This window comes from Rhipicephalus microplus, chromosome 5 (assembly GCF_043290135.1).
Source record: "Rhipicephalus microplus isolate Deutch F79 chromosome 5, USDA_Rmic, whole genome shotgun sequence".
NCBI classification, from domain to species: Eukaryota; Metazoa; Arthropoda; class Arachnida; order Ixodida; family Ixodidae; genus Rhipicephalus; species Rhipicephalus microplus.
The window spans coordinates 119,558,158-119,702,336 of NC_134704.1; the positions used below are offsets into that span (position 1 = coordinate 119,558,158).

Here is a 144,179-nt window from a genome sequence, read left to right on the forward strand (position 1 = left end):
CGAGCAAGAAATGTCACAACTGCGGTGAAACGCTACAAGAAGACGGCGTGCATGACTGCGAGCCGAAATGCAAGCTTTGCAATGGCAATCAACACACCGGAGATCGCGAATGCAAAAAAAAAAAACGCTTGTATCTTCCATACATAGTGAGAAGGAGAAGAAGACGCAGAAAGCAAGAGCAGCAAGCACAACAACGTCAAGACGCGCCAACATCCGTCACGTTGAAGGAGCCCAGCCAAAACCAGGTGCTGGTACAGGAGAACACCTCGAGCGTTCATCACCGTTCTCCATACAGGGGAAGATCCTGATCTAGAGGGCATTCCTGATCCAGAGGGCGTTCTCGTTCTGGAGGGTGCCCCTCAACCCTGTCGAGATTCAACAACCACCTGCCATCTCAAGAGTGCTCGAGATCGCGATAAAGAACAAAACCAGCAGCCACTTAGCAGCCGCAGCAGATGCTGAACAATGACTCCTGGGCCAGCAGGGTTAAATGTGCATCAGAAAGCACAAGTAGCCAGCCCAAAGGTAAGACACAGCCATAACATGCTCCTGATTCTCACATACTAGTGCTTGAACAAGAAAACAGGGCGCTCAAGAAGGAGCTTGAAGAGCTCCGGGCCTCAATAGCTAGAATAGAGAGCAGCCACGGAATTAACCAGTCGAGCTCACCGGCACAACCGAGAACACGCATACAACAAATTATCCACAACACACAAACAAAGGCATAGCCGTAGACAGCGACAGCGATACGACGGAGGAGGTTGAGATGGTCTCGAGCAATAAAAAAGCCCCACTGACAAACACAGAGTCTGCGATAACTAAATTTAATAAAAAAATTGATGCGTTGGTAAACACGCTTGCCCACTTTATGGAAACTTTCAAGACTTCTACTGAAAAAGTTGACCAGAGGTTCGTGAGCCAGGAAAAAATGGTAGCCAACCCACCTGTGGTGGCTGTTCTTCAGAACCTAAGCGTGGAAAAACCAGCGGTTACGGCAAGCGTGCCGAGCATCACTTCTAGAGCTAAAGTCTGATCAATCGAAGTACGCAATCTCGCGGAGGTAACGAGCCGTGACGCACACAAGCTACCAAGTCAAAATGGCCGCTGACCGTAACAACATTAAGATCTGGCAGTGGAACTGTAACTCACTTCAGAAAGGCAAAGCACTAGTAACACAACTATTGCTAGCTTATAAAAAAGGCCACATATAATATTGCTACAGGAATGTGGAGAAAGCAAATTTGCTAAAAGCATTGGCATACAGGGGTACAGGTTAACCATGCCGACCCTGCACCTCGAGCAGAACAAGACGCGAGGAGTGGCTACCTTCATCCTGATGGACATAACGTTCACCGAAAAGGACACCGCCGCATACAAAAAAGGCCTGGAAACGGTCAAGGGAGAAATCTTAGCACATAGGGCTGTTAAAACAAGCATCTTTGTGTTCAAACTTTACAGTCTTCCATCATATAAGAGACTTCAACAGATTGCTTACCTCCACGGTAAAAATGACGGGTGACAATCTGCTCATTGTAGCGGGTGATTTTAACGACAGGAGCACCAAGTGGGGATACATAAAAAGTGAAGGCCAAGACACCAAGTTTGCACAAAGCGCAAATGCGCTGAACCTGCCGGTTATAAACGACCTTGCCCTTTTTTAAAGAAAAGGTAATTTGGTACAGCCGGAGACAATGCCCGACTTAACCTTCACCAAGAACGTCAGAGCTACCTAGGATAACCTCGCAGAGGACCTAGGTAGCGACCACTGCATCCTGAAAATTACCATTGTGAACGAGGTCAAAGCGCCAAGAAAATTCCGCATCACAGACAGGGACCAGTTTCGTAAAATAAGGGAGCAGAAGGGCGGTACACAACTAGCGTATAAAGCCCTACTTCATGAAATAAAAATGGCAGCAAATGAGGCCACCAATGAAGTCGAGACTCATGAATCCATCCAGGCCACGAACTCTCACCTGATCAGTTTGCTGCAGAAAAAGCATGAACTAAAAGAAGCGTGGCGTAAAAACAAGCTCTACAGACACTTACGCACAAAAAACGTGGCCCTTGGCCGTGAAATTATGTCTCACGCCAAAGCGCTTTGCGCCCAGCAGTGTAGCAGCACATGTGACGAAGCAGATGGTAAAATGCGGAGGGGAAGCAAATGGGGGCTGCTCAAACACATTATGACGGACAGCGACAAACCCACCAGAGGCGGCACCCAGCTGCAAATTTAACGATTGGTGCACAAGCACGCCCAGGACAGTGGTGGATCGATCCCAAGCTCTCCTCAAAACGCTGGGAGAAAAATATCTCTTACTGGAAAGCAAAGCAGTAGCCTGGGAAAAAAAATATCTCATATGGAGGTTGACCACAAGTAAAGCTAGACATTCAGCGAAGCTGAATTACGGTGCTCTACAGCAACTCAATGGCAGATCGGCGCCAGAGCCAGATGGCATCGACAATAAGCTGCTATAGAACTTTGACGATAAAGCAATCGTAATCATTACTAAGAAGATAAATGGCGCATGGGAATTGGGTACCGTGCCACAAGAATGGCGTATAGTGCCAAGGTTTCGCTCATCCCGAAACCATACCGCTGAGCATTGATAAGGCCCATATCACTCACATCTTTCGTTGGAAAAGTAGCTGAGCATGCAATACTCAACCGTATCATGGACCATATTGAGAACAATGGGCCCTTTTGACACAATATTATTGGCTTCTGCAGGGCCACACAAGACTCCATGTTTATGCTTAGAGAGCACACATCTTACGGGCTCCTCCACGCGCCCAAAGACATATTAGCCCTGGACCTGACCAGTGCCTTTGCCACCGTAATACATGAACACATACTGGAAGAAATATTGCGCATGAACTTAGGCAAAAGTTTCACAACTACATTAAAGCCTTTCTGGCCGACAAAACCGCCACAATACGCATAGGAGAATAATGCGGTGAACCCGAACGACTCGGAAATATTGGCACCCCACTAGGGTCAGTGCTCTCGCCACTGATCTTTAATGTAACGATCAAAATGTTTTCGGAGAAGCTCGCTCCAATACCATCTGTGCACCATGTCATATACGCGTATGATATTACCATATGGGTACATGTTGCCACTCATATGATGCATTGAAAGGAATCCATCAAAAGCACAGACTACAACCAAAGAATTTCTTAGGCCAACTGGAGTCGCACTCTTCCCCACCAAATCTACTCTAACGCTCTTTCACCCTCGACGAAATTCGCAAAAAGAGGTGCAGGAAGTATTGCTCAAAGCTGAGAACAACCAAATGATACCGCCAGTATACACGGTTAAGGTACTAGGGCCAACGTTAAGCGCCAAGGAGAGCCACAACACGGAACCACTCAGGCGCCTTGAAAAAAGCACGAACAATTTTGCAAGAGGCATTACTAGAATCACCAACAAGAGGGCAGGCCTCCTTGAAGACAACATCATGAAGGCATATCATGCCTTTCTCGTAAGTCACGTAGCATACGCTTCAAAGTATCTGAAACTTACGAAGGCTGAAATCATAAAGATCGACTTCATGCTCCGTAGGGGACTGAAAACGGCACTCGGCTTGCCTAATAGCACGAGCAACGAGAAACGCGAGCAACTGGGTCTGCACAACACGGCCGAAGAAAGTTTTGAGGCTGAGAGAGTGGCACATATCACACGCCTGTCGATGACGCAGGCCGGCCAACTCATCCTCCAAAGCACAAGAATCCGCCCAATTTTACAACCAGAGAAAAGAACCAAACTTAGCAATGACGCTAGGAAACACATTAGAGTTGAGACAATCCCCCGCAACGTTCACCTAACTTTCAATAAAGGCTGAAGGAAGGACAGAGCTAGGGCGCTCATGAACAAGGCAAAAAACACGACACGCACGTGCTATTCGTAGATGCCGCCCGCTACTACGGCAGAGAGGCGTTTGCCATAGGGGTAGTTGATATAGACGGAAACCTCATAAGCGCGGCAACCACCCAAACGACGAGAAAATGGCGATTGCGCTAGCCTTGCAAATCTGCCAAGCCCATTCCACAATGTACACAGACTCCAAGACCATGGCACAAACGTTCGCGGCTGGCCTAGTAGCTGGAAGCACAGCAAAACCCACCGTCAACGCAATGAGAGAGTACGAGAGCAAAGAAACTTCTCATGAAGTAAAGAAAGCTCAAATTCACGTATCCTGGTTTCCAGCACATCTGGGACAGTTACTGAGACTCGACCACTGCAATCCCAACGAAAAGTTCAACGGCATGGCGCGGGAACTCGGACAACGACCCATCGAGGGGTGGGCGGTACGGGAATCTCTGCAGCTAGGACAAAACACTCACATACCATGAGATCACTTCACATTACCGGTGACAAAGACGTGCCGTCCCAGCACCACACCCAAAACTCAAGAAAGCACAAGCTCTAACTCTAAGAGTCTACCCTTACATAGAGTCGACCCCGACACAACACCCACATGCTCCCTTTGCAATCATCCCTATTGCAACTTCGAACACATGCTTTGGCTGTGCCCTACCCACAGCGCAGCACAACTAAATACCCAAGAGGCTTGGCAGGAAGCCCTCAAGAGTAACAAATACAAGCAGCAACTACAGGCGGTCTAGAAGGCCTGGGACATCGCTACAAGCCTTCGGCTGCGAGCTCCATCCTGCATGGGTGGAGCCTCCAGGCTGAATTAGGGGCGAAATGGCCCCTTATCAGCCTCCTCAGGATATGTTTAATAAAGTCAATCCCACTCACTCTCTCTGTAGAGAGAGTGGGCACATGGCTACGCGAAGCAGGTGGCTCTCTCACGGGCACGTGGCTCTTTCCATATGAAAGAGGGCTCTATGCCGCGTCAAAAAGACACGCGCCGACGTGCTGCGACGTGTACGTGGGGTCAGGCCTTTGCCAGTCAGTGTGTCTGATCCCGGAACGATAGAGTGGTGAACGCCGCGAAAGATTTGTAATCAGATTTTTTTTCTATCTGCAGTGAATACGAACTCCTATGCTCGCATGCTGCAAACAGTGAGTGCGTGGTGGTTTACTGTGCATGCGTGCAATCAGCGCTTATGCCCCACGGCCCGACTTGGTCCACTGGTGGCCGCGACGGCAGCACCGTTTTTCACGGTGATATTCCTTTTACAACATAAGTGGCACAAAACTGAGTGGGGCTGTATAATAATATACATATTCTAAGTTTGAGGACTGTCACGCACGACAGCATGAGACTAAGCACCCGCTTCAGCAAAGGAATCGACTCCATACTTCGTACTCCAGCTTCAAGGCTCTTTCGCTAGGCTGCGCAACAAGACGGTTTTGATAATTTTAAGCATGACTTGAAAATATAAAGCCTAATAACAACACAAGAAGAATGCTAGAATATGTCACAGTATATTATGTTTTTTTGTACTACTATACATACACACGTTCTGGCGTTTTCTCGGTCACTTCAAGATGTAAAAATGGTAGTAATTGATCACGTATTTTTGAAGTATAGGTCTTTGTGTATTAACAAACACTTGCGAGATTATCTCAAGATATCTCATTTTGCGAAGCCTCTTGCAAAGTTCTCCACATGTAGTACACAAAAAATACAACATGAATGTGGACAACACTCGACCACGACCCCTAGAAGTATGAAGCAATACTTTTTTGCAGACTAGTTGGTTCATACTTGAAAAATTGAATTGCTGCACAAACTTGAAGAAAAAAACAAGAGAGACAGGAAAGAGTTGGTAGTCTGCACTCTTTCCTGTCTCTCTTGTTTTTTTCTTCAAGTTTGTGCAGCAATTCAATTTTTCCTAGAAGTATGCCAGCGTTAATTGAAATTGAAGTTTTGATACCGTAATTTTCACACACGTAAGTTTCAAAACGAAAAATTGTAATTACTCACTGCTTGCTGTAATAAAATGGCCCGAGTTTTTTTGCGTTCTTTCCGGCCACTCTTTTCGCTTTTTCTGGAAGTTCCCTTGGGTGAAGAATGCGTCTTCAGAGCATGCTTGGTGTTTTTTTTCTTCAGACCTGGAGCCACAGTTTTAGCCCTGGCCGTTGGTGCAGATCTTTCGATTAGCTCCGTTGCACCCTCTCTCGTCGTGCTCAGGTCAGTTTTTGCAGTGTCCTCGTTTCCTTTTTCTTCAGTCAACTTGCTCGTTGCCGGCGAGTCGCTAGCCGAAGACGTTTCTTTATGCATTTTATTGGCAGCTTCTCGCATTTGCTGCGTGACGGCGAAAGAGAACGCCACGCGGTGCGATGGTAACCGAGTTGAAATGCCGAGCAGGAACAAAGAGGTGACGACAAACGCCACACCTACCATGGGGGCGCAGCTTGTCCAGGAGAACTTGTTTTCCCGTTTGTCACCTCTACCCTTTGCAAGGCGGCGCCTAATGCGAGGAGGAATCAGGTCACTGTCACTCATCGCGTTGCAGATGCAGCAGTGGCCACTGCTGGTGGAGCTGGACATCGAGTCACAACAGCTGCCGTCGCCCAGGTGAGAGTGTTGCCCTCGGAAAGAGAAAGACGCTGAGCTGTGACCCGAACGTGCTGGCTGCCCCACTGGCGACAGGGCTGGGTCTATGATCGTGTATTGTTTGCCGTTCGCCTCTTTCTGCTGCATCGTCATGGCTTGTAGAGCAGAGCGCGTGAACTGCGGCCCGATTCCACGGGGTGGCTGAAGGCCACTCTTGGAAGGTCCGTAAACAGCACCTGAAGCAGGCCACTGGCTTTGACTCGTCACTTGAAATGGGTTCTGGCTCCAACCCTGGACGTTGCCTGGTGTCGGATAGGCGTTTTGTACTGGCCACATGTATTGCGGTAGGTCTGTTTGCTTCTTGCCATCCGTGTCGTCAATCTTCCGGTCGATGTCCTGCATGCTCTAGCAGTGGTGACTACAGATGAAAACGGTCCTGCGAATTCGCCTTTTGGTGTGGTGGCCCAAGATGATCTGAAAGCTTGGCTTCTACAGGGTCGAGGGCGTGCACGAGCGGCAGTTCCTTGATGGTGATTGCTCACAAACGGCACATACTTACAAGGAAAGCTGATAATACCGGTGTATATAGTGAAACATAAGAAAATGCTACATTAATTAGTTTTTCAAAGCCTGTTGGATAAAAGTGCTGCAAAGGAAGCATGTGATAAAAAGATAGACCAAGTGAAATGATGGGTAGGCTGTGAGCCACTTCAACTGCTATATTATGCGGTTCAGCGAAATTGGGCGTTTCCTATGGCCGATGTCCGCAGCTTTAGGTTGTTGTAAGTGTTCAAACATAGTAGAAAAAAATTCAACCAGGTCCTCTTCGCGGACACCAATGAAACAGCTAAGCTGGAAGCGAACGCTTTTCGATGTTTTCCATGTCTTTCAGATATGTTGTATAAATATTCTTAATTAAAGTCTCGTTAATACATATTGATGAAAGTAGTATCATTTCAATGTATCGCGACCACACCGCTCTTATACACAGGTTCACGAAGAAGTCTTCGTTTAAGATGCTCCGATATGATGCAAAACTGCTCTCTAATAAACGCCATTTGTTGAGCTTTGAAAGGGTCGTATAGTCACCAACTTTTATAACCACATAGGATCACGTAGTTCTTGTGTGATTGTAGTATCGAGCACAACACCTGTTTGACTATAGCTGTTCTCTTCTTCTTATTTTTTTTGGAAGTTTCGTGTACCCAATTTCTGTGGTTCTATTGAATTAGCCTTCTAGTTCCCCAAATCTATGGCACATGCGTGTTCATGACGATGATAGTTTTCCGATAAGCCACACAGATTTCGGTGGCACATACTCGTTTTGTTGGGCTAACTGTCACTTCCATTTTTGGCGGATCATGCAGTAATGAGTAGTGGTATTTATTCAATGGCTGTGGCACATAGTCGTTTATGACGCAACACAACCACGGATCCCGGGTGTGCAAGTGTCGACAAAGAACAGCTTCGCTCGGAAAAGCGATGGGAAAGTGGTAGCAGAAACATTTGCGAAGATAGTCCTTCGTAACAATAGTACAGCGCTTCTTTCACCAAACAGCGACAACCAATGACCACAGTGGGGTCCCTTCCCCCGGAAAGCTATCTTTTTGTCCACTTTCCTTTCCTCACAATTACATTACAATTACTTATAGTACCTCCCCTTATACTGTCATTGGCATAGTTGTCTGTTAGATCTCAATATTATTGTGTCTAATCTTATAATTCACTTTAGTTACCCGTAATACATGCCCATGTCGGGGTGTGTATGTACTCTACCAGCAGTGTACGGAAGGGCCGAACAACCCGCATGATTTCAGATGCCACAAATAATGGCTAAGCAATTAGATGTAAATCAAGGAACATACCTTTTTTTTAATTTTAAAACGCAGTATTTATGACGAGACTTGTCTACTGCCAGATGATAAAAATGTGGTGAGACTCAGGGAGTGAAACAGAATGAATGGGCCATGCTGCTGAGCTGACTCCTACTCTACAGGTAAAAACACTGCATGCGTGAAGACTAATCACTTCACTGATTGTATATTAGGTTACCTCTAAGACCGATTAATATATGTATTTTTAGCTGTTACGTTTGTTATTGTTGTAAATTGTAAGCTTAATTTATATAGTATGTCTAATCATTGGTCCTGACACTAGGCAGCCATGCTGTATTACCAGGAATTCTTTTTTCAAAGTTCTTGTACAGCATGTCGAAAGTGACAATAACAAAAAAATAAAGGAGCGGGAGAATAGCTGTTTTGGTGGCTACAGAATGGCCGCTTAGGCTAACGTAAATCTGGTCCCCTGAGACGTATATGCATAATGCACTATAAAAGGTACTGTAGTAAATAAAAAAAACGCGTTTTCTTGAAGCAGTGAGTGATGTGTTGCCATCTTACGGCTGACGTGAACTTGCATAGCTCCACGGCTTTTGGCCCGAGTGCCCACTCTTGTAATTTTTATGTTACTATATGTCTGTGAAGCCCCACAAGATGACCACATGAACCCATTAAATATCATCACACGAAAACGTCACACATAGTGAAGAAATAAATAGTTTACTCGTTGTGAACTTGTATTTCAGAGTGAAGTAGTCAGGCGTAGAATATGGTTCGCGATAAGTGATTCACCGTGGCACGAGCAACAAGTACGCAAACAAATAATTCATGTATGGAAATAAACAGAATAGTTTCACTACCGTTGTATGAATGGCTTTCTCCGATATCTTGCACTCTCAGCACACGTTTCATTTGGAGAGTTCAACAAAAAAAAGAAACAATTACGCCTATAGTGACAGAGGCTCCAATTTTGAACGCTGTGATGTGCCAGAAACACTGGAGCACATATTTTGTGATTGCCCAGCATACGTACGTCAAATAGAAACACTGATTTCTTCTATAGTAAACGATTTCGCAATAGTTCATTATATACCTGATGAGACAGTGTTTGACCCTTAGCTTGACTCCAACAGTGCAACTGTGGTCATAACAATGGTTTTAGCCTTTTTAAAAGCAACTGGGCTATATGCGTGGCTATACAATTTCTCTCAGCAGGAAAGTATTGTATATATTCACCTCTCTGTCTCACCATTATCAACCGTGCATTGCTCTTTTGCCACCCCCTTTTCTTCCCTTGTGCATAGTAGCCGGCTAGAGCATGCTATTGCTCGGACCGACGTCTCTGCCTTTTTCTTTCTATAAACAAGCCTATCTCTAAAAAAACAACAACTACGTGAAAAGACTGAAAGAACATCAGGAAGCAATGTGCTGTAAATCAAACTTGCTGCGGGTGTCGATGGAACGAGCAGACGAGACACGAAAACAGGAATACGAGTTTAACCAAAGTAATGAAGAAAACGGCAGCGCTAAAATTAGCATGAGCTGTTACAACGGCATGGCAGCACATGTGTGGCTATGTGGGCTCGTTTCTTCATAGTTTCAATGTTTGAGCGAAAAGAAAAGACAGGCACAGAAAGAGGAATGCACAAAACACACACGCACGCAGACACATACTCGCATGGCTGCCAGTGCTTGTGCAAACAACCTCCTGTAGTTTTTTTTCTTTTTACCTTCCGGATCACTTCAGCGTTTTTGTACTGATTCTGTGGTATCTACACAGCACGACGCCGCAAGTGGCACGGCTTTACAGCGAAGTAAGTCCACACGATGCCGTCCGCATTGACAGCGTGCTGCAAGCTTCCGTAAACCGACGACAGGTCAGTCGACACGCTAACTGCTTTTCCACACCACTTGCAATGGACAGCTTTGTCCAGGAATACTGTTTGCGTTTCGAACTGACACCGCTAATTAAATGATCCCGTGAGAGCCCGATCATTCTTAAGCAAGTTAGGATGCTCAGGTAAACAGGTATGAGGCAGAGTAAGGAAGCAATCGTGTCTGAAAATCTAACAGTTAGAGCAACACGTTAAACGCAGTGCTCGCGAGGCCACGCGGTTCAGCGGACCGGATGGTATGAGACTGGCGCAAGGAGAAATTTCTTGACGCGTGCCCGGGGTGTCAGCCTGCATGTAGGGTGTAGGAATTCTAGCAACTCGACGTAGGTGTGCATTCACTGCAGCGCAGCTGTAGGAGGGAAACAGATGGTAGGTCAAGCGGCAAAAGGCATTCGGCTTAATTATACGGTTGTCTTCCCCACCAGCGAAATGGGTTAGCGCATTGTACATATACGGCTGGCTGAAAGAAATTCACGGCATTCGTCCATTAGGCTCTACTCTTGTCGGCGGAGATGCTTAACCTGCCTTTGTTGTGGTCGCCTCTTTTTTAGGTGTAATAGAGAGAGCACCAATACCTCTTTCCATGCAAAATACACTCGGCACTTTAAAAATTGTCACATATTACAGTACGGTGCATATTAAAGTGGAGTAGAAAAAAAAACAGCAGAAAATAATATTAGCTGGCGGAATTCATGCGCCAGTGATGTCTTTAATAACGGTAATATTAGGCCACCTTCACGCTCGGCATAGAAAAAAAAGACTAATAATAGTAATTTCAGTCGCGCGTCCCTGCTGCCTATTTTTGTATACACACGCATGCGCGCACGCCCCCCCCCCCCCCCCCACACACACACATTTCATTAACTTTGGAAGAAAAACATCACAGCATATCCACAAGGTGAATCATGATGAGTGGGGCAAAGCGGATGGACGGATGGATGCACAGATGCATAGATGGACGCGCGGACAGATGCGAGGACGGACAGATGGACGGACGGATGGTGGGGTGGACGCACGGAAGCACGGATGGACTGATGAACGCTTCGCCTAACTGATCATAATTCACTCTGTGAATATGCTGTGACGCCATTTTTTTTACATGCAATGCAATGCAACTGGCTACTACGACAAGTGCGACTACACGGGGCATATGACCCATGGCGCGAAAAGTTCACCCCTCAAAAAGATGGAATTTCGGTACTCTGTACGCAATGGTCGACTTTATCAGACAGATTATGAAATAAAAAAAAAACCTTGCGTCACATTCAAGTAAATACGGTATCATATCTGACTGTCCCGTGCACCGTTCAAGACCGAATTACAATACGATGAATGTCAGAAAAAAATTGGCCGATTACACGAACAGTAAAATTGATTATATGCGAAGCACGTGAGGAAGTTGATGTGTCACTTTAAAATCAGCCCAACGTCACGAGGTGGATTTAAATGATGACTTTCGTGCCATGATTATCATGTTTAGAAGTGTTGTTTACCTTCATCTATTCACGATACGTGATTCCAAATTTAGTATATGTGAAGTTAGCGAAACAGCCTCGAGCACGCTATGAGAGTGATATGTTGTCATGTTCCTATATGACACGCGTGTCAGGATCATCATGTTTGCGCCAGTCCTATACTATCGTCATCCATTGAAGTCACGTAACACTAAATTTTGTATACGTGGAGCTATAAACGGTCGCGAGCACGTCATGAAGGGCTCTATGTACTCTAACGCAACGTTGACGCGTGCGGACGCTAGGCACAGTGACGGATGCCAGGCGCGACTGGAGCGACCAGCGTCCGTCGGCAAGCCTGACAGCATTTCGGCGCGACATGCTGCATTTCGAGACGATGTTACCAAGACAGCACTGCGTCTGCCTCTTTTCGTGACGGAGCGATGCCGGACGCGCTGAAATGCGCATGCGTCAAAGCAATGCAGCGCGGGCGCGCCTGTGAGTATTGGCAGGACCGGCGCCTGGCGTGGCAACGCCGGCGCGCACGTGCGATATGTCACGTCGAGATGTATTGGCGCTTTGAGTGTGGCACGTAGTCATGTTCTCATATGGCGCGCATCTCATGATTATCATATTGCACTAGTCACATACCTTCGTCATCCATTGAGGTCACGTAATACCGAATTTAGCATACGTGAAGCTAGCGAATCGGCCGCGAGCGCATCATGGGTGTGGCATGTAGTCGCGTTGTTACATGACATGCATCTCATGTTTTATCACGTTTGCACCAGTCTGATACCTTCGTCATCCATTCACGTTCCGTAATATCATATTTCGTATAAGGGAAGCTAGCGAAACAGCCGCCAGAGCATCATGAGCGTGGCATGTGGTCATGTTGTTACATTGCACACATCGCATACCTTCGTCACCCATTCATGTACCGTAGTACCAAATTTGGTACATGTGATGCTAAAATGTTCTAGGCCCGTGTGCTCAGATTTGGGTTCACGCTGTTATGCCTGCGAGTTCACAGCGAACGTCCATGCCTCTGAAAAAGGCAATCTGTGTCAAGGCCAGCACGCGAGCCCGCCTGGCGCGAACAACTCAACGGCGTCATCACGCGGTGGTGCCTTTCTGCCGCGCACGCGCAGTGAGTCACCTCAGCCGGCAAGCCCGTCGAAGCAATCGGCGCCTTCCTGTCTGGCGAGTCTGACGCAATGCGTGGCGACGTCACTCGTCCTTAGGTGCAGCCACGTGCAGCACAGCGGCTCCGGATTCGATGAGAATGACGTGGCCCAGCGGTGACCCCATTGGAGGATTCTGACCTCACGGCCAGCGGCGCTTCTGGTTGGACATTTGGTTACTAAAGAATCCACCCAATGCATATAAAAAAAGCCCTGCTGCGCGTCGCGAGCGGTAGACATATGTGTCAGAAAAGAGAGCTCGGCTCTTCGAGTCTCTAAGCTGGCAGCTCCAGTGCCGAATTTGTAGCGCCTCTGTATATATGCTGTACATAAACCTTGTTTAACTCACCATCGTCTCGTCCGCTCGTCTATCAGCTCTGCGCAGAAGCAGTCGCGAGCTGAAAAACCTACGCTACCAAACGGCTGATGACCATGTCGGCGGAGATCGGAGCAGTGGTGCCTTTGGGATGATGTTGGCGTCCCCGTCTTTCGTAACAGTGGAAGTCAGCGGCGAGATTCGTGGCGCCCTTCGTAACGTCGTTGGAGGCGCGCTTCGTAACAACGCTAAAGGACCCAAGGTGGTCGAAATTTCTGGAGCCCTCCACTACGGCGTCTCTCATAATTATATGGTGGTCTTGGGACATTAAACCCCACATATCAATCAATCAGTATATGTGACGCTAACGAAACGGCCGCGAGCGCATCATGATCGTGGCATGTAGTCATGTTGTTAATGAGACGCATGTCGAGATTTTCAATATATGACCTGTTGCTTGTGTTCGCCATGCAATCATGTCATACCATACCAGTTTTGCAACATTTTATGTGAACGAAGCCACAGCAAGAGCAGCAGGACCATGAATTTGAAATCATGACATTGATGACATATATGTGACAGTTTTCATGTTACGACTAGTCAAATATGCTCGTCATACAGTCATGTTATGCTATACCAAGTTTGCTGTCGATACCATTAGCGGAACGGCCAGGAGAGCTAAAGCTCGTAGGCGGCTAGATAGATAGATAGAAAGATAGATAGATAGATAGATAGATAGATAGATAGATAGATAGATAGATAGATAGATAGATAGATAGATACGCTCAAAGTCCTCGAAGTTCGCTAAGAAATGCTTCGCATTTAAAACCATGATTACTTATGCATGTTACAACACAATGCACGTCAACCAAGTAACCACCAGAAGATCAGTTACCAGCAGGTTCTTGAAAGGCATTTTTTTAGGTATCATGCTTAGACGATGGCCGACAGCAAGCTTGCGAACCGTCTGAAGACGACGGCGAGTCGACTTCGTTAAAGCACGACCACTGCGTCACGTTTGCATTTCCGCTAACACCGCTAATCCTCGCTTTACATTGGCCTTTCATGTAACAGTTGCCTTAGAGGTTCATTTCGCGACTCACCGTCTGCTTTGAAAGTTTATAAAAAAGACTATGATACAAATATTTTGTGGGTTTACGCTAGCCATTGATCACACCATAAAGGAAAGCGCGTAGCGAAACATCCTCTGTAGTACATAGTCGAAGAGCTGCGACTACCAACTACGCAAATGGGATGTTCTCGCTCAAAACAGCGGTCACTGGGCCGAATGCTATCTCTGTGCTGCCTGAGAAACTACAAATTTTACTTCAAAACAGGCACGTAACGAGCCACTGGCACACTACGTCGAGCTTCGCAAGCACTACACACACACCTGTAAGTTTGCGCCGTACATTGCTTGGAATTACGTCGAAAGGCCACACTGTGCCTTCAGTGTCATAGACGTACGTCTCAGCGGACAGCGTCCGTCTTTCCGACAACACAGTCTCGCGTAAGTCTCCGACCGTGCCCACCACATCGCTGAATACATAGCGAAGAATAATCACTGGCTTCGGCGATCGCCCACTGCGTTGAAGTTTTCAGCGAAGTGTCTAATTCTCGCAGGTATTGCACGTTCCAAAGTATCCACAACACGACGCACATAGAGAAAAGCCTGAGGTAGTGCCGCAAGGCGTTCACCATGAGTTTAAGCGCACGCGACGTGTACGAAGGCACGTTAAAATGAGCCCGTATATAGTACACCTCAAGGCGGCTGTGTTCTAATAACTGGTTCTCAACCAGCTCACCAGGGCGACGCATCACGTAAATTTTAGGCACATATGAAGAAAGGGTAGGCGCACCACCTGGGCAGCGCTGGCTTCCCATACGCAACGGAAGCTACGGACGTACGGATGGATGAACACACATGAACGGACGGATAAAAGGATGGATGAACGTATGTATGGTTGGACGAACGGATTAGCGAGTGAACAATCTCACGCAAGTTAAGCGCCAGCCCACTAAAGGCACGCCACTTCAGGAGCTACTTCCAGGCCATCTCCGGAACGCTAGCTGTGCGTCTTTTGACGTCACTGCTTGTCGCGCCTGCGCGGAACTGCTCACCGTAAGCCACGCTGAACTGCTCAAACTAGGCCCGCATAGCTTATGCTACGAAATTGTGGAACGGTGGGTTTAGAAAAAAGTGTTTAACAATTTAGAGTACGTGGTGCTCTACTATAGAAGAGCAGGAAGCCGTCCTCGTCGGGAAAACTAACAACCTAAAAGGTTTCAATAGCGTGTATTACATTTTGTTACGCCAAGCACTTCGCGAGTGTTTTAGATTATCGAATTTTCCGTAGACACCCACGTTGGTGTCGCTGGTGGTACGTCAGAAACTTGAACATATCCTTGTAAATTTAGTCAGTTATTCTGAAACCACTGCCTAGTCAAAACTGATGCTTTTTGTTGTAAAGGCAAGACTAGTATACAATAATTTCATTAGCCAAGAAAATATACTAGTAGTTTGATCGGAAACCCGACTGTCTTTCATCAAAGAAAGGCCAGCGCGCCGTGGTTCGTTGGGGGTAAAAGCAACTTTTTGTAGCGAGACCTGCATTGGCTTATTCTAGCCGCTTCACTGTGACCGTTCGCCGCACCGCAAGCTGAGCCGGCGCCCATCGACCACCGCAGCCGGCAGCGCAGCTCACTACGCCATCTGTCAAAGCGCAGGGAAGGAGCCGGTAAAACTGCATTGCAACAGCAGAGGCTGCAGCGGCGTTGCGTCGTTGGCACAAACGAGTGCTCAAAAAAAGGCGCACCGCTGAATTCTGGCGACCAAGCGCCAGAGAGAAGCCTCAAGGTCAACGATAAAGAAAACAAGCATCCAAAGACTCCCCGGGCACGTCATCTCTCCCCCTTTCCCTCGGAAGCGGGGTTTCGCCGACCAACCTTCTCACATCGGCGGGCGGAGCAAGCCCTGGAAGGTTCTCGAAGGAAAGGGGCGTGATGATGCAGAGTGGCGTCACGTGTCGTGGACGGCCCTCGAAACGTTTCGATTTTTCCCCAGCCTTCGCTGTGCATCGTGCCGACGAAACGATGAAAACTTTCTGGAATCTTGCGCGAAAGGTATTTAAGCAAGCAGCGAAGAAGGGGAAACAGGAGAAGAAGAAAGTTTGCGCCAGGGGGCATAGGGTGTTCCGCCTTGTCGGCGAAGGCGTCTGTCCTCAGTGACAAAGCAGGTAATGAAGAGGATTTCCACCTGAGGGGTGAAGACTCGTGCTACAAGCAGAAGAGTGTGTATACCGCCAGCCAGCGAAGACGCGTTGCAGCAGCTGCGAGTGGGAAGCCGACGTGTTACCGGCGAAGAAGTTTGGTGTTTGAAGAGCGGCCAATTGAAGACTCGAGGTTTCCTGGAAGAGAAACTTCGGGGGAAGCAGAACGACAACAGCATTGGTCTTTGATCGAGTGATTCTTGGAATAGTATCATTCAGACTTTGTTACAAGAACTTTGGACTGAATAAGTTTTCGAAGTCTCTAGTCTTTAGGTGTCTTGGTTGTTCGATGCATATGGTTGCCTTGTAGCGCGTTTTGTTGTTTGAGTCCGTTGTCTCTACTGTATATGATCGTACTGTGTAGTAGGTTGTTTGATTATTGACATATCGTATGCAACTATTGTTGAGTGTACATATTTGTGTATCGTTTGATCTGCCATATTCGAGAATATAATTTTGTTTTGTTTATGAACTCTCGGTTCTGACTCGTCCTTTGGGCCACAGCCGGCGTGCGCTGGCGCGCCAAATAGGACCACTTCTAAATTGTCCCTGCTTTCGTGGTGCAGTTCGGGGGCCCGGTACTCCGACACCTGGAATTAGCCCGGCGATCGCCTCCCTAATTAACAGGACTTGTGACAGTCGTATATATACAGAAGCGATGACTTGGTGGGATTCATCAGCAGATATGATAAGGGAGTCGGAAAGACTAAAAGAAGCTAGGATTCGTCGTCGGAACAAATCAAGAGGAGGCAGTGAACTAAGGAAGTGGAGTTAGAACGAGCCGTATGCCTCGAGAAGCGTAACCATTAAGAGAACCAAGCTTAACAATATGATTTACCGTACCTCTCGCTACGCACACCCAAACATAACGAGTTGAAGCCACAGCCATTTTCTTGCTGTGTTTTAAGCGTGCACAGTTGGGATCTCGAACTCGGCTTAGCTAATGGACCACAGTCTAGCAAATAAATCCTCACAAGGGCCAGGACACCCAAGAATGTCAGAGTGGTAGCAGAGGGTGGCTAGTAGGACTGAACACCAAGTCTTGAAAAGAAAGGCTAGAACTTTTCTATATCTCATATATTTGACAATTCTGAAGGATAATTGGCGTCAGAGGATTCGAATAAAATGTCGATGCCCATCTGTACAACGCTTAAATCTGGACGCTGATTTGTGAGATAGTCTGCTGGGTTGTGTACCAAATCTGAGCATATGGACCTACATTTCCGCCTCCATCGGAAATGCAGCCACCGCAGCCGGGATTCGATACCGCGATCTGCGGGTCAGCAGCCGAGTACCTTAGCTGCTAGAGCACCTTGGCGGGGCGCCGCGGTCGAAGAGCCAGCCCACCACTGTGGACAAAGCCCTTTTTCCTAAGGTGGGGTTGTTAACCGACTGCTGTTTAGACTAATTGTTTAAAGATTTCGAGTACTTCGTACTGAACTATGGGAGAGCACTGAGCCGTCCCGCTGAAAATTCTGTGGTGCTGGTAAGACAGCGCTCCAGTGCATCAAGAAGACGTGACCATTAGTGGATTGAACTGCGTGCAGAAACAGTTGAAAACATCTTTTTTCTCAATACAGCCTTATTGCACGTGCCAGTGCTGTGGCGGACCTGTCGATAAGCGAACGCAGTGAAACTGATGTATCTGCGTGCACTATTACGTTATGGGGACCTATTTCGGTAAGGGCAACCGACTTTTCTGAAGTACTGTCCCGAAGACGTCTAGAACATCTTTTCTGAATGCATTCATTGTCCTGTTTTACACTGTAATATGGTAAAAAGGGTCAGGTCAATATGTCGAAAGCCAACAAAATCCGAGCATATGCACGGAGTGAATAATGACGAGTGGGGTGAAGAGTCCATGCATACGTGCTTTCTTGAATCTGCTTGTGTTTCTGTTTTCGTCTGTCTGTCTGTCTGTCTGTCTGTCTGTCTGTCTGTCTGTCTGTCTGTCTGTCTGTCTGTCTGTCTGTCTGGCGACAAGCACGAGAGAAACGGCCCTGCGTGCCCGCCGCTCTGCTTCGTCTACGCCCCACCAACGATGCGACACGTACGGCGACGATCCAGGAGACCGAGGGAGGCCCTCCTTTCCCGCGCACCTAGGCACATCCCACCTAGAAGGCAATCAAAAAGTTAAATTCCCTTGATCCCAAGATCAAGGGGCTTTACGGAGAGTAGCGATACAGCGGCACCAAGAATATTCTCCCTGAACTGCAGTTTGTATATACTTCTAGGGAGCCTTCATGTGCGCGCGTCTCCCTGTTTTAGGGTGGTGTAAGTCTTTGACCCACCACTTGCCGCCACCCCCTAAAACACAATGTTGCCAGTCCCGGTTTCCATGGCAACGGGCGCCATGTTGGTTCTTGTGGCCAGGCGTTCCTGCTCCGTCACACTGCACGAGCTGCATGTTGGCACGGGTGTGCAAGGTGCGGTATGAGCTGCGTTTGATTACCCCATAGACGTAGCTTCCGATACGACACCATCCTCATTCTAACCACGCATAAAAGAACTTTGAAGTCTATATGCCAGGGTGCTGCGTGCCACAATGCAAAACCATCTGGAGACCTTCCCGCTTTCCGACTTGCTCTACCCAACGGAAACGCTGGGCTACACAAGTGAAGTGAGACTGCTCGGAGGCGACTACTTCTCGCCGTGTTTGTGAGGTGATAATGCGTTGTATTGCGAGTGGGTTGAGTATATCACCGCACATTTCGTGAAATGGCTGACTTAGCCATGTAACGAAAAGCAGTTTGAGCAAAGTAAGCACGACAACGTGCACAGTATAATAATGAATTAGACTTCGTTCGGCTACGCTGTGCGAGCGGAAGAAGGTTGAGTATGCTTGTTTATCCTTGTAGTCAAAGTGCAGTTCCTCAATCGAATAATATGACTAGTCGAATGTGTGGTCCTGCATGCATTCACTACCTGCACTGTATCGGTTTCCGAAGCCGTAACTGCATTTGTCGTGGAAAACGCCAGGCCCGTAAACAACCTACAGACGCTCCCGTTCGCTTCTTTCTTTTCAGGCAGATGTTCGCATTCCTGCAATTTTACCTCGGTTGTTGAGGAAGGGCATTTGGAGAGGTAGACAGACGATCCGATGAACGCGTTTCCTGTAGGCGCTTGTCTTGCACAGTTGCAACGCAACTAACTTTTTGTGTGGCTTGCCATGGGGTATTCGTTCTTCGCTTCAATGACACGCGCAACCACACTGAAACTCGCTCAATAATTGCAAACAGCACTTCTCTTTATTGACATAGAATGCAACAGATTCACTGTTCGTGTCCGTCCATCCTTCTGTCTATCTGTCGGTCCTGAGCGGAGCAGTATATGTGCACTAAGCAAGTCGGTCGTCAGCCCATAACTCAAACATGCCCTATGTGCTGCATCGTTATTTGTGTGGTCCTTTTGTTTCATAACCAGACACAGATGATTTGATATCGTAAACTCCGCTTTTATTTAGTGCTTGTAGAGAAAATGTGTATGGACTCCGTATATGTGGTCGGAGCCGTGTATGATTTTTTGTCTTATTGCTTTACTCTAGGCCCACTGCGAGGACACAAGCTTCCAGCAAAGGAGGCAGGATGGTTTGAAGACACAAGGCCAGATGCCGTTTGGATGCTGTTTGCAATAAAATCTGACCTGGAAAAACTTGATTTGTCCCTCGTCGCTCCCCTTTGCTTTTCTTCTAGCCTAATATACAGGCTTGTGGGCATAGGGGGAGGGCGGTGTAATGTGATTGAATGCCCCACTTTTTCGGGCAATGCTTACAGCTTGTAAGGTTTTTTAGCAGTCTTTGTACAGATTTGTTCGCAGGAACTAAACTTGCTGTAGGAAATTTTATTACGGAGAAACGCAATCTTTAGGGTATGAGAAACAGGCTAGCTGAGCTATTCGGTTAACAGAGAATATCGCGAGCTACCAGGTTGTTTGATCTGCCTTCCCTGTCGTTAGGAGTCCCATCATATAAACAGCACGGTTTCGAGCCTTGAACAAAGAGGCCTTTGAGGTATTTCTAGTGCTAAGGTAATTATTCTTCATGAATGGCGCACAGACATTGAAGTCCATTCATAGTGACATCGAGGTTCTTCCCCTCGATAATATAGGCTCCCTAAATAACCTCACTCCGCCAATGTGGTGGGTCAACCAAGTGGAATAAACGAACAATTTTAGCAGCATTTCATACAAACTTGAGTCACGAACATGTCTTTCCTGTTCTACCAAACCACGGCTAACTTCAGAAAACAACCCTTCAGCCTTCAGCACTTTCTATACAAAAAAAACCTCTTCTCGTTGAAACCCACACTGCCGTCAATGTAAATGAGCGACCACTCAGAACCAACATGGCGGCCCATCAAGTACGGGGGCCGTTTTAGCCAGTTGTAAGTAACAATGATCGGAGTTGTCACCACCCTAAAAAACGGAGACGCGCGCACATGAATGCTCGCTATATGGATGAATAGGTGGATGGATGGATGGATTTGGCTGTACCCGTTAGTTCGGGCAATGGCTAGCACCATCAAGCCATAACACTTAATGAACCGAAAACTATGTTTAATTTTTTTCATTAAAAGCGAGGTTTAGGATTCGTACTTTGCAGCGAAGGGTTCAATTTTCACTCGTGCCTTGATTATGTCACCAAGCAGATAACCTCCTTCTAGTTAAGTCTACCCGCTTAAAGTCTATTTTGCCCTCCCGGTCCCTAAACCCCAGTGCTTTGAAAAACTCTGCGCCGTCATCCTGAACTATAGGGTGAAGCCCTTTACAGAACATTATCAAGTGTTCAGCAGTTTCTTCTTCCTCTTCACACGCACTGCATACTGTGTCTACCCCTTCGTATTTGGCCCGATATGTCTTGGTTCGCAGTACTCCCGTCCTGGCCTCAAACAATAGAGAACTACCCCGAGTATTATCATGGATCCTTTCGTTGGCAATTTCCTCCTTGAAAGTTCGATAGATCTCTAGTGCGGACTTCTTAATCATGCCCATTCTGCACATGTCAGTCTCCATTTCCTTCACTTTCATTTTAACCGATAGTTCTGTTTAATTTGGCCACCTGCTGTTTTCTAAGTATTTACCAGTCAATTTCCTGGTTCGCTTCCTCCATTTTGTATCGACATTCTTCATATACAAGTAGCTGAAAACCTTCCTAGCCCAACGCTCCTCCCCCATTTCTCTCAATCGCTTCTCAATTTTTATCTTGCTGCTAGCTTCCCTGCCCTCAAATGATGTCCATCCCATATCACCTCGTACTTCCTGATTTGGTGTATTCCCGTGAGCTGCTAAAGCAAGCCTACCTATTCCACGTTGCTTAATTTCTAATCTTGCTTGAACTTCTGATCTCAAGCACAAGACCGCATTGCCGAACGTCAGCCCAGGAACCATGACCCTTTCCATATTCCTCTCACAACATCCTACCTATTGTAATTCCACAGTGCCGTATTTTTCATCACTGCTGCATTCCTGTTACCTTTAGTCGTCACGTATATTTCGTGTTCCCTCAGGTACTCGGTCCCATTGCTTATCCATACGCCCAGATATTTGTATTTATCTGTTACCTCTTGCGTGACTTCCTGTATTCTAAGCTTACTACCTTTGTTTTCATTGAAAATCATGACTGCTGATTTTTACTTACTGAATCTAAAATCTAACCTATCTCTCTCATTACCGCAGATGTCCATCAATCTCTGCAAATCTTCCTTGTTGTTGGCCATTAGCACTATATCATCTGCGTACATTAATGCTGGTAGTACCTGATCAATGAGTTTTCCTTGTTTGACTAAAGAGAGGTAGAAGCCCAGTCCACTTCCCTCTAATTTGGCCTCTACTCCTTGTAGGTACATTATGAATAATAAGGGTGACAGGGGACACCCCTGCCTAACCCCCTGTTTTACCTCTGCAGGCTTGGATACCTGTTTTTCTCACTTTAGAACTACCTTGTTACCTTTATAGATATCCTTTAAAAGATTAGTGACTACATGTTCCACGCCTAGTGTATCCAGTATTCCCCACAATTCCTCTTGAACCACGCTATCGTACGCTCCCTTGATATCCAAAAATGCTAGCCACAGGGGCCTGCCTGTGTTTCTTTTCTGCTATTTCGATGCACTGCGTCAGTGAGAACAGATTGTCTTCCTACCTCCTGTGTTTCCGAAACCCATTCTGCAGTTCCCCCAGCACCTCCTCAACCTCTATCTATGCCTGCGGTCTTTCCTTTAAAGTCTGCATCGCCAGCCTGTAGACCACTGATGTCACTGTTATAGAACGGTAGTTGTTTAAGTCAACTTTGTCTTCCTTTCCTTCATAGATCATGCTCATCCTGCTAAGTTTCCATCCATCGGTAACTTCACCATCGATTATTATTTTGCTCACTGCATCCCTCAAAGCCTGCTTAGACTTTGGACCTAATGTCTTTATCAGCCTAATTGGAATGCCATCTGGGCCTGTTGATGTACTGCTAGGAACCTTTTTCTCAGCCCTTTCCCACTCTCGTTGTGAAAATTGAGCCATTGCACCATTTGATTCGTTCTTGTCTATTGTGGTGCATAAAGTACTTCTTTGTTGAAACTTTTATGTCACCCTTGTTCTTATATATTCAATAGCTTCGTCCCCTTCTAGCCTAGCACCTTGGGCTGTAGTTATAAAACTCTGCTCTAGGCTCGTCTCATTTCGTAGGGAGTTTAGATGGTTCCAAAATTTCGCAGCTGCCTTTCTATCTTTTTCATGTACTTCTGCAAACCACTGAGCTCCCTTTCTTCTAACATTTTCATTGATCAGAAGGGATGCATCCCTTTTACAGCTTAGAAAGGTTTCCCATTTTCTTTCAACATCATCTGTCGGCTCACCCCGCTGCTTAGCATGTCCGTGTTCCCTGGAGGCTTCCTGACGTTTTGCTATGGCTCTCTTAACTTCCTCATCCCACCAACTTTTGGGTTTGTGTTGTAGTGCCATCATCAACATCATCATTTCTCAATCACCGCACCGCGCCTCTCGCGCAGCTGATGCTAGCTCGAGCGGCGCGAGGATTAGAACAAGCTAGCACACTTGGTGTGTCGGACGTGGACAGTCACCACGGCTCCGTTTGAGGGGTGGAATAAAGTGGCGAGAGAACGACACGACCACGTTGGCCGCCGTCCCGTCTTCCTCTCTCACTACATCCATATTAAACCGATTCATTGATCGCCAGTTCCAGTCCCGCCATCGGCGATTGGGTGCGCGAGGTAGTGGTAGACCAAGATGCATTGTCTTGATGTTTAGGCGCATCTGCCTCATTCGTTTCAATGCCTCCCTCAACGAATCCAGTAATCTTGAAGAGCTAGTCTTCAGGATGTCCGTAGTGCCCACATGCAGAAACAACGTGTCTACCTGGTAAGATAGGTACTCAAGTAGCGCTGGAATATCCGAAAACATAGCACCGCCATAAGAGATGAAGCACGGCGTCTTTGAGCCGTTTGGGCTGAAGTGCGTGTGGACGTATTGCATGATTCAGTCCCCGAAGACGGCACACTTCGTAGGGTAATTTGGATATCTCCGCGACAAACGCTCTGTTGATGATGTACTGGTAGCCATGGTTCAGGTCAGTGGGAGTGATAATTCAATGGGCCAGTTAGTCTTCGTGAAGGTATGGGATATGGCACAACGGGAGCGTTGTCAACAAGGATAAATATATTAATTTCCCTACAGTTTCGGGAGGGGTCCTCCCTTCATCAGGGGATGAGTTATAGTAACATGAACTTCCAGACTTCGTTGCTGCCGCGTCCCTCTCACCTTGAAAATTGCTTGCGAGAGTGAGAGAGAACTAAAAGAAGAAAGAAAGAAAGAAGAAAAAGAAGAAAAAAGACGAAAAGAGAAAAAGGGGAAAAAAGAAAAAAGAAAAAGATGAAAATAAGAAAGAGGAAGAACCACTGTCAACACTGAGAACGAAACCAATTGTCCGTGTACGTCCACGTCCGGTTCTTGTCCCGTGCTTGTCAGTTTTCGACGCGTGTCGGGCCACCCAAGATTGTCATCGCGGTGGCGGGAGGGGTCCATGACAGCGTGCGTAAGGAAAGGGTTTCCCCTTCAGGGGTCGGTCAGCTCTTTACCTTTCATCTTCGTCCGTTTCCCTTCAATGGTCATCGAGTGGTAAGCGAACATAAACACTTTGTATGTGCATGTGAAATAAAGGAAGAAAAAAAAACAAGAAAGGTCAGTGTACACGTACGAGTCAGCCAGAAAAAACAAGCATGGTCTCCAGCTATCAATCTTTGTCACCAATTTCCTCCTGGCTTACTTCTCGGAGGCTAGAGAGTCTTCCGCAGTCCTCGTTGATGCCGGCTACTAATGTTCAAAATTTGAAAATAAGATATGCCTCCCGCTGTTCGCGCTCGCGCCTGTTTGAGAAACAGGACTTCACAATAGTTACGCTGATATTTTCAAAACTGTGGTTTGGCAGGCGCAGATGTCTAGATAAAGGTAGCTTCAAGTGAAGTGGCGTGGTTCCGGTGATTATAGAACCGCAGTCGAAATGGCGTGTCTGTTTGGCCGATATATTCTTGTCCGCAGACGTTGCAATGTAGCATGTATATTACGTTACTGGAGTCACAATTAAGGCTTTCAGTTACGCAGAATTTGAAATCCGAGAAGTTCGCTTTGAATTCACGTGTTGTGACCATCTGTGGGCATACCTTGCATTGAGCTTTTCCGCAGGGATGGCACTCTGATTGAATTTTGGGGGTGTTTGTTTTTGCTTTGACAAGAATGTCCTTCAGATTTTTATCCCTTCGGTACACCGCGTGAGGTGGCTTCACAAAAATAGAAGTAAGTCGTTTGCTTTGCCTGATTATGTTGAAATGGCGGGAAAGTATGTTGTTGATTCGTGGCGCTGATGAGGAGTAAGTTAGTACAAGGTTCGTTTGGGAAGTCCTTTTAGACACTCCGTTTGGTCCCTTAATTATATCATTCCTGTTCACGTTGCGAGCACGTAGTATGGCATCGTCAATAATGTCTTCCGGATATTTTTGTTTCAATAAAGAATGCTTGAGGTGTTCTGCGTGTCTGTCAAATTCCCGCATATCGGTGCATATTCTTCGGTACCGGTAGGCCTGAGAATATGGAATACCCGTTTTGCAATGCTTTGGGTAGCTGCTGTTGAAATGTAGGTACATTTGACGGTCTGTAGGCTTATTGTAAAGGTTTGTTGACAAGCGGTCATTTTTGACCGTGACAGTGACGTCCAAAAAGTTAATGCTAGTTTTGGAAATTTCGTGCGTGAATTTTATTGACGGGTGGCACTTGTTAAAATCCTCTATGAAGCGGAAAAGACTTCCCTCATCATGGTTCCATATCATAAAAATATCGTCTAAGTATCTTCTGTAGTAGAAAGGTTTCAAGGTACGTCCCTCAATGAATGGCATTTCAAGTGAAGCCATAAAGGTGCTCGCGAAATTTGGGGCCATTTTCGTGCCCATTGCAGTGCCACTGACCTAAAGGAAATGCTTGACGCTGAACTCAAAATGGTTATAGTTTAGTACAAGTTCAAGAAGTGTAAACAGTACCTCGCCACTTACACTCGTTGATGAGTCAGATTTTACATATTCAGAAACCATAGCCGCTATTCCGTCATGGTGGGGTATGTTGGTGTACAGTGAGTAGACGTCCATGGCCACCAGAAAACAAGTGCCTGGGATGTCGAGACTTGAAGTTTCGCAGATGAAGTGATTTGTGTCCTTTAGGTAATATGCAAAATTTGGGGGGATGTTTTTTATTAAGGAATTGATGAATTCTGATATAATTTCTGTTGATGTGCTGTTACTGAATACTATCGGACGTCCCGGATTGCCTGCCTTGTGTATTATGGGGAGCAAATAGAATCGACCGGGAACAGAATGGGCCGGTAACATTGCTTTTAACATTTTGCCGGTAATTTTCTCGTCCCGGAGGAGATTATTTAGGGTTACTTTTATCTCCCTTTCCAATTCGGGAGTCGGGTCCGTTGGAAGTTTTTTGTAGAATTTTGTGTCCGATAACTGTCGTTCCCCTTCCTTTAAGTAGTCCTACGTGTTTAGAATTACTATGCAGCCCCCTTTATCAGCCGGATTGATGGTAATTTTCGTGTTTTTTTCGTAGTTCATCGAGTGCCCTTCGTTCTGACTTTGATATGTTGTTTCGAGATGGCCGATTTTTTTCATACGCTGTGATATCTTTTTGAACTCCTGATATAAACATATCGAGGTGTTTGTCCCTCTGCTCACCTGGACACCAAGATTTGTCACCATCAATCGATCTATTCTCGTCCGTACAGTCCTCGCGATCATGAAAGTATTCACGGAGGTGGAGATTACGCGCAAAGTTGTCGAGGTCTTGGTACAGTTCAAATTCATTGAATCTACCGGATGATGAACAAAAGGTTAAGACTCTCGACAAAAGTTGAAGCTGAGCGGGTGTGAGCGTTGTGTTGGACAGATTGAGGACATTTTTCTCATAAGTTTTTGGCTGCTCTTTGCCATCACATGGCACGGGAGTGTCAGCGTCATATTCGAGAGTAAGGGTGTTTTAATTAGGATTGCACTGTAGTTTCGAGTTCCGATTTTTCTCTTCAAAGTTAGGTTGTGGTACGGGTGGTCTCTGGCGTTCTTGTACGGCCTCATTCCTATTTTCCTGTTGCAGAGCAGTGGAGCTTCTGCAGTCCCGATTGAATTTTTTATCTTTTACTACTGAAATTTCGCCCCTGTTTTTTAGTTCATATCTTTCCAGTTCTGTTGCCTCACGCTCTCCGAGATTAGATACCAATTTCTGCGTGGCCTCCGTGACACTGTATTCGGTGGTCGTACGCTCACTATGGTCCGTAATGACCAGAGTCAGTTGCAAGGACGCTTCCAGTAATATTTTTCCCACTTCTTTCTTTCTGCTTCACTTAGTGTAGACATTGAGGAGTTGCAGGCTAGGCGGAGGCCCTTAGGTGCAATTGCGTTAGATGGATATTTGGTTAGTTGTTCCGCGTGTTTTTCGTATTGCACTCGTTTTTCAATGATTTTCCTAATCGATAGAAATAAATGGGACCATGCATGTTTGAGACTGCCCGTACCTTTTGTTTCCCCGTGTCATTTGGAAGCCACCGCCTTGGTCTTCGCCGCATTCTTCCACCTGGTGTTGTAAGGCCTCGCTGTTGGGAGTGGCGACGTTGTCACTCCTGGGATCCTGGAAGACTCTTTGTGTCCCTCGGCTCCCTGTTGTTGAGTGGGTTTGGCACTGGAGTTTGCCGTGCAAGCAGTTGCCGCCGATCTCTGACTCACTAGTGGGACTCGCTGGCTCGCTGGCCTCACTGGTGGTAGTGGCGACATCGTCACTGCTGGTGCCCTGGATGGCTCTCTGTGTCGCTCGGCTCCTTGTTGTTGAGGGGGCTTGGCACTGGAGTTGTCCGTGCAAGCGACTGCCGCCGATCTCCATGCCGCCGACGTCCATCGCAGCTGCACCCTCGTGTGCTGTGCCAGCAGCGTGACTCCCTCGAAGCTTGCATGTAAGCCATCAGCAGCCAGGTAGCGGCGCAGCGGGAGTGTTGAGAAACCATATTCGACGTAATAGACGCCTGCTGCCAACAACCCGTAGTGGCAGAGACGTCGGCCCTATCTGCTGAATCGTTGTACCTCCATATCACACCGATTCATTGATCGCCAGTTCGAGTCCCGCCGTCGGCGATTGGGTGCTCGAGGTAGTGGCAGACTAAGATGCAGTGTCTTGATGTTCGGGCGCATATGCCTCATTCGCTTCAATGCCTCCCTCAACGAATTCAGTGATCTTGAAGAGCTCGTCTTCAGGATGTCCGTGGTGCCCACATGCAGAAACAACGTGTCCACCCGGTAAGGTAGGTACTCAAGTAGCGCCGGAATGTCCGAAAACATAGCGCCACCATAGTAGATGAAGCATGGCGTCAATGAGTCGTTCGGGCTGAAGTGCGTGTGGACGTACCGCATGATTGAGTCCCCGATGACGGCACACTTCGTAGGGTAATTTGGATATCTCCGCGACAAACGCTCCGTTGATGATGTACTGGCAGCCATGGTTCAGGTCAGTGGGAGTAATAATTCAATGGGCCAGTTAGTCTTCGTGAAGGTATGGGATATGGCACAACGGGAGCATTGACGCCACTTCACTGCCGAAGCTACCTTTATCTAGACATCTGCGCCTGCCAAACCACAGTTTTGAAGATATCAGCGTAACTCTTTTGCAGTCCGGTTTCTCAAACAGGCGTGAGCGCGAACAGCGTGAGGCATATTTGATTTTCAAATTTCGAACATTAGTAGCCGGCATCAACGAAGACCGTGGAAGACTCTCCTGCCTCCGATAAGTAAGCCAGGAGAAAATTGGTGACAAAGATTGATAGCTGGAGACCATGCTTTTTTTTTCTGACTGACTCGTACGTGTACACTGTCCTTTCTCGTTTTTTTCTTCCTTTTTTCACATGCACGTACAAAGTGTTTATTTTCACCTACCACTTCATGGCCATTGAAGGGAAACGGACGAAGATGAAAGGTAAAGAGCTGACCGACCCATTAAGGAGAAACCCTTTCCTTACGCACGCCGTCACGGACCCCTCTCGCCACCATGGCGACAATCTTGGGGGGCCCGCCACGCGTCGAAAACTGACCAGCAGAGGACAAGAACCGGATGTGGACGTACACGGACATTTGGTTTCGTTCTCAGTGTTGACAGTGGTTCTTCCCCTTTTCTACTTTCATTTTTTTCTTTTTTCTCGTTTTTTCTTTTCGTCTTTTTTTCTTCTCTTATTTCTTTCTTTCTTTCTTTGTTTAGTTCTCTCTCACTCTCGCAAGCATTTTTCAAGGCGAGAGGGACGCGGCAGCAATGAAGTTTGGAAGTTCATGTTACTATAACTCATCCCCTGATGAAGGGAGGACCCCTCCCGAAACTGTTAGAAAATATATTTATCGATTTATCGTTGTGGACAACGCTCCCGTTGTGCCATATCCCATATACATATATATATATATATATATATATATATATATATATATATATATATATATATTGTAACAAACTAATGCAACGCCGGAAGCTAAAACAGCTATTTAATTATGGCGAACTTGTGCCCGTCAACAAAATACACAAAGGTTATCCTGAGCTCGCTAGTGAAAAGCTCGTCAACCTCTTTTGCGTCTCGCCGCGTCCCGCTCCTTCGAAAAACCACCAGCCTTTTTTTTCCAGCGCGTGGTGTGTTGACACGTGCAGCCAGCGTTGCATGGCGCGTTTGGCTTGTCAGTTCGTCTGGCAGAATTCATAAGAGCAGGAAGCAGCGCAAGACTTCAGTAGGTGCCTAACAACATGCGGCATTAGTCCCCCTCCCGAAACGCATCGTCCCGACGCATACGCTGACGGCGAACAGTTTCATACAGGAGTATTGAGCTGATGCTTGAGCACATTTATCAGTTGTGTCGTTCAATGCCTTTTGTAGTACGGTTTCATTCGTACTACATGTACGACTTCTGGGCGATTCCTGCGTCGCGTTGAGCACACTTGCCCTTCAGGAATTACTTCGTAGTTTAGTGGGCCTAACCGACGAAGTACTTCGTAAGGGCCGAAATAGCGCCGCATCAGTTTTTCAGATAGGCCAGGTGCGCGTACAGGCGTCCACACACACACTTTGTCTCCGGGGTGGTACAGTACGTCTCTCCGCTTGAGATTATAGCGACTTGCGTCGGCGCCTTGTTGTAAGATGATACAATGTCTAGCCAATTGCCGTGCCTCTTCTGCATTTTCTATGAAGTCGCTGATGTGCGGGTCACTCTCATTCGAATCATTGACAGGTAACATCGCGTCTAATGTCGTTGTGACCGTCCGATCATAAACAAGTTGAAATGGCGTGAAGTGTGTCGTTTCTTGCACTGCGGTATTGTACGCAAATGTTGCATAAGGCAAAATACTGTCCCATGTCTGGTGCTCAACGTCCACATACATCGAGATCATGTCGGCGAGAGTTCTGTTGAGTCTTTCTGTTAATCCGTTTGTTTGCGGATGGTCTGTGGACAGCCTGCATCAAACGGGCAGTAAATGATGTTCCTTTGTCCGTTATGACAACCTGCGGTGCGCCATGTCGTAGTACAATCTGCGTGACAAAAAAGTGGGCTACTTCGTTTGCCGTTCCTTTTGCGAGAGGTGATGTCTCAGCATATTGAGTCATGTAGTCTGTTGCTACAACAATCCAGCGCTTTCCCGATGAAGAGAGAGGAAATGAACCAAGCAAATCCATTCCCACTTGCAGAAATGGCCTTTTTGGTGGCTCTATGGGTTGCAACAGACCCGCTGGTTTCGATGGTGGTATCTTGCGTCTTTGGCAATGCCGGCATGACTTGACATAATGGTGCACGGAATCTCTTAAATTCGGCCAATAATACTTCCGGCTAATTCTGGCCAAAGTGCGACTACTACACATATGGCCAGCCGACGGGTCGTCATGACACGCTTCTGAGATTTCTGTTCGCAGTGATGACGGTGCAAGAAGCAGAAACGTCTCACCGCTGTTTCCGAAGTTGCGCTTGTATAGGACGTCGTTCCGGAGGACATAGGATGTCAAACCACGGATGAAAACTCGTGGTACCTCAATTTGGTGGCCCTCCAAGTATTGGATAAGCGGGCGTAGTTCCAGGTCCTCTCGCTGAAGACGAGCCATCTCCGACACATTCAGAACTCCTAGGAATGGGATGTCTTGTTCTTGGTCAGATGATGGAGACTCAACAGGTGCGCGAGACAGGCAATCGGCGTCATTGTGCTTGAGACCGGACTTGTAGACCACAGTGATGTCGTGTTCCTGCAGACGCAGGCTCCATCTAGCAAGTCTTCCAGAAGGGTCCTTGATGTTTGCCAGCCAACACAATGAATGATGACCACTGATTGCTCGAAATGGTCTGCCGTAGAGGTATGTGCGAAACTTGCTGATGGCCCATATAACTGCGAGACACTCTTTCTCTGTCGCTGAGTAATTAGACTCAGCATCTGATAGAGTGCGGCTCGCGTAAGCAATGACCTTTTCTTCTCCATTCTGCCACTGAACGAGGATGGCACCGAGGCCAACGTTACTCGCGTCGGTATGTATGTATGTATCGGCCTCTTCATCAAAATGGGCAAGTATTGGAGGAGACTGCAAACGGCTTCGCAACTCTGAGAAAGCCGCTTCTTGTGCCTCCCGCCAAGAGAATGGTACACTTTCTTTCGTTAGCAGTGTCAAAGGCTCAGCGACCTTAGCAAAGTTTTCAACAAAGCGTCTGTAGTAGGCACATAATCCCAGGAATCGTCTGACGGCCTTTTTGTCTTGCGGTTTCAGAAAATTTTCAACTGCTGCAATCTTTCCCGGGTCTGGGCGGACGCCTTCCTCACTAACTATGTGCCTGAGGAACCGAAGCTGACGAAATCCAAAGTGACACTTTTCCGGTTTGATGGTCAGTGCTGCCGCGCGAATGGCATCCAGTACCGTTCTCAGTCGGTGGATGTGCTGCTCGAAGGTAGAAGAAAAAAACCACTACATTGTCGAGGTAGACAAGACACGATTGCCACTTGAGTCCGGAAAGCACAGTGTCCATCATCCTCTGGAAGGTAGCGGGAGCAGAGCACAAACCGAAGGGGAGCACTTTGAACTCGTACAGTCCGTCTGGGGTCACAAACGCCGTATTCTCACGATCTCGTTCATCCACCTCGATCTGCCAAAATCCACTTTTTAAGTCCAATGACGAAAAGAAGTGAGCATTGCGTAACTTATCCAAGGCATCATCGATCCGCGGAAGTGGGTAAACATCACGCTTTGTGACTTGGTTCAGCTTTCTGCAGTCAACGCAAAATCGCAGCGTGTTGTCCTTCTTTTTGACTAGCACAACCGGTGATGCCCACGGACTGTTGGATGGCTGGATTACGTCATCGTTGAGCATTTCTTGCACTTGCTTCTTGATGGCTTCTCTTTCTTTTGGTGCTACTCGGTATGGGCGCTGATGCACAGGTCTCACGTGTTCGTCGACCACGATGCGGTGCTTTGCGACGGGAGTACGTCCAACTTTCGACGAGGTCGAGAATCACTCGGCGAACTCTCTGATGAGGTCAGCAATCTGTTGTTTCTGAGGTGATGAGAGCTCTCTGTCAATGTGTACTGCTTGGAGTACGTTATCTACTGTCTCTGAAGCTTCATCAAGAGTGCAAACATCTGAGACTTGCGCGTACTCATGCAGCGATGCTACGGATGTTCGCTTCGCGATATGCTGCAGCTCATTTCCAAAGTTAGTTAATAGGACATACGCACATCCATCACGAAGGCTCACCAAGCCTCTTGCCACGCATAGTCCTTTTTCTAGTAGCAGTCCGATGTTTCCGTCCGCTAATCCGTCACAGTCCCGGAGAACTTCACTCCCCACAAGAACGGATACACTGGAACGTGGCGGCACGGTTACATCTTCGTCCATAATGCGGAGAGGTAGAACGATTGGTTTCTCCGCGTGACAGATAGCGACGGCATTATTTGTAGAAAACGAAACCTTGGACTCTTGCAAGTCGATGACTGCATTGTTTGTTTGCAAGAAGTCCATGCCTATAATCAGTTCACAGGAGCATTCAGCAAGCACAATAAAGCTGCCGACATACACGAATCCTCTTATTCCGATCCTTGCGGTGCACGAGCCCACGTGACTAAGTGCCCTCCAGCGGTACGTATCTAAGGTCCGGTCCATTCAGTCATCACTTTCTTCAGCTTTCTTACGAGAGAATTATTTATAACGGAATAGTCTGCACTCGTGTCTATTAGCGCAATGGCCTCGACGTCGTCGATCGTGACTAATATCTCGGAAGTAACGTCGCTACTACTGCACTTGTCCGTCGTTGCGTAACTGCCGCTGTCCTGTCGGGCTAACAATGGGGGGTCTTCAGTTGTCAGTATATCAGCGGCCTCACCTCGAGAGGTCGCTGGCTCTAGTTTTCCCGCCGCGGGCTAGGAGAACGTGGTATTCGGAGATTTGATGACGGACGAGGACTTGGCGACCGATAGCGCATCGGTGCTGTCGAACGAGACTCCCGTTGTTGCATGTCTTGAGGTGAATATCGTGAAGACAAGTACTCTTCAATTTCGTAGGGCCGTTCACCGTTCCGCGGGCACGGTGCCTTGACTGGAAAACCACGCAGTCCCGCTCGACGATACTGGCATGCCCGGTAAAGGCGGCCTGCTTTTCCGCAGTGGTAGCAGAGGGGCCGCCGGTCTACAGTGCACCATACATCGCTCTTACGTGGTCTTCCTTCCGGCATTGGTAGCGGCATACTCGGAGAAAACGTCGGAGGCATCACAGCAGTCGCAGCCGTCCGACTCATGCATCCGAGGTCCTGTCGTACAACTTGCACGTACGACAACTGAGGCGGAGGCTCCAGTTGTGTGCGCTGTAGTACCTGACGTTGTGGTTGAAAAACCGTTTGCCGCACTTCTTCGCGCACAACGTCGGCAAGTGAGGACATGGCTGGATGACCTTGAGTCGTTTGTATTTTCTGAAGTTCTTCCCTTACGACAGCCCTCACCATTTCACGCAAGAGGTCAATGTTACTCGTGAGGGGGGTCGACGCCGCGCTAACAGATGAGACGCTTACGTCCCTGTTGTATTGGCGCGCGCGCTGATGCAGGGTCTTCTATATCATTGTCGCCTCTGATCTGAACTCAGCAAGAGAGCGGGGTGGATTACGCACCAGGCATGCGAAAAACTCCCCTTTCACTCCACGCATCAGGTGCCGCAACTTCTTTTCCTCAGCCATGTTCGGGTCGGCCCGGCGGAACAGTCGGGATATGTATTCAATGTACATGGCGACGCTCTCGTTGTTTCGTTGGTTTCGCATCTGAAGAGCGGCCTCCGCCTTTTCTTTGCGGTCCGTGTTTGGGTACGTAGTAAGAAACTCTCTTCGAAAGTCGTCCCATGACAGTAAGGACGCTTCATGGTTTTCGAACCACGTACGCGCAGAATCTTGCAGTACCACGTAGACGTAGCGAAGTTTCCTGTCTTCGTTCCAACCGTTCAGTCTGGCGACGCGTTCGAAACCGTCGAGCCAGTCCACGGAATCCTCGAAAATATCACCGTGGAAGACCTCTGGTATTCGGGGTGGGTCCATGACGATGTGCGATGGAAATGAAGTCGCTTGGGCGGCCATTGCAGGCGCTCCGGAATTTATGTCCTCCACTGGTCTCGAAGAATCGAAGAGGGCACCCAACTCCGGCTGCTCACCTCGTAGGCGCCGACTCGTGCGTTGGTGTACGGGAGTCAACTGCGCTGGCTCGATTCTTTGGGGCTCTGGGCTATGTTTCCTAACCTGAGATGGGCTTGGAATCATACCCAGCACGTCCACCAGTTTGTAACGAACTACTGCAACGCCGGAAGCTAAAACAGCTATTTAATTATGGCGAACTTGTGCCCGTCAACAAAATACACAAAGGTTATCCTGAGCTCGCTAGTGAAAAGCTCGTCAACCTCTTCTTTTGCGTCTCGCCGCGTCCCGCTCCTTCGAAAAACCACAAGCCTTCTTTTTCCAGCGCGTGATGTGTTGACACGTGCAGCCAGCGTTGCATGGTGCGTCTGGCTTGTCAGGTGGTCTGGCAGAATTCATAAGAGCAGGAAGCAGCGCAAGATTTCAGTAGGTGCCTGACAACATGTGGCAATATATATATATATATATATATATATATATATATATATATATATATATATATATATATATATAAATATATATATATATATATATATATATATATATATATATATATATATATATATATATATATATATATATAAGGGAAAGATGTGTATATTTAAGGGCTCGCTTTTTCGTGTTTAGACACAATTTTTAATGAGATCTAACAGACAACAATGCCAAAGAAAGTATAGGGGAAGTAATTAGGCCAATTGTAATGAAAAATGTGAAGAAAAAACGTTGGTGAAAAGATAACTTGCCGTGGGCAGGATCCGAACCTGCGACCTTCGAATGACGCGTTGGTTGCTCCTTTCTTTCGATATAAATAAATAAATAATATATATATATATATATATATATATATATATATATATATATATATATATATATATATATATATATATATATATATATATATATATATATATATATATATATATATATATTGACACGAGCATGTAGTGGGTTCCTGGAGGTTGCGTGGCTAGTGTCATCGTTACTTGTTGTATGTGTCGAAGGATTTGGTGGGCAGAAAAGACGACGATGAACACAAGTAATGAGTGGCTAGTGTCAATATATATAGGAAGAGAAAGTGAGAGAGTAGAGGAGAGGACAGTGTTACTTGTTCTTTAAACATAAATATGAAAATAATAACATTGATTATGTTAACAAGCTAAACAGACTAGGAAAAAAAACTGGTATCAAAAATTATATCTACAAGTTGTGTACTTGTCTCAATTTTGTATACATGCTCTGAATATTTCTGCTGCAGATTATATTTTTACCCAGAGTGATACGTTTTTGGTTTGTTTGATGTGACTGAATATGAAAGTTGTGAAAAAGCCGTAAACTGGGGTTGCGTGCTCAAGCCGGCGTTTCTACAAGAGGACTCGTCTCCCTCTTTCTCTTGAAAGAAACGTCTCTCACGCGCTAAACTTTGTTAACGTTTTTTTTGTGTTAAAGCACACATTATTCTTCCCCTTCCTTTCATTTTCATTAGAAAAGCGTGGCATATGCGCAGAAGGCTGGCCTCGGTGAAGCCTCGCCTGCGACGCGAGACTCACTGGACGGGTGAGGGTGTTTTTGTTTTACCGTAATTGTGATGTGTATGTGATGTGTATGTGTTCGTAGTCACTGATGAAGGCTTCGACAAAGACGACGAGAGTGCGTGTCAAGCCAACGCCGGTATTCGTTGCCCACCTTTGGCTTGTGCTGCGATGGGTAGCTTATGTGAGGGAATGGATGACTAACGCGCTGGCGAGATTCCCGGTGCAGTATCGATTCTGATTTAATGTGTGACAGTCGTAATCAGATGCATTGTAGGTAGGCTTCTGGTGTATTGAGCGTTGCTTGAAGGGTCTTCTTTACTTCATCCAGGTGGCCTCCCTGGTACCAAATGACGATGTCGTTCATCCATACAGGCTGGCTTTTGTTGTGGGTGTATTGGAGTGTTTTGGACCATTTCTTCATTGCTATGTGATAAAGAATCGAGGAATGACTGTCCATTACGGGGTCCCATTGGAACGCCATGTGTATTTGTGGGAATTGATTTGCGCCACTAATGGCTAGTTTTTCTTTCATGCCGGAAAGATCAAATGTAGGCCTAATAGCAGACGTCTGCCTATAAACAAGTCTATTTGTTTTTATTTTCTTATCGCGCTTTCTGTCTTCTCCTATTCCCATTCTTTCTCTATTTCTCGCTTAATTTTGTTTCATTTCTGTCTCTCTCTTTTCATTTTATATCTCTTTATTTGATTCTTCTCTTTCCTTGCTGCTATTTTTATCATTTTTGGGTCTGTCTTTCGGTGTTTTTCAGCTTTTCTTCCCTTAAGTTCTCTGTTATCTTTCTTCCTATAGCTTTCTCTTTCTCACTAAACATGTACTTGCTAACTCAGTCATAATCGTAATGTTGCATCCCACACTAGAAAACTTGCATACGTGTTCTGAGGCCGAATATAAATACGATGAAGAAGCGGGCGAGAAAAAACAGACATGTTTTTGATAGTTTTTTGTTTGTTTGCTCTTGATGAAATAGCGGTTGTACTAAACAATTTCACTGCTTAAAGTTGTTCGCCAAGCACGTCCCACCTTACTTCGCTTGCTATTATGACAGGAAGGGCTCGTGAATATAATGGCTCCTATGTTTAACGGCCGAGCTTTTAATGCTGGCCGTCAGACCATCCATCACTAAAAAAAAACTGGATGTCGCTTTGACAGGCATGTATCACCGCAAGCGCGTATGTTCGAACCAGCTTCTACAGTTGCCCTAGATGCCTAGGAAAGGCCAATCGATAAGGTATGAATAGCTTATCGATAATTCATTGAGAACGATAAGATACTACAAACTCTTAGAGTGTTGTTAGTATGACGAAAATACACAGCCAAGGCCTAAAATACAAAATATATAAGCAATTATTACCTGCACAGTATCCTATCAATATCACATAAATAGTCAATCAATATTCAACACTTTCTAGAAAATGCTTGCATGACTTTGGCCTGAACTAAATACTTGGGGGAGACAAGATATAACCAATCTAGAACAAGTAAATACTTACTTGCAAGTAATTAGCTAGTAGAATCGACAAAAAATAGAAATACAATTTTTTATTTATTTGGCCTCACTCTGGAAATGCATGACCGATGCACCTTAAAAAGAAAACTATAGTGAATGAATAATTGATAATTTTTCATACATTCTAGAAAATGTCTGTTCAGTCTTACTCTAACCATGCATAATATAGTACAGCGAGGATAGGGAAATTTATAGGAAGCAGGAGGCAAACAAGGCTGTGAGTGGGTAAACCATAGGATTGTTTTGTGTAGTATAGTATAAAATAGCGTAGTACAATGTAGTATAGTTTTGTTTAGTATATGAATGGGTGAAGAAGAAAAGTGAGGCTTAACACGAAAGAAAACGAGGTGGGCAACACCACCAACTTCATCGCTTCCTCCATTTTCGCAACACACATCTAGTTATCGTTGTCTCGCGCCCTTCTCCTCGTGCGTGTTATTCATCGTCCTCGCGCTGCCAATTCAAACATTCGTCGATTCGATCTCGTCCACCATTCTACCTTAACTATTCAAATTTAATTTGAAATGAACCTTTTGCTTTTCGGAGTTCTTTACTGCCAGATAAATGTCAGACATTTTGAAAAAGGTGAAATTGGCAGAGGCCACTCGATTAATTCGAGTAACGAAAATTGGAGGTTCAGAAGGAATCTAACTCAAGCATTCTGCATTGAGATCAAGTGTTCTACCACAAAACCACGGCAGGTCTCGACACCTGTTTGGAAAAAGACCATACACAGGCGTACTGCTGGTCAAATCTTAACTGTGGTTGCGGTTCTAGCTATCTTACTTAATAAATCTTACATATGCACCTTTATAAAACAGGCTTCCCGCAGGTTCAAGGTCATAGTGTAGCTCAGTGTCATCCGCTGTAGTAAACAGCTGGTTATATAAATTATACGCGATTGTTCAATGCACGTGTGTTCGCGCAAGATTTATGCATATATCTAGCGTCGTTTCGTTCCATTTCGCTGAAGAAAAGAATTATCTCACATTCGTCATCCATTCGCATTCGCCATTTATTCACATGATTCGCCTAACGTCGATTGTCTTGGAAGGTGACAGGTGCAGAATTTTTATGATGAGTGGAGCAGGCAATAAAGCACAGCGCATACAGAAACGTGTAGCGCATTGCGATAAAGAAATTTATTGCAAAACTTACGATAGCAGTTGCTGAATAGGAAAATATTGGCACATGGTGTTTAGCAATAAAAGCGAGAAAGTTCGAAAACGTAAACGCAATTAAGAGTTTTATACTTGGTGGTTCCAAGCATGAGCAATGCGTAATTAAGCACAATGAATAGAGATTGAAATTTCAGTAAATATCACTTGAATCGCTCATATCTCCTCATTAATGTCTAATATCGAAACATCAGTGAATAATATTCCCAAAGGTCCTAGAGGAACACCCGTGACCTCATCAGCTTCAGTCTCATTCGTACTGCCTTTGAAGGGTCCCGCAGTGTCTTTGCTATCGGACGTGGGCGACGGAAAGATGTAGTCGAAGTTCCAGGTTACAGTCACAACTACCGCCAGTAAAAAGATCGTCATCACTGCGACTATAGGCTTCCTGTGTCCTGGTGCTACGGCAGACTAAAGGCATTGTAGTAGACGCTGGCCGAGAGATTGCTGTCCCGCCGACTTCGGAGCGCTTTCGGAGGCGTCGCGGTGGGAGGTGGCTATGGGCCCTCGTGCAGGATGCGCAACTGGAGCTGGAGCCGGTGCAGTCGCTCCTGCTTTGCCCGGCCTCGGTGCCTCCGCATGGTGTTCGACAGGAACCACACGTGGAGGTTGACTTGGACTTAAATGTGAATGATCTGTAGAGTGTTCATGCAAGTCGGCTATTTGGATGTTATTGACCTTCATATCATTCGCCGGCTCCGATGCAACTGCCACAGCTGGCTTCATTTCATGAGTTTCGCCAGCTTTTTCCGTCGGGTCTTTTCTAGAATACTTCGACGTTCTAGGGAAAGATTCGAGGAAAAGCATAACATTCCGTATTCCCTCCAGAGAACCTGCTAACAGGGCTTGACTTGCGTCCGAATAGACGCATGAGTCAAGGTGAAGAAATGTTTCCTCTGGTAAGCTACTCTCAGGGCCTCTGCATTCCGCAGACTTCTGCAATTTATCGGCACTGTGCTGGAATGTGTTGGGTTCTTTGGTCTGACGGGTGACACGCTCCCCCGAAGCTTTCTGGAATATGTTGTCATTAAGTCGATGGAAAAGATTCAGCGCTTCGGTGCTGATGGGAGTGGCAATAGAGCTTGCAGCGCTGCGACGAGGGCCTGAAGGAACAGTAGTGGACGATCGTGGTGGTAATCGCTGCTTTTCCTTTGGTAGTTGGGACATGGTTGCTGAATCGAATGTTGACCACTTGAACCTTCCGGGAGAATTCTGCACAGACTTTTCGCTTTCGTGTTTTTCGTGCGAGCCGAGAACATTGTGGTCTATTAAAATGCTGGACATGTGTTCGCTTTCGGAAGTCGCTGAACTACCATCCAACTCTGAAGGCGGATCACTTCTGCCTGCTGCACTGGAGCTAAAAGTATATGTGGGAGATGGTCCTAAATTTTTATATACGATGGAAACCCCACAGGAGGCATCTCCCAAGTTTGAGTTTTCCTGATTATCCGGGACTGTGATGCTTGGCTCATCCGTGACATTGCATTCTTTCACCTTTGCTTGTGGCATCACATCTTTCTTGATGCAGCTCCCTAGGACAGGGAAGAAATCATTCCACATAGTGCTTACAACAGAGTGAAGCTCCTCCAAATATCCTTCGTCTTGCGTTGAATTTACGTCAGATGAGCGACACTGTGATGCTGTGAGCTGCTTGCCGTTCATTGTCTTTGATAACTCTGAAAACTTTCCACAACGTGTGCACCTGGCAGTTCAACCGTTCAAGCAAATCATAAGTTCCTTGAGAGCCAGCACAATATTGCTAGTGCGAGGTCACCAAATGACATATATTTATAATTGGTAGTCTTTGGAAGGTTCTACTGGTGCCGATCTTCAAAAGCACTGTGTCAAATTTTACATCCTCACGGAATGATCACGCTAAATGTTACCTTGTACCTCGCCGTCCATACCAGAAGAACGTAGCGGTCTGGTCAGCTTACTATAACAGCAGCGACCAAGTGGAAGGGTTCACCTGCAACGAACAATGACTGTGATATGCTTACAGGCGCTTAGAAAAACAAGAGCTCTCAGAACGAAAGAAACGTACCACAACTAGTTTCCTGCTGCACCAGTCAGTGCTTGTGACCGTTGCCATCGAATTCTTCTTCCTGAATCACCATGACCCATACCCACAATTCGGTACTCTCTCTTAATCGTGCGTCTATGTGAAAAAGGTAGAAGCAGATTGATAGGTTGGTAACACACTTATCACCCGGAATTCCTCCTTTGAAACTGCAACGAAGACAAAAACACATTTTCAAAATGTAGCGGTCCCTAATGCAGCCGCCTGAAGATACCAAAAGGCAAGTGCCACGCGTTAAATCCCCTTCTATATCGCCTTCTTGAGGAGCGTTGGTGCAGCGCTTTCGCGAGGACGAAGTGGAGGAAGTTAAGGTAGCGTCACGCGGGTCACGTGATAATGCGTGAGCGACCACCATTCTGTGCTTTTATTATTCACACAGACAAAAAAGGTGTAAGGAACTAGAAGGACTTTACAGAGAAAAACAATTTTTTCTCTCTAAGTAAATTATTGTTTCACGTTACCGGAAGCACGGCTTTCGTCACTAGAAGACACTTGGTACGCAAGTACTAAATGGGCCCCGATAGCCCTATCGCATTCTACTTTTGACAACGCAGCTACAGTGCACATGTCCTCCTAGATTTTGTTTATGTGTTCGAAAGGCTCTTTCATTCATGAAGGCTAAAAGTAGTCGTGAAGAGTTCTAGCGAGGCCGATGTATTGCGCTATTTTGCAGCACAAAGAACCGAAAACAGAAGAACCAGGCGGAAACTCGCAATAAATGTTCTACAGGAACGCGGAAAAAACAGAACGCAGGTCGGGAAAATATTCACAGATGAAATTAAAGAACCATGTGCAATGCACTCTATTAAATTGAAAATATTATTCGAGTAGTTTTCGAGGCACAAATTGAAATGAAGTAAAAATAGCCAAGTTTGAAAATATTTGGCAGGACGCATGAAGAAGTTAGAGTGGACAGTTCATCGGACATAACGAATTGCCTTAACTTAACGCACACAAGAATAAGAAATGACTACAATGTCCCTTCATTTCTAAATGTGTAATAATAAAAAAAACGGCAGAACCCACGTACAGTGGGAATCGATGATATGCGAAGCACGGATGAGGAAGGTTGATAGGTCACGTTAAAATGAGGACAGAGTTACAAAACGGAGGTAAGTTATGCCGTACATGATTTACATGTCATGATTATCGTGTTTGAATGTGTAGTGTACCTTGGTCATCTATTCACGTCAACTGATACCAACTTTGGTATATATGAAGCTAGTGAAACGGCTGCGAGAATGCTATGAGCGTAGAATCGATGATATGCGAAGCACGGATGAGGAAGGTTGATAGGTCACGTTAAAATGAGGACAGAGTTACAAAACGGAGGTAGTTATGCCGTACATGGTTTACATGTCATGATTATCGTGTTTGAATGTGTAGTGTACCTTGGTCATCTATTCACGTCAACTGATACCAACTTTGGTATATATGAAGCTAGTGAAACGGCTGCGAGAACGCTATGAGCGTAGCATGTAGTCATGCTTTACATGAAATGCATATTATGACAATCAGGTTTGCACGTGTCATTTACCTTCGTCGTCTATTCACTTCTCGTGATACCGAATTCCGCACAAGTGGAGCTAGCGAAACAGTGGCGAGTGCGTCATGAAGAGCCCAATATACTCCGATGCAACGTAGACGCGCACGCAGGCTGGGCGCTGCGACGCCACGCTAGCGAAACATGACTGGCGCGACCAGCGTCCGTCGGTGCAGCCAGGTGGCAATAGACGTGATATAATTGGCGTGACAAAAGGACGCCATGTGCGCTCAAACACGCATGCGTCAAAGCAACGCAGCGCCGCCTGAGAGTATATGCCAGTCAGATTCCCAATGGAGGTCAGTGGGCAGATCCACTGATCTCTACTAGGGAGATATCGCGCCTGGCGTGGCATTGCCAGCGTGACGCAATGAAACAAATGCCGGCACGCACGCGCACCGGGTGACGTCTAAGTGTATAGGTGCCTTGAATGTGGCATGTATTCATGTTCTTACATGATGCGCATCTCATGATTATCATGTTTGCACCAGTCACATACCTTCGTCATCCACACATGTGATGTAATAACAAATTTGACATATGTGAAGCTAGCGAATCGGTCACGAATGCATCCCCAGTGTGGGACGTAGTCATGTTGTTGCATGACATGCATGTTACGATCATCATGTTTGGACGTGTCATTTACCTATGTCGTCCGTTCACGTCACGTAATGCCGAATTTGGTACTTGTGAAGCTAGCGAAACGGTTGCGAGCGCATCATGAGCGTAGCATGTAGTCATGTTTCTCATGACACGCGTCTCATGATTACCATGTTTGTACCAGTCACATACCTTCGTCATCCACTCACGTTCTGTTATAATGGATTTGGGGCATGCGAAGCTAGCGAAATGGCCACGAGCGTATAATGAGCGTGGCGTGTAGTCATGTTGTTACATGACACGCATGACAAGATTTTCATTTTAGGGTCTGTCGCTTGTGTTCGTTATGCAGTCATGTCATACCAAACCAGTTTCATAACACGCTATGTAAACGAAACAACTGCAAAAGCTGCAGGACCATGAAATGTAAATCATGACATTCATGACATCCATATCATGATTTTTATGTTATGACTAGTATACAGTAATGTTATGTCATACCAAGTTTGGTATTGATACCATTATGCAAACGGCCAGGGCAGCTAAAAGTCGTAAGCGGCTAGATAGATAGATGGATATAGATAGATAGATAGATAGATAGATCGACAGATAGATAGATCGACAGATAGATAGATAGATAGATGGATAGATAAATAGATAGACAGATAGACAAGCTCAAAGTCACCGAAGTACGCCAAGAAATGCTTCGCATTTATATGCGCTGTGCATGTTCGCTGTGGAGTTCACAGCTCTCCAAGAAGGCAGCATGCAACCGACCATTAGTAACACGCTTAACACATACAAGTTTCTCCACGCTCACCCCACCATCGGAGTGGTACGCAATGGTGAAAAAAAATATGCGCAAAGTGCGTGGGCACAATGCTCTACTCTTCTCATATTCAGGAGCTAAAACTATCCGAACAGCGTTTCTATGCCTTACTGAACTACCTTTTTTGATTTGGTCTATACTGTCCCCTGCTTGGAGCTTTCTTATAGAACAAGTTCGAACAATAGATTTCACAATATATAGAGGCCAATAATCCAAATTGTCCGACCCCATTGTTGCGATTTTGTCAGAGAATAATCGTCAGAAAATAAGGCATTTCGTCAGAGAATAATCGCAGTAACGAAGAAACGCCGAAATCTACACCTGATCCCAGTGACCGCGTGTCACTTGACATACCTGTGCTGATTGACTGTTTTCAAGTCAATGCATAGGTAGACACTGGTGCAGACTATTCGATTATCAGCGGAAGGCTAGCAAAAAATCTCAGGAAAGTGATCACACCGTGGAATGGAACGCGAATTCGAACAGCTGGAGGATGCGTAGTAACACCGCTGGGTCGCTGTACCGCAAGAGTGAAAATTCGGGCGTCAACGTTTGTGCTCAGCTGCCTCGTTCTTTGCGACTGTTCACGTCAGCTGATTATCGGCATGGACTTCCTTCGGGAATACGGTGCCATTATAAATCTCCGTGAGCGCATGGTGACCTTCTCGACTCAAGGCGCAACAAATCGAGATGCTGATAACTGCCGTAGACCTGCGCTGCGTGTTGCTGACGACAGTGTGACGCTGCCACCTCAAGCAACTAACTGTTCCCATCGAGGTCACTTGTGAAGACCCCCAAGACGGCGACGTGGTGGCTTACAGCAACCTATCACTTCTGCTGCTCTAAGGTGTATGCGCCGCCCGAAGTGTTGTGCGCGTCCGTGACGGACAGTCAACGATACTAGTTACGAACTTCAATTACGAGCACCGGCATCTTTTCCGCGGAACCACCCTAGCTTATGGAGACCCTGTTGTCGACGTCACGGAGTGCTTCGTGTCCGAGGAAACGCATGAGGATGAGGAATTTGTAGACCGCATCGACATTAATTCGACGCTGTCAGATGAGAGAAAGGCTGCACTTCATGACCTTTTGAGGGAGTTTCGATCTTGCTTCGCTTCTTATTCTAAAGTCCGTGAAACACACCTCACGAAGTATCGAATTATAACCGACAATGACGTCCGCCCCATCCAGCAGCAGCCTTATCGCGTTTCTGCCAAAGAACGTGAGGCTGTTCAGACACAAGTAAAAGCGATGCTCGATGACGGGATTATTCAACCATCCAGCAGCACTTGGTCCTCGCCAATCGTCCTAGTGAAGAAAAAAGACGGAACGCTGCGATTCTGTATTGACTACAGAAGCCTGATAGCGTCAGAAAAAAAATACGTCTACCCGCTTCCACGTGGGGACGACTCCCTCGACAGGTTACAACGCACGAAGTATTTTTCGTCCATCGATCTAAAGAGTGGCTATTGGCAAACTGAAGTGGATGAACGAGACCGAGAAAAACCGCGTTTGTCATTCCAGACGGACTTTGCGAATTGCGAGTTCTTCCCTTCGGCCTCTGTTCTGCACCAGCCACTTTTCCGAGGATGATGGACACAGTTCTCACTGGCTTGAAGTGGCAAAGCTGCCTTGTCTACCTCATTGATGTGGTCATCTTTTCCGAGAGCTTCGAAGAACACCTGAAGCGTCTGAGAAAGGTTCTGGAAGTCATTCGAACAGCTGAACTCACGCTGAAACCTCAAAAATGCCATTTCGGCCACGAAGAGCTGAAATTTCTGGGACACGTCATTAGTGGGATGGAGGGCGACCTGATCCAGACAAAACTGCTGCTGTCGCCGCCTTCCCTGTTCCATCAGATAAAAGAGCTGTACGCCGTTTCCTCAGCTTGTGCTCGTATTATCGCCGATTTATCGCCAACTTCTCGAAGATAGCTGAATCTCTTACGTGACTCACCCGAGATGACGTGCCCTTTACTTGGGGCGCAGAAAAAGATACAGCGTTCACAGAGTTACGACAGAGAATGCAAACAGCCCCTGTTCTTTCCCATTTTGATGAGGATGCTGCTACAGAAATTCATACAGATGCCAGCAACGTCGGACTTGGCGCTGTCCTTGTACAACGACACGGCGGCGTTGAGCATGTGATAGCTTACGCCAGTCGTACTCTTTCTCGAGCTGAGACCAATTATTCTACTTCAGAAGAAGAATGCCTCGAAGTCGTTTGGGCAACGACCCAATTTCGGCCTTACCTCTACGGTCGTCCCTTCAAAGTGGTGACTGAGCACCACTCGCTCTGCTGGCTGGCAAATCTCAGAGATCCATCCGGCCGTCTCGCACAGTGGAGTTTGCGTTTGCAGAAATTCGATATTACGATTGTGCACAGGTCAGGGCGCAAACACGAAGACTCCGACGCGATTTCTCGAGCGCCTGTGGGGCACGCTGTCCGGGGCTCCGAAGACGAAGATGCCTTTCTCGGAGCAGTTAGCGATTCCGAATTTATGTCAAAGCAGCGGGCAGACGACGAATTACGCCCAGTCATTGATTCCCTGGAAGGCCGCAAATCTCAGGTCCCTCAACACATTGCTTGTGAAGAAGAGGCATCCTTTAAACAAAAACGCCCGTGGTAGCGATAAAGCCTTCCTACTCGTTGTTCCTACCGACATGCGTGATGAGATACTCCTTGCGTGCTGCGACGAGCCCACGTCGGGACATTTGAGCTATTCGCGAACTCTCGCCAGAGTACGCCAACAGTATTACTGGCCGCGACTATCAACTAGTGTACATCGATATCTGAAAGGCTGCCATGAGTGCCAGCGCCGCAAGACTCCACCTGTGAAACCCGCGAGCCTGCTCCAGCCGATCGCACCACCACGGACACAGTTTGACCTCGTGGGAATGGACCTCCTCGGGTCCTTACCCTTTGTCGTCCTCTGGAAACAAGTGAATTATAGTTGCGACTGATTATCTTACTCGTTATGCTGAACAAAAGCGTTACCCCGTGGCACGGCCTAGGAAGTCGCGCAGTTCTTCATGCACTAAATCGTCCTATGGCATGGTGCCCCGTCATACGTGATTATGGACAGAGGGACGTCGTTTACAGCACGAATGATGGAGGACCTTTTTAAACTGAGCTGCACAAGTCATCGAAAAACAACGGCTTATCACCCGCAATCCAATGGACTGACAGAGAGGCTTAACAAGACCATAGCGCACATGCTGTCAATGCACGTGGACGTACAACACAAAACCTGGGACGAGATTCTTCCATACATCACGCTTGCTTACAATACGGCAACACAAAAAACAACGCTATTTCCGCCTTTCCGACTTGTTTATGGACACAACATGCGAACCATGCTCGATGCTATGCTTCCGTGTGACCAAAGCAATGAACTTGCTCAAGACGCTGAGCAATACACTCAATACGCCGAAGAAGCTCGTCAGCTAGCTCGCATAAACACCAGTCACCAACAAGATGCAGACGCACCACGTTACAACCTCCGCCATCGAAATGTCACCTACCACCCTGGGGACTGAGTGTGGGTGTGGATCCCTGTCCGGCGACCAGGCTTATCCGAAAAACTCCTAAGCCGTTATTTTGGACCGTACAAGGTTCTTAGACGAGTCACAGATGTTACCTACGAGGTATTTCCGGACGGCGCCGCGTCTTCTCGTCGACAGCTTCGGCCCGAAACCGCGCATGTCGTTCGGCGAAGCCCTACTTCACGCAGTAGCCCTTGTGGTTTCACGTGCTACGGCATGCCGTGACATTGCGTTGCTGCCGTTGTTTGTGTTCTCCTGTGTTTTTATGCCTTTTCTTTTTGCGCTTGGCGCAAGCGTTGACGAAACTTCCTCATTTGCGCAGCGAGTACTGGCACTCTTCCTCTTTTGGTTCTCTATATCTGCGTGTGTTTGCCTTAATTTTTTTATTTACGAGCATTGAGCCGATGCTTTCAAAGGGGGGGGGGGGGACTATTGCCCCATGGTTTGCTTGGGTGAGATAGAAGAGTGAAAGAGAACAAAGACGATCTCTCGGAGCTGCTGCTTGGCTAGTCGACTCAACGAGCCCATTGTATCAAGTTTGTAGTGAGTAACGTGACAATATTAAGACCTGAGGCTGGGTCATCAAGCTGCTGGACACCCAAGAAGGGTTTTTTCAATAATTGGGCAACGCACAATACATATACTTGTTTATTCATTAACCACGAAGCTATTTAGCTAATCAATCTATGCACCCCATCATGAATGGTTAGGTGCCACCAATATTGGGTAAATTTCCTACTCAGCCCAGGTTCCCTAAATAGTATGAAGGTAACACCCAGCCCAATAAACAGTTATGTCTCGCAGTAATTTTTTGCAGACTTATCAGCAAGCTATCATATACGTAAACGAGTAAGTGCCACAGAAACGAGCCAAATCATACTGCACACAAGTTCCACTAGAAAGAAGGAATTAAACTGTGAAGTTTTGCAATGTTTTCTTTCTTTCACAATATTTTTTGTTGGAAAGCAATATACCGTACTCATGATTCATAAAACACTATATATATGTCTTCTTGGCCAATCCCCTCGAGTGGGTATGTATTATGGTACCCAGGCTAAAACCAAACAAACAATCCTAAAAAATTGTTAGGAAGTGGCAGTGGTGAGCTGAAGAACCTGAGTAAGTACTATGAGAGAATACTAAGAAATATGAAAGGCAACTACAGCCCTGATAAGAGATTGAAGGTATGCAAGGCCAACGCCAATGACGACGGGCCCGTTTCGTGCCAGGAAATGTGCGTGGTATAACTGTAACGTTTTTGCGCTGAGGATTCATGTATAAACAACCTAGGATAATCTAGAAAAAAGCTTAGAACTGACCTAGAAGCAACCTAGAAACAACCTGCATCTCTTAGCTGAGGCCTAGAAACAAGGAACAAGCAAGCAGGTTAGTCTTCAGAATCAGCCGGTTACACTCTTTTTCCACTTCGGTGGCTTAGTACAAGCCTTTATCGTTTCTTTATTTATTTGTTTATTCATGTCTTTCCATTTTCCATTTTTTTCTATGCACATGTAGCTAATGCCCTCGTAGTCAACGTGGGTATTTTTGTTTATTATTGAGTAAGTGACAAGCACGTTGTGTTATTTATGTTACGACCTATCACTCACGTTATACCATACAGTTTTAGTATCCCAATTTCATTTCGTTATGTAACAGCCTCAGTATATTCTTTAATTGCATAACTTCTGAGATTTCATTCAATGCGTGGGCAGCTTGAGGGGCTGGGCAAACAACATAACGTCCAAAACACGACACACACCAAAGGTGACTCGAACAGTAACTCCATATGTTATATCCCGAGCGGGCGTTTACGTTGGATAAAATACTAGGCCCATGGTCATCTAAATCAAATGGCAAAGAAATCAAGGTGCTGCAGCACGTCTTCGAAGAAATGAAAATTCGTGACCACTACTGAGCGGACTATAGCTAAAAGTGAGCGGGACAACTACGTGTTTGTTCTGCCCATATGTTTTGCCCTCCTCTATGCAGGAAGGACTGTATATATGTATATATGCTGTTATGTTTTTTCTCTTCATTTGTGACAATCAAGTGAAAAAGGGGTAGGCGTCACCAAATAATGGTGACAAAAAGTCATTCATTTATTTTATATTTCAATAAAAAAAAAGCACAACGTCACCAAGTGCGAGCACGACAATATTAATCTGACAGCATGATAAACGAAACATGCTTTTAACAGCGTAGCTATTCATAGTGGAGGAATCTCTGTCCAGTGAAGTAGCGCTGGTAATGTGGCGTCACACTGTCACGAGAGTGAAGCTCTGCTGCAAGAAGAAAACTGCACTATGCCAACAGAGACGAGGACGCAGCTAGACGGTTGAACCAATCATTCGGCACGACATAAGTGGGGAAAGTAACGCTTTACAACAAAGAGTAAGAATTCGCAGTTGGCTCTGCACCAGCAGGCCCGTTCCCGCTGACACAGAGGCAAACGCGGTGTTCGTGCAATAGTGGTTGAATCTAAGCGGAGATAAAGGAATGACAAGAAAACACAATAGTGGCGTGGCGTGATTGAGGAGCGGTATCAGCTTCACTGTCTTAGCGCTGTGCGTGAAGTGTCGCTGGCTGGGTTTTGTTCAGCTTCTGTAAAGTAATTTCCTGGTAGTTCATATTCTTAATATATTGAGAACATTTAAGGCCCCCTTTATATCGTAAATCGCTTGAAACTTTTCAAAAAACACACCCTTACAGTTTTTTGTAAAGCACACAGATTACGTAGGGCAAGCTGAAAAAAAAAGAATAAATTGTACAAGGAAATCTTGACAAGCACGACTAGCATTTTCTTTCGATGAATGTGATTCGCTGTGTACCTTTAAAATTATGCAGCCTGTAGGTCGCTAATAATACAGAAGGTAAAAATAGAAAACGATACTGCTTTAAACAGTTACGTCAGGCAGAACTCTTTCGCAAAGCTGACTGAGAGTTCACTCACAATAAGATTCACTCAAGTCTCTCTCACGACGCAGCAAAGAAGGATTTCAAGTCTGCAAATTGCGAGGAAACTCTTCTTACCTAGTCTACGTCAATCGCTTCTGTGATGATATAATTTTCCGTTTTCTAATCACTTAAGTGTAAGCGGGAACTGTTCCAAAATGGCCCCGGATGTTCCTCGAGCGTTCATTCGCGACTTGCACAGCAACGTAACATCATATTTCATTTGAGAACTTACACTCGAGTGGCACCGCAATCTTTGCATGTACGAACACAATGCAGGTGCAATGACAGAAAATTGGTAGACTGCATTTTCCTGTGTACGTGCCTAGAGCCAAGACAGAATAAATGAAGCCCAGATTAAACTGGCGAGTGCAATATTCAATAAATTGGTGCTAAAGAGACTTGCATGGCATGATGTACCTATTTCGCTATGTCTTCAGTTTAAGTTTTTAGAGAACTTCTATAAAAAAATGTTCTCGAATATTGAACGGACTCATCACAACACTAAAAAAAATTTCCATCTCGAATAGTCATTGAACTTTAACCTTTCAACAAATCACAGTGTTTACTGATTCAAAAACTGCCTTTCGGAATATTGTCCATAGAATGGTCACACCCGACACACACCATATCCTGACAACTGCACACCCCACTTTTTAACACAGGGTGCGCATCGCTTGGACAGCTGAACATGCCTTTCTCTACAACTATGAATGCGCTAATGCGGTAGCTTGAAAGCTTACAAACCAGGCGCCATCGCAAAAGCTGTCCAACACTGGCGATCGATGCATCAAACGAAGCAATAAACGTCACTGATACACTACACTACAGTATCGCTCACAAAGCCGTATGCACTTCCCACCACTACACAATTAACTCAACTGAGAGCACGCTGTTGCTCGGCGGCAGCTTTATACTAGTTCATTCTCCTACCTTTACATCAGTCATGTCTTCCACCCCACATAATATCCCTCATGCTGCCCTATTACAAAGCGAAGGCCGCGGTATATCACTGCACCTGGGAATGTCCATAACCACTGTGCCACCGCCACACTCCTTCACCCTCTCATTCCTCCTAGGGACTGCGCTGACCAGCTCAGAGCCGCAAGAGCAACCTAAGGTAATCCAGCGGCCATGTGGAGTGGCGCGAGCCAATGGCGCCCTGAACGGAGGGCTCCGTGCACCCAAGGACTACCCTTACGGCCTGCATGAATACGAGCTTTTCTCTATCCATCTCTCAATATTTTATGCCAAATAAAGAGACGCGTTCATCCATTGATTTCATCCCTGAGAAATTAAAGAAGAAAAATTGTGAGGACGAAACCTAGCGTTCCTGAGTATTGTGAAAACTTATATGGTTCTGTACACCCTGAAGTTTAGGTAACTTACAACAGCCACAGCAGATGTGATGCTATTTCTAGCAAGGCATAAGTGGAGAAAATAAAAGGACGAAATACCGAACCATGCTCGGAAATGTTGCGAATATTTGTGCCTTGTTTATAAAAGGTAAGTACGTCAACAAAAATCTGTTCTCTTCTGATAACAGTATTCTCAATTCAAGATGTGCAAGGCTTCTGGAACACTATTGCGGGGATTGCAAGATGTACGTTCGTCAACGTGGTAATTTGTTTTCCTGTTTCATGTACTGCCGTCGTTGCAGCAATATGCATTGCAGCTGAATCAGCGATGTTGGTCGTGATACACTGATGTGCTGAAGTGTATGTGCCCTGTTACTGGAATGGTATGAGGCCGTTGTGTTCTGCCTGGCAAATCTCCCCTGGACATTGCCTCTTACCGACCGATCGCACTCTCAAGTTGCGTAGGAAAGGTAATGGAGAGAATAATCTTGGCCAGGCTTGAATGGTACCTGGAATACTATGAGATATATCCGAACGCCATGGCTGGTTTTCGCCGTCACCGATGTTCGATCGACAATGTTATAGATCTCGTCACATATTTCCAGCAAGAAAAGGCAGGTAAACGACTATCTGCAGCCATGTTCCTTGACGTAAAAGGAGCATACGACAACGTTCTACATGACGCCATCCTCGAAGCCATTGAGTCAGTGGGCCTAGGCGGGCAACTGTATTGTTGGACACGCAGTTATTTACAAGGGCGGACCTTGTTTGTGAACGCTGCAGATGGTCCAACCTCCCAACACCCAACGCATCGTGGAGTTCCGCAAGGTGGCGTCTTGAGTCCAACCCTCTTCAACCTCGTTCTCATTGGTCTTGTAGAACGACTACCAAGTGTGGTCAAGTTATCCATGTACGCTGACGACATCTGCGTCTGGACATCTGGCGTGACAAGACCTCAGGTACGCGCAAGACTTCAGAAAGCTGTGACGTTGGTATCAGTGTACCTCAATAATCAGGGTCTGAAAATCTCGCCAGCGAAATGCGCATTGATTGCTTTTAGTCGAAAGCCAATGAGACCATACGCTATATCAATCGATGGCCAAGTCATACCTTATGTCAGGACGCACAGATTTCTAGGCGTATTCATTGATGGAGACCTCTGCTGGGGCCCACATGTGGCCCACTTGAAGAAGACTCGGACAGAAATGGCTAACTTATTCAAGTATCTCGGAGGAAAAGCCTGGGGGACTTCAGTACATGCAATGATGCAATAGTACAAGACGCTTTTTCTTGGCTATTTGCGCTACAGTTTGCCTGTGTTGACCAACACCTGTAGAACCAACATTCGGACTCTCGAAAGCATCTAGGCTATGGCTCTGCGAGTTTGTCTGGGGCTACCACGATGTTCATCAACAGCTGAGACAATCGAGATCGCTAATGACTACCCGCTAAAGACACATATCATGATCGAAGTGCTCAGAGCACACGTGAAGCATCTTACTCGTGCTCCTGCTCATCATCTAGCTTCACTGCCAGATGCCCGACCTCGTGCCTCATTTTGCCAGACAGTCTTGTCATATCGCACACGCATTCCTACGGGATATACAACTCCATCGAGGATTTCAACTCCCCCTGGAGTATGACCTATGCACATGTTGAACTCACGGTTCCAGGCATAGGGTCAAAAGCCCGGCTCTCATCTCCAGCGCTAAAGCAGCTTTCTCTTCTCTTCTTATATGAGAAATACAGTGAGCATACTCATCTATATACTGACGCTTCAACTATAGTGGATGGGTCTGCAGGGTCGGTGATCTTTCCTGCAAAAGCGACAACGGTGAAGTTTCGTTTATCCCACCAGACATCATCGACAGCTGCGGAACTTGCTGCTCTACGTAGCGCAATTCAAATCATTAAACACCAAGAAGCCAAGAAATGGAGCGTGTTCACGGACTCTAAGGCAGCACTACAGTGTTTGATATTCGCCTTACGCTGGGGACCTCATGAACAACTAGTGCTGGAAATTAGAGAGCTGCTTCACCACCTCTTCGACGAAGGACATAGAATCACGTTTCAGTGGCTTCCAAGCCACTGCGGCATATTGGGCAACGAACATGCCGATGCAGCTGCCCGATCAGCACACGAAGATAGTGAAAAAAAATCTATACCATTTTCAAGGACTCATGCTGCAATGACCATCCGAAGAATCGCTAATGCAGAATTAAAATCCCTGTGGAACACCGAGTGCTTACGGCACACGCGACTGCGTAGACTGGACACGTCTCGTCGACTCCGGCCTCCGTCTGGACTCTTTCGACTCGAGACAACGGTGCTTTGCCGACTATGGCTTGGTGTCGCCTTCACCAAAGCTTTCGCCTTCCGAATCGGCATGGAAGACAGTGCTGCTGGCGGTCATTGCGGCAGCGATGAAACTATAGAGCACGTTCTCTGTCACTGCCCTCGTTACAGCGTGCAAAGACGGCAACTAGGTGCTGCGTTAGCTCGCCTTGACGACAGACCTTTGTCTGAACAATCAGTGCTGGAAAGACGACATGATTTCTGTGCTCACAGAAAATCAGTGAAGGCCTTACTGAACTTTTTGCGTGGCAGCGGCCTATTGTACAGACTGTGGCACCCCAGCTCCCCCCTTTTTTTTTCTTTTTCGCGCGCGTCTATTTCCCTCTTCGCTTTCTTTCCAATCTTTCTTCCCCATTCCCCCTTCCCCTAGTGCAGGGTAGCAAACCGAATGCTCCATTTTCTGGTTAACCTCCCTGCCTTTCCCTCATTTTACTCTCTCTCTCTCTCTTTGTGTTCTGTGCATACTGTAAATAATTTTTTTTTCTAAACAGAAATTGAATATACGATAGGTCTGTTTTTTCATCATTGTTATTGTATGTCCAAGAAGAAAATGTTCTCTTCAAATATTATTGACATCCGTGACAATAAATTTTGGTACACAGGTCTAAGAAGCAGCGAAAATGCACGCAATGGCTATAAAAATGCGGCCTACCATTTCAGTCTCCTGAGTCTCGATGTCATCCTGGCAGCGCCCGCTCCCTCAAGAGCCAGTGTTCAGGATCAGAGAAGATGACATGCTCTTTCGTATTCCAAGAGAAAGAACCGCGCCATGCGGAGGAGCTTTTCTTACTTTAGCGAGAACACTACGATGTAGCAAGCCGAGCGTGGATCATTTAGAAAGCAGTAACGATGACATAACTATTGGTGTTGGAAACGTTTTGTTGCGATCAAAGTTGAAGTTTGAGATGTTCGAACACGACAGGTTTCCCGGGCAGTGGGGTGCGGCCTCTGGAAATTGAGCGCACTGATTGTGTATCCTGGAAGCAGTGAAGATGGTAGTTTCACCGACTGCAATGTTCTAGATTTGCAGCGTATACTTTTTACGTGATAAAGATCAATTACATAGTTCTTACGGATGGCCCGGTGAAGCGAAAGTGCCATGCACGATTCAGGAGGCAATTGCTTGTCGCTTTACGATAATATAATACGGTTTAAGGAATATGCATGCGTCTGGAGCGTATCGGGGATTATGGAGGGACGGGTAAGTGGTCCTACCCATTTGTATATATGCGCACACAAAATAAGCTAAAGCTGTTTGAATGTACAAATTCCGCTACACCCCCCCCCCTTTCCACCTATGACCCCAGCAATTTTTCATTTTAAGAGTACCCCTATCACATGAATTGTGAATAACGACAGCGTCCAGAAGTACGGTGTGTCGTGCGAGCTCGTATTTGATGTAGGATACTAGAGCGCGAGTATGTGCGAACAAGACCCCCCCCCCCCCCCAAAAAAAAAACAACAACAAAGAAATCGATGGTAAGCACAACTGAGCGCTGAATTTATAATATATATACGTTGGCGACGCTTTTGTTGCATAGGCATACGTTTGAGAACGTAAGAACACTCAAATTCCAACCATAAAATATTGGATAGCTTGGATCAGATACCTAAATGTAAATATACATAAATAAAGTACTTCCATCATAAAGCCAGCCAACCGTTTCACTACTCCTTTACATTATCTCTTACATTAAAAATCCCCGAGAAAACAGCGACGAACATTCGGTAAACCTGCAAAACTTCAGCCGTTCTCTGAAGTAGGTATAATGCATAAAATTCAAGATATCCTCAAAGTCGAACGGATTATCATGGTTCCTTTGTTTGAGTTTGAATGTTCCAAAAAAAAACTGCAAGTCAGGTTTTTGGTTTTTATTTCTTCTTTGTAAATAAGAGCTGAATTCCTGTCACGCTTATTCACGTTTAAAGACTGGGCGCACTTCTCCTGCTGAGTGATACTGTATTGATGAGATTCACTTTAGAGCAACTTCCTCTCCTGCTATGGCCTCAGCAAGGCTGCCCATGGTTCAAGTAACTTCTTCTAGAACTTGTGAAAGTGAAGTTCATCTGAAGCTAACCTTTGACGGAAGAATGCTAGATCCAACTACATTTCTCCATAGGTATGCTGATGCAAAGAAAAGTTAAAGCTTGCTAGCGCGATGCGAAATATAGTACAAAAAAAAGTCGGATCCCACATACAATGGCAATCGATTATATGCGAAGCACGAATGAGAAATGTTGAAATGCCACTTGAAAATCAGCACCACGTTACGAGGTGAAGGTAAGTGATGCCATACAGGATTTACGTCTCATGATTATCATGTTTGAATGCGTCGTTTATCTTCTTCATTTATTCACGTGACGGGACACGAAATTTATAATATACGGAGCTAGCGAAACGGCCGCAAGCGCGCTGTGAGCGTGGTATGTTGTCATGTTCCTACATGACACGCGAGTCAGGATTATCATGTTTGCACCAGTCATAAATTTCGTTATCCATTGACGTCACGTAACACCAAATTTGCTATATGTGGAGCTAGTAAAACGGCCGCGAGCGCATCATGAAGGGCCCAAAAAACTCTACTGTAGCGTTGCCGCGAGCGCACGCTGCGCACAGCGACGCTACGTTAGCAAAACGCGAGCACTCTATAGTCTGACACCAGGCGCGACCAGCGTCAGCGCGACCCGACGGTAACCGGCGCGAAATGCGACATGCTGCATATCGCGCTGATGCGTAACCCAGACAACACTGCGTCTCTCTCTTTTCGTGACAAAGGGACGCCGGACACACTGAAACGCGCATGCGTCAAAGCAACGTAGTGCGGCGCGCGCCTGTGAGTATATGGCAGGACCGGCGCCTGGCGTGGCAACGCCGGCGAGCACGCGCACCGCGTCACGTCGAAATGAATTGGTGCCTTGACTGTAGGATGTAGTCATGCTCTCGCACGACACGCATCTCATTACTATCATGTTTGCACCAGTCTCATACCTTCGTCATCCATTGGCGTCACGTAATACCAAATTTGGCATATGCGAAGCTAGCGAAATGGCCGTGAATGCGCCATCAGTGTGGCATGTAGTCATGTTGTTGCATAACACGCATGTCATGGTTATCTTGTTTGGATGTGTGATTTACCTATGTCTTCCGCTCGCGTCACGTAATACCGAGTTTTGTACACGAGAAGCGTATAAAACAGCCGCGAGCGCCTCATGAACGTAGCGTGTCGTCACGTTGTTACACGACACGCATCTCATGATTATCATGTTTGAACCAGTCACATACCTTCTTCATCTATTCACGCACTGTATTACCAAATTTGGTATATGTGACGCTAGCGAAACGGCCACGAGCCTATCAGGAGCGTGGCATGTAGTCATGCTACATGACACGCACGTCGTCATTTTCATGTTAGGGTATGTCACTTGTGTTTGGCATGCAATCATGACATACCATACAGTCATGTTATGCCATACAAAGTTTAGTATCAATACCATTATCAAAACGGCCAGGAGAGCTCAAAGTCGTCGGCGGATAGATAGATAGATAGATAGATAGATAAATAGATAGATAGATAGATAGATATATAGATAGATAGATAGATAGATAGATAGATAGATAGATAGATAGATAGATACGCTCCAAGTCACTGAAGTTCGCTAAGTAATGTTTCGCATTAAAAATTGACACCTTCTGACACACACAAAAAGCGTTTGTCCGGTTTGATGTTCTTACCGCCACGGTAGTCTAGTTGCTAAGGCACTCAGCTACTGACCCGTCGCCGGTGGTGAGTCTAATCACGGCCACATTTTCGATGTAGGCGAAAAGGCTGAAGGTCCGTGTGCTTAAATTTAGGTGCGCGTTAAAGAACCCCACATGATCAAAATTTATAGAGCCCTTCACTATGACGTCTCTCATAATTATATGATGGTTTTGGAACGTTAAACCACGACAAATATTATTTGTTAATATTTATTTGAAGTTTCTTATTGTTCATGCTGCGATTGCTACTTGTTGCTTATCCTGCTTAAGTTCTAATACTCGGTTAACACGCAAAACGAAACGTACGTGCATCACCCAGAACGGGTTTCTGTCCTCCTTTCCAGCAAAACCTTTCTATTCTCACATTTATTGTCTTCCTGAAACTAATTTCTTGTCCATGTCGAAAGGAAGTTGTGTGTATCTGTGCATACATGTCATGTCAATACACACCTTACATGTGAACTCTAAATTTTTTTTAAGCATTCGCACTCCAGCCACGTGGCTTTGTGCAATGAACGTTCAATGGTATTTCAGCTGCCAACTAAATATGGTGACAATATCCCGCTACGAGTACTTCTTTTAGTCCGCGCTCAAAAGAAGGAGATGCGTTGACAGTGACTGCGATCTTGCCATTGTGTGTGTGCTATTGGAAAGCTTCTCGTCATTGTATTGAACTCGGAAAATATACACTAGGGTTTTCGCGAGTATTCTGAAATATTTTCACTACACAGTTTAATTTGTGCTTGTCTCTTTTCTTTTTTGCATGGACGGTGAATGAACGTAAAAGTTGGCACTCTGATTTGGCATAATCACTGTGGGCACATCTCCTACGATCAACACGATTTTTGAGGTGAAGCCCTTGAATATCTCACCAAATGCGAAAATTGACCATCGGTGACCATGGCATCAACAAGATCGATGCATAAAATAGGGTTGATCTCTCCATCCTAGGAAACTATTACACGAAAGTGAAACATATCCTTACAAAAGTGGTTGCATGTTTATTGTATATTGATATAAGAAAATATGTGCAATACTATTCGTGTTTGGTAGCTATATCATTGTTTAACGGGATGACAGTGATAAACATTAATTAAAAACAAAGAGGTTGCAAGAAAAATCAGACCCTATAGTGGGTCAGCTTTTTTTCAGCACAAGGTAGAGTGCCTAGTCAGGTAGCCCACTGGTTGTGGCCACTGTTCTGGCACACCGGACCATGACTTCTTGGACGGGTAGGTCCTGTAAGCTGAGCAGGGCCGTCTCCCGGTCCTGTCAGGTTGGATTAGGGTTCGGGGGCAAAGAAGGATGGAGCTGACATGCCCATACCATGTGTCAGCCACCTCCGCACAGCACTGGCAGATGCCGGAAAAGGTAGAGTTGAGATGCCTAAGCACTCCCGGGAATTGTCGCGTATTGATGAATAAAGGGAGATTGAATCTCTCATCCGCCTCCCTGGGTTTTTTTTTCAGGCTGCAGGAAAGTGTTGGTAGGAGTTCCGATAATTGGTAATTATCTCTTTAAAGGTCAAGAGAGGAATGACTCTCTTCTGAAACACAGGGGTTAACGGTGAGCGAGGCTGTGACCCAGGGAATGAGTGTGCAGGTGGCAGCGTGCACCACCTGATTGCCTGCGAATGCTTGATAGCCAGGAATCTATATTAGTGCGTGGGGAAAAGGGTAACCTACCCGCAGAGCCATTAAAAGGATGCACTGACGTTGTTGCTTCGTAGTAGGTCACGATCTTGACGACAAATGCCCATGATAACTGATGAAAGGAATATTTGTCGTAGTTGTTGTCGATAACGGTGAAAACATATTAAGAGGTAGTAGCGGGACAGCCAGAAGAGCTGATTGAACGCAGAGTGTGAGCTACAGTTCGCACCCTGCGGCATTGAACATTACGGTAGAGTTATTGTTCGATACCATGGCCGAACTAGAGTGAAAAATGCGATACCATGGCCGGACTAGAGTGATTTTCTTCGGGTCGAGCTTAAACGGTGAACATGGTATGAGAACTAGGCGAGGCAGACACGTGCTGTAGAGCTATTTCTAAGAAGGTAGTCTTTCTAGAGATACTTCTCAAAGGAATTTTATTTGTGCCACATGATTACATGTGATGATTACATAATAAATTTTGTGCCCTCAATGGTAGTTCAAATAGAAATCGCTGTTTCTTCTGTCTCGGTTGTGGAGCCGGCCTGGAAGGTTTCTGTCCCCAATGTGCGTCCATATCCATCAACTGCCACACTAACATAATTGATCCCGCCGGCGTGAGTGCCGTCCACATACGCTGCTGGTTTGTTATCCAGTCGGCTATAACTAAATTGACATGGTGCTGCCACCTAACCATGCTTCTGCATTCTAGAAAACGTTTTGTATCTAGGAATGATTGCAAGATGGCACTGATATCTCATGGAGATTAGACTTACTGTATATGCTACCTTTGGGTAGCATATGGTACCTAAAGGTAGCATATACAGTAACTCCATCAGAGATATAGGTGCCATTTCTCCGTTTGACCTTGGTGAACGCTCTTTAGTTTACTGAAGAAGGGTATTATTGCAATGGCCGGCTTGTGTGCGAACGTACTGCATTCTTTCATTAGGAGTTTCGCCGAAGGCTAATAAGCCAGTTCTTAGTTGGAGCCTTCTGAAGGATATAATTTATTAACCCAATCAGACACAGAGCGCTGTCAAAATTTTCAGCTCATATGAAGCTGCACATCAACAAGACAAGCTGTTCAATGTCACTTTGAAGTCTATCACATAATTACACAATCATATACACATCGTTATTCTGACTCTTATACTTCGGCATGTAGTTTTTATTTTATCGGTTTAGGAAGTCCGACAAACGACGATTCTATAGCTAATTAAAAGCTTATGAACTAAAACTCGCAAGCAAGTAATATTAACTAAAAGAGCAGTAAACATACTATTACAAGGTAAATGAAAACAAAGCACGGACAACAAAATAAAGAAAATGCATGAAAGTCGCTTGTTGTCTGTCAGTGTCAGTGTCTCTTACAAAAGGAAAAAAAACAATAGAAAAACGAAACAACAAAGTGACGAGGCATAATTAAAATTTATTCAACTTGAGACTTCGCCCTTTACAAACGACCACAGTGCTTCAATGTTTGAAGAATATGCAAAAACCAAACAAAGCAAGACGCTCGGAGGATGGAATTTAGGCACCTGCCACGCACCTTTCGCACAGCTCAGCGTTGAAGCGAGCCGTACTTCTCTATTAGTTCTGATACGGCACCAAAATTTGGGAACGGTAGCATGGTAAAGGCACAGCGTCCTTGCCGTGTGATGTGCTAATGCGTGTCATTTCTTCGGGGCTGCGTAGAATGCCGGAAACATCGCAGTCAGCCAAAATACGACCGCGTGGCACTTAATTTATTTCGCCTTTAGACGCACTAACGGCTAGGAACGCCATCGACTTTCTCTGGCTCAAAGAAGGAAATCAGAGGCGCCTGTCTTCACGCAATATTGATAGCGTCTGGGCGCTTGAAGTCAAGGGTTTCCAGCGTGCCGTCACAGAATTCTCATATATAACCTTCCCTCCCACATCCATAGCGAGAAGGCGGGAGATTTTCGCTATTCTCCTACGCCTTATTTTCTTTCTTATTAACCTAACTTCAAGTGTTGTTCAAGCATTCTCATGAACAGTTGTTCATAATTCTACTTCTGAATTCACCTGAATACCCTAGATCATTATGGAGCGTACTACCACACGTCGTGTGGAAAGAAAGTAAAAAAAAGAAAGCCCAAAATATGCGTGTTCAACAGGCTACCGTTTTCTCGGCCGTACATTCTAGCCTTCTCTCGAGCTATGCTTGTATAAGAATAAGATATGGCTGCGCGTGTATGTCGCGTAGTGATAGTGCGTACAAGTAAAGATTGATCTTGATTGATTTGCGGGACTTAACGTCCTGAAACCATCATACGTTTAACGTCCTGAAACCATCTGGAGTTCTTTCACACGCACACGGTCCTAAAGCATTTCCGTCTTCATTGAAAATGCAGCCGCTGCAGTCGGAATTCCATCCCGTGACCTGCGGGTCAGCAGCCGAGTACCTTAGCCAGTAGACCAACGCGCCGGGTGTAGTCCCTAAAAATATGAAGCTCAGCAAAAAAAAGCAAGCGATTTTTTTTTCATTGGTACCACTGCCTAGAAGCTTTATTGACTCAACGGCACGTTCTTGGCCACCATGCACGAATAAGTCACCTTCATCACTCGCAAGCTTTACACAAAATCTGAGCAAAAAGAATGAACTAACGCTTTCAGTCCAATATAAAAACAGAAGCCTTGCGGAACTATAATATGCTTCTCGGCCTCGTGTTGACTCTGTTAAAACTTTCCTCAATCAGCTCAGAATAGACTCAGTACCACGCCGTATACCAAGAACGAAAGGGTAGTGTGATATTGGTCCTACGCGATTCGAGCCGTTGAACCACGGGAGAAGTAAAGTATGTACACCACCGCCGTACAATAGAACCATGCAGTCAACACCAAGGCCAGGCACGGGATGAAATGACTCACCACGATGGAACTTAAGAAGCCTTACATAGACTGTATCTGCACGTGCTCACAAAAGCCAGAGTGTTTCATCTCTGTGGCACTTGGCAAATTCTAGAAGAGGAATAATTTATGCAGCATATCTTTTTTATTTAAGAGCCATGACTCATGCATGGACTAATGGGATAAGCGAAGCGTTATTCCGTGAAGAAGAAGAATTGAAGGAGTTGAAATAGAACCACTGGCGTAGCTCAGTGTTAAGTGCTTGCGGAGAGAGCATTTTCATTTATTTAAAGTTTTATTTTGAAACTAAATCTCCGGATTCGTTTTGGTTACACAGACCTACACTTTAAGTATCATGCCACCCGATTCTTGTAAGTGAGCGCCATTCATGCGGAGTCATAATCATCATTACCTAGGCAGGCCACGTAGCTTGGAGGCAAGATTGCCCCTGGTCATTAAGGGGAATCGATATGCAAGGACAAGGCACACGCACGAGGGCGAAACTGAAAGTTAGGAGAGCTTATGAGACTGAGAACTGTGCGAGTATATTGTGGCAGCAGAAATCACAGAACCAAGCTGATTGACAAAACGTGCGAGAGGTATTTGCCCAGTATTGGGCGTAATCAGGCTCATGATGATAATTATTACGAAGATTCAGTCACAAAGCGTGCTTCTCTGCTCTTGTGTATTTGTATAAAACTACAAGTTCCTAAATTTTAGAGTGTAATAGTTATCAACATAAAAGCAGGTGGTTTGTAGTGGCACAAAAGATAAGTGCGGCTATAACATCTAAAGCCATTTCAAGCAGACCACTGACGCTAATAGCATGCAGTACAAGTGTAAAGTGGCTTGTTAAGCCAGTGAAGCTATGCTAAATAAAATAATCGTAAAAAGTTTGAAAGAAAAAAAATTGCGGGACCTTTATGCTACGCCTTTGAGAGTGGAACACGAGAGCGATATTCAGTCTCTAGTGCGTAGTGAGTTAAAAAATGGCTTATGTCAGTAAAACTTTCGCTTACGGTTTCGTTCTCTGTAAGGGTAGCAATAAAGTTGTGTTCTCTCTTTCTGTAAGAGTATAACATGGTTTAAACCACGGTTGCGTGTGAGATCTTTTCGAGCTTAATATGCACCCACTACGTGGACTTAAAAGAAAAGGCGCAGTAACTTATGTGCCTTTTGTAGTGGGTGACTGACTTTAAACCATAAAGTCATGATAATCACCTGTTCTGACATGTGATGCGTGGTACAAACGTGCCACGAATCATAACTGCGATATTACATGTTGCATTGTAAAGCAACATGTAATATACAGGACACGTGCGTTTGTAAGGCATGCAAGTTACTTTCACGGTATTTCTTAGCACAGGAAGTTATTTTCACAGCATTCTCGAGCAGACGCGTGGCATTGTGGTGAAAAACCCGCCTTCCAACCAAACGGCCGGGTTCGATTTTTACTCAGACCTAGAATTTTAAGGGCGAAGCTCTTTAGGCTGTGGGTCGTTCCCTGCCCCGTATGTAGTAGGTAGCCACCTCTAGTTTATGGCTTGCTCAATCGATGGCTGTGTGTGTATATGTCCTGAAAGAAACAGAGCAGGATATGTGGAAGATTGGAATGCTTACAAAATTATCACTGCAGACCTACCGAACTTTCAAACGATAAACTTCAAAAGAAAATATCTATGATAATTCTCGGGGTAGTTTTCTGCTGTTCGAGGCTAGAACGGGAGTATTGCGGACCAAGACGTACTGAGCCAAATACGAATGCACAGACATGGTTTGTAGTGCGTATGGAGAGGAGGAGAAAACGGCCGAACATTTGATAATGTTCTGTAAAGTGCTATGTACTTTGTAGTCCAAGATAATGGTGCAGAATTTTTCAAAGCAGTGGGGTTTAGGGACAGTAAAGACAAAATAGACTTTGAACGGGTAAAAATAACCAGCAGGAGGCCAACTGATTAGTGGCTACAATTAAGGCGCGAGTTAAATTTACTCCTTAAGCACGTGGTGATAGTTCTCAACTTTATGGCTAAGTGGTGTGAGCCACCGGCCGGTCTAAAGGGCACATCCGCATACATTCATCCATTCATTCATACATCCATTCATCCATCCATCAGTTCATCCTAGGGAATAAGGAGGCGTGGTGTTTCCAGCGTATTCATGAATAGAATGATGATGAGTGGGGTGAAGCGACCATCGGTCAATCCGGGTGTCGAACCGTTTGTGCGTCCATTCGTTCGCCCGTCCATCCGTCCATCCGTGCATCCGTCCGCCTGTCTGTCCGCGCATGCTTCTGTTCATCGGTCCGTCCGTCCGTGTGTGTGTGTGTGCGCACGTGCGTCTGTGCTTCCGTCCATGCGCCTGTGCTTCTACCCGTCCATCTGCCTGTTCATCCGTGCTTCTGTCCATCCGTTCATGCGTCGGTTCATGCTTCTGTTCATGCGTGCTTCCGTTCATCCACGCGTCAGTCCATGCATGCTACAGTTCGCGAGTCCATCCGTGGTTCTGTACGTTCGTCTGTGAGTCCATCCATGCGTCCGTCCGTGCTTACGTTCTTCCATTTGTGAGTCAGTGCCTCTGTCTGTCCATTCATCGGACAGATGAACACACGGACAGAGGCGCGGACGCATAGACGGACTGATGGATGCATGGACGGATGCATGGAGGGAAGCAAAAACGAGCAGATGAACGGAAGCACAGACGGACGGACAGATGGACACAAACGTGGACAGATGGACGGACGCGTCGCCCCACTTACCATAATTCACTTCGTAAATATGCTCAGATTTTTAGGGGTGAACTTCCTTATAGTAACACTTGTTCATCCCTCGTAGCCGTTGTAGTATGTAACACGTATAACATTTTGACCTCCAAGGTGGTGCCGGTGAGAGATTTCATCTAAGCGTTGTTGCACAATAAGAAATGGTGCTCAATGTACATGCCAATGGCTGCTAATGGCGAATGAGAGACAGGAGCATTCGGCTTTTAGTTAACGCGCACGCGGCGATCCCCATTAGCAGACATTGGCATGTACATTGAGCACTATCGGACAAGAAAGGGTTGCTACATTATACTCACTGGGTGTAACCTCCTTTATCTTAGAAAGGTTTAGCAATCGTTGAGCCGCAGTGCCATGAATATAATAAACTAGTACATACCATGAATGAACTCGAGGTGGTTAAAGGTGGGAAGTAGATACGAAGCGCAAGCCGTAAGAAAGTAAAAGCCGAATTCTCCTGTCTCTCATTTTCCATTAGCAGCTATTGGCATGTACAATGAGCACTATCTGACAGGAAAAGGTTGCTACGTTATACTCGCTGGGCGTAACCTTCTTTGTTTTAGAAAGGTTTAGCGAGCCTTGGGCCGCAGTGCCGTGAATACAGTGAACTAGTATATACCATGAACTCGAGGTGGTTAAAGGGGGGAAGTATACATGAAGCGCAAGCCGTAAGAAAGTCTGCGGATGCGACCTCTCGTTTAGTCATTGGAAAGTCCGCTGAATGGCGGTGCTTTATATGGAGAATATATGATGAAAAGTTGCGAGATGGTGGTACTCGGAGTGTTGAATAGATGAACGAATGGGCACACAGACAGATGCATGGATGGACGCATGAATGGATGCAGGGGCGGATGCATGGACGAACGCAGGGACGGACGCACGAACAGATGCACGCACGGACTGGCGGATGAACGCATGGACGGTCACACAGACAGGCGCATGGATGGACGAAAGCAAGAACGAATGGACGGACGAATGCTTCGCCCCAATCTCCATAATTCACTCCGTGGATATGCTGCCAATTTTGTTATTATTTATTTTAGTTGCATCTTTATCAATTTTCGGCCACGCATAAAATGATTTTTCCCACAGAATCAACAAAGACGTCACCAACGCCGGAACTAAAATTGCTGTTAAACGAGCTCTTTATCGCTGCCATGTTAATAGTGCACAGTTTTTCTAATACACTGGGCCGCTCAAAATTTAATGGTGTCTGTCGGCGTTGCGAAGACTGCTTTCTAACGTATTTATGTGCACGATACGGTAAAACTATATAATACTCAGTAAAAGCCAAATTCCTCTTTGTTACAGGTGCAAGAACACCCAGGTGGTATGCTCCAAAGAAATTGAGCAAATACCACCACCACTGAAAATGAAAAGTGAGAGACAAGGACCGCAAACCCCAATTATAATTTTCGACAAACATCAGCACTAACTGTGATAGAAGTTATTAGGTCGTAATAAAACCTTGTGACAGACTTGGTGAAGGGGATGTTTCTGCTTAGCTGTTTAATAATCTGTGGGGTGTGATGCCCCTTTTTAGGTGTTTACCAAGCTAACTTGTCGGGCTTTTAGTTCAGAGAGGTCTGTTATATGCACTGACGCATATATCGGTATTTAATAGTCTGCAATGCAAAAACACTACGTCAGATATCTCGCTGTCATTAAAAGTTCCACACTCCGGGATGACTTGGTAAAGCATTGAGGATTGCACGTGAGAAGTCTTAGTTGCTCTACTCGAGATGAGCTAATAATCACACTGTCAGATTATTGCGCAGTACAAGTTACAGCGTTACGTGTTAACTTTCCTGAAGCATACCAAGGAAACACTAATGCTACTCATCCGGAAGTACAATTTCTGCCAATGTGTGTTCTTGGAATCTACCGCAAGTCGATCACGCCTCCTTTGTCATTTACATCTCTTATGCAGCCTTTGAGCTAATGAACACGTTCTTTGTCGCCCTAATCAGCAAGTAGAAAACTCCAATTTTCGGAGACTCATTGTGTGCAAGCACCGAGTTCTCATTTGGAACACAAACCTCAGTAATTTCACGCCTTGTTTGCTACCACTTGAGCTCGAGGGAAAGATAAGAATTGGGAAGTGATTATTGGTTGGCGTGCGCTTTAATTAAACCCCATTGAAACAGCCGTAGCTTTTAGAATGAAGCAAACGGGCTATTCTTCATTAAAATATTGCTCTGCAAAACACTCGAAAGGTGACACTTTAAATACCAGATTATACGGAGCTCGTCGCAGTAAAGCTACAGTTTCCTTCAGAAGCTATGATCTCTTCTTTTGTCATTCGATCAAGCTATTTGTCGGAGTTACGTGCTATGCTTCTTTTCGAAGCACTGATTCTATTTTACTTGAATGCAAAGATCCTGTTCACGTGGGTGGCGTTCAACATTAGCACAACGTACAGCAGTGCTGGGTCTGGATAGGTGACGATGCTGCTACAAAACCTGAAGGTAACGTGCCACGTATTTTCTAGTCTTGGTACAAACTTTGGGAAAAAGCAATTGTAGATTGGGTATAATAATTTTAGTTGTGCCACGGCAAAGTTTCGAAAATTGAGTTCTAATATTAATGCACTTACACTGAAAAGAAACTTAATACAGGTATTGTTTAATCAACTGCCTGTATTTTGGCTCCGTAAAACGCAGAAACGGTGCTAAATGAGAACATAGTTTGCACAACCCCATAGCAAGAATAAGGTGTTCGTACAAGTGAAATACTTTGGTCCCGTCACCAGCTTTCTTTATAGTGCGACGTGATTATTTTTATCAAGACTGTCATATCTGATGCTTGATGAGTCGTGTTACGTTACAAGCAATGCGAAGATAATAGATATGAAATAGCAATGCTTTCAACCAGTTTTCGTCATCCTTACATTGTAACATTACAGCCTTCAGACTTGAGCCAAACTTCAGTGTTGAAGAAGCTGCACGAAACATGACCGATTTCGAAAGCCTGCGTCCTGACACAGAAATTTTCATGCGCACCAGGAAGGCGATCACATCATAGATTTGGCCTCAGTAAAAATCTCAGTGTTTGTATGCGGCCACACATGCATAAATACATGGAAACCCTGGAATCCGGTTGGTATGTGTAGTAAAAAATTATTGTGAACAACTATCACAATCAGATATCGATGTGTCGAGCTTATTCCAAGCAACAGAGCAGCATATTTTAAAGCTGGTTTTTAGAAAACGCCCACAATTATAAACGCGCGAAAATGCGTCACAACTTAGATAGGATGATTATGCACGTTTTGAGAAAATCAGTTATTGCTCGTTAATGAGCCCGTAGCTCTGCACAAAATTTTTATGATTTTCTTGTTGTCTCGGCTACGTTGCTGCTGACTAAGGAATGATAAGAGCGCACTGACGCAGAATTGCATTCGTGTGTATGGGCGAATGATTGATTGTATGTGCGGGTCTGTGCGTGTTTGTGTGTGTTTGTCTGTGTGGGCGTGCGTGCGTGCGCGTGCGTGTTACACACTAGCGCACTTCGTAACGTGGCATTCTGTAAATTATTACTGTCACCTCTCATTTTTTATTCCATTAACCAGGCTCCTTACGTACACCGATCGTTGTACCTTGCCCACACAGAACAAAACAGCAGTGATGACTCCGGACGGACGCGAATGTCGGGGGTACATAATCATTTTCTTTACCCTAGGAGGCCAGGAATCCGAGAGCGGAAGTGTGAAATATGAAAGACGACATAGTCGTAACGTAGGAGAAATAACAATATACGCCGACAGACACAACAGTTTCATCTCGTTTCAACCTTTGTGAAGTGAAGTTCAACCAAAATTTACAAATTTCCTTGTCGTAACTTACGGAAAAAAATCTAATAATTGGTTCATGACTGACGCTTCGTCTTTAGCATTGTTTCAGTGGGAATGATATTGCTTGTGTTATGTCTTTCATGGTTAGATGGATATGGGCATTCGATTGATCCAAGGAAACAGAGCAGCATTATATGCGTTTCAGCATTTAGGCGAATTTGACAATACATTCATAACTCGATATAACAAACTACGATATAACGAATTATCGGTTAAAAAAGTTCGTTAGCTTTGTCTTAACTACAACGTTACTAATAATCACTCTTATTAAAGTTTTGGATACAACAAAGTTTTTTTGTGGTAGATAAAATTCAGTTATACTGAACTTTCATTGTACTTCTTGTTGAGGACACTATAATAATCCTTAGGTACTTATATTGATCAATCATAACTCTGTTTTGGTTCTGTATGTCATTTCACAGTTTTACAGTGGTCACGCAAATCTTATACGTTTAAGCCACCTGACTTCAGCACACAGCTGTTTTCCTCCTCGACTGAACTTCAACGCGTTCAGGAGCAAACTTTTAGGAGTTATACGGATAAAATATTGCCCCCTTGGGCTCAGCGTTCGGTTAGTTATGCGCTAATAAAGCTACATAAAGAGCTTGTTAGTATGACTTTGTGGCTGTCCTCGCGGCCAACAGATGACAATAAAATAACGAGGCACTCCACAGAACCAGGTTGAAGTACGCTTCACAATGCGGTTCACGATGCGCTGACTCGCATTTCCTCTTGTTTTCGTCAAGGTGGGACAGGACGGATATTAATGCAGCGTACTTATAAAAAGGTTTAGGCTACCATTGCTTTCAAATGAACCCAAAAATTGCGTTATGATTAAATTGAATTCGGGAAAGCCACACTGGCCGAGGTAGTGGCTAAGGCAAGGTTTTGATTTTGAACCACCGCAGACGCATTACCAAGTATTTAAATTGTAAAATTGAAGAAAACAGGTAGAGATGGTGAGGTGGTAGGGTTCCACGAAGAATATAACGCGCTGTGTTAGCCGAGGTACATGCAGAAAGCAGTGAAACTTGGAACTTTCTTGCAAAGAAGCTATTTCAACATTTGTAAACCAGCTGGCGGTTGGCGCGCTTTCAAGTAGTTTTCTTTATAGGAGTGATGGACGCATCTTTATTTTTTACGAAAAGCATGCGCACTCCGTTCATGTGCCTTTTCTTCCAACTAAGCTGTAAGTAAACCCCGCGTGAATAACTTCTTCCTGAATGTTCAGTGTCTAAAGCACCGTTTTGTATTCATCGTGAAACTGTAAGAATACTCGCGTATAATTACTATAATAATATGCGCGGCTAGGGAAATCGCAGCGGTGTCTTCTACGGCTTGACATAAAACCACTATAACAGAGATATTGTGGAAATAAGTGTTGTTTTTGTCGCTCATTGTTCGTCTTCATTTCATAACAAGCACAATTTGTAACGCTATCTTAAAGTGCCTGCGATAAGCAGCCGTAAAAGTCCATTAGGCACTTTTCTTTAAAAAGCACTAAATGATATAGCTTCGAAAATAAGTTTCAGTGTGTAAAGAAATGTAGCGTACTATCTCTGGCAACTTCATGCGCCAAAATCATTGACAAAGATGAAGCACGCGTATTCTTTGCAGCCGAGCTTGTGCGACCTCACACTTATCGATATCGAAATTAGCCAGCTGCCTATGCATTCGCATGAACTAGAATTCGAAGAGCTATGTCTGTTGCCCCTCAATGAATATTTTCTGGTCAGATGAGATTGCTTCCAATGGCTTCTTGCATTTCTTGCTTACTTGTTCGGTTCACCAGCAGCCATGGCCCATCGTGCTATCAGCAGGGACACCAAAAATTTTCAAGCACACTGATTCATCGGAGTTTTAGATTTTTTGATATCTCTGCAGTATAAAATGTCATCATTTACAACTCGTGGCACAAGAGTAATTCTTCACAAAAAAGAGAGATATTAATTGTTTTTATATGCGCCAAGTTCTCGATGACTGCATAAAAAATATGTAATATTCATTAGAAAACAAGAACAAATGGTTGGTGACTTTCTTTAAAGTATGCATCGAAAATTCAACTAGGCTCACCATAGTTCTTCGCAGTTCACGACACAAGAGTTAAAAGTGTACATTGCAGCACCACAAAGCAATATTTAGTGGTGTTTTTGGGCCCAAGTTGACAGGAATCATTTTCGTGTTGTCCCTAAGGTGAAACAATGTAGATATTTTTTGTCATTTAATTACAAGCTATAGCTTAAAATCAGAGTAATATTTCTGGCAATCAAGAAAATGCAAAACCAAGCAGCGATCGAGTTTCGAACGTTCAATTTTAGGGGATGACGCGATATTCGTCAGAAGTTTGCCATCAGTTCAAAATACACGTAATGATGAAAACTAGAATTTGTACGCATATTCACAAACTAGGTGCGTGAGGCGTTCCCCAAGCGGCGTCTATAGTGTTCTTAAAATGAAACAAGACGAAATGATTTGTTAAGCGGTGTTGTTGCAGGCCTCAACCTGATGGCCCCAACATCGCGCAGTAGGTATGAAATAATAAAGAAGAGAAAAGGTTAGAGGAACCATTTATGAGTGACTCAGGAAATGAAGCAGACTGATCTGCCATTCGAGATCACGAGGTGAGACTTACGAAGAATAAAAAAAATAAGAATAATTTAATCACCATAGATAGATCGCGTGTACTTTAGTATACACGTTCTTGTACTTTGTTCGCTGTAAATAGAGTCTGTGTACTTTGCAGAGTGTCTTGCTCTTGCAAAGCAGTCTTGTTAGTGGGGGCCGCACGCTGCGCATATCCGCTGGTCGAGAACAAATGTTATAAATATCGACTTTTATCGCGTCACAACTCAAACGCATATTTGATTTCAATTTTTTGGTAATCCTAATCTTGTGATTTGTGCACTCACAAAGTAATGACGACGGGTTCCGCTAAGAATATTTTATCCGGGCTGACTTCCCTTCTTATAGCGGTAGTGTTTCGCTGGTATAAGAGTTGAAGTGCACCATGCATGCGGCTGCGTGAAATACTGCCACGACGCCCTTTCTGCTGCATGTGTATTTGTACGGCTCCGATCATTTTTGTCCCAATATTTCTACTCATTTTATGCACCACAGTCTCACATAGAAGCACTAAGCCTAGCCCCAACATCAGCCGGCTCATATAGAGCCGAAAGGCTACTGGGCTCACAGAATTGAGATGACATGAAATGAAAAAATTATTGCGCCGCATTGCTCCGGTTCATTCTAATGGACGAAAGCCGACACTAGAACTTTTAGGCCGCGCAATGACCTAAGGGCTCTTATATGCACTTATCCTAACTTTCCAGCTTGCCAAGCGAACAGGCGAGTTCCATATTTATAGGAAAGCGCTCCGCTTTTCCAGTGGGTCAAATGTCAACCAGTGTGCTTTTAGCTTGCATACGTAACAACGGCAAATCGTGCTATGTCAGTCGCATCATTGGTTTATGCACTCAGACTTGGCGTAGTAAAATACCCGATGAAATGAAGGGGAAAGCGAAGCGCTTTACTTTAATAGGTAAACTATATGTCCCATTATTCGAATGTTGCATGCCACGTGGTCAATATAGAAAACAATACGCTTTGTCGGGAGTTTTAATTTCTTTTCTCTTGTGTCAATTCGCAGTATAGTTAAATACTACAAAAAAGGCTACTACTGGCGCCTCACTCAGCTTCATTGCTTGTAAGTGTCATTAGGTTGTGCCTTTGGATGAGACAAGCATTTGATATATTGCTTTTCTTTTGTTCATTACCTACATGTGCCACATTTGAAACACTGGTAAATTTGTATCCTTATTTTGGCATTCCACGTTCAGTAAACTAACGGGCATGAAGGAAACGGTCGTAGTGTACAGGGTGCTATATGTCTTATTGAATGCGCTGCAGAAACACGGAAGCTAAACAACTGTTAGTACTTCATGCTAAGATCAGTGTTGGTATATAAATTTGGTTTCATTGAAAAAAAAAGACGCCATTGTAATGCAGGTGCCCTGGGTATAGCTCTACAAAAGATAAGATACCATACAGCAAGGGCCAATTTATGCACCGCCATGGAAACGTGGTAGTGCGCAGTGCAATATGCTAGAAGTGGTCTTAACTGGAAACATTACAATGCGCCTGCCGCCCCACTGCTCACCGGGCCACGTTGGGAATCGAAAAGAAGTCTAGCAGACCAACAAGGCGCAATGACATAGACGTTTTAAGAAAATCAAAATTATCGGCCCCACGTACCTCTATAACCCACAGACAAAACTGCCGTAAACGCAATCACAATTGCAACCCGTGTACTCCTATTTGGGTGCACGTTAAAGAACCCCAGGTGGTTGAAATTTCCGGAGCCCTCCACTACGGCGTCTCTCATAACCATATGGTGGTTTTGGGACGTTAAACCCCTCATATCACGCAATCACAATTGCAAAAGTAGCGAAAGGAGCGCTTATGGTAAAATAAATAGCTCCAGATTGTCACCCGCTCACGACAGAAGCACTTTCTGCGGCCAAATGAGTTCTGTAGTAGTAGGTTTTGTTCTGTTACTGTTGTAATTTGCATTTCGAGTACCAAGATTTACTCCTTTTTTTCTCGGGGGCTTGAATGCCTCGGTCCAGACACGGTTCGATTAAAATGTGCACGTGCCTACAACTGGCATACTCTCTCCTTCATGAATGAAGCTGTCCCTCTGCATTTTAGTGAGAGGATATATCTTCTCTGAGTATTCAATTGTACAGGACACTAGGTCCGTTTTTATAGAGAGCAATAGAGAAAACTCTTAAACGCGAAGCACTTCATAGCGAACTTCGGCCAGTTTGATCGTTATCTATCTATCTATCTATCTATCTATCTATCTATCTATCTATCTATCTATCTATCTATCTATCTATCTATCTATCTATCTATCTATCTATCTATCTATCTATCTATCTATCTATCTATCTATCTATCTATCTATCTATCTATCTATCTATCTATCTATCTATCTATCTATCTATCTATCTATCTATCTATCTATCTATCTATCTATCTATCTATCTATCTATCTATCTATCTATCTATCTATCTATCTATCTATCTATCTATCTATCTATCTATCTATCTATCTATCTATCTATCTATCTATCTATCTATCTATCTATCTATCTATCTATCTATCTATCTATCTATCTATCTATCTATCTATCTATCTATCTATCTATCTATCTATCTATCTATCTATCTATCTATCTATAAGTTGGTTTGGCATAGCATGACTGTAGCACGAGCATAAGTTACTAGTAGCAACATTAAAATCTAAAATCAAGATGGGAACCGACAGATGGAAACAACGTCGACGGGTAATCAGGGTGAACAGTGGAAGTGCCTCAGACAAGCTGACTGACGTTTAGATAGGAGGATCTATCTTTCTCAAAGGCTCCGTGTCTTCTTTGGCGTGTTAGTTTTGAAGGGGTTAGTAGTGAAGTCATCTCCAGGTGGTGGCGCGTGTTTCTGTTGATAATCGCCAGTGATTATCAACCGGGACATGCGCCACACCAGTAGTTTATGTCATCACTGACGCCTTTAAAACAAACACGCCAAGGATGACACGGCGCCTTTGAGAAAGACAGATCCCCCCAATCGAAACGTCAGTCAGGCTGTCTAAAGCACTTCCACTGTTCAGCCTGACTAGTCATAACATGAAAATGAAGACATGCATGCCATGGATGTCATAACTAACATTTCACGATCTTGCTGCTCTTGCGTCGGTTTCATTGACATGATATATTGCAAAACTGGTAAGGTATGACATGACTGCAAGGTGAAGATAAGTGCCAGGCCGCAACGTGTAAGTCATGACATGCATGTCACGAAAGTTATGACTACACGCCGTGCTCACGGTGCGCTCGCGGTCGTTTCGCTAGCTTCACTGATACCAAATTTAGTATTATGGGACGTGAATGAATGACGATAATATATGACTGGTGCAAACAAGATAATCATGACATCCATGTAATGTGAAGATATGACGACATAACACGATCATGATGGGTTCACGGCCGTCCCGCAAACTTCACCTACATCGAAATTGGTAATACATGACGTGAATGGATGACGAAGGTATATGACTGGTGCAAACATAATATACATGATATTCGTGTCATGTAACACATGACTACATGCCACGCTTATGATGTGTTCGCAGCCGTTTTACTAGCTTCAGATATACCAAATTTGGTATTACGTGACGTGAATAGACAGCGAAGGTAAATGACACGCCCAGACATGACAATCATGACATGCGTGTCATGTAAAACATCACCACACGATAATACGCTCATAATGATCTCGCGGCTGTTTCGCTGGCCTGACAAATACTAAATTTGGTATTAAATAGGGTGAATGGACGACGAAGGTCAGTTACACGCCATAACATGATAACATGATATGCGTGTGATGTAAAACATGACTACATGCTACGCTCATAGCGCGCTCACGTCCATTTCACTAGCTTATTATATACCAAACTTGGTATTACTTGACGTGATTGACGACGAAGGCAAATGACACGTCCGAGTATTATAATCATAATTTGCGCGTCACGTAAGCATGACTATATGCTGAGATCATAGCGCGGTCATGGCCGTTTCACTAGCTTCACATTTAACAAATTTTGCATATTGTATTACGTATTACGGAGTAATTTCAGGTGGATTTGTGTTCGGGACATAATAATTATGACATGGAAGTCATGCAAGGCATAGTTCATACGCCTATCGATGCTGGTGCTGGTGTTCCAAATGTCATTGGTGCTGTCGTTACGCTACTATAAACAACATACCTGCATATTGTCTATATATGTGCGCATGCATAGCAAATCTACTTGTGTTTACTGTGTACTACGTCCGCCCACCTCATAACAATGTGTTGATTTTAAAGTGATATATAGACCTTCTTTATTCGTGCTTCGTATATATTTCATTCCTACTATACGTTAAATCTGTCAATTTTTATAGAAAGGCAGGTAACTTACCCGGCGTTTACACATCACTGACTTGCTACTGTGCGGATACAGGAAGAGACAGAAAAAATAAAAAAAAATGAAAATAGAAATAACAGAATAAACTGAGTTTTTTGGCTTCCAGACAGCACGCGCCCTGATGAAGTCTCGCATTTGGTGCATTCAAGGTGCAAATAAGTTTGTCGAGCTTACCAGTACTCTCCAAATAAATAATAAAAGTTTCATCGCAAGTTCTGTTGCGTGAGGCAGGCTAAAAGGCCAAAGGCACAGTAAAATGATAATCATTATTTCTCTTGTTATCGAAAGCATGGAATTTTGGTAGGGCGCACGCTAGCGGGTATGTGCTCGACAAAATAAATTTGCACAAATGGGTTGCCCATGCAATTACATTAGAATAAAAACTTAGCGGTGTTTACTTGTGAAAAGCTGCTGTTTGCGTTGTCCCCTTCTCTCCAAACACGACGCAATCTTCCCAGAACAATACTTTTCTTCAGCCTTCTACAGATGATGACAAAAGTACAGTCTAACGCCCTCTTGGACTCACCTTGCTTCTCTGGACAAAAGCCGATATTCTTCTTTTGTCCTTTCTCTGAGAACAAGCGCTATTAAACGCATTATATAGGATGCACTCTTGTCAACAAATGTAGCCAGTATTGAAAGAGTAGCAAGCAAAAATACTTTTTTCTGCGATCTTAGAAGATTAGTGACGTTTTATTTAGGACGGTGCGCAGCTTCCGCCGCGTACCTCTGGTTAATGAACAATTGCACTGGTAAATCCACGTCATCTCCGCCATGGTCTGCATCGTCAGGATAATGAAAATGTCACGGAACTAAAAACCTCTGATGTCACATTTGTTTATTCGTTTACATTAACGCAACCGCTTTGCTATTTGTCTCATAAGTTCAGGCAACCTTCCCTGCGATGCTAGTTTCAATTAAAGAAATTCTAGAGCGGACCTGTATAAAACATCAAACTCTTCAGACGTGACTTCCGAGGATGGTCGAGCCAGAGTATATCAGGACAGATTTATCCTCACCGGGGTCGAAAACTCAGCTGCCGGCTTCCATCTAATCAGTCTTTCGTATCTTGCATATTCCCTCAGATTGGGCTCTTATAGGACGTCCATAAGCGCGAGTGCTGCGAGTGAACATGCCGCATATGGCACTTGCGAAAGCTGAGCGTAATTCCTGTTTGCGCAGGGCCACGTAGAGGGCATTACTCTCATTTATCATTCTTTATTTTCCCGCCCGGCACAATGCCTGATTTCACCTACGTTTTGCGGAATTTTTTCCTTCAAGAATTTCACGCAGCATGTTACGAACACAGATCGATAAGATGACAAGCCGCAACAATGTGAAGTGCTAGAAGACAACGTCGACTTTTTCGCAGTAAATTTAACTTTTGCCGCATACGCGCGGCATGCTTGTTGCACTGAATGTATTTCAACGCTATAGCATTGAAGAGCTCGTTTCGAAGGGTTCTAGCGTAGGCGGTTGTGAGCGAAAACTAATCATCATTGCGTCACCGAAAAATGAACAAAGATGCAAATAAAATATATACTGAATTCCGGGTCTGAGTTAAAATCAAACCCGGGTCGTTTGCGTGGCATGCGGGTGTTGTACCACACAGCCATGCCTCTGCTTGTGAATACAGTGAAAGTAAGTTCCTCTGCTTGGAAATGAAGAGAAAATAACTATTATGCCTTACCAGCGCACGCGTCCTGCGTAAATACATGTTTCACAATATAACAAGCAATACTGCCGTAATAGTGCGTGGGACAAGCGTACATTGCCATCAGGCGTCAGTACATGGCATTATCATGATATCATAGTTCAAAACCAGTCACCCTCTATAAAAAGCCAGCACACACTACTGCACCCTTCAGGCCACGTAGTGGGCGCATAAAATGTTCGAAAAGATTTCGCACAATGGGTGGTTGAAGTACACACTAGGAACAGAATATCGCTATGTCGGTAATCATGAGACGACGATGAAGAATCGATCGTGGGCTGCTGTCTCCCTTGCAGGCGCCATTACGTGCGTGTACAACTGTCATCATCGTGTACCGTTCTGCGTTCTATTGTAATGATTAAAGACATTTTTTATGTAATTTTGTTGTTCCTTCGCACGCCGTCGTTCCACGACAAATGGTGTCGAAGCCGTGGAAGCAACGAGCGGAACCGGCAACTTTACTAGCAAGTAAGCCGTGATCATTACAATACAAGAACCGCCTGATGTAGACAAATGCAGGTACGAGAGTCACGGATGAGGTGACAACGCTCTCGGGTTGTGACAGCAACGACCGAATGGTATTCAGCAAGGTCATAGACAAGCTCGTCGCAAGCTGTGACGAGCTTTGGAAGATCTAATCCGCAATCGAGAACGTGATTCTGGTGGACGAACTTGAGAGAGAGTACGAGTCTGTGGGGCACAATGACGACCAGGTACTTCAGGTTCTGACGTGCCAGTGGTGTCGTATTGAAGAGCTCAGCTTATGGAATGCGCGGTGGACCTCTACTTAGACGGCGATGAATATGTCTTTTGCCCCAAGGACAGAAGCGCCCCAGAGGTTTGGACCTCGTCTCCCAAAGCTGACTATCGATCCATGTCGCGGGGGCGCATGTCAGTGGATATCATTCTGGAAGTAGTTCAATGGAGCTGCCATACCAACACATTTTTGAGCAAGACGGAAAAATTATGTTACTTTCGCAACTACCTGGTAGATGAAGCCATAGTGGTAATTGCCGGGTCCCCAAAGACGCAAGCCTCTTATGAGAGTACCGCCTGGTTTCTGAAGCAGAGGCTCTGGAACAAGAGCAGTATTGTACAGCAGCACTTTTAAGCACTTCGTGAACTGCAGCCGGTAAATTCTTCAGCATATATAAAGGAGTTGAGCATGCTTTACGTTGCAGTCCAACTGAAGATACGCTGCCTCAACGTTTTAGACAACGCCATGAGCAATGTTTCAGAAGTGCACTACGACATTACGCTTCAATACTTGCCACGAGAAATCGCCGTCGTGTTCCACCGCAATAGACGTCTCCAGGAAAAATGACAAGGATCAGGAACATCTGATTCAGGGGAGGCAACCACAAAGTATTGTAAGAAAACAGGAACATTTCTAATCTATTTCTTTACACAACACACTAGTGTTTTAGGTGTGTGATGGTTGGGTATGTAGGTGTCTGGTTGCATGCGCGTGTGAAAGTGTCGTGTGTCTGTGCTCTAATTATTTTTTTTCGAAATGTGCAAACACTGTTTACGAAGACACTCCTCGCGGGTTTATCGTCAATTATGGACGCTCGTTATAAATGCCGAAAAATCCCTGCCTGTGTTCCACTACACCGTTCATACGGCCAAGGCATCAATAATAAATACAACAGATGTTATGCACTAAGGGTGAGATGTTGCAGAATCACACGAGGATTACGATTCGTGCTTCTGATTGCCGCGTTGCACTTGAATCTGAGATTACATCGGCGCTGACTTGGAGCAGTAACATGAAGCCGGGTGGTGATGATGGCTGGACCAGTAGTGGCTCTTGCTGCCGCACTTCACTGTAACAACTAGTATTGTTCATTCACTCTGTGCAGGTTAATGCATAATAAACAAAAGTTTGTGGGCATGCCATAGAAAACCGTATTGGCACTAAGGAAGTTAAGCTTTGGCAGTTTTCAACAACAGATGAAAATGACCACATCAAACCGCACGTTCGCGTGAACACGCGGCCACATTTCCGTTCATACAGTGGGCTACTCTTGTTTCACAATTGTGAGCTACATTAGCTCTCACCTAGGTATTATTTTAGTTTGTTTATTTTTTTGCTATAACGACGTCTGTTTGTCATTGTGTTTGCTTTACTGATTTCAGCAAACATTAGGGTACTTGCTTCAATGAAACTTCAGCAAAAAAATGCATGCGATCAAGATTTACTCGTAACAAACAGAACAATTGGAAGTGGGCTTTCCATTTACTCAGAAAAATTATTTTGGCAGACACTTACGTGGTACTTGCGACAAATGCGCGCATCATTCATAATGAACCATATACAACATTCTCAACTGGCGTTACAAAGATTTTAGCAAAATCTTTTTGCTGACCTGGTGATTTAACACATTCATTCAGAAATATTTTTGCTTTAGCTAGCATATGAAACTGATTTCGCCGCCTGCTCCAGAGCAGCGCAAAGAATACGTTGATAATCGAACATAAGTAGCATCATATACTTTTGATCTCGGGCCTGAATAAACAGCAAGGTTTTATTTACACCATAGTTTATTTGGCTTTATCTTTAAGTGGCAGCATCTTTTCACGTAGAAATGACTACAGATTACTGCACTGTAAAAGCCGTGTGCAATGCGCCCCTTCTAAAGATCATTAGCATTGTGTAAACAAATTTACAATATATGGCAAATCATCGAAAAGTATATACAATATGTATTAAATTAGCGAAAACCTTCAAGAACGCATTAGGCACAGCTTTGGTAAACAAGAAGGCGTTCCGCGTAACAACATTTGAAATGAATGAAATGCCGGCGTTCAACAAACTCAACAGCGTTCATGCAATATAACGTACTGCATGCAACTGTAGATGAGCCTCAACAGATCTATAACCTCTAATCGTCATGTGATAAATTTCGCTAGTGATTTCCCCTTACACAGGAGCTTAGACTGGTCACCGTGAAAATCATTGCACAGTAGAGGTGATTTCTGACTCATAAGCCCTAATGCACCCGGGCTGTCAATGATCGGGCGTGGGGAGGCACGTTGCGCACAGCATCCATACCTATACTGCCTATATACGCTCGCCCGCTATGCGGAAATCATTTCCTGCTGAGATGAAAGCCGTTGAGTGCCATTTGTTTGGACTAATGTTACAGAGATTTTCTTATTGTCTTAGTTTTTAGAGAGTTATAGGAATACATCACGCATACAATTCATGATGCACTCGAAGGACAGCGCCCAGTTTCACATCGCGAGAATTCTGCATCAACAAACAACAAAAGCATATCCACGGAGTGAATGAAGAAGAATGGGGCGATGCACCCGTAAGCCCGCTCGTGCTTCCATCTGTCCGTGCGTCCATGTATCCGTTCGTGCATTAGTCTGTGCGTCCATCCGTCCGTCCATTCATCCGTGTTTCTGTCCATGCGTCTGTCTGTCCGTCCGTGCGTCTGTCCATCCGTCCGTCCATCAAGTGAACACACCAAGTACCGCCATCTCGTGTCTTTTCATTATATATTCATCATACAGGCATACCGCCATTCAGCGGACAATCCAAGGACTAAACGAAAGGTGGCACGGCCGGATCAGAGGATTGGCACTCGCGCACTGTCTTACGGCCTGCGCTTCGTGTCTAGTTCCCGCCTTTCACCGCCACTAATTCATGGCGATGCGGCTCAACCCTCGCTAATTCTTGCTAAAAGCAAGGAGGTTACGCTCAGCAAGTTTAGCGTGGCAACCTTTTCGGGGCAGATAGTGCTTAAAGCGCGTCCTTCTCCCACACTTCTTTTTTTTAATAGGCATCAAATTTGAGGCAAATTTTATTAGAGATTAAGTCATTGATACTCGTCGCTGTACCCATCCGTCTATTGATGATTAGTATGCGAGGGTTTCCTCCTCAATTCAAAAAGGTGCGTGCGTTCCACTTCTTTAGTGTGGCCGTGGAGGTGGCTACCTACTACTACTATGACGATGACTACTACTACTGCTACATACATCGCGGACGCACGACCCGCGGCTTAAGGCGCTTCGCCCCCAAAATGGAGGCAGTCAGAGAAGCTCCGGTACGTCCCACAATGTAAATGGAGTGATTGCATAATGAGTTTTTGTAAAAAATGACTCAATGTTGAAGAACTCGCAATATTCTGCAAATAGTTTTGCGGGAATCGAGAAATAGAGCTTAAAAGGGGAGTTCAAAGCACGTACGATTGTTTTATATACAAAACGGAAAAAAACTTGCTCGACCAAAGTACTTTTACAAGATTTTGTTTTCAAACTGCTCCAATAATTAGAATGCTGTGTCTATTTTTAGGAATTAATTTCTAAGTAGTGCTGCAGGTTGTTCATTAGCAGCAATATGCAGCCTCATGAGACGATTGCTTTTACGTTCATGTCGTTTCCAACTTTTTGGTTACTAAGTACTCTATGAAACGGAAATTCTTTATGTGACTTTAGAATTTAAACGAGAGCCCCAACAGAAACTCACCTACCGCCAAGCGTTGTCGTTCATAATTATATATATATATATATATATATATATATATATATATATATATATATATATATATATATATATATATATATATATATATATATATATACAGTGTAGTGCTACAAAGCTTAAAGCGCAGTGCCAGCAGCCCGAGAACTTTCGGCTGGCGGTAATGAATCTTTAAACGTTATGGCGGAAGCAGCAATCCTAGCAAAGCGGAAAACGCAGTGAGAAAACTTAACAGCGGAAACGCTGAGTGGGGGGAAAACCAGAAAATTCAGCGTGATGTGTGAAACGTTATTCCGGCATGCTTATCGCCCACCTTAAATTGGTCACGAGCGCTTACGCTCAGTCATTTCAATAAACAACAATGTTACGTGTTTCTAGCATACTTCCGCATAGCTTCAAAGGGGCCGTGCAGTCACGGCAAACCTTTTTTTTTTGGTATCATACAGCCATTATGTCGGTCAAAGCGTCACCTCAGCCATGAAATTGTAGGCATGGTGCCTATACTGGTGTCGTGTTTAAAATACCCCGCAGAGTTCTCATGTCAGGCAAAGAATCACGTTTGAATTCGTTTGATAACGTGGTAGTAAAATAGTGTAGCATGCAGGAGTAACACAGTGCGAATCCCAATTCGAGTCGGTAGCCGAATGCCTCTAACCCGTTACAAACGGCTCAATCGCAATTCTTGATCGCCATCAGCCGCAACAGAAGCTGACAATGCCTTATGGATCCGTTATTCTATGGCTATCCATAGAATTACGAAAAACGACCTCGTCCACCTCCGTGAAACAGTGCGTAGGGTTCTCGGTGAATGACCCGAAGGTCGAGTGTTCGATCCCGGCCTTGGCGATTGCATTATGATAAAATGGGGCATACCCGATACTGTGCGATATCAATGACCATGCGATTACAATGACCTCTTTTCACATAGATGGGATCTCAGCGGAATTCCATACAGTTCTACACAGGCAGGGGAGGGTGTTCTGTGTGTCGTCAGGTAAGTTCTTTAGCATTTGATACACAACACAGTCAGAGCCTGGTGCAGATTCATTGCAACAGTTTAGCTATGTTGACTGCATTGTTGAATTCGCCTAATTCTTGGTGCATTTTGTTTCTAGTTTTTGACTTTCTATAGCTGTCTGACATTTTTGAACGTGTTAGAGTAGTGCTCAGAGCTGGACACTCATTAAGTATGTGCACCCGGAAGGTTTGCTTGATCTTCCAGGCTGTTGACATCAGTGTTTACTAAAGGGAGAGAGTGTGCTGCTTCACCTTGCATCCTATTTACCTTCTGCCAGGCCTTAGTCACATCTGCATAGGAGTTAATTACCAATAAAAACTTGTGCCAACTCTCTCTTCTTGCTAGTGGGCGTTTTCGCCGAGTTTCGGACATAATTTGTTTAAAGAGAATGACATTCTCAGCAGTGGGGCAGCCATGCAGCAGTCCCCACACTCTGCTTTGTTCGTTGCGCCAGTATGACGTCACCTAGAGTGAAAACTGATGTTGACGTCCTCATTTGACCTTAATTCTTGGCGAATTGAAGTAGTCTGAAACCGCGTTAGGTGCAGAATTCTTTCGGTGAGGCGATGAGACCAGTGCACTCAACATAAAATAAAAATAAATAAATTATCTCTCGCATTCGAGTCATCCTTGGCGACTGCACAAGGAATGACGGACTTCTTTCTATTCTGTCATTGTGTAAGCGACGGGTACTTATGGTTCGCTGGCGCTACCTGGATTTTTCAATCGGCCTGAAACAACCTTGGCACATAATACCTCCTTGTTCAAAAATTTGTTATCTTTCGGTGGCATCAGCAGACTATGATTGTACAACGCTAAATTTTGTGCCGTATTTTTTCCCAACACTTTTGAAGTTCCGTATTCGTATGAACACTGGCTTCCACGCCCTTATTATTTTAGCGTGCATGGATTAGTCGCACATGAACGTAATCTTCGAAGAATCATGCCTTGCGTGCCGTGCCCAAAGTGCTTTGTACAATTCGCGGGCTGGTACAGGGATTGTTCGGCAAAATCATCAACTTGATTTCGCGCGAAACTGCCAGGAGAAATGCGTACCAGTCTGCGCCTGCCTTTAGATCTTTTTTTTCCTGTCTTCATATTACTACCCATTTCATGAAAGGAAAGTTTTTAAGCAACAGAATGCTTTTGTGAAAGAAAACGCGTACAATTTCACAATATTCGCAAACAGCACCGTTCGCAAATTTCGCGAAAAAAAAAAGACGGCTAGAAGTTGAATATGAGGCAGCCCAAGTTAGCGGCCTTCAATATTTAGAGTAGAATTAGCTTTTACTCTCGAGCATTACCGGAGGTGCAATCGGACTTCTACTAGATAATAATTAAAAGAGACTCACTTCACACAAATTCAAACCTAACAGTTGTCTGGTTAGTTTTCAACAAAAAATAGGCTTTCTGGAGAAAAGCAAAACGGGGAGCAAACAATAGTTATCACGGCTGTGAATTGAAATTGAACCTTCCACATAGCAAGCAGATGTCCTGCTACAAAGCTACGCGAATTTCAGAAGCTTTTCATGAAAAAAATGTGATAATAATTAGGTGTTGTTCATTGTGCGAATCAGTTTGATGTGAAACAGGCAGTGAATAACTGTTCATGATGTATTTCTGGACTTCGAGCGAAGCGTTACTTGCAGAAATTTATGTTTTTGTAAATGAAGTAGTTCTGTTAATATGACGACCTTACCAATCAGCATTGAGATAAATGCAGAGTTCCGACAATCAAGACACAAAGCATATTGACATCGTTGTGAAGCCACTCTGGCAAAAGTTCTCTTCAGTCGGCTGCTGAAGAGGACTTCCATCGGGAACAAATCACTCTGACGGGGTGCTTTCAGCATAGGAGATGTTAGTCACTGTTTACTTAAATATATCTTCCTGAGTGGACAAATAATTCGGAAAAATGAAATCAGTGACTGCAAAAAGTTTGGTCCAAGCACAAAAAAGACACAAGAGCTGATGTTTCAGAAAAGTCAGGCCAATGAATTCGGTATAGCATACATCAATCTTTCTCTTCATCCAAAAGAGCTAGGCTTCCACGTTAGGAAGACAATTCAGCTTCCTCTTTGCTGAGCCTACATAAAGTATAAATGACCGAGCACTTTGTTGAATTGTGACATATCGTTTTCTTTGTTCATGATCATCTGAATCATGGTTTTCCGTGGTACACAACGGTAGCATTGTGGTTTAGGTGCTCAGCTGCATGACCCTAAAAGCAAGGGCTCGATTTCGGCTTCGGTAGTAGCGTTTCAAAGGTGGTGGAGTGCTACAGGCGCATCTACTCTTCGGTTTAACTACACGTCCAGAAACACCAGATAGTCCAATATTCCTGAGTCCTCCACTAACACGCACCTTATATTCACATCATGCTTCTGGCACAAGAAAACGCTAAGTTATGTCATGTATTTATTCTAACCGGTGTAAAATAAACAACCAAGAAGGCCGTTGCGGGACAGTGTATTTCAGCCTGTGCAACCAATTTTCTTTGTCAATAGAAATAAGTTCTTGATTAGATTTTATTGAAGTGTTGCTTCGTTGATACTACGGGTTCTTGTTGTTCGCCGTCGTGCACATCTTGAGCTACTGAGAAATCAGCGTCACGTATACCTTAATGCTGAGTTATTCACCTTGTCATTAACACTTCTTACCCTCTTAGCTATATCTTAACGGAAGCAGAATACCAAACTCTTTGTAACATATTCATCTATGTAGCATGAAAGCACTGATACTGATATCTTATAATTCCGTTCGTCACCTACACATGCAAGGCTGCACCTAATGCCATTCCAGAAAGTACATTGTTCTTTGGCTCTACAGCAGCAAGTCCCCCAGAGCCATTTATAGGGTTCTTATGTATGACGTGAGAACCCTGGCAACTACAAACGTCGTGTCTGCGGTCCCTCGACGTGCCAATAAAGTCAAGAAAGTGGTTGACGCCTACTGAAAAGCATCGTCCGATACATCGTCATACTTCAGAACCCCTCCCTGACTCTCTCGCCAACGACTTCCTCGCGCAGTTTTGGATCCAGCCTGTTTCTGCTTCAGGCTTTTTGTCTAAGCTTCTTCTAAAGCACTACAGGCCCTATCAGGTGTTTTCTCAAACATCTCCTGGTAATTACAGGCTGAAACGTGCTAAGCCACTTTCCAACTTCCGTCGTCGCAACTGAAAGACCGTTAACGTTGACTGGCTCAAGGCACATTATGACCTTGTGACTGCTCTCAAAGTCTCCAGAATGTCTACATTCCAGCACCAGATGTGGCTTTGAGTATATCACATAGGAAAGCCACTGTTTTGATACAATATTTTTTATGCAAAAGAACCTTAGGCCTTTTGCTTAAGCCCGTTTATTGACATGCCCTCAATGAATATTTTTCCGCTGTTATATTAGTGTGAACCACTTTAGGATTTTTGCGACAAGCTCCTCAAAAATTTCGTTTTGTTTTACCGCTGTCTGAGTGGACTCAATTTTCTCGATAAGCTTTTGCGCATATCAAGCAGTTCCGGAAATAGTTGTTCAAGCGGCTTTATACTATTTTAGAGTGCGCCGTACACGCTTTACCACTGAACCGACGTAAGTATAATGGTTGAACACGGATACTTTCGTAGATTTTCTTTTACAGAACAGGGCATCTTTATTTCCCCTTTAGAAGCAACTTTAGGCACTAAATGTACATTTTGCAAGAGACTTCACGTTTACAAATCAACTCATCTCACTTGAGGCACAAGACGAACGATGGCGCATTTCTGTCAAAGTGGGATTTCGCTCGCATCATTGCTGTCTCTTGCCGTTACTCTGAAGAGAACGAAGACAGTGATCAGAACATATGCGTCAGTATTATGGGTGCACACAAGAATCATATTACTTGACTTGTGCAATATCTTTGACGAAACACGGTGGGTGAATGTACTACTCAATCAGCTTTGTGACTTGTCACTCAAACTATTATTACTCTCATTCCTTCCAGCCATGGCAGCGCTTTCTAATGTAGGAAAGGGAAGCGCAATATCATTCACACAATATTTTCTCGAGGCGAGACACTACGATGAAGAATTCAGGGGCTTCATAGCCATACCTGTTTATGCGTTTCTTCTTTCACTGAGATCGATGTTGTAAAATATGCCTTGAACGTTAGAATATAAGATGGAGACACAAGCCTATTTAGGTGAATGTGGGCACTTATGCGGAGCACTTGTGCTGCGTTAAGCCAGACTAGTACAGTGTTTTTACAAAACAGAAAAATAATTCAGAAATTTGCCTGTTGCGGAAGATATAGAACAGTTGCAGCATTCCAGTAACTTCCATTCTTATTCACCGTTGACGTTCTGTAAATCACAGCTGTGATCTGCAGCACAAGCCCGAGAAAGTTCTAGTCAGAAACTACGTAACCATTAAAACTGAAAACACTAAGGTATACTGTAACCTAACAATCTTGGTCACGCGGCCCTCGGTATTGAAGGGGAAAGAAGTTTCGAAGTGTGGAATGTTTGACGCTTAATACTCTCTTCACTCCCACGCACAATCGTGGCGGGCGTGCATTCAAAGGAATTAAAAAAGTAAACGCCGCATTCAGCCCGGTCGCTTTGATTCTTTATTGAAGTGTGGTAACTATATCAGCACTTCACTGAATACTGGCAGCGATCGCAAGCTTGCTCTGAAACACATTCAGGAGTACAGAAAACTTGAAAGTGAGAAGGAGAACGAATGTTTACTAGTAAGCAGATGTTTTGTTCATAACAAAAACAAAGTAGTGCTTGAAACATCCCGTGCAACTTTGAGGGATATTTCTGTGAACTGGACCTTTCTGTAAACTATCATATTGCCAAAAGGTGGCAAGATGTTCAGATGGTTTTCACAGGGAGGCTTTTTTTTAGTACTACTATAGTAGAAGTAGTCAGTTTATTTAATTTCTTGCAATGCAAGAAAAATGATTCAGATGCAAAAGGCGTTTAATACATCTATAAAAGGTCTCAACAACTGTAGTTGATCACAGATACAATTTTTTGCAGATACAGAAAGCAAAAAAAAAAAACTGACATATCATGTGCCACATGGGCGCAAACAAAAAATACAGTAATCAGAAACAAGCAACACATAATACACTTAACATAGTGCATATACACAAGCGATACACACAAAAAAGGGGAAAACAAAAACAAGACAGGAACAAGACTAGATGCATCGTATACCGCAATGAAAGCACACGCTTTCACAACACTTGGGAAAATGACAAAGCCCAAATAATTTCTAACTCCTCTTTTTAGACAATATGGATACGTCATGATCAGTTATTTCTTTCTTGATTCAAGTTTATTCGAGTTGTTTTCAAAATGTCCCTACACTGACGTCAAACTGCAAGGCATTCTGGACCTCGTTAACTAATAGCGTTGACTTGTAGTGCAGTGTTTGTTTTCTAATATTTGTGTTGTTTTTTTTGTAAACGCTGTAAGTATTGTTTAGCAGGATAGCGATAGTCGTTTTCTTTTTGTTTATGCCACTTGTTTTTCTGTACCCTTTGAAATAGTTCAAATATTATATTTGGTTTGCCGTTAACATTTCATGTTTATGGAAGAACACTGAAGCGTGCAAGTTGTCTATTCTGCCCTTGTAATTTTAGTATAAGCATAATGGTATGTTTTGTACCATAACAGGATTGTTATATTTTTTGTTGTTGTACACCGTTATAATATACCGTAACGAAGCCTCGAAGAAAATGGGGCATGGCAGAAACTTTTTTTTTATTATTAGGAATGAGGAAACCAGTTCTACACAGCCATTCTACCGTTTCTGAAAGTCGCCTAACTATATGATTAACAAGGATGTTCCACAATAATTCTTGACTAAATTATACCCACAGGAATTCAAATCTACCCTGCTCTGCTTCAGCTAGTTTGAGAATGAAGTCATATACTCATTTACATTTTTTTTCTGGTATTTCTGAGTGATTTGGTGTAAAATAAGCGTTCGTGTCGTCCGCATACATAATAAAATGCGGTGAGGCGGGTATACATGCAGTATTCTTAACGTGAAGCAAAAATGACAGATGACCCATTGAAGAAAACTTGTTTGGAAAGTAATCCATTGCTATTTAAATCATAAGCAGTATAGACACATAGAACTACCACAGCATGGCATCATTATCCGCAGCAGCCTGACTACGCCCACTGCAGGGCGAAGGCCTCTCCCATGCTGTTGTACACCGTCCTCTTGAGGTTTATCGGTAGAATACCGTTCATGATTTGAGAATGCTTGCCGAATGCCATGCTAATGCCAAGTGCGACAGTTTGGTTTTTTTTTTGCGCTTATCATGATCCTCTCACACCATACCGACTTTCCGTAGCGGTTCTAACACATTGTATCTTATCTTTCATGTTATTATAAGATCATTGTTGATTTTTCAGAGTTACAACTAATCCAGACTTAACAAAACGATGGAGGTGGACCCCCCATAAAAGACACCTCTCCCGCAAAAATAGGTGCGGCGTAAATTTTATCAGGGCTTTTTGTTATTTTAAAAATCATAGAGGCAGCCTGGTTTCATTCTCAACTGTTAAACGGAAGACGCCGCTTTTGAAGCCAAGTACTTGACTGAAGTGTGTGTAAGTTTGTGCGTGTGTTGGCGCATGTTTGTCAGTGTATATGTTTGAGTCTGTGAGTGTGTGTGTTTGTGTGCACATGTGTGTCACTGTGTGTGAGCGCTTGTCGTGGGAATGTGTGTGTGTGTGTGTGTGTGTGTGTGTGTGTTTGAGCGTGTGAGTATGTGTGCGACCGTGTGTGAGAACGTGCGTGTTCGTGTGTGTTTGTGTGTCTGTGCCTGTGTGTGTGTGTGATAACAAAAGCAAAATACGATTTGGTTGTTTGTTTAATTCCATGATATCCTTTCACAGTTCTTATAGCAAATAAGGAGCGAAAAAGCACTTAAAGGCAGTGATGAAACAAACAATCGAATAAATGAGAAAATTTTCAGATAACGCAGAAAATCTTGACAAAAACGGCTACCTAGACCTCACACGCAGTAATTTTTAACAGGCTTCACTTAACAGTGCCACTTTTATCTCTCCACCTCTCGATAACTAGTGTTCTTACTAACTTTCAATGTTTTACTCAGAGTCACCATCACGTTACTCATCATAAATTTGACATACTTTAATGCTGTCGAACACGTGTAACGCTCTTAAAAGCTGCGACACTGGTATTCGATCAAAAAGTGTAAACCTGTTATAAAGAACCTTTCCACTCGTTTATATCAAAGGCGATGCCAGTGCTTTTCGCTGGTTTAATAAATGACGGAGTCTTTCAATCGATATTGATTACACACTTAGCAAACATCGTCGCTTCGACAAGTTCTCCCGGTGCGGGTACTTCAATATCCCTGTTCCCGCACAAAAGCTTCGAGTTTATCAGAAATCCTACACCCGTTTGATCCTCCCGTTTTCCCAAAAAAGGAATTAAAAGTAAGCGCGGATACAGATATTGGAGTCGATATTTACAGAGAACTTCTACCGGAGGTATCGTGCCATCGAAGCCAGTTATATAGCGGCGCCTTTCCTATATCGGTCTAAATGGGATGTTCTTTGAACAGCCTGTGTGCTAAAAGACATTGGTTGGGCAAGCCCTGAGCTACACTTTGATGTTTATTTATTTCAAGAGTTCATCATGGTTTTCAAGGCCTTTCATTTGTGATAACGACACCTACTGATATTTTTTTCACCTGACGTTCGTTGGCGGGTGTAGTGCACATTTAGCGAAAAACCCTCCTTAATCATCGTCGATAAGCAAGGGTGGCGGACCATCTAGCCGCCTGTAGTCTCCACTTTGCAAAAAAATTGTTCTTTTGAAATCAGCCTATTGAGGTTTACTTTCCGCAACAACTTTGAACGTGAAGCCGGCTCATGTAAATCGACTTCTAGCCTGCATTTAGGAAGTACACTGCAGTGTTGAGGAACTTCAAATACGCTACTGAATTTATTGTTTTCAATTATTTCTCTGGGAGCTTCCATTCGTGGTATGAATTTCGATTCTACCTAAATGTATTTTAGCCAGCGCACCTTGAACTCGCTAAACAAAGCAGCTGAGTGAAAAACACTTTCACAATGCCAAAAATTGCTAGCCTAGCCAACCGCCTGAAACATGCATGAATTTTTGTTCAACAGAAAGGAGATCTATTGCGGCGCACATATAACGTTGTAAAAAAACACACCCAGTCGTTCATGACGTGCACTGCATGATGCAACCCATGGGATGAATAAGCTAAATCTGATACGAGTTGCTGGATTTCAGAAGGAACTATTTAGTTTAGGGCCTGATGGCTTTACGAACGCGAGCTGCTCAATCAAAAACTTAAAGGGCGCTTGAGCTTCGCTTTCAAGAGCGGAACGCGCTTTGGTTTTCTGCGTATGCCTCAGCCGTGCAGCAAATAAATGAATGTGAGTGCACGTAACATTAGCCGTTTTAAAGTATCCCGGAATTCTTACTGCAAGTACTGTTGTAAAATGACCACTGTACCATAATTTTAAGGCGAAAGCCTTTGGTATCTCATACTCGTGTCTGTCCATCCTAGCTCGGGAACGGTGCCAGCCGTGGCCTCTCCCCCACATACGCTCTCAGCAATCACGTGATAACACCGCGACGCATATCAACAGTTACACCACTACAGCTGTGTCAGTGCCACAGCTGAATCAGTCAAATGTCTGCACGCTTTGGAATATAAAAAAGGTTCTCAGACTTTTAACAACGACCGAAGGGTAAACTATACGCCTCCGTAAGGCAACATGCGAACCTATGCAACAGCTCACTTTGATGCTTTCACTCTTGATGTTGAATAAATATGTCTGAGCGCCTTGTAATATGTGGGCTATTATTACACCCTACCGTTGCGCAATTCGCACGTTTAGACGCCTGGTGTTGTTGTATTCTTTTACCTCGCAACATATGATCCGGTAATATCTGAAGTGTCAAGTGTCTCTTTCTACTATATTACACGAGTGTAGGGCTTTTTTCAAGAGGCAGTTTGGAGCAATAACGTGGCTATATGGCAGAACACCTGCTTTTCACGTAGACGGCATGGGTTTGAATCTCACTTGAACCCTAGATATTTATTTTTTTATTTGTCCTTATTGCAATTCTGCGGGCCCGGACAAGGCGGGGATTTTGCACTCAGTACCAATGGCGCCGGCATTGTCACGGACTCTTTAATTTATGCAAAACAAGTTCTTTGACACTATCGAGTTAAAACATCACTATCTCTCAGTGTCTATTTTCTTAAAATCTTTCGCAAACTGCAGCTCAGAACGTCCCACAGAACGTTCCGAGAAAATGTGCCTTGGGAGTACATTATTTTTGAGTAATTGGTTTTCTGAGGTATTGTGTGTTGCAGTAAAATATATGAGGGTTTCCAGTATTTCTCGAACTACTGAAATATGTTTCCAGGAACATGGAATAATTCACGTTATATAACCCATATTCATTATGAACCCACCTCTAACATGCTCATGTCTGTTTTCTTTTTCATTATGATCTGATTGATTCCGTAAATATTGCTACAATATCTTTTTTTTTCTTTCACAAACAGCGTGAATTGGGTCGTGTAGATTTATTGCAAAACGTTGTTTTGGGTCGCAGGTGATGATGAAACTTGTTCAAGCATGGCGGCTTGCCCCTTTTTGACGCAGCAAGTAAGATACCCCATTGCTTTTTAACGCGATATCGTTAGAGAGCTACTGGCGCAGAAATTCCGCGGTCGGCGTCGGCTACGTTGGTTGTGAGCGAAAAATCGTCCGTGAGCGAAAAATCAAGAAATAAACAAATAAAATCAAGAATAAAATTTTCGATGTCATTGAAGATCGAATCCGGGACGTTCGCGTGCCAAGCAGGTGCCCTACCATAAAGCCATGATGTTACTTGCAGCTGCTTAAAAAACACTTTATAAATGCATGTAGTGGATGGAAGGAGTCGGCTTAAGGCATTTTATTTGACAGGTGTCACGACGAAAACAAGCCCGTTCGACGATTTGTAGGCGCATTTCGGAGGCTAAAAAACAACGTCAAAAAAGGCCAGCATAATGCAGCCATTGTTGCACCGCTAAAAGCACAATTACCTTGAAACGGCCATAAATATGGACATTTATGTCCATCTGCCGGAAAATATATAATGCCTTTTCAGAGGTGTTGGTCAAGGAAACAGCAAACCCTAGATAATGTGCTGCTCTCTGTGAGGCACTGTGAGACTTGTTATGGCCTCTGAAATGGCGAGCACGTGGCTTGTATCTTGGAGGCCATGTGATTCTCTTTTCAGATCAAAAACCTCTATGTACCATTTGCGTGCGCGCGCGCGCGTGTGTGTGTCTGCGTGCCACCTGTGAGACATTGTGAAAAACGTGTCTCCACTACAGCAGAGGGCCGTTCTAGCAGAGGGAAGTGGCCACACTGCGCAATCCCGGCAATAGTATAAATACGTTACGCTTGCACGCGCGCGCATTTGTGTGCGTTTGTGTGTGTGTGTTTGTGTTTGTGCGCGTGTGTAACCAAAAATTTAATAAGTATGCACTTACTGGTTGATGGGTGCACTAGGGGCCGGATTTCGCTATCGCGATAAACTCTTAATGGCGAAGCATAAGGGTCCCCCATTTTCTCATCAATTCGTCTTGGTACAAACTATTTATTACGACAATTGAAGTTACACACGTGCACACGCACTCACACACATACTCACACATACACGAGCAGATACGTGCGTTCTCAGACACACGCACACACACGCACGCGCGCCCACATACATACAAGCATGAAAATTCGGTTCATCACAGCGCACCCCCGTCCCCTTTTCTGAGGACAAAGGAGGGCGGCCACCTCCAGTTAGTGTTTGTGCACGCTTATGCTCAAACAGACACACACGCTCACGTGCAGTTTCTTGCAAGATTGATCAGATGACGCATAAATGCATATTGCGATGAACGCTGGGCTCTCAGACTGGCACCGGTAGAGTTTCACAGATACAAAGAGTGTGAGCATAATGGCGGCCAATTAAGCTGCCTTTGAAAGATAGCTATCCCTCTACAAAGCTCACAATTGATGGAGAGCCGGAGGGGTGATTCAAAATCCGCGGGTTTCGCACCATCTGATATGAAGGTTTTCGGGGAACTCTGTAGGTGGCGGCACAGAAAGCACAACGCACAAGTACGACGCGCAAACGCGTGCGAGCGTAGCGGTGCCATACCTAGCATTGGCCCTTCAGTGGCTCCTTTTTTTTCGTATTAAGGTATTCCGCGACCGTTCCCGCTTTTCGTTCCGTCTTTCCATCCATCTCCCCATCTCTTTCGAGATCGGTTTCTCCCCAAGTGGCACTCGCAGACCTCTCTTCCCTCTTCTTCTCCACACCTCTCCTTCCGTCCCTCACTCTTTCCGAAAAAGGCGTGCTCGCGACACCCCGCTCTGCAACGACGAGATGCGGAGCGCTTAGTCGGCGTGCGGCTGCATTCGCGGGACGTCGTTGGTGCGCAAACAAGGGAGCGTGTGAAGTCGGGAAAACGTCGTTCAGTCGTCGCCAGTTATTAAAGCTGGAGCAATGACAGGAGTGGTTGGGCTACGTGATCACTGTCTCTTCCAACTGGATTCGCTCTCGATAGCAAGCATATCGGATCGTCCATCTATCCCGAACCGAATTACTCCGTCAGAAGGCATTCTGCAAGGACGCTCAGCAACAACATGAATTCAGGAAGCTTGCGACAGTTTGACTTCGTTTGATTGGAAACACGTGCTGTAACAGTAACCAGCGGTGACAAGAAGTGGAACGTTTTCGCTCGTGACTGCACGGTACAGTGGTGCAAAAGTTAGCGGTGGTGCATCTCTGTAAGATTAAGTGATCGCAATGTATAGGTTTCGACGAAAGCGTTGATAAACAAAGCGTAATGCGATTTACTGAGCACAGCATGACAGGAAGCCATAAGAGGCAAAGGTGACTAGGGACTTTGGTATGTTACGCTGTATCTGTGTGTCAAGTTTTCCCTTCATTTAAGGCAACTTTGATTTTGGTGTTTCTAGACTCTTTAGAGCAAGCGGAACTGCTATATGTTTGAAGAACACCGTCAGTCAAACTTGCAGGGATTCTTTCTTAATATATAACTGCTTTAAAAAAAAGATGTCGCGCAGGTAGGGAAAATGAATTTGCAAAACATAAAAAAGGGAGCCGAAAAGCCACAATTTCCTTGGTATTTCGAGCAATTATAACCTTTATGTGTACATTCCCCAATTTAGAAAATAGGATAGTAACTGAGCAAGTCTTCTTTGGAGCAGACTACATTTTGTACATTAAGGACATGGTTGTTAGGATAGAGATCAACACTCGCATTCGTTAAGCTTCCAGCACACGGTAACCAAAAAAAAATGATAAGCGTCTTTCTTTTCAATCCTACAGGAGGCAACTATTGAAAATGTGAACGCGTACCTTCGGGAAGGATTTTAATCCAGAACGCTTGCCTTTGTGCAGTGGCACGTCCTTTGATCTCGCCGATATTTCTCTTCAATCTGGGAAGTTCAGGCACAGCTTCTCGACTACGGTACAGCGAACGAAAATCAATTTAGCAGTGCTTTTCTCACACATGCTAAGCTCGCTCATGATATTCGAGTCACGTCTTTCATCGTTGTGTATCAACGTGCGCTAAGCTGTGGGTGGTGATGAAGACCTGCACGATACTTCTGAGGAACTGTCCTTCACGCTGATACGCGGGACACGGCGGCGGACGCATGGCTCGGCTTCATCGACGTGACGTGGGACGGTTAGTGGCCCCGAGTGAGCGGCGGTGGCAGCGCCTGACATTTTTCATCGCAGCCTTAGCTACCACACTCCCAAAAGGAAGCTACACGAGCGCTGCGCTACCCGATGTCATCCGAATCGGTAAGTTGGTTGCTTTGACAAAGCACGCTTTGCGTTCTCTATTATCTGGTAATGTATTTGTCATTTTCCTCTTTTTGCTGGTAACAGGATGTAGGAAAGGTTGTTAGCGGAGTCACTATCGACTCTCTGCTTATCAGAGGGACTAGGTGATTTGTCATAAATATACAACAGCACAAATGCATCGAACCGATGACGAAGTTCAGTAAAGAACATCAAAAGTAAGGAAGTGGGGAAGGTGAAGGGAAGGAGGTTATGTGAAAAACTTTAAAATGTGCAATTGATGTGAGGTAGCGAAGAATAAATATACTGATTTATTACACTTGACCGCTAGCTAGTATACAAAAAAGGTGATCACACAATTTTAGATAGCCTAAGATACTGTCCGTTCATAATAGTCATCAATAGAGGCAGTGACCTGATGCGGGACGAGAACAATGCTATCAATGCACTATTTAAGTAAGATGATGAGCGTTAACTTGTAATATTCGCTGCTGTAGAACCTGCAGAACTTATATTTTAAGCATGTGAACTTTTCCTTGATGCGACAATCATTTAGACCGTCTGAACGGCACAATTCTCAGTGGCTAAGGAATGCCAACAAGGTGCTTCGAAGCAAATGTCTTTTATGACTCTACCTAAATACCTTTTTTTAATTATTGAAATTGTGCCATTATAGCGGTATCGGCTACTCCTTCTCGCTTAAAAGAAAGAATATGAATTAAAAAAAAATATGGGCATGAAATTCAATACAGTAGAATACACGCTATGAAAGAACATGACAGTTCAAACACGTTATATGCACACAAGTGTTTTATCACAAGTTCAGAAAAAAAAAGTCAGTTCACGTGTAAACGTTCAAACTAAAACGTTCCTTGTGGCTTGATGTACACTGGAAGCCGCACTGAGACAAATGATAACACACAAAATCCAAAATGCCTTTCTTTCTGCGATGTGCGATGAGAGAACGGTGACATAAAATTTGACTTCATGACGCGAAATGAACTTTCTGATGACCCCTTTATGATGCAGTTCAGTAAGAGTAGTGGCATGTAGCAGATGACGAAAAAAAAGTGTTTTGTCCTGCTAAATATCAAAATACTCTCTTTGTACACCGGGCTTTAGTAACCACTTTGTGAAAGGGGTTGTCTTACGTAAAATATGAAGGTTAAACATTGACTGTGAATCAGTGGTGCTGTGCGCCAGTATTTAACCATCTCAAAAGATAGTTAAGTTAAGCAGAAGGAAGGAAGGAAGCAAAACAGGGGGAAAATAACGGCAGGGAGGTTAACCAGCCTATAGGCAGCCGGTTTGCCACCCTGCGCATGGGAGAGGGATGGGAGAGATGAAAGATAGAGAGCATAGAGGGAAGAGAGAAACACAGCACATTCGGCAGCACACGCGCGCACTCTCAGTCATAGTCCAGTCTTGTCTTTCGCGGTGTGTGACGTTGCTGTTACAGTCGCTTGTTCAAGTCCGTGTCGAGTAGGAATTTCAACAGAGCTTTCTTCGCCTTCTGTTGCAATGTCTTCTCTCGGGAACTTGACAGAATAGTGTCCACAGACATTTGGCTGTTGTCGATGCGCGCAAAAGCGGACGCCAGTGACTGTCTCTGGATTTCATACAACGGACAGTCACACAGGATGTGGTGTAGCGTCTCTTCGCAATGACAGGCATCGCAGAGAGCGTTGTCGGCCATTCCTATGACAACGAAATAAGATTATGTAAATTCCACTCCTAGCCATAAGCGATGAAGAAGGGTGGCTTCTCTTCAGTCGAGTCCAGTGGGCATGCGGAGAGTCATCAAAGAGGACAGGTGGTGTTGACGATTCGTATCGATGCTTGGTGGGCTCTATAGTGAAAACGTGATTTCACGCGCAAGTCGCCGAAGATTAGTAGCAGCATCGGTCCGCGAAAGTGGTATGGCTTCTTCTCGTGTTCCTTCAAGGGCTGCCCGCGCGGCAGTATCGCTATGTTCGTTCCCTATAATGCCGCAGTGACTTTGAATTGAATTGAATCTTTATTTTCATGTCTGGTACAACATGAAGGATGGCGGGAGTAAAAGCTGCACTAAAACAGCTTGACTAGCTCCCGCTACCTAAAAATAAATGGGTCACAAGCAGTGGCATACAAATGAGAACAAAAGCATAATGTACAGAAATTCTCATGCTATTCGGAATAAAATAATTACATAATCTGAACGTAAACAGGATACAACAGTTCCTACGAATAGAAGAACAAAACATCAGTAGCTTGAAGAGGCTGTGTATACATGTGTTGAAAAATACATAAGAGGTCAAACGGATACAAAAGGGTAGATTTCATCATAATACAATTTATAAGAACAGAGATGCAATATTTTTTGTGGTCATGGTTTCTATATTTACGTCATTGCTGCTTAAATAATTCAACATTCTGGGAATAACACTGCGTACCATTTGGTCACCATACTTTGTGCGTGATCGTGGTATTAACCAGAGGTTATGCTTACGGGTATCGTATTTATTTTCCGAAGGTTGCAGGTTGGCTAAGTCAGATAGTACAGTTTTTTGCTTCAGCTCTTTTTTTATAGTCCTACAAATGTTGTAACTGTAAAGATTTTGAAAACTGATTAGTTTATATTTTTGTTGCATGTACATAACTGATTGATATGGTTCTTTCTTAGCAATAATTTTCAGAAATCTAGTTTGAAGTCTAGTAAGCTTCTCAATATTTGTTTGTGTTGTGTCACCCCATACTATATATCACCCCATACTTGGCAGCCATTGAAGCGTCACATGATGTCCTTTCTCGTGTGAAGTGTGGAGAAGGCATCGAATTTCGAAAACAAGCTGTTCGTATGGCCCGCGACGCAGTGCATAGAGCACAGATTGTAGGCACCCCTTGAGTCGCTGAAAATCGACCATTGTTGTGGTGGTTCCCGATTGACCACACGAAGTGCAGCGCGCAAAGCAGCTAGTTCCGCTGCTGTAGATGCCGTGGAGTGGTCAGTCCTAAAGCTGATGGTAACACCTCTTGCTGGGACAACTGCTGCCCCTGACAAAGACTGGCGGTTCATGGAACCATCGGTGTATACATGTATGATGTCCGAATATTTCTCGTGCAAAAGAAGAAGAGACAGTTGTTTCAGCACAGGCGACCATAGCTCACATTTCGTCCGGATCCCTGGTACACTAAGATGCACTGTGGGTCGAAGAAGACACCAAGGCGGTATGGATGGTTTAGACGCAGGAGTGAAGCCCGAGAGAAGTTTATCGTTGTATTCACAAACATTTTGGCGAACGATGCTTGGCGCCTCTCTGAAGGCAACAGTGCAAGGTGATGGCAGGGAGCACGTGCGAAGTGTCTGATGTGCGTTCTCAGGACTTCTTCAACAATGTGAGATTGTATCGGATAGTCACCAGCAATTGCAATTGTTTCTTCCGTTGGCGTACATCTGGGCAGACCAAGGAACACTCTCAGCGCTTGGGCTTGTACTGCCTGTAGAACACGAACATTGGTCTTGCAGGTATTGCTAAGCACGGGCAAGCTATATCTGAGGAAACCAAGAAACAGGGCTCTGTAGAGCTCCATCATTGCGTCTACTGACATCGCCCAGGTTTTTCCTGCCAGGAACTTGAACAGTTGGGAAATAGCGGTCAGGCGCTTCTTCATATAGGTCACATGCGGACTCCAACAGAGGTCCCTATCAATAATGATGCCTAGAAACCAATGGGTTTCGGCGTAAGAAATCGGTCGCCCGCAGATTGAGATGACATAAGGGGTCAATGCTTTGCGAGTTAAGCAGACACACAAAATAAATAAAGGGCTCTACACAATTAAGAGGCAAGCTGTACATTATCACAAGGTTTGCTTGTGTATTTAGTAATAAAGCTCACCGCCAGAATGAAATTCGGCGTATCCCACGTAACTGAGAATCGACGTTATGCTAAGCATGCTGAGGGGTAGTGACGGTGTTGGAATTTTTTCATTGTGCGACACGTCATGAAATGACACTATATATATGTACATATGTTGCAAGCACAGGTATATGTTGAAGAGTTGCAGATGTTTATGTGACCAGTTTGCACTTGCGCAACGATGCCAACTAGAGCATTAGCAACACCAGAAGCTGACATGAAGCGTCTACCCTCCCGAGGATGCTATAGCCCTGGACGCAGCTACATAAATGAACTTCAGCGCATGACAACTAACCACAATTCACGTTTACCCGACGTAACAGCTGCATTAAAGGAGTACATATGTGATGTTTACAAAATTGGGTAGGCAGCACTGAAATCACTATTGACGTTTCACGAAGATCAGCGTATATTTCATAGGTATTTCCGAGACCTGGCACAGCTCTGTGGTAAAATGCCTCATTACCACGCAGTATGCTTGGGTTTGATTGCAGCTGGAACCCTGACATTTGTTCTTTGCATTCGTCGGGTCCGCTCTACCGATGTCGGGTATTTCTGAACGCTTGCAGCTTAACATTGCCCATGTGTTTTCTCTTCGTTCCTGGGTAAATACTAAGCATAAATCACCAATGGCACATACCCCCGTACCAGCGGCACATACCTGCCCGTGGGTATGTGCCACTGTCTGGCGGGAAGTGTTTAACGACGCGCCAAGTTGTGGGGGTGACCACGAGAGCTCCCAACTGTAAGCGCATAAGTAGATAGATAGATAGATAGATAGATATATAGATAGATAGATAGAAAGATAGATAGATAGTTAGATAGATGGATAGATAGAAAGATAGATAGATAGATAGATACACTAAAAATGATTCGCATTTGAAAAATTGCTAAAGGCAGCCACTTACTGAACAAGGTCTAGGTGTCATATGTTGACTTACCAGGGTTGCGACATGTGCGAATGGTGGCTATATATCTGGATTTTGTCCTTCCATATAAGGGCTTACTGATTCCGTATAAGAAAGCAGCATCATTCGTGATAACAATTAGCAGCAGCCGCGGGTTTTGTGTGTCTGTGTGCAAGAGTCAATGCCTCATTGTGCGGAACTTGTTACCTACAGAAGTGCAGGCATCCACTTCTTCAACTTCATTGTGATTAACAAAGAGCTCTGCGTGCTTAAAGAACCATTTGTAACGATGTCATTCGAAACCATGGCCGCATTGCCAGTGAGATGCACAGGAAGGCCTGTTTTGACAAAATGTTTCCTGTTGCCGTCACTTGTTTCATAAATCTATCGAGCTCCGCGCTCGACACTTGTGACAGGCATTATTCGGTGCATGCGGGGATGAGAGAAAATATTTTTGTGTGTCATTCCCTACCAGAAGTATGTGGCAGTGGAATAACAAAATATATAACTAAAGAGACGCCTAATGTGCCGTATGTAAAGAAGTGGCTTCCGGAAATGCCCCTCTTTCGAGAGCGTCCTCGCGATTCCAGCTCTTTGCAACAGTTCACAAGCAGAAAAGTACGCCACCAGCAATTTTTTGCCAAAACCAAGTCGTTTTAGCTTAATGTTCCTCACTGTGACGGGCTTCCTTAAGTCCTTAAAACAGCGTTTTTCATATGTGAAGACTTATACGTTGATCTATTGCTTTATGTTCATTGCAAATATTTTCGCCTGTACGCTGCAGTTCGCATATGCATTGCAAGCGATGTAGCATTCAAGGGGGTGCTGACCGATCACTTTTTACCTCCCAGCCCCATCCTTCCGATATAAACTCGGGCGCTTAAAGAAGTATAGAATAAACAGACAGAAGAAGAAAACAAGTAAATTGATTTATTGACTTGGTGCAATATATATATATATATATATATATATATATATATATATATATATATATATTGTGAGCATTATTTATGCGTCCCATCTTTTCATCTGCAAATACTCATCATCACCAGTCAAGTTTAGGTTGTGGGGCACAAACTCGAGTATGTAATAAAATAAAAGGAGAGTATCGAGTGTTCTCGACGCCATCTTACAACTGGTGGAGAGTTCTGCCCGGTTCCTGCGTCCTCTCGCGTTCTCGGACACCCCAGCGTCTCCTAGAAAACATCCCTGGAGCTCCGTTCAGGCCGCCGCTTAAACGACCTGGGTCCGGTAATGTCGCAAGCCGCCCAGTCCAGCGTGCCAGCTTCGCCACCGCTCCCACCGGCAAGAAACCCTTCTCACCTGGTCACCAGCCCTCAAAAGGATCCTTCGCTGTTCGCAGGGCTTCCGGGTGAAGACGTTGAAGACTGGCTAGAGGAGTATGACCGCGTGAGTGTTATCAACAACTGGGATGAGCCTGCGAAACTCACCCACGTTGCATTCTACTTGAGCGGCGTCGCAAAAACGTGGTTTTTCAACCACGCCACAGATTTTCCGACATGGCCCGCCTTTACACGTCAGCTCCGCCAGATTTTTGCCAACCCGTCAGTGCGCTCGGATATCGCCAAAAAGAGGCTTGGTGCACGTGTTCAACGCCCTGGCGAGTCTTACACTTCTTACATCGAAGATGTTCTCGCCCTTTGCCGCCGCATCGACAACGATATGGCAGAAAACGACCGTGTGCGCCACCTGCTAAAAGGAATTGCGACTGTCGCTTTTAATGCGCTTGTGGTGCAAAATCCTCAAACCATAGCCGATGTTATCGCTACCCGTCAGCGCCTTGAGGAGCTTCAGACCACTCGGGTACAACCTGATATGTCTGATTTGAGCTCAAGTCATCATACAACAGAGCTGCGTGCACTGATTCGCTCTATCATCCGCGAGGAACTTCACGCACAGGCTTCACCTCGCCACTTCGATATCCGAACGACACCACCCGCTACTAGTTTGCGCGACGTCGTGAGGAAAGAACTGGCCTTGATGACTAGTACACCAGCTCCGAGTTCACATCCCATGCCCAGTTATGCTCACGTTGCCGCAACGACACCTACGCCCCACCAGAGCCTGGCCTCGATGACTGTCACACCTGTCCCGAGCTCATATGCTGTGGCCATGCCAACGTATGCTCAGGTTGCTGCTAGGACGCCTGTACCCAAGCAAAGCCCAATGCAGCTACCAGCGCCCGAAGTGCATGGTTCGCTCAACTCACTCGCACCGCGACCATCTTCCAAGCCTTACAACGCCTGGCGCAGTTCGCGGCCGACTTGCTTCTATTGCGGCATCCGTGGTCATATTTCAAGGTTTTGCCGACGCCGTCAGCAAGACGAACGACGAGGCTACGATAACCTTGAACGGGACGACTTCTACGCGACTGGACCCCCCTATCGTCGGCTGTATCCGAACAGCACACGTCGGTCGCCGTCTCCGCAGAACTTTGACCCAGTTGGCAGTTCCCGGTTCTCACGTCGTCGCTCACCTTCACCGATGCGGCGTTCTTCTTCTCCTCTCCGACCTTCTACATCAATTCCCGACCGCCAACTGGAAAACTGAACAGTGCAGCTTCGGGAGGGAAAGCTGCATCTTTCGAACTGCGTCAAACTCCTCCGGACCTCCCATCGAATGTTTTATTGGTGTATGTTGAAGGTATACAGACAGAGGCACTGGTGGACACAGGCGCATCACTTTCCGTAATTCGTGCAGACTTTTGTTCCCGCTTGAAAAAAGTTAGGACGCCCTATGATGGTCCTCCCTTTCGTTGCGCAGATGGAGTCCCTATTCAGCCTTCAAGTGTTTGCACAGTCCGTGTTTTCATAGATGGCATCATTCACCACATTCAGTTTCTTGTACTTCCTTTGTGCACTCACACAGTAATTTTAGGTTGGGACTTCCTTTCTTCGGCATCAGCTTTCATATCGTGTCGTCAGCGAGTCATTCGAATGTCAGCTACTGAGAGTTCATCGGATGTCGATCCATACAGCTTCCGTTTCATTGCTGCTACTGATTGTTTCATTTCGCCAGGAGATGAACAACTTCTAACGATCGCTTCGGATACTATAGTTAATGCTGACGTGTTCATAGCTCCATCAGTTCGCTCGAAACCTGCGGGGCTCACCATAGCACCCGGCCTTGTGCGGTTTAACGACGGTAAAGCATTAGTCACCGCCTTGAATCCAACTTCTTCGCCAGTGATGCTGCCCCAGGGCACTGCTGTGAGCTGCTTCGCTGACAGTGAGCCCTTTTCACTGATTCCCCTTCACGCAGAATCACCGCCTTTGTCTGCTACTATTGATATCAAGGCTACCACTGTTACCTTAAATGACACCATAAGTCCTCACCTCACTGCCGAGCAAAAGAGAGACCTCTAAGACCTTCTCCAAAAGCACAGCCTTTCGTTTGATGTACATTGCAAAGTTCTGGGCCGCACCTCCGTTGCAGAGCACAGCATCGAAACCGAAGGCAGCTCCATTGTACGCCGCCGCCCATACCGTCTCTCTTCGGCTGAACGGCAAATCATCGAGAAAAACGTCGCCGACGTGCTCAAACGGGATATTATTCGACCTTCATCCAGCTCCTGGTCGTCTCCTATGGTGTTGGTCCGGAAAAAGGATGGCTTTGTCCGCTTTTGTGTTGATTACAGAGCACTCAATAAGATCACGAAAAAAGACGTATATCCGTTGCCACGCATAGATGATGCCCTAGACTCCCTACAAGGCGCAGAATATTTCTCCAGCCTCGACCTCCGATGAAGGTATTGGCAAATACCTATGCGCGAAGCAGACAAGGAGAAAACAGCGTTTGCGACGCCTGACGAGCTTTACGAATTTAACGTCATGCCCTTTGGCTTATGCAACGCTCCAGCAACATTTGAGCGCATGATAGATACTGTCTTACGTGGTCTCAAATGGAAAACCTGTTTATGTTATTTAAACGACATCGTCATTTATTTTTCTACTTTTTCTCAGCACCTTAAGCGTTTGGACGAAGTTCTAACGTGCATTTCGAACGCTGGCCTACAGCTCAATACAAAAAAGTGCCACTTCGCCAGCACAAGCATCAAAGTGTTGGGTCACCTTGTCAGCAAAGACGGCGTTCGACCCGACCCCGACAAGGTTGCTGCCGTAATTAGTTTTCCACGTCCGCGCAATCAAAAACAATTGCGAAATTCTGTGGGCCTGGCGTCTTACTTCCGCCGCTTCATCCGTCACTTTTCTGCCATTGCGGGGCCGTTACACAAGCTTCTGACGTCAGGGACGGATTTCACGTGGACTGACGAGTGCGAGTGTGCTTTCCAAGCCCTTAAGCGTGCTTTGACATCAGACCCCGTCCTCCGTCATTTCGATGAGAGTGCACCCACTTTCCTGCACACAGATGCCAGCGGCCACGGAATCGGTGCTGTCCTCCTCCAGCGCGACGACACTTCACGTGAGAGAGTAGTTGCGTATGCCAGCCGCGCACTAACACCTGCAGAGCAGAACTACTCGATAACAGAGCAGGAATGTCTCGCTGTCGTTTGGGCCATCCAGAAATTTCGACCTTATCTGTATGGACGCCACTTTACTGTGGTTACCGACCACCATGCCCTATGCTGGTTGTCCTCGCTGAAGAATTTGTCTGGGCGCCTCGGTCGCTGGATACTGCGTTTGCAAGAGTACACTTTTGACGTTGTGTACAGGTCCGGCAAACAGCATCAGGATGCTGACGCTCTCTCTCGCTGCCCTCTGCCACTTTCATCTCCAACCACGCATCCTGAATGCCCCTCAGGTGATCAAGCGGCTTCCTGTTCACTCACGTTATCACCCCTGGCAGTTGCTGGGTCGCTACCTTTAAACAACAGCGCCCAGTTTGCCGCGTACCAACGTGACGACCCCTACTGTAACCGCATCATCGGATACTTGAATGGCTCGCCTTCTCCACCTAATGCCAGACTACGTCGTCAGTTACGGCTGTTCAAGCAAGAGAACTATGTCCTGCAGCACTATACTTACAATGCAGATGGGCATCGGTGGGTGCCAGTACTTCCCCGTTCGCTGCGAAAACAAGTTCTTGAAGCATTGCACGACGACCCATCAGCTGGACACTTGGGGTTTCAAAAGACCTACAACCGCGTTAGGAGCCGTTTCTTCTGGCCTGGTCTTTCTACCTTTGTGGCTAATTATGTCGCTTCTTGCGCACTTTGTCAACGCCGGAAACGACCAATTTCTGCTCCTGCTGGCTTATTACAACCCATTCCATGTCCCGACACACCTTTTGCCGTTGTCGGAATAGACCTCGTCGGGCCACTTCCCGTAACGCCAGCGGGCCACCGCTGGATCGTCACAGCCATCGACCACCTCACACGATACGCGGAGACCGCTCCTCTACGCACTAGCTCCGCCTCAGACGTTGCCGCCTTCTTTTTAGAAGCCATTGTGTTGCGTCATGGTGCACCTCGCACGTTGTTGAGTGACCGGGGCAAGGCCTTCATGTCGACAATTCTTGACGAAATTCTAAAAACTTGTGGCACACTTCATAAGACCACATCCGCTTACCACCCGCAGACAAATGGGCTGACAGAGCGATTCCACCGGACTCTAATCGACATGATATCTATGTACATCGGACCGAACCACGATAATTGGGACAAAATCTTGCCGTTCGTAACATTTGCACACAACACCGCTGTTCAACGAACCACCGGGTATTCACCTTTCTTCCTCGTCTATGGTCGTGCGCCGACATTCACCATTGACGCCTCTTTCTTCAATGTAATGACAAAAACGTCGACGACTACGCCAGAACATTTCGTCTCAAGGCTTGCTGAGGCACGGCAACGTGCTCAACTCAACACGGAGGCCAGTCAAGAAGACCGCAAGCAACGCTATGACAGCTTTCGTCGAGACGTCACCTTCCGTCCTGGAGATGAAGTACTACTTTGGACGCCTGTTCGCACACCTGGATTGTGTGAAAAGTTTCAGTCTCGCTTTCTAGGACCTTACGTTGTTTGTGAAAGAACATCTCCGGTCAATTACCTTGTCACTCCCGTTGAGGGTTCCTCGGACCGTCGTTACCGTGCCTCCGAGATTGTCCACGTTTCACGCCTTAAACCCTTTGTGCGCCGTACCTTTCCCGCCTAAGTCTCGGCCGGGCCGGCCGCTCAAGTGCACGGGGAAAATTGTTGTTGTTGTTGTTCTCCTATCGTTAGTGGCGCATACCCACTGTGGGGGATTGGCCAAGAATCGAGTGGCTTTAAAATTTACTGTTCAGATTTAGAATGATGGAGGTATAACAGAAAGATTACCGATAGCCTATAGGCAAGTGTGGTGCTTAATGTAATGCATAGAAATATATACATAAACAAATTTATTCTTAGAATAGAGCATTAGTCTGATTTTATACGTATATAATTAGGTGAACATGTTAAGATAATGAAAATGAAACGGGGAAAATAAGTGTGAGCATTATTTATGCGTCCCATCTTTTCATCTGTAAATACTCATCATCACCAGTCAAGTTTAGGTTGTGGGCCCCGCCGCGGTGGTCTAGTGGCTAAGGTACTCGGCTGCTGACCCGCAGGGCGTGGGTTCAAATCCCGGCTGCGGCGGCTGCATTTCCGATGGAGGCGGAAATGTTGTAGGCCCGTGTGCTCAGATTTGGGTGCACGTTAAAGAACCCCAGGTGGTCTAAATTTCCGGAGCCCTCCACTACGGCGTCTCTCATAATCATATAGTGGTTTTGGGACGTTAAACACCACATATCAATCAATCAAGTTTAGGTTGTGGGGCACATACTCGAGTCAATAAAAGGAGAGTCTCGAGTGTTCTCGACGCCATCTTACAATATATATATATATATATATATATATATATATATATATATATATATATATATATATATATATATATATATATATATATATATATATATGCCCATTTTCGTCATACTTTTCTAAGCGCAAATTAAACCAGTTCATGATGTGTACATAGCCCCGCCGCGGTGGTCTTGTGGCTAAGGTACTCGGCTGCTGACCCGCAGGTCGCGGGTTCAAATCCCGGCTGCGGCGGCTGCATTTCCGATGGAGGCGGAAATTTTGTAGGCCCGTGTGCTCAGATTTGGGTGCACGTGAAAGAACCCCAGGTGGTCAAAATTTCCGGAGCCCTCCACTACGGCGTCTCTCATAATCACATGGTGGCTTTGGGACGTTAAACCCCACATATCTATCTATGATGTGTACATAAGGGCGGTATGCAAGCTGCTGCGAAATCTTCAGGAGGATGAAAATATTATCACCACTTAATATTTTTGTTTATCAAACTGATGCCATATATTCTACATTGTCATTGGATTAAAGGCCATAGGTTATGTTCTCTCCAAGTGAAGAGAATATCGGCTCGCTCTTCTTCATAGACAGCAATTCATAGTTAATTTTCATCATTATTGTTTGTTGTGTGGAGTTGCCTCTCCCCACGGAAAATACGTATTCGCTAAGGAAGGCAAGAACTACTGCTGAAATGCGGAGCCAATGACATCATCATCATTCGCCGCAATATTGCACCCTGTGGCTTTAGAAGTACATTTTTCGTCTTCGTCATTATGAGGCCGTTAACGAAGGTCTTGTTACGGCCACAAACGTTGTTTAGACCTGTACTCGAAACAGAAATATTTATAGTTGCCACAACTAAAGTCACCAGAGAGCCTGTTTTCTATTGTAAAATGTTTTATTTCTATACTTAAGGTAGAAGACAGTATGTAATAATTTCTGGTAGTTCCCAAGTTGCCAAGAACACATGCAGATTTTCCAGCTCTTTCAGAGTTACCCAAGACGTCATACAGTGAATAACGCTCAACTCAACATGTAGAATTTTATGGCGCCACCTTTTCTTGCATACGCCCGAATTATATATCTATCACTGCATTTGTACGGAGCTTTGGTAAGTATACCATCGCATCGTTGTTATCGATTAGGAAAGAGTACACTTATGTACCAACGGCAGCGCTCAGTACGTCATTGCTAAATGAACTCTCAAGAGGACAATATATGCTGCCTTCCCAGTTATTTTATTCTAGACTCATATGTTCTAATTCAAGGAAGAAAAGCTTAGCCTTTAGCCTCTAATGACCTGACTCAACAACTAAAGCATGCAGATTGTTTTTTTCTACTGCTGTCCCTTCGAAGCGGTTTAATACTCTTGGCCTTTGTGCTTCGGCAACTTCGAGGAATTCTCCCCCTCCTTTCTGCGCAAACAAACAAACTTTCGTTTCCTTCTGATGTAAACTGTTTCGACGCGGCTAATGAACACCACACGCAGGGAGGCTCTTTGCAACCGCCTTTAATTAAAACCAGAGTCTGATAGCGCCACAGTGTACGCCGCCCTGCCGAAAACAAGTCTCCGGCATCCTTCTCTCGCCAAGTCATTTGCGGCACTTACTGTGATGGCAGAGAATGCGACACGGGCACCGAAAGAGCCCACGGTAATCACTGTGGTTGCCCAGTAGAAACAAGACGCGCCAGTCCATGGCTCATTGCGACCACGCGCACGCTGTCGAAAGTCCCTGTCTCCCCGATTGAAGAAAAGCACGGCGTTCTCACAGCGAGCTCATTTGAGAACAAAACTGCATGAAATGCACAATAACTTCGGCTCGCATGACAACTTGAGGCCTGTTTTCACGCTGAAACGATCCCCTTCTCAGGGCTCATTGTTTACATGAAATCGCACCCGGATGATAGGGTCGTTTATGAAATCAAAGCATAGATCAAGTATTGAAACCGCGTTATAGACAAAGAGGTGCATTCGTAGAATGCCACGAAACCACGGTTGTAGCATACGAAGCAAGCAGGAACCCCATTACGCATGCGTACTTGAATTGTGGGGCAACATTGAAGACGAGGTCAGAAAAAAGTCATCGTTGTGGCAGGAAGACGGCAAGTTGAAGCAGTTGATTTGTGTTCATTGTCGAAAATTTCAGTTCACTAATGTGCGGACGAAAATTTTCAGAAATTAAGGCTCAATATGGTTTGAACAAAGTTAAGCTATTACGAAGTGCACATAAATTACTTACCTTCAATTTTTTTCCTTACAAGGTATTGCTATAACGTTCTTATTTACGTTAAATTGGTCCATAGTATCATATGATACCAGATTTTGTGCGGCGACTAACCTTCGCAGTGTGGACTAGAAGGTAAGATTTTTCTGCTGTAAAACAATAGAGGCAATTGTTTTGTTCCACTGAAGAGACAAAAATTTGATACTTCATAATGTGGAATTCTTTACTCTGTTAGCAATTACCTTCGTAAATAGCTTGTATACTACAGAGAGCAAGCTGATCGGCCTGTAATTCTTCAAGTCCTTGTCATCTCCTTTCTTATGTATTAAGATGATGTTAGCGTTCTTCCAAGACTCTGGTACTCTTCCCGCCAGGAGACACCTCGTAAACAGGGTGGCTAGTTTTTCTAACACAATCTGTCCTCCATCTTTCAGCAGATCTGATGTTACCTGATCCTCACCAGCAGCTTTGCCCCTTTGCATGCTCTCCAAAGCTTTTCTGACTTCTTCTATCATTACTGGTGGGGTGTAATCTGGGTTACTGCTAGTTCTTATAGTATTAAGGTCGTGGTTGTCTCGGCTACTGTACAGATCCCTGTAAAACTCCTCTGCTATCTTAACTATCCTATCCATATTGGTAGTTATTTTGCCTTCTTTGTCCCTTAGTGCATACATCCGACTTTTGCCTATCCCAAGTTTCCTCTTCAATGCTTTGACACTTCCTCCGTTTTTCAGAGCGTGTTCAATTCTCTCCATGTTATACCTTCTTACATCGCAAACTTTACGTCTATTAATGAACTTCGAAAGCTCTGCCAGTTCTATTTTGTCTGTTGTACTTGACACTTTCATGATTTGACGCTTCTTAATTAGGTTCTTCGTTTCCTGTGAAAGCTTGCCAGTGTCCTGTCTAACTACCCTGCCTCCAACTTCTACTGCACACTCCATAATGATACTCGTCAGATTATCATTCATTGTCAAAACAGATTATCAAAACATTAGAATTCAATCAACCAAAGGAACAAGCAGGATTTCGAACAGGCTACTCAACAATTGACCACATTCATACTATCAATCAGGTAATAGAGAAATGCTCAGAGTATAACCAACCACTATACATAGCCTTCATAGATTACGAGAAGGCGTTTGATTCAGTAGAAATATCAGCCGTCATGCAAACACTGCGGAATCAGGGCGTAGATGAAGTATATATAAACATTCTGGAAGAAATCTACAGGGGATCAACTGCTACCATAGTGCTTCATAGAGAAAGCAACAGAATACCAATCAAGAAGGGTGTAAGGCAGGGGGACACAATTTCCCCAATGCTGTTTACCGCGTGCTTACAGGAGGTTTTCAGAAGCCTAGAATGGGAACAGTTAGGAATAAGAGTCAATGGAGAATACCTTAGTAACCTGCGCTTCGCCGATGACATTGCATTGCTGAGTAACTCGGGGGACGAATTGCAAGTCATGATTACGGAGTTAGACAAGGAGAGCAGAAAAGTGGGTCTTAAAATTAATCTGCAGAAAACGAAAGTAATGTACAACAACCTCGGCAAAGAGCAGCGCTTCGAGATAGGTAATAGTGCACTTGAAGTTGTAAAAGACTATGTCTACTTAGGGCAGGTAATAACCGCAGAGCCGAACCACGAGATTGAAGTAACTAGAAGAATAAGAATGGGGTGGAGCACATTCGGCAAGCACTCTCAAATTATGACAGGTATATTGCCACTATCCCTCAAGAGGAAGGTATATAACAGCTGTATCTTGCCGGTACTTAGCTACGGAGCAGAAACCTGGAGACTTACAAAGAGGGTTCAGCTTAAATTGAGGACGACGCAGCGAGCAATGGAAAGAAAAATGGTAGGTGTAACCTTAAGAGACAAGAAGAGAGCAGAGTGGATTAGGGAACAAACGGGGGTTAAGGATATCATAGCTGAAATCAAGAAGAAGAAATGGACATGGGCAGGGCATGTAGCGCGTAGACAGGATAACCGCTGGTCATTAAGGGTAACTGACTGGATTCCCAGAGAAGGGAAGCGGGTTAGGGGGAGACAGAAGGTTAGGTGGGCAGATGAGATTAAGAAGTTTGCGGGTATAAATTGGAAGCAGCAAGCACAGGACCGGGTTAACTGGCGGAACATGGGAGAGGCCTTTGTCCTGCAGTGGACGTAGTCAGGCTGATGATGATGATGATGATGATGAATGTGGAATTAGAAAGTCATGCTTCTCACTACGGAGAAAATGCAGCTCGTAGTTAATGTAGAACTAGTAAGTCAGGGGAGAAACGATGCAACACCATGTTACTAAACGAATTGTTGGCCTCGTTGACACTTGCTTCATAACATAGTTTGGCCGCAAATATCACAAACACAGAGCTTAGACTTAACACCACACTAGCTAATATTGCATGTTGGTGCCTTGAGTGGGGAATGAAAATTAAGGTGTCGAAAACAGCTTTCCTTAGCATAACTCGCAGAAAAACAATGCAGTATTTTATTTACAATTCGGATGGCACAAACATTTCAAAAAATGACGCTGTTACATACCTGGGCGTCACGTTTACAACTAAACTGAAGTGGGATGTATATATAAGCAGCACATACACAAAAGCCTATCGCCAGCTAGGGTTCCTGCATCGAAAACTTGCATTGGCGCATTCAAGTGTAAAACTGACAGCATATAAATCTCTCATAAGGCCTATCCTCGAGTACGCCAGCATTGTTTGAAACGCCCACCAAAAATATCTTTCCAACAAATTAGAAATCATCCAACGCAAGGTTCTTCGCTTTATCTATTATAAGTATTCGAGGCATTACAGCGTCACTGAGCTGCGCAGGTGGGCGTGCTTACCGACCCTTGCAGCCCGTCGCCGTGTCTCTTCCTTAAAGTTTCTTTTTCTTTTGTATCAGAGCGGTTTAAACATAGATAAAAACAACTATATAAAGCCGCCTAACCATCACTATCTTCGTACCAACCATAATCAGTGCATCAGACAATTCATGTCACGCTGTGACACTTTTAAATATTCACTCTTCCCATCTGCAGTTGAAGAGTAGAACTAACTGCCACGTGTATGTGTTAATCTTTCCTCTGCAGATGCATTTGTTCTGAATGTAGAAAGCCTGTCTTATGAAGAGTAAAAGCAACTTTTGTTTTTTGATGTTTGTGAGCGCTTCCGAACACACTTATCACTGTACCACCTACTGATACCTCGATGATGTTTTGTGACCTGCCCATGATTTTCTGCAATTGCTTTCATCCTTCAAGTTTTCTTTTCACCAGCATCTTGAGATTATGTTTTCTTCCGGTAAGCGCGGTATTTCCTGGTTTGTACGCGACTGTGCATATTTGCCCACCCACCCTGCATGAGCCTGAGAAAGGCTTACAGTATTTAATGAAAAAAAAACTAAATAAAAAAGGAACACAAAACTCTTGTAAGTGATTCTTATAAGAGAGAAAAAAAGATAAAAGTGAGCCCCGTAACTGTCTGCATTATGTGCGAATCCTCAACAGTGTCTCACAGGAATGCGGTAAGGAGGAATTAAAAGGATAGGATCAAAAGGTATAGAGATTGAGATAAGAGGAAGGAGAGAGCATCATGCTGGGAGAGCGACACTCAGAAGCAAGAAGAAAATAAGAAAGATGGACATGGTCGCAAGAGTCCGAAGACGGGGCACCACTCAGCGAGAGCTCTTGTCGGCGTCAGGAGATGGCATAGGGCTAGCCAGTCGGTCATAGCTGTGCTCTGGCCGACTAGCTCGCCCTACGCCACCAGTCGCACAACCGGTCAGCGCGAAATCCAGCGAGTGAGTCCCCAAAACTTGTGCTTGTCATGGTGTGTTCTGATTTTGTGATGTTTATGGACAAAGTATGTCATTAACCACGTTACTACTTGAAACATGACAATCATTTAGACAGGATGCATTGAATTTTATGAGCTAAGCTCTTCTAGCCGTGACTAGAGAACAGTGGGCCACCAAAATTGCTTTTCCAATAGTTTTGATCGTCATACACAAGAACGTCTCACCCCCACCTCTCGTATTAAGAGCCGTAGACGCCGCCGTTCTCGTCTAGCAATCCTACGCTTCCTTTGTTGAGGCACGCAACAACACAGTTCCGAAATAAAACAAGACTGTGGCGCCAAACATTTTCGAAGAGGTGGTCGTGAGTTATTTTAAAAACCGCTTTCGACCTCAAGCGATATAATCTAAACTCGCAACCGTGAAGACCAAGGCTCACTGTAGGCTTCTCACACATTGCATCAACCTTGAAGTGCATTAGGTGCACAAAAATGCGCATTTATTAATCCAGCCACTATCAACAACGTGGTCATATGGCTGGTGCTGCAGACGACACGACACGGCAGCGTGCCCAACTAAGTCCACAGCCCCCCTGGAAAAGCACGTGACGGCCGTTCCACATTAAGCTGTAGCTCGCATTGCGAGGGCCTCTCCGCTTTCTTTCACTATGCGGCGCGGCGCACACTCGCAATCCTCGGCTCCAAACACTCCACTGCACACTCGGCGTACTCGTTAGCTACTCATCACCTCAAAGACAAATGAGCGCCGCAGGTTTGCAAGGCAGCAGCAATGCCTGCTCACCGCCAAGACGCTGCGGAGAGAACCCGGAAGGCCGAAGCGAAGAGGATTCATCCACAAGTGAGCCTGGCTCTGAGAGCCAGTAAAGTAGAAACGTCATGTAAGTGGCCGGAAGCCGACCTCGGCTGAGAGCCCGCGAGGCTGGTGACAGAAGAAAGCGGCGACAAGCGAACATGGAAGAAGAACGGGCATGGGATGCAGCAGCCAAGCGCCTGAAGGGGTCGTTACCAGTCTGGAAGCGCCGAAGCGTGCTTCAAGCGCGACGTCCTAGACCGCTCACTCTGCCACATTTGCGAGGTATACGACCGCTTGTGGTTCGATAATAACCATACCACAATCTTCTTTTATATACTCGTCTTCTGTATATAAATGCATCGATGTTTAATATATTAAAGGTGGTATACAAACCATCACCCTATTAAAACGGTCGCGTCTTTAAATGGTGTGTGGGGCGAATGTTTCACAATTTTACCTCTATAAGCGTTGAGCTTCGCCTCACACATGAACATTCACTTTGTGGAGATGACATGAATTTTTTTTCGCATATATTTCATGCAAAATAAAGGATGGATATGCCTCGGACAACAACGGTGTTTTTGGTATATGCCGGTGAATGTTGCACATCCAGAAAGATAACTATGTTTTTCGCCACCACCGTCATGTGTAGAAAGCAGGCTATGATCTCTCCGGGATGGTGCGTTGACAAAGAAAGCTGGAAAGTGGACCATGCCTTCGAGTGACTGACTAAAGCGTTGCACAGAGTATGAAATCTCTTTGTCCCACGTGAGAGGCTACACGCCAGCACGATTTTTTGGCGACGCCACTCCGTGAGCCTGCCCTCATATATCACGCTCCCTGTCATTGCATCGCCTTTTCATGCTTTGCACTTTTCACGTTGTTGTCAACTTTCAACTTTAGAACAATGATCGAATGAAAACATCACGATATATGTTGCATCCACGCTGCAAGAAAAAAAATTAGTATTCGCATTTATTCACTTCTGTACACTTTTCCGGCGTGCCGCTATCTTTTACTTCGAGCGAGTGATCCCGTACATCTTCATTTATGATTTTTGAAATACATTTGAGCGTTCCACGCAGCGTAATTCTGAGAACCTTCTAAATTTCTTTGAAACTGAGTTATCTACTGGTTTAAATGAGAGAACGTCGTTCAGTACAGTGCGACCGCATCATTATTTTTCATTTGTTCATGCAGACATTATTCGTTTTTTAAGTGAGCTGAATAGATGACAACATAATTACAACTGTAATGAAAACTGCTAACGATCCAGCCAAATAAAAATTTCCCGCTTCAGCAAAAGATAGTTGGCTATTGAATATTGTGCACGTTTGAGCACATATTTCAGAACGCAGTCCGTTTAAAGCATATAGCAATCTATTCCAGTTGCTGCAAAGGGTACAACCATCGAAAGCTATATTGTTGATTTCTCGTTTTCGAGTGCAGGCTATACAACATATACACACTCAGTACATGTTTGTTTGTTTGTTTGTTTGTTTGTGTGTGTGTGTGTGTGTGTGTGTGTGTGTGTGTGTGTGTGTGTGTGTGTGTGCGTGTACTCTAGCTGCAAAAATGTCTCCATGCAGAGTTGGTATAGGGCTCGCATACATTTTGATACCAGTTGGGCAACTGCCACAGGCCAAATTATGTGAAGAGAAACACAACAATGAGCGACGAAAGCGGAGAACATAGTAAGCGCGCTAACTTTCCACAAAACTGTTTATTTCGCCCGAATCACGATGATATGCTCACACGCTGCACCCAAATGTAATGCGTAGAAAAGTACAATATTTCCTCACTCTTATTTTAAGAAAAGATGCGCAAAGAAGTGGACAAAATGTGCACTCATCAAGGTCGTAGTTCCAACGTTGATCCTGCATAAAACAGGACAGCTGTGGTGCCGTAGATAAAAAAAATTTTCTCATAACATAGAACGAGCCGTGTCACGTGCTGATGTGTAGGTAGTCTTCTCCGCCCATTGAAGCCTAAATAAATTAGAGACTCAGCAGTGAAGCCCTTCAGATGAGGTCTGCTTGCAAGATAAGACATGGAGCCTAGTTCCTGGACGGTAGAGAGGTGTATCAGCTTCGAATTTCTGGACAAATACAATACGTCGCACAGGTGCAACGCTGTCGACAGGTAATGAGAGCACTGCAACATTGCAGACAACGATAACGATTGGTGGCTCGCGGTGCTCTGCAGACTTTGTTGGTGAGCCCGGGTTTTGTGAGAACTGACCAACCATAAAAAAAAACGCCACATCTGAGTGGAAGGCACAGCCCAGTCACAGCGAAAGGTAAAAGAATGGCTTTTAAGAGGCTTTTAAAAACACTCATTGGGTAACTGCTGCAAGCACACTTGCTTGATACCCACTAGAGCATTAATAACAAACTTCTGGCTAGTAGGCTGGCATTCACTATGCTACTTTTCGTCATTCTTCTGAGAAGCGCAGTATCCGCCAAACACTTGCAAGGAATTTTGCGCGAATCATCCATGCAGCAGCTGACGACGATTAGGAATTAGTGGTTATGCGCCACAGTTTATAGGGGAACGAGAACAAGCTTTTGTAATGGGTTGGGGCATTCGACGGTCAACTCGTTACACTGTTCGTGTTGTGCGACGACTGGTTGTTCTCTCGTTTGTTTAAAAGGCTTTATAAGTCGTAATAATGCGATTGCTTTCCCGACCAGCGTAGCTCAGTGCCATTCTGCTTCTGGTGACCGACACGTGCGGACGCAGGATGGAAGGCTCGTCAAGAGCTGTGACAGTGGCCGACGCTGGCCGTGGTTGCTCGTGCACATCACTTCCTAAGCACTGCTGTTTAATTCTGCCACCACTGCCATCTGGAGAAAGACTCAGACGCACATTGATCCTGCACTGCGATATCGCAGCACGTCCGTACGGGATTAATGACTTCCGAAAGCCGCTCAAAGAACTAGGCATCATTCAAGAGGAGAGAGGTATAGGAGCGTATCAGATGTCGCATGTCTGGATTCTTAACATGAAGACAGATGAGGCTAAGAAGACACTTCTGGACGCTGGCCTACTCTCCGTGAAAGACCGACCCTGCATCGTCGTCGACCCAGAGAGGCAAGAGGTGCGTCTCATATTGCATTGAGTAGCTTTTGACGTCAACGCTGAGGCTGTACGGCGTGCTTTCCGGGAGTACGGTGAAGTGAGAGAAGCCATCAGTGACAAGTGGAGAGACGAAGACTTCGAAAGAGTTGAGTCAACCACATGATTCGTTCGGCTATTACTTAAGGAAGGCGTTACTACGAATCGCATACCCCACTAGATGCGTCTCGGGAGCGGCACCGCACTCGTGGTCGTGCCAGGAAGAGCGCCGCTGTGTCTGCGTTGCCAGAACACTGGACAGATTCGTTGCGAGTGCAGGGTGCCCAGGTGCGCTGGTTGTCGCGCTTTTGGGCATGAGCAGGCGGACTGTACTCGTTCCTATGCCAGGGCAACAAGGCAAGCAACAAATGCCGACCACAATGAATTGTTGATGGATGAAGAGGAAGTAGAGAGGGCCGCGGCGTCGGAGTCAGCGGTGGAGGCGTCTCATGCAGTGGCGACCAGCGAGAGAGAGATGGAGACACCTAAGCAAGACACAGGTGACAATACGGTTATGGACACTACAACGCAACCGCGTTCGACTCAGACGAAAACCCAACACAAGCCTGAACCAGCCGTCGGCCCCGACGCTACTTCGGACATGGATAAAGTCTAAACTACGCCAGTAAAGCGACGACTGATGGAGGGAGACTCGGCGTCTCAACAGCGTCCGACCCTGGCAGATCAAGGGCAGTGGCGAGTGGCTGGCTCCAAAAAGTCTCGGGGTGCTGGCCACCTGCGTTTGTCGTCGCTTTCATGCGGTGGCGCTGGGACAACGCCTTGAGCGTCGGCCGAATAGTGGGTAAGGTAAGGTAAGCGGCAGGTGTTGGTAAGGTAAGCGTCGTTCACTCGGCTTTTTCTCATCACGATGATGACGATTAGATTGTAGATGCTAAATGTACGTGGACTTTCTGCCAAACGGCGGCAAAACCAGCTTTACCGCCTGATTATAAAACAAGATCTAGACATCGTTGCTGTACAGTAAAATAAAGTAGAGAGTGAAGAGCACGCTGAGCGAATGGTGCTGCCTTTCACGAGACTGTTCGACGTGTGCGTTTGTCAGCGGTGGGTACATCTATAGGGTGCCTCTTGTTAATTCAGCAGAGTGCTAATGCAAAAGTGGAGTCCGTACTTACCTGCGAGGCGGGTCGTTTTAATATATGTGATTTATTCTTACCAAGAGAAAAAGGAGTAATCTGTGTGTACGCACCCACTGTGATTCAGGATCGAGAGGAGTTTTTTTTTTGAAAAACTTGATGTGTATTTGATATGTGAACGCAAGCTAATTTTGGCCGGGCATTTCAACTGCGTTTGTTCGAGTATAGATAAATCAAGTTTCAGGCCATACAGAGATTAAAGCACTGCCGTTCTAATCAATATGGTGGCGAAGGCTCAGCTAGAGGACGTGGGTTAATGTCTTTGCAATAGAAAAGGGGTTACGTTTACCCAATTTCAGCGTTCAAGCCACGCTAGCCTAGACAGAGTATACGTGTCTTCTGAAATCATTCCTTCGTGCCATGATTAGAGGGTTACACCTGTTACGTTTAGTGATCATTGTTTGGTTTCATTCTCAGTGGGTAAACAAAAAAGTAATAACGAACATTTCTCTTGGGACCTCTGGAAATTTAATGTAAAGCTATAAAGGATGAAGAGATTAACAGCATTTTTCTATAGGGCATAGAAGACTTAGCAAATAGAACACTTGAATCCTTGGGATATAAGTGGGAAACATTTAAACAGACCATTAAACTGAAAGCTCTTGAGAGAGCCAGTGCCCTGAGAAATGCTGAAAAAGAACTTGAAGTGCGCTTGCGTGAAAACTTGCAACAGCTAGTAGCGGAAGAATGTACTCAGGTCGGAGCATTTTCAGAGGAGATAAACAGAACTAAACAAAAGCTAGAGTTGATAGACCAAGAACATTATCACGGAGCATTGATTCTAGCTCGAGCAAAAAACTTGGTAGCGGGAGAGATGCCAACAAAACGAGCTCTTGGAGCTGAGAAGAGATATGCCTGTAAAAGTGAAATAAGAAAAATAGAATATAAAGGAATAAGGTACCATACGAAAGAAGCAATATCCGGCACGTTTTTTCAATATTACAAAAAGTTATTCACACCAACCAATGTACACGCAGCTCGTTTTAATAGTGATTTCATTTCATTAATGCGAAGACTTGAGGAAGAAAGGAAGGAAATTTTAGTATTGCCTATAACAGAGCGAGAAGTTAAAAAAGCAATTGATAAGTTAAACAATGGTAAGTCTCCAGGACCTGATGGTCTGAGTGCTGCAGTATACAAGAAATTCAAACACGATTTTCACCTATTTTGAGGGAGGTATTTAACGAGGCTTTTTTTGTAAACAACTTCCACCATCATTCTTGTCAGCCAACACGGTCTTAATACCTTAAACAGAAGATCCCGTGAACTTAAGAAGTGTTACTTCATGCAGACCAAATAGCGTAACTAATGTTGACTGTAAAATGACTAAAATGTGGGCCAGAAGACTCCAGACAGTTATGACAAAACTAGTTGGGTCCCACCAAACTTGTGACTTAAAGGGAACAAAAATAATGACCAACATAAACATAGCACGATCCATCCTAGAAAGTTGTGACGCTATGCATCTCAATGTTGCTATGCTTCAAATTGACCTCGAAAAGGCATTTCATCGCGTGCCGCACGACTTGCTCCTTTCATTGCTTGAGCACATTAACGTAGGGAGTTTGATTAGCGACAGAGTGCGCATGGCTTACACTAAATGCATGATCAGATTGGTAATAAGTAAAACTGCGGGTGAGCGTATACCTGTGCTGCGGTCAGTGAGACACGGGTGCCCACTATCGCTATCACTATTTTTTATTGAACCTTTCTGCTTAAGTGTAATTATTAACACTGCAATAAGCTACTTTAAATTGCATAAAGCTGAGGTTAGCCTCCTTGCATACGCAGACGACATTGTAATTTTCTGTACAAATTATGAGAGTATAATGCATGCTGTAAATACCGTGAAACCTTTTTGCCAGGTGAGTGGTAGCGCCGTAAACTTGGATAAGTGCCTTGGCTTCTGGCATGGGGAATGGGACGTCACGCGAAGAATATTTCTAAACATTGAATGGCAGGAAACGCCAGTAAAGTATTTAGGGGTGCCGCTGGAGTTTTATCACGACAGTGAACTGTACTGGAAAAAACAAACACAGGCATTGCGCAATGATGTCGAAAAACGGAAAGGCTGGGTTATTTCGATATTCGCACGGGCCACAACGTGCAACTTGTTTCTTGTGAGCAAGCGGTGGTACGTAATGCAGGTTTTGCACTGCAGTAGAATAAGTGTACAGAAAATACACAGACCATTTGCAGTTTTCATTTGGAGCTCTGTCTGGAAAAGATCAAGCCGCACAAACCTCTTCAGAAAAGTTAGAGAATGGATTAGTTCATTTGTACATAAGCCAACTTGTCAATCGTTTTTTTTTTCTGCGTAGTGTGTATGACCCCTTTTTGAGAACTGTTACACAACTAAAGTTATCTAGAGTGCTGCCGGGATTTCTCGTATCGTCATCAAATACGCAAGGACCAATACAAGGGTATTTAAAGGAAGTTGTTTCGTCTTTGCACTTTTGTTTCGTGATAGTTTCGTTAGAGTATCTGGCTGAAGTACCACGCAAAAAATTGTATAAAACCTTGTCGATGTTTTACTGCCTGTACCATTGTACCGTCAGCTATATTGTGCAGGCCCAGGACAGGATGTTTTGAAACGTGTTTAAAAAACGTGTGAAACCTTACCAGTTAAAATGTGGTTCCAGGATAAGGGAATATTCGTGCCATGGAATACAAATTGTCACTTGTGTTATAAACAGGAATCAATTGAACACGTGTTTATAGATTGCTAGAGCAGGGTCTTTTTGTGGGACATATTGCAAAAAACGTTGAAAAAAGGATTAGCTTTAAGTCCACACAACATCCGTTTTTTTTCGGTTAAAAACGAGGCAGGTGTACCTTATGATCTAATCATGCTTCTGAGCCTGCACACTATATGAAAAACCCGAAGTGCCTTTGAAAACGCGCATGCAGAAGCGCTATCTGTGCGCCAATGTTTTTGCGAATCCGTGTGCCATTTTCTTGAAGTGCTGAAGGGCCAAGAGGATGTACCAGACTGGATGGGGCTCAATGAGCGATTGTTACGAATGCCCAAGTATTGATCAATTGTCAGCTAAGAGCTGACGGTACCTTAATGAATTCTGTAGGTGTATTTTGTGACGCACTTCCATTTTGACAAATATGTCAATATGTCAAATGTGAACAGTCTTGTTATGTGAACACTCTGAACTCAGTGATATGTGAAATGTAAACAGTCTTGAACTCAGTGGAAGAATATTGGGCGTGCACGCTGAGGACCCGGGTTCGAGCACCACAGTGTCCTTTGTGCTACGTTTTTTTTGTTATTGACACCAGTGGTGGCAGTGGCAACGACGGCGATGGCGGACGACTGCGCATGACCCGAGTTGTGATCTCATAACAGCTTTTGCTGTTAAACTAACCAGACTAATACAAGAAGCCGGCAAAACAGCAAAGCTTGGTAGCGATTGGGCAAGCCCGCAGTCATTGTCTCTGTCGGATGAAGAATTGTATTTTGTGAGCGTGCACTCACTATCCGCCTCGGCGTCACCGTGGGCGGCGCTGCTCTGGTGCTGACCCAAAGGTCACAGGTTCTACCCCAGTGGTGGCGGTCACATTCAAAGAAAGTAAAATCGTAGAGGCCTGTGTTTTGTGTAGTGTCAGTCCACGTTAAAGAACACGAGATAGTCAAAATATCGAGAACCCTCCAGCACGGCATCTTTTATATCGTGGTTTTTATATCGTGGTTATATCGTGGTTTCCGCTTCCCTTCCTATTTCACTCAGTCCGGTTTATTTACTTTTCTGTCTACCCTTCTCCAGTGCAGGATAGCACACCAGATATTTGTTTTCCAATTAACTTGCCTGCCTCTCTCTCTCTCTCTCTAATATATATATATATATATATATATATATATATATATATATATATATATATATATATCCAACTACAGATTGCTATTATTGAACGAGCAATAGTTCGAAAATTTACGTCCCCGCAAATCATAATCCAAAAAAAATCCCTTTCTCTGTGCATCTCTTGTAAAAATGAGAATGGCAAAGAATGTGCTTGACTACGCATGACAAGTGGGCGTAGCGTGTGAGCATCCCTACGTTATGTTTTGCGCTTCGGTTGGGATAAAACGGGCACATTTGTCTCCATCCCTTCTTGTTCTGCTGTTTCTCTGCGTTAAATGTTGCCTAACGTATTACCTACAAGGCCGGATTTCTTTCTTTGTCATCCGCAGGGGTTGATTGTATTGTGTACTGTAGAACCTGAAATGACTGGAGCGCTTTCAGCACCTGCAAAGGTGGCACTCTGCCAAATCAATAAGAGTAAAAAAATATTTCACACACACTTAGTTTCAGGAAATAAACCGAGAGAGTAATAAAGCAGTCCTACAATTGAATAGGATGAAGGCGAAATAGGGCTGAATATAATAAGAAAAAATAACTGTGCACAACTAGAAACAATTCATCGGAGTGTAAACTTATATATGCGTATCTAGAACAAGTATACAACAGGAGAGCCTAATCAAGAAAAAAATAGTTATTAAGGAATAAAAATGGGCTAGTGCATTCGGCAGCTGCTCCCAAATAATGTGAAGGAGTCAGCCAATGTCATTAAGGTAAAATTCATGCAATCACTGCGTGCCGTCATCTCCCAAATTGGGCCTGAAACACTGAAGCAAAAAGAAAACAAAGACGAGAAGTTCAGTACCAGGCAGCGAGCGATAGACAAAAAAAATTAATAGCAGTACATCCTGCCAGCAGAGGTAGCTAAGCGGGTCAGAGAAAAATTAGTGATTGGATGTAGCGTAGTTACATCAAGGTGACAAAATTCATCTGGGGTGTTCACGAATTACGTAGCTGGTGGAAAGTACGATATATGGTAACCAGAGGAATGTAACACCAACAGTGTGGTTACCACTGATCGGTAAGCGCAGCTGAGAAAGGGAGAGAGTTCAGTAATGTGACAAAACTAAGACTTTCTTAGGTATAAAATAAAAACTGCTCGCCCTGGATAGGGCAAATTCGAAGTCATTGTGTGGGTTTTCATATACTGCAGTAGACTCAAGCAAGCTTAGAATGAGAATTATAATATTAAGAGACGAGGTCTTGCATGACAGTATCAAGGTCATATTTTAGTGCAGCCCCACGAGGCCCAACTGAGACAGGCCACCTGACAAACAATGATGATGATTACAATTGTTTGTATGTACCGATGAAAATGATGCCCTCAGTGTCACCACCCACACTGCTTTCCCCCGTTCGTGAAAGTGGCCAGTAAATTAGCAATTAGCAATTAGCAATGGCCTTGGTTTCTTGGTTTGACCCTCACTCGAATTCGGAAGTGTCTCTTTTTTCAATTTATTGGCACCTTTCTAGATTCTTCAGTCATGGACAAGATTATGATTTTTCACTCCCAGCCAACGACGTCTAATGCCAACGCAAACTGAGCTCTTTAACGCTCTCGCGTTGAGTTAAGAGAAGAGGACAGCCGGCTCAAAAAATGCTAAGTGGCAAAGGAATTTCTTCAGCCTACTAGAAAGGTACAATCATCAACAACGAGTATGTGCTACAGAAAATAATCCATTCTCAATACTCACGACTGCTCCTCTGAAAATGGAGCAGACAGCAGTTAGCCCTAGGCTAGGGAATGGGGAAAGACAAGGGTGGCTGCGAGAGAACCCAAAGGAATGAAAGGCATGATCTCAACGACGACCTGCCTGTAGATCTATGAGAGGTGCGAATGCTTGGCTTCGGAGTGAGATTCTGTCCATCGAGTTTCGAGGTCCGACAGGTGCCCGTGACTGTGTGTGGCTTACCTCGGACCTATGCTCTAGAATCAATGTAGAAACAACCAGCATTTTCCAGCCAAAGTTTTGCAAAGAGCTAGATGCAACCTAAAACAATCCTTCTGCACCCAGTTAAGACCTCTAAACAACCTAGAAGCTTGGCTTCGGCCGAGTGGGGGGAGGAGGGGAGGCTGGAAGTGGTTGTGTTATCAATATTACACTATTGAAATGCAGAGCTCTCACAACCTTTAAAAAATGCACCCCGCTTAAAAAAAGTGTGGCTACGAGCCTGCCTAGAAGGAACAAAATCAGTTGTTCTGACAGCCCAGTTTCTCTGGTTCAAGGCCTGTGTATTTTTATTTTGCTTTCTCTACAGAACCATCTATATTAGATTGTATTGCACTGTACATTGATTGATATAGTCGTGCGTTTGAACTATTGTGGTCTGTGAAACATACAAATGTTCGCGCAGGAAATGAGCCACCATGTAGAGGAGAAGTAATTGCTCTCTTAATAAAGGCACTGGGACTTCACCCAGCCTCTGTATTTTCAGTCTCTGCTGGGGAGCCTCTAACAACAATCTTGGCAGCGTCATTAGTAGAAGCTAACAGAGCATACCGAATGGGCTGTGTGCCGAAGGAAAGCACGGTCGTTAATTGTGAAAGTCTCAGAAGAGGAAATAGGCAGGGCGGCGTGGAATAGAGGCCCAAGGTTAGGCATAGGTGTAATCCGGTGACCTGCACACTTTATCGCGCGAACATTTGTACGTTTTGCAAAGGAAGAATCGGCCTCATCTTCTAACTCCTGCGTTGTAACCAGCATGTACGTGTTTATTAGATTGTGAGAGCGGGAGTGGCTCGTAATCGAAAGTAGTGTTTTTTTCTTTAATGGCCATCTGTATCGATATAAAGGGTGCCTGGCAAAAATTGATGGTTTTCGAAGCAAACAGAGCCATAAGGAAATCAGAAGCCTAGGGGTAATTATCAGATGAAACTAACTCTCTCCTCAGTACCACCAGCCCGTTTCCGTTTGCCACGCAGCAAGGAAAGCCTGTGTGTCCTATGACTTCTAATTATTATAGTGCTGTGCTGGCTAATTCAATGTTGTATCGGCAATGCTATCCTATTTCTCCACACCACCACAATATCTGCTATGTCTACCTGATTTCCCTTTTTTACGCACTAATTTTGTCATTCTTATAACGTTCCAAAGAAAGCGGTTAGCGGTCTTCTATCCATTTTTTTACATTCTACCACTCTGACTCTACCTGTTCTTCCACTATAGCCTCTTCTTTGTAGCCTCTTCTAGCCAATTCTCTTGGATCACTACAACCTCCCAGCCTGCTCTTTCCATCTCCCTGGAGATGATATAGAAGTATATATTGTTCCGGGAGGGCACACAGAGAAGCGAGGTGATAGTTGAAATATATTTTACGACATCAAGCGTAAGCCGTGATGGCAAGCGAGAACGTGCCCCATATCCCAGAATCACGTCATATTTTTTGCTGTCTGTCTTGCTTGATTGATTGATATGTGGGGTTTAAAGTCCCAAAACCACCATATGATTATGAGAGACGCCGTAGTGGTAGGCTCCAGAAATTTCGACCACCTGAGATTCTTTAACGTGCACCCAAATCTGACCACACGGGCCTACAACACTTCCGCCTCCAACGTAAATGCAGCCCCCGCAGCCGAGATTTGAACCCGCGACCTGCAGGTTAGCAGCCGAGTACTTTAGCCACTAGACCACCGTGACGAGGCGGTCTGTCTTGCTTCTTCAGCGTGGTGTAGTCTTGTAACATGACCACAGGGTGCTGAAACACCATTTTGGTGCTTTCTATGGTGTTGCGCAGCGGTGGGGCTTCGGGCGGGAGACATGAACAATGTCTGTAGACAGTGGAGTGGAGGGAGATGATGACTTCAGTGGGGCTATCTCGCAGGTAATGTTGGTCACCTGGTGCAAGACGTGGGAGGGGCCTGGGTACTGGGAAGCAGTTTCTAAGAGACCAACATGTCGAGTCGGGGTTCACAACAACACAAGAGAACCCGGGGAAAAGGAAACTCCGCGATCATGTGCGTCAAAACGTTCATTTTGTTGCTCTTGTGATGCTCAGAGCTCTGGTGATAGTGTCTCGGGCGTATTCAGTCAGCGAATTGACAGCTGTCGGAAAGATCGTGCCAAATGGTAGAGTTGGGTAACAGCCGAATAAGAGATAGAATGGTGAAAACCCAGCGGTATCGTGGCGTGAGGAGTTGTATGCAAGTGTAACAACAGACAATGCAACGCCCCAGACTATAGGTGGTCTGAGGAGAGCGAACATGGAAAGCATATCGCTTAAAGTCCGGTTGAATCGTTCGGCAAGCCCATAAGTTAGTGGCCGGTAGGTCGTCGTAAATTTATGTTTGGTTTTTGCAAGAGTGAAGCAGGTTGTCAATAACTCGGAAGAAAAAATAGCGTCCACAATCTGTGGGGAGTTGGCAAGGAGCACTATGATGATGGATGACATTGTAGAGAAGTAAATCGGCAACATGTGTGACACAGCTGGTTGGCAAAACCCGTGTTATGACGTACCAGTTGTGTGATTCATTGCGACAGCTATCCATTCGTTTCCGGAGGTAGACTAAGGGGAAGGGCCTAGGAGGTGAAGGCCAACTCGATAGAAGGGGTCAATAGGAAGATCAGGTGGCTGGATGAGTCAGGCCGGACTCATAGGCGGTTTTTTTTCGACGTCGGCACTGATCGCATGCGACGACGTAGCCACGGACGGACCGGTAAAGCCTGGGCCACTAAAATGTACCTTCTTTAAGCAAAAACGGTAAATATGTATGAGGCGTCATGGAGTTTCGCTTCTCAATAATGCCACGCAAGAAGAGATCTCAGCGCTGTTCATCATGGATGTTGCTCAAAGCAGAGAGAGAGAGAGAGGGCACACAAGGCGCCGCTTCATTGAAAGTCTCAGGGGGGTCCAGTGGATGGCGGGACAAGCAGTCAGCGTCATGGTGTAAACGGCCATATTTATGAGACACACAGTAGTCATACTCTTGGAGCCGTAGTGCCCAGTGATCATGACGCCCCGTGGGATCCCTCAACGACGAAATCCAGCATAGCGCTTGATGATCAGTTTTGACGGTGGAACGGCGACCATGTAAGTAGGGCTGAAATTCGCCAACCACCCAAACTAGAGCAAGGCATTACCTTTCGGTTATCGAGTAGTTCCGTTCGGCTGCAGAGAGCAGACGGCTGGCTTATGCGACAATGCGGGCGCAGCCGCTTTGATGCTAGATCAAATCAGTACCAATTCCGTGGCTGCTGGCATCCGTTTGGACTTCTTTTGGGGCGGACATGTCGAAAAGGGCCAGAATAGGTTGTGTTGTGAGCAACGCGTTAAGATTAGGGAACGCAAAATCCTGCGCAGCGCCCCCCCCCAAATAAGGAACATTCTTCTTCACCAAGTCCGTACGAGGTCGTGCTACGTCCGCAAAATTGTTTACAAAACGTCGGAAGTAGCAACATATGCCTAAAAATCTGTGTACTTCCTTAGTGCTGGTCGGGACGGGGAAGTTTTGCACAGCTCAACGTTTATGAGGATCAGGGCGTATGCCAGAGGAGTCGACAAGATGGCCCAATAAGATTAGTTGCTGGCGTCGGAAGTGGCACTTCGATGAGTTCAGTTGCAGTCCTGCGTTATGAATAACAGAAAGGATGGAGGAAAGGCGGTCTAGGTGTGTTTCAAAGGTCGGGAAAAATACAATGACGTCATCGAGGTAACAGGCAAATTGACCACTTGAACCCGCGCAAGAGAGTGTTTGTCATTCGCTCGAAGGTAGCTGGTGCATTGCATAATCCGAACGGCATAACCTTAATTTGGTAAAGACGAGCAGGGGTCGCAAATACACTCTTCTCGTGGTCCATGCCGTCGACAGCAATTTGAGAGTACCCTGATAGAAGGTCGATGAAGGCAAAATACTTAGCGCCATGAAGGCAATCAAGGGAGTCGTCAATGCGCGGTAGCGGGTAGAAGTCTTTTTCAGTGATCCGGTTTAGATGTCGAATGTCAACGCAGAATCACCAAGACGGGTGAAGTGGTGGGCGATGGGACGACGTTTAGCCTCTTGAAATCGTCAGCACTTCTTAACGACGTCTTGGACTGCCGAACAGCCTTTAAATACAAGGAGGCTAAAGGCATCATCAGCAATGCATTTGAGTACGTGCACAACCTTGTCGGCTTCGGTCATAGTGGTACCAGCCTTAAAGCAGAGGGTCGAGACGTCTTGAGTATAGGCCAGGTTATACTCCGTATATGTCTGGACACGGGTACTGAGTTCTTCTTTAGCGGCCTGCGTGCACCCGGCAGACTGGCCGAACAACTCGCGCAAGTTCGTCTTACAAACGTCGCAGTTGTTGAGCTCTTCCACGCTGTTGTTGAACCACGTCTTGGCCGTACCTCTCAAGTAAAAGATAAGGTTTGCCAGCATCATGGCGGGGTTCCAACAATGATCTTCACTAACGAGCTTGTAGAGTTGGAGCCTCTCATGGACGTCTTCGCCGTGAGTGTCCCAAAAGTTGCCAGGATCGCGGGGTGTAGTGGTCACAACGACCACAGGTGAGATGGGCGCCGTTGATGCGTTGGGCATGGCTGTTGGCGCATCATTGCTGTCGGTAGATATGTTACAAGCGGCAACTTGGCGTCCGCTGCGAAGCTCCGTCGGTCTTTGCTACCCAGCACCTCCGCCAAAACGTTACGGGAGGGCACACAGAGAAACGAGGTTATAATTGAAATATATTTGCATGACGCCAAGTGTAAGCCGAAATGGCAAGCGAGAGCGTGCCCCACATTCCAGAATCACGTCGTCTTGCTTGCTGCCTATCTTGTCTTGCTTCTTCAGTGTCATGTAGTCTTGTTACAATATGTTTGATAGAGATGCCTTTTCGACCTTGCCCCGAGGTCCCTGGTAATATACCTCGTTGAGTACACCTTGTCGCTTCATGGTCGCGATTCGGAAGTGGGGACCAGTAACATGAGACTTAGAGTCGAGTCCTTTTCCCGCGAGGACCATGGTTCCAGGCTGCACCTCGGGGCTCTTTGATCGATGACGCTTATCAATGTTTCTATTCGTTGCTTGGCTATATCATTGGTTCCACTCTGCTACCATATGTTATTTCTTGAGGATAATATTGTCAACTAAACCCTGCTCTATTTAGGGGGCAGCCAACTTGATTTTTCGAAAGCCAGGAATTTGACTTCAGGGTGATGTTGGGCTGCAAAGCGTAATTTCATGCCTTTTTCTTTTCTGCCCATTGTCGAAGCTTAAGACTTTGGAAAGCCGATCTCTTCTCGGCAAGAATTAATTTACCATTTTTAGATAATCAGGGTTAACAGTGGAACTGCCTCAGACCAGCTGGACGACGTTTCGATAAGGGGACTTCTCTTCTGCGTTGTTTTGATCTGTCGGCTTCCATATAACACCTTTGAAGATTTCCTGTTCGAGGAATGAAATTACTACATTCGTATCTTATCTGCCTGCCTTAGCAGCAACATGGCGCGTGCACTCATTGACGACAACCAGAAATGCTTGTGTTTTCAGCATGCCCTTTCTTTCTTCATTTCAGCAAAGTAGAGGTGCAGTACCTCAAAAGTTACCTCAGAGTACTTCGGCGTTATAATTTCGTTTCCTCGTGGCCAAAACTTTGCCTTGAAGACCTGGAATTCATGGCATGATTTAATGTGATACCCGCCATCTTGTTCATACACGTGAAATTGCAGTTAGCTTCCTGTACAGTCTTCGAAATTCATCGTGCCCTCCAGATTTTGGACTAATATAGTAGAGCCTCAGAATGGTTCCCACTTCGGTCTCAACTACATGTACTTTTCCGTTTCTATATATATATGTGTATATACGTTTACGTGCTACACTGCAGTGTCTTAGGGAATGTGCAATATGAACGTTTCATCCTCATCTGGGTGGTTTCGTCCCGGACGAGGAGCTACATCGAACGTGTACTGTTGAATATCGCTTATCTAGCACGCAGTTCTCCTCTTTGGCTGCTCGAGAAGCTGCCGATAGGTGAAGGCCGGGCTGTCAGTGAACAGTTTAAATAAAAGTATGCTCTAAATAAGTATGCTCTAAAATAACTTAAGGCCTTCACAACTGCTAGTGCTTCTTTTGCTGTGATGTAATAATTAAATTGGGTTTCGGTAAACGTATAATAAAAATATGTGATCATTTGTAGTTGTTGAGTCACGTCCTCCTTGTCATTTCTTTGGTAAAAAACAGCCCCAGTTCTGTGGTGGAAAGCATCAGTTTAGAGTTTGAATAAGGACAAATCTGGAAACGTCAATACAGGTTCACACGAAATGGTGGTAATTATCTCTATAAAGATAATTTTACATTCATCTTTCCGCAAGAACAGAACACCTTTTTATGTCAAGGTTACGAGGCAATCGGACTTCATGGCCTAGTCTTTTACAAATGCTCGCAAGTGCCCTGCGGGTCCTATAAACACATGAAGGGAACGGGCATGTGATGCTTTGCAACAGACCTGATTCCCTGCACGCTTTCTTCTTTGGTACTCTTCGTTCATTCATCTACTCTCCGTTTGGCTCCTGCAAGGAAATACCACCGTGTGACTAAAGAACTCACTTTTCTTCGCATTGATTTTTAGTTTTCCATCACTGAGTGCTAGCAACACAGCTGAAAAGTGAAGTATATGGTCGTCTCTTGTCCTTGAATACACTAGGGTATTGTCAACATACACATTGCAAAACTTTCAATTAAAGTCTTCGAGTGGAGTGCTCATCATTTTCTAACACAATGCACTACAGTTCTTCCACCCGAACGGAAGTCGGTTGTGTTCGCACACATCAAATAGTGTAACAAACACCATGAACTTTTTTGTGTATTCCATCAAGCGTACTTGCCGATATCCTTTACACAAATCTATTCTAGAAGACTAATCGCATCTACCGGTTTCATCCATGATCTCGTCTATTTTTCGCATCTAAAACGGGAACTGGTCGGTCTGCCGGTTGATGAGTCTGCAATACGTGCGTAAGCGAAGTGATTCATCTTATTTAGACACGATCGTAATCGTTGAAGCATACGACATTGAAGGATGGTCTAATGATGCCCGCGTTTAACATACTCTGAAGTTCTTGCCTTAACCGGGATTTCATTTCATGGCTCAAAGTATGTTTTTTTTTCTTACTACGTTTTTGACACGCAGTACGTTACTGTCACACAGTCTTTCAATTTGCTCAAGTAATGTGGTTTTCGCCACAGCGTGTAGTTCCTTCGAAATGCGTTTTTATCTTTCGAGAAGCGAGCAGCGGGTCTTGAAAGAAAAACACAAAAATTTTGGAGGCATTTTATTATCTTTATTTTATTTTATTTATTTTATTTATTTGATTTTATTGTTGAATATAATGCCGTAAAATGTTACCACTGGTCAAAAACGTATTTCCCAGGCTCGTCGACCAAGTCATTAGTGCTAGTTAATAGACCAGACGCTACTGAGGGTACATAGAAGCAGCGCTCGTTAATGTTGGTACAAAGTTCTCAGACGTAGTACGAAGTCTCGAGACTGCGAAATTCTACTAGGCGCCTTACAAAGGGCTTGCGGTGTGTCCTATTTAGGCGTGCTAGCAGGCGCCTATCATTTTAGCGCGCTAAATGAACGAACGTGCCGCCGGTTCTCTGAATGGGCCTCTCTCGCTTGGGATTACCGCAAAGGGGAGCAATACGGCGAAGTGGAATGATTTCTTTTCTTAGATTTCGTACTTAATAAAAATGAAAATGTGCTAAACAAAAGTGTCAGAACCAAAGAATTCACTTGCTTTATTATCTCTCCTACGTTTCTTACTACGAACAACTTCACAAGCAGGTTGTAAAGCAAGAGTAGTGAAAGCAATACGTATGGCAGACCGCAAACAAGATACGACCGGTCCTTGCTCAATCACCCTCGAGTGTCGGGAACCTTATCACACAACAAAGGCTTCCCAATTTGTTTGCTTTTGTTCATTTGTGCTTGCTTTTGTCTACGTTCAGTTTTCCAATGTTTTAGTTTCCATCACACACAAGTTCCTGTCGCTCATTTTTATTCGTCTCTGCCGCCAGAGTAGTTACATGGCTGAGAAAATAAATGAATAAGAAGCGATAGATGTCCATGTTGGACCTTTTCATCGGTATTTTTATGTATTTAGTGCAAAGGCCACGGTAGAAAAGGGCGCCTGTATCAGAATTTGTCAACTTTAACCGTGCTCGGGTATAGTTAAGTATTGCATGTTTCAGTATGACTACCTGCCACGCGCACGGAATTGCGCGTGGCAGGTAGTCATACTTTGTGATACTAAAAAGTCATACTAAAAACATTGTGTCGCAGGTCGCTGGCCTTCAATATGAGTTAAATATTGAGTGAGGTAGGTTATATCATCCTGAACATGAAGTACTAACACAAGAGGGAGTTAGGTTGGTTGGTCAGATTTCATTTTGAAACCGCAAAAAAGCTGAGAACCCAACTCTCTGTTTTTTTGAGTGCTTGATGTTCACAACTAAACTAATCTATCTCACTCTTTATTTACCTATTATTGAAGGCTAGTGATCTGCGACCACACAGAAGGAAAGTTTTTCCGTGAGTGTGGCACAGGAAACGTCACACGAGTGCTCGTGCCGTTAAGTCTCTAGATGTTTACTTGTCTTGTGAACCACGCCAAATGAAAGCATAGTGTTCTATATATATATATATATATATATATATATATATATATATATATATACAAGGCAAACAAGTGTATACTTAAGGGCTTGTTTTTCGTGTTTTACACAATATGAATGAGATCTAACAGACACTAATGCCAAGGAATATATAGGGGAAGTTATTAGGCCAATTGTAATGTAAATGAGAAGAAAGAAAAGTGGGTGAAAAAACAACTTGCCGTGGGCAGGATCTAAACCTGCGACCTTCGAATAACACGTTCGATGCTCTACCACTGAGCTACCACGACTGCTATCCCCCAGCCCCTTTATTGGGTATCAATGTCAATCTAAACGTGGAAGTGTCAGTCAGCGCCACTAGTAGCCATGGCGGCGAATGTGGCACACTCTTTATGAGCCTATTTGGCGTCACGTAGCACGTGAACTTATTACTAACTGGTAGCTGACCAATAGTCCCCCGTATACAACCTAAAGGCACCAAGTCTGCCAGTACGAGACCCTCGTTAATGAATAAGGAAAAGAAGTGTATACTTAAGGGCTCGTTTTTTGTGTTTTATAAAATAATGAGATCTAACAGACAATAATGCCAAGGAAGATATAGGGGAAGTGATTAGGCCAATTGTAATGCAAATGAGAAGAAAGAAAAGTGGGTAAAAAGATAACTTGCCGTGGGCAGGATCCGAACCTGCGACCTTCGAATAACGCGTTCGATGCTCTACCACTGAGCTACCACGACAGCTATCCCCCCAGCCAATTTATTGGGTATTTATGTCAATTTAAACGTGGGAATGTCAGTCAGCGCCACTAGTATATATATATATATATATATATATATATATATATATATATATATATATATATATATATGTGTGTGTGTGTGTGTGTGTGTGTGTGACGCATTAACAAGGTGATTCTAGGAGAAGCCGATGAAGAGGAAGTGCGCGTGCATTAGAATAAACGCATGGCATCTGGACCTCGACGTGTTTCCATTTTGTAGCGTCACACAAGTCGCCAGGATCGACCCCATCAACGTGCCATGGCTAAGCCAAAGCCTTCGCTAGACATACAGAGGTTCAAGGGAACACCAAAAAACGTCCCCATCGACAAGTGGCTTCTTCTTTTCGACATGAAGGCAGCTGAGGCGTCATGGACTCACCGTGATCGGGTCAGTCACTTCAGCGAATACATTGAAGGGGAAGCGTTCAAACGGTACCTGACAGAGATTTTCGGTAACGGTGAGACAACTTGGGACGATATCAAGCGTGACATGCAAGCCCGCTTTGTTACGCCTGACGGAGATGCCTTCCATCTCTTCATTCACTACCGACTGAAAGGAGGGCAGACCATCAAGGACTACTACGACGAGAAAAAGCGACTGGGTTTCTTGGCTGACCTGAAAGAGTGCCACATCATTTCTGGACTGACTGATGACGTTCCTCCTGATGTGGAACTGGCGCTCGCCGGACTGTCTTTCAACTCGTCATTAGAGCGGCTCACCGCTGATCAACAGGTCGAGACATCTTTAAAACGGGTGAGAGGAGTTTACTTTACTCGTAACGCTAGTATCGCATCAAAAGCTCCACGTCTCTTCAGCAGACGGCAGCAACCGACAATAACTCCTCAACCGCGTACCCCGCAAAAACGAAGGTAGATACTGCTCAGCTGCTGGTTTTCCACGACAGTTTCACTGGCACAACAAATGTCCGCGCCGCGGCAATGTGTCCGCTATTGATTCTGAACCGGGAAACGAGGAGGGCGACCCAGAGTTTCATTAATGCACTTCAGTGCTCTCATCAACGGAAAGCCAGTAAATGCCATTCTCGATACAGGAGCAACAATTACTTGTATCAGCGAGGATGTGTACAAACAGCTAAAACTTCAGTTGATGAGAGACTCCAGCCTCATGGTCCAGCAAGTTGCATCAAACATTCGAACTTTGGGTCGCGTAAACATTCAGTTACAAATTGGCGACGTCATAAAGAAAGTTTATGCACATGTGCTGCGAGGCATGAGAACGCAATTAATTCTTGGCCTAGACAGCGCTTCATACTTCATTTTTTCTGTAAATAAGGAAAGCAAGTCAATGGCACAAGCACGTGAGAAAATGAAACTTCCGCATCACAAGTGAAAAGAAAACCATTCAAGCCCTGCTGATGTGAACACTGACTTCAAAAAATTTATCAGAGCTTGAATCTGTGGCACTCGACTCTCTTTTAAGCAAGTATTACGAGATATTTTCAAAATCTCAGACAGTTATTGAGTGCATCACTACTGAGAAACATAGGATTGCACTTACCAATGCTGTCCTTATTCGTCAAGCACCATACCATTGTTCACAGGCAGACAAAGTGGAGAACAACAAACAAGTTAACACTCTCCTCAAGCAAGGTGTTGTGAGGCCTTCACTATCGCCCTACGCCGCACCTGTCATTTTAGCAGAAAAGAAAGGTGAAGAACGCACTCGTTTATATATTCACTACCGGAAACTCAATGCCACAACGGTACCCGACTTTCAACCAATTCCACGTATAGATGATATTCTTGACCACTTGGGAAAGACGGAGTTTTTCACTACGTTGAACGTAACATCGGAATACTGGCATGTCCGAATGCATCCTGACGATGTTCAGAAAACTACATTTGTCACGCCTGATGGTAATTTTGAGTGGTTGGTAATGCCGTTTGGGTTGAAGAACGCTCCAGCTACATTTGAAAGAGCCATAAAATCAATAATAGCGAAACATCAGCTCAAGAATGTTATTAATTACTTTGACGATGTGGTCGTATACTCAGAGACATTTAATGATCATATACGACACCTTGAGGCGCTATTGAAAGCTCTCAAAACCGAGAACGTAAAACTCAAACGAGAAAAGTGCCAATTTGCACGCTGCAGCATCGAATACCTGGGCCACAAAATTTCACAAGGAACAGTGACACCTAAGCAAAGTAATGTGGCTGCCATACTCAAATTTCCGACACCAAAACGAGAAAAAGATCTCTAGCGTTTTCTGGGCACTGTAAACACCTACCGTCAGTACATCCCCCACTTCAGCAATATCGCTCTTCCACTCACAAAACTACTCCACAAAGGCAGCAAGTGGGTGTGGACAGAAGCGTGCGATCAAGCCTTTCGTGAACTGAAGGAGCGGATAACTGGAGAACCGGTGCTTCGCACATACGACCCTTCGAGACCATGTACAGTGTACTGTGACGCATCTGGCGAAGGCATCGGTGCAGTGCTAAAACAACCCAATGACAAAGGCAAAGAACATCCTGTTGCTTACTATTCCCGCAAACTACTTAAGCACGAGGTGAACTATGCTATTACAGAAAGAGAATGTCTTGCCATTGTAGATGCCATTGATAAATGGCATTGCTGCCTTCATGGAAAGTCATTCACTGTTGTAACAGATCACTCTGCACTCCAGTGGCTGAAGAATGTTAAAAACCCTCAAGGTCGTCTCTTCCGGTGGTCTTTGAAACTGTCAATGTATGATGTGAACATCAAACATCAAAAGGGTTCAAGTAATGTCGAAGCAGATGCGCTCTCCAGAGCCCCAATAGTTAATCTTCTATCACACGACGACCTTCAGCGATGCAACAATGAGCGTCCAAAAGAAACACACTCATTGGAAAATAACATCATCATCGTTAAAAAAAAAGGACTACGGAAAATATACGTGCCTTATGAACTACGCCCGACCATTCTGAAGAATTGATTGATTTGTAGGGTTTAACGTCCCAAAACCACCATATGATTATGAGAGATGCCGTAGTGAAAGGCTCCGGAAATTTTGACCACCTGGGGTTCTTTAACGTGCACCCAAATCTGAGCACACGGGCCTACAACATTTTTGCCTCCATCGGAAATGCAGCCGCCGCAGCCGGGATTCGATCCCGCGACCTGCGGGTTAGCAGCCGAGTACCTTAGCCACTAGATCACCGCGGTGGGGCCATTCTGAAGAATGTACATCAACATTTTGGGCATGTCGGAGTTAAGAAGACGCTATCACTCCTGTCTCCGCAATATTATTGGCCGCATATGGTAACCGATGTTTCCACTTACATTCGGCATTGTGATACATGCCAGAGATGCAAGAAGACGAAAACAAAAAAGTTTGGGACGCTTGAATCACTGCCTCCATCTGAAGAGCCCTTCGACCTCTTTGCAATAGACACCATTGGAGGATTTTCTGGATATGGCTCGTCAAAAAGGTTTATACACTTGGTTATTGATCATGCGAGCCCCGCCGCGGTGGTCTAGTGGCTAAGGTACTCGGCTGCTGACCCGCAGGGCGCGGGTTCGAATCCCGGCTGCGGCGGCTGCATTTCCGATGGAGGCGGAAATGTTGTAGGCCCGTCTGCTCAGATTTGGGCGCACGTTAAAGAACCCCAGGTGGTCTAAATTTCCGGAGCCCTCCACTACGGCGTCTCTCATAATCATATAGTGGCTTTGGGACGTTAACCCCACATATCAATCAATCATATTGATCATGCGAATCGCTACGTATGGGCGTTTGCTCATAAAAGTGAGAACAGCGACGCCTACATTTCATGCTTAAGAACAATTTTTTCTTCTGGAAAACCACCGAAGCTCATTTCAGACTGTGGAACAGGATTTACCGCAGGAAAATTCAAGCAGTTTTTAAAACATAATCGTATACACCAACTATTCTCCTCGTCTAATCATCCACAATGCAACTGCATGAACGAGCGAACAAACCAGACTATCGTAACGAGACTTAAATGTAAGATCAATGACAAACCACGGAAGTCTTGGAACAAGCTGCTTCCGGAGGTAATTGACAAATACAACAAAACACCCCACGAAGTGACCGGCTACGCACGTTCCTTCCTGATGAATGGAATTCCATCTTATCCTACTGTACTGGAACAACGAGAAGAAACTGTCGAAGAAGCACGAAAAACTGCAGTTACCAATTCTATTGCCTATTACAATAAGAACAAAGTCATTTATGATAGAAAATTTCTTACGATTGAGTTCCAAGTCGGTGACTTTGTCTTTTACGAGACACCATGGCATCCCAACAACGGCAAACTGAGTTCCGTGATGGAAGGACACTACAAGATTCTACGCAAGGTCCCAACAGTGAACTATGAGATCAGCCGCTCCGTGCTACCCTTACGTAGAAACTCTGACATTCGGCATATTAGCAAACTGCGGCGTTATTTTGAACCTTGTGAACTGAGACTTTCTCGAGGAGAGGGGGAAGTATGATGCATCAACAAGGTGATTCTAGGAGAAGCTGACGATGAGGAAGTGCGCGTGCATTAGAATAAGCGCATGTCATCTGGACCACGACGTGTCTCCATTTTGTAGCGTCACACACACACACACACACACACACACACACACACACACACACACACACACACACACACACACACACACACACACACACACACATATATATATATATATATATATATATATATATATATATATATATATATATATATAGTGGGAGTAATAATTCAATGGGCCAGTTAGTCTTCGTGAAGGTATGGGATATGGCACAACGGGTGCGTTGTCAACAAGGATAAATATATTTATTTCCCAACAGTTTCGGGAGGGGACCTCCCTTCATCAGGGGATGAGTTATACTGACATGAACTTCCTTGCTGCCGCGTCCCTCTCGCCTTGAAAGACGTTTGCGAGAGTGAGAGGGAACTGGAAGAAGGAAAGAAAAAAAAAGAGAGAAAAAAGACGAAAAAAGAAAGAAAAGAAAGAAAGTAAAAAAACAGGAAGAACCACTGTCAACGCTGAGAGAAGCCAACTGTCCGTCTACATGTAGACGGACTGTAGACGGACAGTTGGCTTCTCTCAGCGTTGACAGTGGTTCTTCCTGTTCGCATTCAAGAGAAACGAGAACATCGCATTCAAGAGAAACGAGAATTGCGAAATACAATATCTGTTTGCCACATGTAGCGTCACTGAGGAGGGCTTAAAGTGACATCCTATACAGGATACTTGCATTCAGAAAAAAGAAACATTAAGAAATATGCAGGATGCATTCAACTTTTCTAGCATCTTTAAACATTGCAAAGCGTCGTAAGTACAGCACCGGGTGTGGTATCGAGCCAAAAACAAGGTGCAGCGGAAAAGTCTTGGCACCGCTTCGATTTAGCTGAACTTTATTTGTAGAGTCAAAATTTATGGCATGCTCACGGTTTTTCATGCGTTGTGGTGCTTTGTTTTAGTGTTTACAAACTATGACGTCAGAATTTTCTTCTCGTAGAAGATGTCAAGTAAATGACAAATCGTGATTGATGTTTTTTGAGGACAGTTCTGCTGAAGACAAGTGTTTTGTCATGTATTTATTGGCCTTTAGGTTTACGGTGCACAACGAAGATTACCAGTGAAACAAAGGGCAAATACTGGCCAGTAAAATACTGCTCCCTTGTCCTCTGTTCTCCAATCAAGAAAAACCCGACCACAAACAGTCCTTCCGAGATTCTTCGTCTTGCATATCGTCTAATTCAGTCTGCAATGCACACAAAATATAAGTTCAGAGTGGAGTTGATTGAGTTTACGACTGACATTTCAATAAATGAAAAGGGCAGATATATCAAGCAACATTAACACAATCACCTATTACAACACACAATCGCTTGTCGCTGAATACCACCAAGTAACAAACGAATGCCTCTTCACCGGTACTACCACATACTAATAAAGGTTTTGTAACATTCCTCCCAGCCTTGTTCCTTTTGTTGCTTCCTCCTCCCGGAACGTAACACTAGGACAGCAATGAATCATGACCCTTGAAATGCATACAAGTTTGAGTTGTTTTATATGTGTCCGTGGGCAAAAGAGTCCACTGCTCAGAGACTAAATGGTTCATAGGAACGAAAACGATTTAATAAAATATACGTTTACTATCTCGAAGCAGTGTTTCCGAGCTCGTGAGTTCTGGGTCAACCTAGCTGGGAGGGTACCTCATTACAGGAATCCTCTGGGTGCGGTCACTTTTCTGATGACGAGTGGTATTTCAATGCCTGTAGAGGACTTCACCGGAAATCTTGGCCTCCCACGTTTTGGAGAGGAGGCACTGTGTGTGGGCGTTACGGGATAGCGATTGCTATCTTTGTTGCGTCCTAAGCCCTCGTGTGCCACTGCGTATCGCACGTTGTGCGTGACCGCTATTGTATGCATGAAGAGTCGGCTAGGTTCGATGTGGCTAGATACCGTGCGTGTACGTCTTACATTTAGGTCTCCGAAATGCTGAGGTTTTATCTTTATTCAGCTTGGTATAAGGTAGCGGGAACACCTTGCTGGCTAGGTGATGCCTGTCAGTGCAAGTCAAGGGCATTACAAGGTGGATGGTTGATATTTTCTGCAGCACCACAGATTTCACACGCCGCACAATCTGCCTTCGTCCCACACACACACACACACATACATACATACATACATACATACATACATACATACACACACACACACATACATACATACATACATACATACATACATACATACATACATACATACATACATACATACATACATACATACATACATACATACATACATACATACATACATACATACATACAATGAACTTTAATTGATTCTGAGGAGTTACTAACAGGACTCTCCGACGGAAGGCTGTCCTAACCACTGGCCGCGACCACGTATTCATCAGAACAAGAATATTTGCTTCGGATTGAAACAGAACACAGTATATTTATGGTGTCCCTCTGCACAACCTTTTTATCAGGATAGCACGAAGACTTGTAACAACATCCCACACGTACAAATACGCCATTTTCCAATGGTTTGAAGCATACTCTAATAACCCACACGGCTATGTGCAGAAGTCTCGGTTGTTTCCTGATTTATGAACGTCAAATTCTACTGTTTTCAGCTTAGAAGTGAAGTATAACGCTGCTTTGCTCCTCCCGAGGTAGAAAATCCTAAAACATGGAATATAACAGCTCTCTATTTGCTTTTTTTTACGCTTATGAGGTTGAAAGGTTTGTGCTTGTGAAACTGCAACACCCACAAATTTTTTGCTCTGCCCATAAATGGAACGTTTTCATCACAGGGCATTATTATTCAGCTGTGAAAAGCAGACACGCAACTGCTTGCCTAATAAGAACAAATAGGCGTTGATCTTAAGCTGGCATCTGATTCGTCGCTTAAGCCTGCTTGATGAGGGTTTACGGCGATAATTTCGAGAGTCGAAACGTGCATTTGCATGTACTCGTAAACCTACGCGTTTCATGCAGGCCTGGCTGTTTTTCATGTCAATGCCAATATTTTGTACTTTCTTCGCTCTATTTCTTGTGCCTTAACGACACCGTAGCTTAATGAGAAGCGCCAGACCTAGACAAAAGAAAGAGGTGGGGGAAAATGATCAACGATACCGCCACTTTATTTCATGCCGGCAGCCATGGGCCATGAGTGCGAAATGAGTAGCATGGTGTCTTTTATATTTCCATTTTTTTGCCTGAGAGTGGCTAGTAGAGCAGCAATCTAATATCAATGCAGTCATCACGTTTTGAATCCTCATTTCGTTACTGCCGCTTGCGAGGATATATGCTTCTTTTGCTTTTAGTTGCGTGTAGCTTACCTTGAACTGGGTTATATTGCTGTCTTTATTTTTATTACATTTTTTGTTTATTTTCTCTAAAATACCTCACTTTTTTGTTGTTTCAGTTGAGTAGCATTTGTATTTTATTTTAACATTTTCAAAGGTGCTTGACGAATATTTACACCAACACGCATTTTTGTGCAACAAAACGTCCACGTTTTAATATCTTCGCTAACTACTAAAAACACGCTGCAGAAAACTTCAAACTTCGTTTTATAATTTGAAAGTTCGTATTTGCTGTTAATATGAAAGTAAGGAGGGGGGGGAGGCAGGGCTAATAGAAGCTACAAGATAATGGCATAAACGAGACCCATAACGATAATATGTAGTATAATCACGCCCCACAATCATGATATCTATTTGAAAGATGTCGTAGTGAAAGGATATGGAGATTTTGACCTCTGGTATTCTTTAACGTGCACTACACCACAGAGTACGTGGGCCTCTACCATTTCACCTCCATCAAAGTGCGACCTTTGCGTCCAACATAGAACTCGCGACGTTCCGGTCAGCAGGAGAGCGCTGAATACTTATTATGAAGAATATTGCTACAAAATATTTTAATGGGGCATATTTCACAATTACACTACCACTGATATTGGTACTTGCACGCGGCATCGCATCTTCACCCAATGAAACAAAGTAGCTTGGCTACTTTCTTATTATTCACTTCGACTATTGCCTATTTGTCTTAACTGTATTGACTAGTCTTTTATTATTAAAATATTAGCAATAGGGAAGATTTAAGCTGAAGGTTTCGCTAACACTCCGAAATGTTTAGCATGCCATAATGTCAGTAACAAAAAATAATGGAAACAGTGATGTTGGTCTTCGGTGCTTGTACGCTATCTCTGTGGTGTCTAACAACAAAGTGGGGGTTTGTGCTTGTCGGTATCCAATGATCAACTATTTGCAGCAAACATTCTTGAAAACTGACGAAAGAGACTCAGACGGGCACCCGTCCGTGTCTATTTCGTGAATTGTCTAATAAATTTGGTGGAAGCAGTAGGCTGATTGGTCAATGTAATGGGCCACATTCAAGGGAGAGACAGTCACGTATGAGATTCGAAATGTAGAGAAATGTCGAATAAAAATATAAAGATTTATAAAAAAGCGTTGTCACATACGTCAAGTGGGAATCATAATACTGACGAAATCCCAACGAATGGACGAAGAGAAAGATTGTTGTTGGACTTAAAGAAGCATCCTGGTGTGTTTTTTTGCAGTTCTTTCTGTGCTTTAAATGCAAATTTGATTTTTTTTTGTCGATGAATACTTCAGACACGTTCCTCAACATTGATTTTTTCTGTTCAGAGTGCTAATTACTGCATAGGCTATCCTTGCAGAAAACGAATGAATCTCTAAATACTTACACAGCCATATTATTTTAAGGGCTGTCGGGAACACTATTTCTTTAACCTAATTTTATTCGATGAATGCTTCTTTTAAGAAGAGAAACAGAAAAAATCTTCCTTAATTCGCCTATAGTGCAACAAAATCGATCATGCCACGTTTATAGCTTAATGCTGGAACAAAGAAGACGCTTTGATTCAGATATGACTAACGTTGACCAATTATACATAATAATATTCAATTTGCACACCTCAACTCTATCGACTCACGGTGTTTTCATAAAAAAGATGCGATTCTGAAACATGAGCACGTACAATTGCCGTATGCTTTCTAGTATAGATGTAGGCAGCTGGTAGTGATGTGCTGTACTTCAGAGGAAGTGTCTTCGAAATTTATCGAGCGCTTCTTCAGTGATACACTAAAAAGAAAAAGAAACTGAATAGTGTACCGTATTGTATATCATAATACGCAAGCCATAACAAAGGAATGGCAGTCAGAAATCCGATCGTATGGGTTCACTTTTTTTTCCAACTCCTTTCAAGCGAAGCACGTGAGGCACAATGATGGCTGTCATACTTCAACATTACCCTGTAGGCTTTCCTAGAACGAGTTGAGACGGGGCGGCGTATTTGCTCTAGCAAGCTGTCTGCAGCAGCTGTTGCCGCTAGGCTGAGTGTCCGAAAGCTAAAGCGAAGTCTGGGCAGCTGTCAGGCGTTCTTTATTTACTCCTTATTTCCAGTGCTGAAATATAACTGAGGAATAGACAAACAAGCGGATATGCTACCCACAACTCGATGCTCTCTGAG

The 144,179-nt window shown here is 44.8% G+C and overlaps 1 long non-coding RNA gene across 1 annotated transcript; it reads right to left on the bottom strand.

The window, feature by feature from the left end:
* Window positions 1–38,811: 38,811 nt before the first annotated feature.
* LOC142817909 (uncharacterized) lies at window positions 38,812–41,029 on the bottom strand. Its single transcript, XR_012895418.1, has 2 exons — window positions 40,914–41,029; window positions 38,812–40,838 (listed from the first exon to the last, which is right to left on the bottom strand). It is a non-coding gene; the product is annotated as an uncharacterized LOC142817909 (long non-coding RNA).
* Between the last annotated feature and the right edge of the window lie 103,150 nt (window positions 41,030–144,179).